Source organism: Enhydra lutris, unplaced genomic scaffold (genome assembly GCF_002288905.1).
Source record: "Enhydra lutris kenyoni isolate GAN:26980312 unplaced genomic scaffold, ASM228890v2 scaffoldscaffold56, whole genome shotgun sequence".
Lineage (NCBI taxonomy): Eukaryota > Metazoa > Chordata > Mammalia > Carnivora > Mustelidae > Enhydra > Enhydra lutris.
In genome coordinates this window covers 10,147,898-10,288,735 of record NW_019154140.1, presented here as the reverse complement: position 1 = coordinate 10,288,735, position 140,838 = coordinate 10,147,898, and the positions used below count along the sequence as shown (strand labels likewise).

The 140,838-nt window shown below is 50.7% G+C and overlaps 4 protein-coding genes across 7 annotated transcripts; all 4 read right to left on the bottom strand.

Annotated features, from left to right (window-relative positions):
- Positions 1-27,192: 27,192 nt before the first annotated feature.
- LOC111157906 (general receptor for phosphoinositides 1 associated scaffold protein) lies at positions 27,193-34,331 on the bottom strand. 2 transcript variants are annotated; one of them, XM_022519629.1, is made up of 8 exons: positions 34,024-34,331; positions 31,883-31,932; positions 30,256-30,310; positions 30,055-30,157; positions 28,564-28,657; positions 28,394-28,460; positions 28,114-28,180; positions 27,193-27,686 (listed from the first exon to the last, which is right to left on the bottom strand). In XM_022519629.1, exons 1-8 carry the CDS (start codon positions 34,273-34,275, stop codon positions 27,193-27,195), a joined length of 1,182 nt encoding a protein of 393 aa, XP_022375337.1. In that variant the 5' UTR covers positions 34,276-34,331. The 2 variants fall into 2 exon arrangements, with proteins under 2 accessions (XP_022375337.1, XP_022375338.1); XM_022519630.1 differs by lacking the exons at positions 30,055-30,157; positions 30,256-30,310; positions 31,883-31,932; positions 34,024-34,331 and adding an exon at positions 29,980-30,013.
- Positions 34,332-44,300: 9,969 nt separating this feature from the next.
- On the bottom strand, positions 44,301-77,787 carry LOC111157829 (activin A receptor type 1B). The gene is made up of 9 exons (XM_022519502.1): positions 77,692-77,787; positions 60,613-60,852; positions 59,547-59,795; positions 56,138-56,368; positions 53,208-53,375; positions 51,749-51,905; positions 50,396-50,520; positions 47,095-47,225; positions 44,301-45,595 (listed from the first exon to the last, which is right to left on the bottom strand). Exons 1-9 carry the CDS (start codon positions 77,780-77,782, stop codon positions 45,470-45,472), a joined length of 1,518 nt encoding a protein of 505 aa, XP_022375210.1. The 5' UTR covers positions 77,783-77,787; the 3' UTR covers positions 44,301-45,469.
- A 29,977-nt stretch (positions 77,788-107,764) lies between these two features.
- Positions 107,765-122,280, bottom strand: LOC111157941 (activin A receptor like type 1). Of its 3 annotated transcripts, none has more exons than XM_022519684.1 (9): positions 117,601-117,669; positions 116,793-117,044; positions 116,388-116,599; positions 116,045-116,144; positions 115,566-115,712; positions 114,999-115,274; positions 114,194-114,391; positions 111,207-111,337; positions 107,765-110,011 (listed from the first exon to the last, which is right to left on the bottom strand). In XM_022519684.1, the coding sequence occupies exons 1-9, from the start codon at positions 117,662-117,664 to the stop codon at positions 109,877-109,879; spliced, it is 1,515 nt and encodes a 504-aa protein (XP_022375392.1). In that variant the 5' UTR covers positions 117,665-117,669; the 3' UTR covers positions 107,765-109,876. The 3 variants fall into 3 exon arrangements, with proteins under 3 accessions (XP_022375392.1, XP_022375390.1, XP_022375391.1); XM_022519682.1 differs by lacking the exon at positions 107,765-110,011 and adding an exon at positions 122,099-122,280 and having other exon boundaries at positions 110,217-111,337; XM_022519683.1 differs by lacking the exons at positions 107,765-110,011; positions 114,194-114,391 and adding an exon at positions 122,099-122,280 and having other exon boundaries at positions 110,217-111,337.
- A 12,056-nt stretch (positions 122,281-134,336) lies between these two features.
- On the bottom strand, positions 134,337-137,046 carry LOC111157751 (ankyrin repeat domain 33). The gene is given in 4 exon segments (XM_022519385.1): positions 134,337-135,055; positions 136,351-136,491; positions 136,671-136,800; positions 136,989-137,046. Coding segments are annotated over 3 exon segments (981 nt in total). The 5' UTR covers positions 136,792-136,800; positions 136,989-137,046.
- Between the last annotated feature and the right edge of the window lie 3,792 nt (positions 137,047-140,838).

Here is a 140,838-nt window from a genome sequence, read left to right as displayed (position 1 = left end):
CTAGTATCTGAGATCCTATGGGAAAGACCTGGTGGAAATTCCATTCCTACACTCCAACCCTCACCAACCATCTGCTGGTACCTTCTCCAGAAGCCTCCTCAGGCAAGGAAGGCGTGTCCTCCACCAGCCAACTGGGCCTCTAGGAGACCTTGACTCTAAGCTTGGCTCTACACGTCCTCACTAGAGGATCTTGAAAAGTCACTTCTCCCCTCTGTAATTCAGTTTCTTCATCCATAAGAAAAGAAGGTGAACTGGATGGCCTAGGCCCCCTCTGGCCACGGCCCCAAGTCTGAGATTTTCCCGTTCAGGGATGGTGGGTGAATTGTGGAGGGTCTATCTCTGCCCTTTGTCAGCAAATCTTCCCCCTACAGACCCACCATAGTAGGACGGGGGTGGTCTTTGCCCTTTTAGGGGGGAAATGATCCCAGCCTCCCCTCCGTGCACTCCCTTGGTGCACGCCTTCAAAACAAGCCAACTTCCCACCCCCTATGCCTGCCCCACTCTATTCCCAGCCTGCCTTGAGCTATCCAGCCCCACCCCATCAGAACCAGACACTTGGTAATAGTAATACCAAGCGATGCCTTGGTAATAGCAGTCACTGACCCACACCCTTGCCCCTCTCCTCCCACACCAGCCCATGCCCACCAGGCCCACGGTCCCCCAGCCCATCCTGCTAAGAAAGCCAGGCTTCCCCCTTCCTCACCTCCACATTACCCCCACCACTGAAGAAACCAGATCTCCCCAAGCTGAGCAGCACCTCGCCTGCCACCTCTGCAGGGCTTCCCCCTCCATCCCCCAAACCACATCCGCTTAGGGCAGCTCCAGACCCACCTCTGCCCCCCAGCCCTACCTGCTAGAAGGCCCCAAAGGCATACAAAGGACTACAGTAGAGTACTTACCAGTCTGGATGAACCAAGAGACCTCGGACAACAGTCAACCACCCCTCTGGCCTCCAGGACCTGGCAGAAGGAGCTGGGACACCAGAGAGGGACCAGGGCTGGCTTCTGTCCATGGTGGAAGCCTACAGGAGGAGAATCAGTGTGAGTGCAGAGCAACCCGCTGGCAGGGACATTTCCTGGAGGAAGCACAGCCAGGAAACTCAGGAGTAGGACAGGGGCAGGACCCAGGCCATGAGAGGCGATAAGCCAGCCCAAGGACTTCCGTAGGCTGGGCAGCTGAGCCTGGGGGCACACAGAACCCTAGGCAAACAGCTCTCAGGGATGTGGGATGTGACCGGGAACTGCTGAGAGTACCTGGCCATCTCAGGGCCAAGCAGACACATGCCAGCATCCAACCCCTCAGCCTCCTACCCCAAATATGGGTTTGGGGGTGGGTGGCGGCTTCAGTCCAGCACTTGGTCCTGATGCACACAAAAGGGCATTTGGTAGGCAGAGAAAAGGGAGCCACTGTGAGGACAGGGCAGAATACCCCTCTCTCCTTAGAGGGCTCCAGCTTGGCCCCTAAAGCCTCAGAGGACCCCATAGAGCAGGGGCTCAATTGCCCCATCCCCAGGCAGCCCAGCCTTCTAACCAGAGCAATGGGGACTCCCAGGGCCTGTGAAGGCACTCCAGTCCTCAAACACAAAGACCCAGCTTGAAGCGAAGTGGTTAAGGGCACAAACGCTGGACCCAGATACCTGCATTCAAATCCTGGCTCTGTCACTTGTCATCTTGGTCAAGTTACAGAACCTCTCTTGCCTCCTGTTCTTCAACTGTGACAACGACAATCTCTAATTGACATCTCCGAAATTAACAACCACAGGGCTATGGTAGGGCTTAAAATAAGTTCGCATGTGCAAAGGACGCAAAACAGTACCACGTACACATATGATAGCACTAACATTATTAGGAGAAATTAAATGAGGACACATCAGAGCCAGCCCCAGAACCTGGTGTTTATTCCAAGCCACTTCTGGGCACCTGCCCTCCACTTCCAGAGCCAACTATGAGCACCACCCTTCCAGCCTTCTTAAGCTCTCGCCTGTCCTCTCACCAGTGCCTCTCTCCTTCAGCCACGGTACTCCAGACCCTACATCTCTCCTTCCCTTTTTCCACCCTAGTTCATCCCTCTCCGCTCTCAACTGAGCCTCAGAGTGACAGCAGGAACAGATGCCCTTCAGGTTAAGAGGAGGCGTGGGAAAAGAGAAGTAGATGTTCCCATGCTGGAAGGTGGAGGGAATAAGGAGGAGGAGGGCCCCAGAGGGTGCGTGATGGGCATAGTTGCCCTCTTGACCTCTGCCCCCGGGTCCACAGGCTAAAGGGAGCTACTCTGGACCACAGTACCTAGATTCTCTTCTTACACAGCTACCAGCAATCCCATGCTCCCGTAGTACACGTGTAATGGAGAGCAGAGGGTGAAGGTGGCAGAAAGGGAGGGGAGAGGTATAGAACACCTGGAGGGCCCCCAATCCCTAACAGAAGGCAAAATCAGGCTGCAAACCTGCCCCAACCCAGGGCTACACCTGCTTCCGGGAATGACACTGTCATCTTCCCATATCCCTGAAAGAGGTCTGCAGTAAGGCCCCAGGCTCCCCTCCACAGCCTTCCCTTTTCTCCCAATAGTCCGAAGCTGAGGAGGAAACGCAGGAAGGGCCAACACTTTCCACCACAGTCAGGCCTACCCTGAGCTCCTAGGTCAGGGAAGGTCCTCCAAGCACCTTCCCCTGTCTCTGAAAACAGGCTCCAGAGTCGGGGACCCAGGTCATACCCACAAAGTGCTTTATAACATCTGATCCCATCTCCTGTCTCAGGTCAAAATTCTCTCCATGAGCACTGACTGAGGGCCTACTGTGAACCAGGCAGTGAGCCATGAACAACAGGAGATCCAAGGAGCAAACCCACATCACTGGGCCCCAGGAGGTTACAATGGGGGAATGAATCAAGGTCAATCACAGTCAGCACTGTGCAGAGGGCAAACGTAGGGCCAAGGGGGCTTGGAGGAGAAGAGTGTGATGCCTCCTAAATGGCGTGGGAGCCTCAGGCCAGACCTCAGGACCCAGCTCTCGTTCCCCCAGCTCCAAGCACATGGGCTTTCTCTCTCCAGTCAGGCCTTTGCTTTGGCTGTTCCCTCTGCCAAGGAAGTCACGGCCCATATGTCTGTATGGTTAGCCTTTTCTCATCGGTCACGTCTCCACGCCCACCACATTAACCTATTTTTATTAGCTCCTTAGGACTAATGCTGTTCAGCTCTTCACACGTCTGTCTCCATCATGCAGACTTCGGTCTCCCAAAAGGAGCTCAGCACGAGTAGGTACTCAGTAAGTATTCGAGGAATGTGGGAGAAGAGGACTCACGCAAGCTTGCAATCAGAACTGGGCTGAGAAAACCAGCCAGCTGCTTGGAAGGAGGTGAGGAGAATGTGGGAGCTAAGGAACTGTCCCTTCCACTGGAGGGCAGATCCAAAGGCTGACGGTTCGTCCCTATGCCGAGCTACAACCCTGACTCCAAGAGCCAAAGGCCTGGATCCCAGCTCTGTCTGGGTCCACCTGAAATCTCCTTCCCCTCCTTCCTCTCAAGTATTTGTCTTCTCTTAACTACACTCCAGCTCATCACAGGACAAGGCTGGCAGACGGGCACCTTCTTGGATTGTAAGCTCTGCACTGTCCAAGTCCCCACCCATAAATGGGCATATTACTGGTATCAACAATAATAACAGCAGATAATATTTACTGAACACCATGTGCTAGTTACATTATTAAGCGCTTTACATGCACTTTCTCATTTCAGCCTCAAGACACCATGAGGAAGAGGTTACTATAATGAACGTTTTACCAATGGGGAAACTAAGGCACAGAAATGCCAAGCACCGTGCTGAAGGTCACACAGCTAGGAAGTGGCAAAGCTGGGATTAGGACCAAGGGAGCCCAACCAGGGAGCCCAGAGCCAGGCAGCCATCTCTTCCCCCACTTGGACTCCTCTGGTGGGTAGAGGTCTCGGATAGCAATGGAGCAGTTTGACAGCTAACACCAGAAAGCAAGTGGGAAGCTCCGGGCCCAGGGCAGCTGTGCCTTAGACCCAGGCACAAGGCCTGAACTCCTGAGCTAATTTTCTTCACTCCAGCACAAGCCCCAACATTTATAATCAGTCACATTCATCTTGTTCATCTTGGTCCATCCTTCTGCCTGGCTGCCATCATTTGAAATCTTGATTTTATCCTATTGTACACCTGTCATTCCCCTTGGCTCTAGGCCTTTACAGAGTCAGCTGGCTTCCCTTTTATGTTTTCATTCAAGTCACTGATCTAAACATTCACTTGGGGTGGCTGTAGGACCATGGCTGTAGCTCTCACTGAGGCCCCTGTCCAGGCTGTCATCAGCCCCCTAATCCATCAGCAACCTTTGGGCACCACTGCTGTGAATACACCTATCTCTACCAGCCTTCCTCTTCCCGGCATGCCCAAACACTAACTAGCCCCCAATCCAAATTAATGCTTCACTGTAAACCACTGTAAATGCCATATCTGCAGCATTTCTAATCTCAGGTCCTTTCCTGCCTCTACAAGACCCTCTCCGGGCTCGGTTTCTTCACTCAATCCCATGAAGGGGTGCACCCAGCAAGTCTGGTCCCTCCCCTCCCGAACTCCTGGAACCCATTCCCCGCAGCCAGCGGGGAAATGGAAGGAATTTCTCCGGCCTGGCCACCTCCTGCGCCCCTCGCGGGCCAAACCCCACCCTTGGCGGGCCTGGGAGAGAAAGCCTTGGCGCCCGCACTCGGGGTCTGACTGTGAGCGAGCAGGTTCCTCTGGGAATCCAGACCTACCCTCCCCACCCCCCAGCCCCACACAGCCCCGATCCCCAGCAGTACTCCCACGGTGGCTCCTGACCCGCGCTATTGCCTATGCGGAGACCTCATTCTTCCCGGACCTCTCCCAGGGACCCCCTCTCCTCCCCACCCGGCCCCCCTCACCTGGCCCGCTAGGCTCCGCTTGCCTCTGCACCCCGCCTTCCGGGGTCGCGCACCAGCCGGCTGGGAGCCGCTCCGAACCGCAAGGGCGCCCATGCCTGGAGGCCAGGGGTCGCGGGTGCCGCGCGGGGGGCCCCCCACCAGTTCCGCCGCCGCCGCCGCGCGCTCTTGCAGCCGCGCCGCCGCGGTTCCGAGCCCCCGACCCCGGGAAGCCCCCCGCCCCGCAGTTCCGGCCGCGGCCGCGCCCCCCGCCCCCGCAGTCCGCGGCCGCCAGCGCCGCCGTCCCAGCCCCGGGCGCGCCTCCCCCGGTGGGCGGGCGGGGACCGTGACGCGAGCCCATTGACGTCTCCGGAATCCCGGCGGCGGCGGCCGACGCAGCCTCATCAATGGGGCTAAAAATAGCGGCGCCCAGAATAGCCGCGAGCGCCCCGCCCCGCGCCCCCCCGCCAACACACACGCCGCACACCCAGTTACATAATCCGCCCCGCTGCGGTTGGGGTGCGGGAGCTGTTTTTCAGGTGAGGGTTCTGTGGCCTTGCTAGCACCTTCCGGGGCAGCAGACCTCGAGCTGGGTTCTAAATAAATTTACCCGGGGCTTCCCCGGAAGAAGAGACGGGAAAAGTGAGGCCCAGAGAGGCCCAGCGGTGGCCCAGGTTCACACAGCAATTAGGCTGGCTTAAGAGGACAGGGCCCCCGGCTCTCTGAGTCTTGGGCACCCCCACCCGCATCGATTGGTTGGCCTGCATGCCACCCCAAGGACTAGAAACCCAAGTAGCAGGGTGCCCAGCTTCCACACAAGACGACACCTTAGAGAGAGAGGACGTCTTGGGAGGGTAAAATTTCTCGTGAAGAGAAGCATTCCCAGAGGCGGGGAGTACAACGCTGGGGCAAGGCTGGGGCAAGGCTGGTGGTGGATTCACGTATCTAGCTGTTCTCATACTGCTGTGTGACCAAGGGCAAGTCATTTCACCTCTCTGAGCCCAGATGATAATATTATCCACCTTCTCTGGTTATTAGGGGATTGAACAGCTGTAGAGGTGCCTGGTACACAGTAGGCACTCATAGTTACTGTCTTCTCCTTGCTCCCCTCTAGGAGTCAGACTTTCCCCCAATCCAAGGGAGCACTTAGTGCAGGGAAAACACAGAGACTCCCCACAGTGGCCAGGAAGCCAGGGAGGGCCCCAGCCTCTTCTGGCCACAGCCTCCAAGCACAGGCCTCCTCAGTAAGAATCTTCCTTGGGGAGGGAGTCCTCAGAGGGTTTCTCTGTCACACATGACTGGAACATTCTTTGGAAATGGGAGAGAACTACCTTGTCTGAAGCAAATCCTTCTCTCCTGATAGCCTCTGACTTAGGAGTGGCTGGTTCAGAGCCAGGTCAAGGCTGGAGCAGTGGGACTGGGGGCTGACTAGGCAGCGGAGTTGGGTTACAGTGTCTGTTCCCCGAAGGCGGGGCAGGCAAGGCTCCAGGGGAATAGCCATGAGGCAGGCCCCAGTCCTGAGCTCTGTTGCTTCAGCCACCAGGCCCCGCTCAGTTTTAGAACCACCTTAAATTATAAGCATGCTATCATATCCCCAGCACCCAGGCCAGGCCCCACGCAGCAAAGAATCTCTTTTGTATTCAAAACTGTCCAAAAGAGGCCCCACACCCCCAGTCAGCCCTCATTCCAGGGGCCACATTCCTCTCCCCACTCCCCTACCCACCCGCAGAAATCCTTTTCTAGACACGTCCTAAACTGCTGCAACTCGGAAGCTCCTTTCTCTCATTTTTCATAATAATCCCAGGGTTTGTCTCAAAATCCAGGTTTTTCTCAGAACCTTTACATTCCTTTCCCAGATTCGAGTATGAGGTGGACATAGAAATAAAGAAACTGAGGCTTCAAAATGGCAAGGTGGGGGGTGGGGGGGCGGGAGGGACTTAGGGCTAGCTCCCCTTTCTCCTTCCTACCCCAGCAGCTCCTTCCAAATGGGCATTTTTTAAAAAACCACTACCCCCACTCTCTCTTTTTCTTTTTCCAGAAATCTAACTTTTGAAATACATTTTAAAAATATTTGCCTGTGTAGGAGAAATACATTTATTTGGACAGGAAGGATAAAAAAAAGAAAAGAAAAGAAAAGGCTTGATTACCAGTTTTTCCATGAAGGCTTCCAGCCCACAGAGGTCTCTCCCTTCTATAAATACTTTAGCACAACTTGGCTTTATTATATATTCTCCTGTTTTATAATCAAGGAAAACATATACTGAAATACGTAATGCTGAAACACACACACCTGTGCAGCCTATGATGGCAGTATGAGGAAGTAGAAGGAGCACAGATTCAAGAGGCTGTTCCCAACTGTTCCCAACTGTGTGACTTCTGGGAAGTTACTCACCTTGTCTGGGCTTCGGTTTCTTCATTTGAAACAAGAAGATGAACACATACCCATGTCACAGAGTTGTCATGAAGAGTGTATCTTCTGTAGTAGAAAGAATGTAGCAAGTGGTCTGGGCGGGAATAGCGGACATGGTATTTCCACACAGGAGGCCTTAAGAGGAAGGCTGGCCTGGGGAACTTGTCTCGAATTTGCAGATGCAGAAAACTCACCTAGCTTTACCCAGCCGGTGTGTTTTATTTGGGGCTTGTGGAGTTGCACAGGTGATAGAGACAATGTCACCTTTTCGTGTGATTACAGATGTCCAGTAGATCTCAGCCCCCTTCTTGCCTCCTTGACCCGTGTCACTCAGCTAGTTGGTGTCCAAGCCAGGATCACAGCCCGGGTCTTCTGACTCCTAGACTAGTGCTCGATCTTCTACCCACTATCTTGTGCCTTCATACCCAGCCCCTCTTCTTGCTGCACAAATTCCAGGAACTGCCACACAGCCCCTTTTGCAGATGGGAAAACTGCCGAGAGAGAAATCCAACCACTTGCATGACTCAGGAGCTTAGGACTGGATGGGAAAACAGGGCCCCCTGGCCAGTGCTGTCACACATTCCGGGAAATTCCTAAGGTAGTATGGCAAGATAATGCTGCGAAAATTGCTTCCTAGTCTGATGGGGGTGTTGGGGGGCGGGGGAGACACAGAATAGTTATGAAAACATTGCCAGAAGGCCCAAAAGGTGGTCTCCAAGAGGCCTCCAGCTGGCATCGGGATGGGAATCTGGAGCGTTAATCTGAGAGGATTCCACTGAAAAAGAGAACATGGGGCATTCACTGTGTGAAGGGAGAGGACCAGGCAAGACAGAAGAAGGACATCGCAGGGAGGAAGGTTAACCTAGAAATTCTTAAGTATGGGGGGGTGGGGGTAGGATTGAAAGCCCCAGGACCCGGATAATCAGCCAGACCCCTGGCGGTCTTCCCCACACGCCCCTCCCTCTCGTGGTGGCAAAAACCCTTGCTCCAACTCCACCCAGTCGGGGAGATGCCATTCCACCTCACCTCCACCGCGGCTCGCTGGGGCTGGGGTAAAAGTATGTCAAGGGGGTTCCCCAGCCCATTCGGCCCAGAAGGGGCTCCCCTGCCCCAGCCCTGGCCCTGAGAGAGGAGAGGGGCCTTGGAGGGGATTCCCTTCATGGTTCCCTTCCCCATCCTGAGACTCAAGAAAGATTTCGCTGGGGTCCCCTCACCCCTCCCCAGTTTTAGGAGCAATTAATGGGGGAAAATAGGGACACAAAGATAGGGCAGAGCCTTTCTTGGGCTCTCCGAGGGATCCGGTTGGGGATGGGGTTACGTGCTCTGAATTAGGTAAGGATGAGGAGGCCTGGCTGGGTGCTTTTCAGAAAGTGCCTCCACATTTGCTTTTTCCTGGTTGCCATGAGAGGCCGTCAGGGCCAGCAAGAAAAACCCCAGTCTAGAAGTGACAGAGTTGGAATTAATGGCAAGATTTCCCCTAAATCCAAGCCAGGCTCTCCATTAAAAACAAGCAAAAATTCTCCATAACTTTATTTTTTACATTACAAAATCAAACAGTCATTGTGAACAAATGCAGAACGTTACAGAACTACGTGATTTACTAAGCGAGAGTCTGGTAATCAACTCCCGAAGGAGGAGAGTTTGGTAATCCTCCGGCGTCTGCTTCCAGATTTCTCTCCACGTCGCCAGAGATCAGATCTGGCCCAGCAGGCCCTGCCCCTGGGGCCGGGACCGGAACGCTAGGCCGGAAAGAACAGGGCTGGGCCCCGCCGCAACACTGCAGCCTAGACCGTGACCCACGCCACTGTCCCGGGGGTGGCCGTGCTGCCCCGCTCCTGGCCCCGCTGGGCCGGGTGGGGCCCGGGGAAGCCGCTACGTCACGAAGCGGACGGGAGGGAGCCCGCGCCGGTCCAGCTAGGCTTCCATTACATCACCCGGCGGCGCGGAGCCGCCGCGGGGTAAACACCGCTGCAAACCATTGGCTACCTTGTGGCCCTTCCAACCAATAGCACGATTGTATGCAAATCAGCCACTGGGCGTTTGCTTCCTTCGGGTCTGGTGTATGCAAGTACACGCCTTTGCGAGGATGGGGGCGCCCCGGGATGAGGCCAAAGAGGGGTCCCAAAGTCTGAAGGGGGCTGGTTTGCGATTAGCCATCCCAAATCTGGTCCTGCCAGTCCTCTGGAGAAAGGAGTGGAATTAAGGGTAAGCTCCCTTAATTCTTGAGCTGTCTTTCCCGTGAGACCCGGTTTCTCCGAGATTCAGTGAACCTAAGAAATGGTGCAAACATTATTTAGGTCAACTTGGAGGTGAGGAAAAGGAAGAAATAAGAAATAAAGAGATACAGGGGCTCCTGAGTGGTTGAGTCGGTTAAGCCTCCGACTCTTGATTTTGGCTCAGGTCAGGATCTCAGGGCTGTGAGATGGATCTTCGAGCAGGCTCCGCTGGGCCTGGAGCCTACTGGATTCTCTCTCTCTCTCTCCCTCTCCTTCTGCAACCCCTTAAAAAAAAAGAAAAAAGAATAAAGAGATACAGGGAGCCGGAACATACTTCTGATACTATGGAGGACACCTAGGCCAAACCTTCTGGCTGGAAATGTGGTAAAGAAGGAAACAGACACAGCCCCTGTCCTCCCAGGCATATTCTTACTGCCCAGCAGGGGGAGACTAATGTTACACATCTTGCCATTAAGGAGTAAGTGCCATAAAGAGAAAATGAGAGGGCTGCCCCTCCAGGGGCAGCCCATTGGGTAAGACGTACTGTGCAGTAAATCATTTGAGTCCTGGGGAAAAAGAGAGAGAGAGAGAAAGTGAGGGGGGAAAAAAATCGAAATGCAGGATGCCAACAAGATATTCAGTGGGGAACTGTAATTTAGAAGGGGTGATGGGTAAAGGAATGCTACTCCAAGGAAGTAATTTTTCAACTGAGAAGTATTTGTCAGGTGGAGTATGGGGGGAAGGGCCAAGTATTCCAGGGAGAAGGAGCAGTATGTGGGAAAGGCCGGAGCCCAGAGGGAGTTTGGTTCCTTGGAGGAGCAGAGGAAGGTGAATGGCCCCGGGCCCAGTGACTGGGGGAGAGGGCTGGGATGTGAGGCCAGAGAAGAGAGCCTGGGCCAATCCTGCAGAGCCACGTGCCAGGCATTGGGCCAAGTACCTTCCTTGCTTTGTCTCTTCCTTCTTTCAACAGCCCTCTCAGGGGTGTACTACTTAGTATTGAGGGACCTGAGGCTCCAAGAAATTAAAGAATGGGCCGGTTGTCCCACAGCTGAGAAATAGCAGGGCGTGGATTAGTATTCTCGCCAATGTGGCCTCCAAGTCTACGCCCTGAACCGCTAGTGTTTGCCTCCCAGATTGGAGTGTGTGGTTCAGGAAGGTGAACTGATTCGCCTCGAATTTCCTGGCTTACAGCAGAGCCTGGGATCTCCAGAGAGGTCTGCAGATTTTTCCCTTTGCTGTGAAGAGCGATAGGGCTCAAGAAGAGGGATAGGGACAGGGAGGAGAGGAAGGATGGGGAGAAAACGTGTCCTTCCTGCCCAGACCTTGGGGTTTGCTGGAAATTTGCCTAGAACGTGGGGTTCCCCAAAGTGAAAATAGGTAGAAGTTTTTAAGCATCTGTCTCTGGGGGTCTGCTGGGAGCCGGCAGGCAGCCGCCTGCCAGGGCAAAGCCAGATTAGCTGGATCCTACGTGCTGTCCTTGTTGCCAAGCGACACCTCCTCCTGCTGTCACCAGCAGAGCCAGCTTTGGTTACCAGCAACAACTCCCAGGGGAGTGCCTGAAGAGACATGGAAGCAGACAGAACCAGAGAGGCCAGGCCCTTCTCCCATGTGGGTTTACCCTGCAGTGGGGTAGGTGTCCCTTAACCCTCAGGTGCACCTTTGGGGCCTGTCTCTTCTGTGCCTTCTGCATGGGTCCAGAAGTCCAGGACCCCCAGGCACACAAGAAGGGCGGCAGGAGCATGGCCAGTGCATCAGCACGAGCAGGGCTTTCCAGAGAGTGCTGCCAGAGTGGTTTGGTGGGGAGTCCTGCCCTCCCCTTGCATTGAGGGGCTATAGGTGCAAGGACAGAGTGGGCTGTGACACAGGCATGGGGTTGGGGCAGAGTGCAGCCCTGGGACAACGCAGCCTGCAGCTCCCATGTCACCCTCTCAATCTCTTCTCGCTCTTTACCCCCCCTCCCCTGTGAAGGACCCAGAGGAGCCAACCTTCCTGCTGTCCCTGGTCCTGGCTCCAGGGATCCCAAAGCACTTTCTCTGGGCCAGGCTCTGGCTCCCAGCATCCAGGAGAGGGCTACAGTGGCATAGCGTAGCGTTAGCCACTCAGGCTTGTGAGCAGGACGATCCTGCAGGCACTCACACCATAAATGTCCAGACACAGAGTCATTTTGGAACCGTCGTCTGCAAGCCAGGCAGGGCCTCCTCCCCGGGAGGGCTGGGTAATCTGAGCTGCCAGCAGGACCTCAGGTCACTTAGGGAGCGGTCAGCTGATGCTCCTGGGGACCATTCATCATGCCCCCGGCCCAGCCCGGCACGGCCATGGCTATTTCCAGTCCCCGGGTATGGAGCAGCTTATATAACAGGTTGGAAGCCAGGAGCTAGGCTGGGGGCACTTGCAGTAAGGGATGGTGTTGCTCCCACCTCCCACTGTCAGGCCAGCCCCTCAGCACCCCTATTCTACCAGTGGAGGGGGGTGGGTGTGGGGCTCACAGGCTTGGGTGGCAGCACTGTGGACAGCCTGGTGTCTACCAGCACCCTTCACTTCCTCCCATCCTGGCCCAGAAGGTGACCCAGCCTCCTTCCTTCCACCCATATGAGGCCACCAAGCTGCCTCTGTGTCACCCACTCGGCCCTTCATAGCCTCTGTTCTCTCACCGTCCCCTGATCCTCAGAGGAAAGAGCAGGCATGTTTGCTGCTGGCGGGTCATCGGAGAGAACTCAGTCCCCATCTCTGCAGCCCCTTTCCTGATACATGGGGACTGGGAGGTATCACTTGGTGTTTCAGCAGGGTTCAAATACGCTTGTTTACATCATGGCCTTAGGCACCCTTTGTAAGCTTGGTGAGCCTCCGTTTCCAACCCGGGAACTAGAACAATAATGTCTTCTTTACAGAGTGGTTGGGACCACAAGGGCTTGGGAACCTGATCTGGGAGGCAGATCGCTCAGGTGTGTTATCCCAGCCTATCTGTGTGGCCTTGGGCAAGTTGTTCAAGCTGTCTATTTCAGTTTCCTCCTGGGAAGACTGGAGACGATGATGGGACCCAGCTCTGTGAGCTGGGAGGACCGGACGGGTTGTATGCATAAAGAGGGCACTTGAACGGTGCCTGGCACAGGGCAACAACGTCTAAGTGTTGGCTATAATTAGACAAACGTTTGGATATCGTTTTCCTCAGCCTTGGCTCCTGATAAGCTCTTGGTGAAAGGTAGTTGTTATTTTTAACAACTTCTTTCTCCTGCAGTCTCAATCTTCTTTGTAAGCCCACCTTAGTTTAGCCTGGCAATTCCCTTCGAGTGCCCTTGGATCTCCCCTCTTCTGTCGCTGAAGCTGCTGCCATTGCTGGTAGAGGCGTGTGTAAATGACATTTGCTGGGTGTTTACTTTATAAGACATTTCACACACTCTTCTGTCTGGGCCTTGCAGCACACCAGGGACCAAGCAGTGCAGTTCACATCACTGCCCTCCTTTGGCACAGCCCAGGACAGGGCGTGAGCCCTCCCATAAGCATCCGTGGCTAGGATGTGTCCCCAGGCCCAGCAGTCAGGATATATTCTGACGTCGGGCACTGGAGCACCCCGGAGGAGGCGGCCAGGACTCTCCAGCGCCATGCCTGCCTGTACAGATTAGTACAGGAGACCCTCTTTCTTCCAGGCTGAGCTCTACTGAGAGCCTGCGGGGTCTCCCATCCCAGCACGGGCCAGACCACCCCCAAAATGCTGTGTGGTGGTGCCCCCTGCTGGACAGAAGTGGCCTCTAGCACACGGTTGCCTCTGAAGGGAGAAAGGTGAGGGGTGGATTTATTCCTATTTACAAAACAATCTCTGCAGGGCAGTCTTCTAGGAGCCACAGAGATGGGGGAACGATTAAAACACTCCAACAGTCTCTGACTTCCTTGGAGATATATTTGCGGGAAGAGGGGAGATACTGATAAACACATATGTAACATAACACCTCAGACCGAGAAGTGCTAGGAAGACAGGGCAGGTAAGTGGCTACAGAATGGTGGGGGCTGCTAACTCTACAGGAACAGTCAGTCAGAGGGGCTTCAGGGAGTAGGGACCCCAGGGAAGTGAGGGAAAGAGCCCTTACCTGGGGAAAAGGCCAGCGAGGCAGAGAGCAATGGCAGGGCTCTAAGAAGGGGAAACTCTGAGTGTGCTGGAAGGATAATGAGACCCATGGAGCCAAGAGCAGCGTTGGGGTGGGGACAAGCTCAGAGATGGAGATCGCACCCTTTCTTACTACTAGGACACATGTAGAAGGAAGAACATCTTTCACACTCCAAGAACCATGGGGCTGGAGAAGAGTCTTGCTCAAAATACAGGCACGAGACAGCACCTGCTAGCAGGTTCTGAGCTGGATATGCCCAGGGCCTGTGAAGGGGATATTCCTGGCATTAATGCCATTATGTAGATGAAGAAACAGGTCACGAAAGGTAGAGGTTATGTGGTTTGCCTAAGAACAGAAGGACTTGAAGCTAGTCTGTCTGACTCCAGAATCCAGGCTTTTAATCATAACTTGTGCACTTGGAGGGGGGAAGAAAGGCCAGATATAAAACAGCACATAGGGCATGGTCACATTTGTATTAAAACACATGTCTATATATATGCTTCTATCCATGGGGAAAAGACTAAAAGGCAATTCACCAAAATGTGATAACCCCTAGAGATGAATTGTGCCTCTAGTTCCACTGCGGGCCAAAGACAGGGGGAAAGGTGGTCTCCCCTAGCCACACCCCAGAAAGTATGAAGGACTGCCCTTAGCATTAACTACATCCACACCTTGTACCCAGATGCTCCCTTGGGATTTACAAAGTGTCACTCACCGTCCTGCCTTGGGTCATCATGATTTCTTATCACCAGGAAGAAACCCGAGCCTAGCGTGTGGCATAGCTAGCACTAGGACCAAACCTACAAATTCGGAGTTCTCCAGGGGTCGGGTAAAGGAAAGAAGAGATATTTCAGAGAGGTCAAGGAAGGTCCGAAACCCGTTGGCCAAGGGGGCAAAGCAAAGGAAGGGACGACTAAGAGGTGAAGCAGTTCCCAAGTCTGTCCAGCAGAGGGCGGCAGCGCCCCCAAAGCTCTGCGAACTTGCCCGGGCCACGCCCCCTGCCCGGACCGGCCCCTCCCGGGACCCCCGGAGCCGCGAGGGGCGCTGCTGGGCACGTTCCTGGGATTCTAAAGGGTCTGCGCGGCGAGAGAGTGGAGGAGCGGTGGGTGGGGTGGGGCAGGGGAAGAAGTGGGACCCGCCGGAGAGGTTGCCCGGGGGCACGGTGTGGGTGTCTGCAATGGGGTCAAGTGTAGCTGGGGCGCCGCACGTCTGCGCCGGAAGAGCGAGCGCGAGAGCGAGCTGGAGGTGCGGAGCCCGGGTGGGCGTTTGCCAGGAGAAGGTCCCGGCGTGGGCGGGGGGAGGGGGTGCAGCATGTCTGTGGGACTTCCTGGGGCGGCAAGATTTGCTGCTCCGGGGAGGCGGTTACTCACTCAAGCTCTGCCACCTGCTTCCCTCCCAGCTTCCAGCCAAACACAACCCAGAGTCCCCATCTCCACCCCCACCCCAGCTAATGACGGCTGCACCCCCAGGCTGGAACCTGCCTCTGCAATTCAGCCCTCAGCCTCTCAGCTTTAGAGTGGGCGAGGACAGGGAGGGGGGCCCCCGTTGATTCCACGTGGTGCACTGAAGTGGCACCCCCACTCCCACCCCACTTAAACCAAATCCAGAACTTGAAGGTCAATCCTGCAGCCCTGGAGGCAGCTCGTGGGGCTTCTCCCCCAACACTACCACAAGTCTGACTTCCCCGTGCTGACCCCCAACTCTTGGTCTAGACATGAACCCTTAAGGAGCAACCGCCTGCAGGGAAGCTCTAGCCTGCCCGCCCCTGGGGTCCCAGCCTCCTCTCCCCTCCCCTCATCCCTGAGCACCGGCCACGCACAGCCCCCACACAGGTCCCCATACTTATATAGTGTGCCCACACCAGCTCCAGCCTACGTGGGGACACGCATGTGTCCAATGGGATCTCCCGCCCTCCAAGAGCTCCCACCCAGCCTGGGGGGTGGGAGCCACCACCACAGCATGGAGCGGAAGGGGCCAGTGAGTGGAACGCACAGGTCATCAGCTCCCTGTGGATGCTGTGATCTCCAGGCAGCCAGAGTGCTGTTAGTACCTGGAGTGCCAAGGTTCTAGGTGGGAGGGAGCTCAGAGGTCTCTAGAACCGTCTTTAGTCAGCATCCATTCAGTAATTCCTTACTGAGCATCTGGGGTGTTTTTTAAAGTGTGGAAGCCTCAGCTTACCATGGAACTTTGGAATCAGAATCTTAAGGGAAAGGGTAGGGTCCTAGCTATCCTTGAATGTCCGCAGGCGATCTGTTGCCATAGTCAGTCATCACTACTCTTGCCCTCACTGAACCAGAGACCAGTATCTCAGAGAAAGTGGCGTGAGGGCCGGGCCTCGGTTACAGTGAGATCTGGAGAGAGTTGAACATGCTATGTGTGCTGGGTCCTGGGAGACCTGCCATTCTGGTGTGTGTTGGGGGGCGGGGGCTGCTGCCTGGACCTGGACAGCTGGAGAGGGTGGCAGAGAGGGGGACTTTTGAGTGACTCTGCAGAGGAGCATGGGGAAAGAGCCCCAGAGGGCCACTATTTGCATAGTTTCTACTTAAAAAGAGGTTTTGTTCAATTTATTTAAAAAAAAAAAATCAATAACCCTCAGAACAGCCCATTTCTCCCACCCCCCACCTCCTACCTCTTGCAACCACTAATTACTTATCAGTATCTAACAGCTTGGGTTGTTTCTGTTTTAGATTCTATATATAAGAGGGATCACATTGTATTTGTCTGTCTCTGTCTGACTTACTTCACTCAGCATGATGCCCTTGAGGTCCATCCATGTTGTCGCGAATGGCAAGACTGCATTCTTTTTTATGGCTGAGTAATACGTATATATATATATACCCCAATTTCTTTATCCATTCAGCCCTTGATGGACACTTAGAATGTTTCTATATCTTGGCTATTTTAAATAATGCTTCAGTAAACATGGGGGAGGAGGGGCGCCCGGGTGGCTCAGTGGGTTAAGCCGCTGCCTTCGGCTCAGGTCATGATCTCAGGGTCCTGGGATCGAGTCCCACATCGGGCTCTCTGCTCAGCAGGTAGCCTGCTTCCCTCTCTCTCTCTGCCTGCCTGTCTGTCTACTTGTGATCTCTGTCTGTCAAATAAATAAATAAAATCTTTAAAAAAAAAAAACAAAAACATGGGGGAGGAGATAGCTTTTCGAATTAGGGTTTTCCTTGTCTTCGGATAGATATGCACAAGTGGAATTGTCAGAGCATATCGTACTTCCGGTTTTAACTTTTAGAGGAAACTCCATACTGTTTTCCACAGTGGCGACAACAGTTTGCACTCCCAACAACAGTACTAGGGGGTTCCTTTTTCTCCACCTCCTTGCCAGGATTTGTGATTTTTCTTTTCTTTTCTTTTTTGATACTAACCATTTGGACAGGTGTGAGGCGATAGCTCATGGCAGTTTTGATTTGCATTTCTCTGATGATGAGTGACATCGTGCATCTTCTCGTGAGTCTGTTAGCCACCTGAATGTCTTTTTTGGAAAAAATGTCTATTCAGATACTCTGCCCATTTTTTTTCTTTTTTTTTTTCCTTTTTTGAAGATTTTACTTATTTATTTGTCAGGCAGAGATCACAAGTAGGCAGAGAGGCAGAGGGGGAAGCAGGCTCCCTGCTGAGCAGAGAGCCCTATGCGGGGCTTGGTCCCAGGACCCTGGGATTATGACCTAAACCAAAGGCAGAGGCTTTAACCCACTCCCAGGACCCTGGGATTATGACCTAAGCCACAGGCAGAGGCTTTAACCCACTGAGCCACCCAGGCGCCCCTCTTTTTTTTCTTTTAAAGCAGGCTCCATGCCTGGTGTGGAGCGCAGCTAGGGGCTTGAATTCAAGATCTGAGCTGAAGTCAAGAGTAGGTCGCTTAACCGACAGAGCCATGCAGGTGCCCTGCCCATTTTTAAACTGGATTGTTTATTTTTTTGCTATTGACTTGTAGGAGTTATTTACATATTTGGATATTAGCCCCTTATTAGATACATGATTTGCAAATATTTTCTCCCATTGAGTAGGTTGTCTTCTCATTTTGTTAATGGTTTCCTTTGGGGTGCAGAAGATTTTCAGTTTGATGTGGTCCCACTTGTTTACTTTTGTTTTTTGTCACTTTTGTTTTCGGTGTCAGATCATTGTCAAAATCTATGTCAGGTTGATTACCGCCTACGTTTTCTTCTAGGAGTTTTATGGTTTCAGGTCTTACATTCAAGTCTTTGAGCCATTCTGAGTGCATTTTTGTGTATGGTGTAAGATAGTAGTCCAGTTTCAGTTTTTTACGTGTGGCTGTCCAGTTTTCCCAACGCCATTTGGCAAAGAGACTGTCCTTTCTCCGTTGTATACTTTTGGCTCCCTCGTAGTAAATTAATTAAACACATAAGCATGGATTTATTCCTGGGCTCTCTATTCTGTTCTGTTGATCTGTGTGTCTGTTTTTATGCCAATACCATACTGTTTTGATTATTATTGCTTTGTAATATAGTTGGAAATCAGGGAGTGTGATGCCTTGATGCCCTGATGATGTTCTTTCTCAAGATTGCTTTAGCTGTTTGGGGACTTTTGTGGTTCCATACAAACTTTAGGATTGTTCAATTTTTGTGAAAAGTACCATTGGAATTTTGATAACGATTGCTTTGACTCTGTAGATTGCTTTGGATAGTACAGACATTGGTTTACCAATGTAATTCTTCCACTCCATGAACGTGGACTATCTTTCCATTTATTTGTCTTTTTTTGGTTTCTTTCATTAATGTCTTACAGGTTTCAGTGTACAGATCTTTCACCTCCTTGGTTAAATTTATTCCTAGGTATTTTACTGTTTTTGATGAAATTGTAAGTGGGATTATTTTCTTAATTTCTTTCTGATAGCCCATTATTCGTGTATAGAAACACAACAGATTTTTGTGTATTGATTTTGTATCCTGCAACTTTACAGAATCTCTTCATTAGTTCCGATAGTCTGGGAATGGAGTCTTTAGGGTTCCTATATATAATATCATGTCACCTGCGAATACTGACAGTTTTACTCCTTCTTTCCCATTTGGATGCTTTTTTTTTTTTTTTTAATCTTACCTAATTGCTCTGACCAGGACTTCCAATCCTGTGTTAAATAAAAGTGGCAAGAGTAGATATCCTTGCCTTGCTCCTGATCTTAGGGGGAAAGCTTTTAGCTTTTCACTGTCGGATGTGATATTAGCCATGGGTTTTTCATACGAAGGCTTTATCATATTGGGGTACCCACTTTATTCAGTTTGTATCATAATGGATGTTGAACTTCGTCAAATGCTCTTTCTGCATCTACTGGCTCCAGCTAATTGAATAACCGTATGATTTTTGTCCTTCATTTTGTTTATGGAGTGTCTCACATGGACTCATCTGTGAATGTTGACCCATCTTTTCATTCCTGGACTAAATCCCACTTGATCATGCCGGATGATTCTTTTAATGTACTGTTGAATTCAGTTTGCTAATATTTTGTTGAGGACTTCTGCCTCCATATTCATCAGGGATATCGGCCTGTAATCGTGTCTGGTTTTAGTATCAGAGTAATGCTGGCCTTGTAAAATGTGGAGGGAAGAGTTCCCCTCTTTGGTTTTTTGGAAGAGTTTGAGAAGGATATTAATTACTTGAATGTTTGGTAGAATTCTCTGGTGAAGCCATCTGGTCTTAGACTTTTGTTTGCTGGGAGGTTTTGTGGGTTTTTGTTGTTGTTGGTTGGTTGGTTAGTTTGACTTTTTAAAAAGATTTTATTTATTTATTTGACACAGAGAGAGAGACAGAGAGCACAAGCAGGGTGAGTGGCAGGGAGAGAGAAAGAAGCAGGCTCCCTGCTGAGCAGGAAGCCCTATGTGGGGCTCAATCCCAGGACCCTGGGATCCTGACCTGAGCCAAAGGCAGAGGCTTAACCAACTGAGCCACCCAGGTGCCCCTGCTGGGAGATTTCTGATGACTGATTCCATCTCCTTACTAGTAATCAGTCTGTTCAGATTTTCTATTTCTTCATGATCCAGTCTTGGTAAGTTGCATGTTCTTGGGAATGTATCTACTTCTTCTAGGTTGTTCAGTGTGTTCCATGTAACTGTTCCTAGTGGTCCCTTTTGCTTTGTATTTCTGTTGTGTCAGTTGTAACATCCCCTTTTTCATTTCTGATTCTATTTATTTGAGTCCCCTCTCTTGTTTTTTTGGTGAGTCTAGCTAAAGGTTTGTCAATATGGTTTATCTTTTCAAAGAACCAGCTCTTGATCTTTTTCTATTGTCTTTTTTGTCTCTATTTCATTTATTTCTTCTCTAATCTTTGTTATTTCCTTTCTTCACTAAATTTGAGCTTCATTTGTCCTCTCTTTAGTTCCTTGAGGCATAAAATTAGGTTGTTTATTTGAGGCTTTTCTTGTTTCTTGAGGTAGGCATTTATCACTATGAACTTCCCTCTTAGAATTGCTTTTTGCTGCCCCCCCTCCATAAATTCTGGTATATTCTATTTCTGTTTGCATTTGTCACAAGGAATTTTTATTAAGTCAGCTACCCGCCCAAGGTGGGGCTTGAACTCACCACTCTGAGACCGAGCGTTGTGTGCTTTACTGACTGAGCCAGCCAGGTGCCCCTGTGTCTCCTTTGATTTCTTCTTTGGCCCATTGATTGTTGAGGAGCCTGTTTCATTTCCACGTACTGGTGGATTTTCCAGTTTTCTTCATGCAATTAATTTCTAGTTTCATGCCATTGTAGTTGGAAAAGATGCTTGATATGATGTCAGTTCTCTTCAATCTAGTAAGACTTGTTTTGTGGCCTAACATGTATCATCTCTCCTGGAGAATGTTCCTTGTGCATTTGAGATGAATGTATATTCTGTTGCTTTTGGGTTGAATGGTCTATAAATATCTGTTAAGTCCATCTGGTCTACCATGTCATTTAAGACCATATTTATTGTTGACTTTCTACCTGGATGATCTATCCATTGATGTAAGTAGGGTATTAAAATCCCCTACTATTACTGTTTTGCTGTCAATTTCTCCCTCTGGTCTATTAACGTTTGCTTTCTACTTTTAGGTGCTTCCATGTTAGGTGCATAAATATTTACAATTGTTATATCCTCTTGCTGGACTGACCTCTTTGTCATTATGTAACACCCTTTTTTGTCTCTTATTACAGTCTCTGTATTTGTCTCTTATTACAGTCTCTTATTACAGTCTCTGAGACAGGACTCAGTCGTTAGGCGTCTGCCTTTGGTTCAGGTCATGATCCCAGGGTCCTGGGATCAAGCCCCGAATCAGGTTCCCTGCTCAGCGGGGAGTCTGCTTCTTCCTCTCCTGCTCCCCCAGCTTGTGTTCCCTCTCTCGCTGTGTCTCTCTCTGTGAAATAAATAAATAAAATCTTTAAAAAATAATAATAAAGTCTATTTTATCTAATAGAAGCCTCTCTACTGGGGCGCCTGGGTGGCTCAATGGGTTAAGCCTCTGCCTTCGGCTCAGGTCATGATCTCAGGGTCCTGGGATCAAGCCCTGCATCGGGCTCTCTGCTCCGTGGGGAGCCTGCTTCCTCCTCTCTCTCTGCCTATCTCTCTGCCTACTTGTGATCTCTGTCAAATAAATTAAAAAAGAAGAAGAAGAAGCAGCCTTGCTACTCCAGCTTTTTTTGTTTGTTTGTTTCCATTTGCATGAAGTATCTTTTCCATCCCTTCACTTTCAGCCTGTATGTGTCCTTACAACGAAAGTGTTCTCTTGTAGGCAGCATATAAAAGGGTACAGGTTTTTTTTTCTTTTTAATTCATTCAGCCATTATGTCTTCTGATTGAAGAATTTAGTTTATTTACATTTAAAGTCAAATAGATAATAGGTATGTATTTATTGCCATTTTGTTCATTGTTTTTTTGCTGTTTTTGTAGTTCCTCTCTGCTCCTTTCCTCTTCTGTTGCTCTTCTCTCTTATGGTTTGATGACTTTCTTTAGTAGTATGCTTATGTTCCCTTCTCTTTATTTATTTTTGTTTTTACTATAGATTTTTGCTTTATGACTACCACGAGGCTTATGTATAACAACTTATAACAGTCTGTTTTAACTTCATAGTGACTTCTTAAGTGTGATCCCATTCTAAAGCTCAACATTTTTACTCTCCCCCACCTAGGTTTTGTGTGTTTTTTTTTTTTAAGATTTTATTTATTTATTTGACAGAGATCACAAGTAGACAGAGAGGCAGGCAGAGGGAGAGGAGGAAGCAGGCTCCCTACAGAGCAGAGAATCCGATGCGGGGCTCGATCCCAGGACCCTGAGATCATGACCTGAGCCGAAGGCAGAGGCTTTAACCCACTGAGCCACCCAGGCACCCCGGTTTTGTGTTTTTGATCACATTTTACATCTTTTGACCTTTGTATCCCTTAACTAATTATTGTAATCATAGTTATTTTTACTACTTTTGTCTTTTAAACTTCATACCAGCTTTATAATAATTAATCTTCTACTTTTACTATATATTTACTTTTCCAATGGGATTTATTCTTACATGTTTTTTTGTTACTAATTAGCACCCTTTCTTTTCCATACTTTTTACTTGTACACATTGGTGCGCTCTCTATACTCCAGGAGGAAAACGTTCACAGATGGGTTGTGTGGTTCAGAGGGGGCTCCACTTTGTGAGTGTGGGGCAGGGCTGAGGAAGTTCTGGAGAGGTGGGCTCTAAGGAGGGAGAGCTACCCTCCCGCATTTGGCTGACGGGGCACCATACTTCTGCTTGGTCCCCTGCTGGTAAGGTTAGGGCTGAGAGAGATGCAGTGTTCCGAGGTCACCACTAGGGGTCAGGCACGCCTGCTCTACTCTGCGGTGTCCTCATTTTTTGGCTCTTTCTTGGCTTGGAGGAGCCCTCCTTGGTCTCCAGCCTTCTCCTTGCCCCAGGCTCCTTTCTCTCTCACTTGTCTCAGCCCAGCCCTCCCTTCTTTAGGCCACCCCATCCAGCCATCAAATGCAGGGGCAGACAGCCTCCCAACTAGACAGCTTGGCATTTCTCCTGACCTTTGGGGAGTCCTGCAGCCTCTCACTTCCCCGATTTGGGGAGTGACTAATTGTTGAGCAGAAAGTGCCTTCTCCTATCTTATCTCTTCTGCCACCATTCAGCTCAAGTTCTATGGTTTTGTCTCCAAGCAAAATGGAAGTGTTTCTGGATTACTCCTTCTAATGTCTTTTCTTACGTGGGTCAACAAAGCTCTTCTCCAAGCCCAAGCCCTTGTGTGGCCCCCAGAGCCCAGTTTCAAGAGCCCCTCAATCTTTTGATGAGAAGGTTCTCACCTCATTCCAGCACAACACCCACATACATAGAGCCTTGATCCTTCTGGACCTGATCTTCATTTGCTCTCTGGCACATATCAGACTCTATTCCCTCAGGTCCCACTTTCATCCACCCTCCATGCTCCCACTTTCCCTCCCCACAGCCTTAGAGGCTCAGCTCCTCTAAACGGTTCTTTACCATCTTGACATCCGTCCTCATACAGGAAGTCTTCCCTCTGCCCAGTCCAGGTTCTAGAGACAAACCTATACGAGGGAATGCTAACTCTGCCAGGTACCAGCTATGCTACCTTAACCTCTCCAACTCTTAGCTTCTTCTTCATCTGTAAAACGGGGACAGTGGCACATGGTTCTCAGATATGCTGTGAGGCCTGAGTGGTCGAAAGCTCTGGAAGTGTTTCACACAGTGCTGGTACCTAGAGGTGCTCCGGGAGATAGTCCCTTGTCCTTTCCTTCAGGTACAGCGCACCCCAACTCCACCTGCCGATGGAAGCCTGTCCTTGTCTCTGTGCACTGGCTCTTTCTGCTCCCCCACTCCACTCCTGAGCAGAGCTCTGGCCAGGGCTGAGCAAGGAGAACCAGGGAGCTCAGGGGCATGCAGCCACCATGCCAGGGGGATGGGGAGAGGTGCAGGGCTCTGTAGCGACCTCAGACCAGAGCTCCACCTGCAAGGCTGTGTCCTCACTCTACCATGCACAAGACCTAGAGTGGCCTCTACTCTTCTCCCTGGAATTATTCGGGGTCCCTTCTGGCTTGGGGATGGGAAAGGTCTCCCAGAGTCCCCTGAGGCACTGAGAGGACCAGAAGGCTGGTGGGAGACGAAGGAGAAGGAAGGGAGGCAGGGCAGGGGAATACCAGCCACACACTATTCCACGTCCCTGCTCCCTTCCCATCCACCCCCACCCTCCACCAAACACGATCCCTGGGTTAATTTTTAGCATCGCAGCTCGCACATTAGTCACTCCCTGTCACCCACCTACACGGCAGGAGGCTGCTGTGCTGGTGCCGTCATCCCATCATCTGTGAGGTGGGATTCAGCCCCCCTTTGGGCACCCCCTCACCTTCCTCTGTGCACACTGTGACCAGGAGTCCCCTTCGACCTGGGTGAGGGCTACAGGACATCACTCCTGAGACTAGATGCAGGGGAGGAGGGGAGGAAGAGGCTGGTCACAGAGGGGCTGGGTATCTCTGCTGGGAGGAGAAAGCCCTTGCAGAGCCCGCCCCCAGCAAGGTGCTAGGCTTTGCTGGGGCAGCTGGTCCCCTGGCAGTCCTGGGCTCTGGGAACAAAGGTAGGGAAGGGCCCCTCCCCAAGACCTGAGCCTCTGGGAGCTGCTGTTTGTCATGGCTACTGAGCAGCTGTTCAAACAGGGAGCCTGGGGAAGCTCCATTTTCTTAATCAAATGTTCTCCCTCCCCATGGAACCAGGGAGGGCAAGGTAGCCAGGTGCAGGTGCCTGGGCTGGGGCTGACGCCTAGCCCCAAAGGGATATCATGAGAGGGGCCCACAGGTGCCAGCATCAGCTGGAGCAGAGAGGGGCCTCTTCATCACTCCGACCCCAGGGCTGAGAACAAGGGGTGGGGGGGAGGGAGGCGGAGAGGGAGGTGGTGATCACCTCTCTGCTGGTCCGCCCAGTGGAAGCATTCCTGTTTATTAAGCACCTGCTGTGTACCTCACTGTGTTAGGCCCCCCAGGTACAATGTAAACAAGGCTGAGTTTCCTGCCCTAGGGAGGCAGAAGACCTATCTGTACAAGAGAAGTCATATAATTACCAATGGGGAGTAAGTGCTGTAAAGAAATAAAAACCAAAAAACAACAACAACAAAAACTAGAGGGCTCAAGATAAAGAATGATGAGGACAGGAAACTACTGATCTGATCTGGGAAAGCTCTGTGAGGAAGTGTTTAGGCTGAAGCCGGAGGATGAAGAAATCAGTCTTGTAAAGAAGAGTAGTCCAGGCAGAGAGCACATGGTGGGCAAAGGCGAAGACAAGAAAGGGCTGGGCATATTTGAGGAATTAAACTAGGAAGAACAGTGTGGCTTGAACAGGAGAAGTGACATGGAAGGAGAAACAATTTGAGCTTGAAGAGAGAGATAGAGACCTGACCCCGGAGGGCCTCCTGCAGGGCATCCCAGTACGCTCGCTCGCAGATGTTGTGCACTGCACAAAGTCTCCTGGTTACCACATTCTTGGGCCTGTGTGGCTGCTGTCAGCTCAGAGGAAGGGATGTCTTTTTGTCATTTGTCTGCCCAGAAGGACAAGATGTTATGGATAAGCCATAGGCAACAGTTTGGATTTTATTCTTTTATTCCAGGGGACGCCGTGACGGGTTTTAAGTGAGGAGGGTTATGATTGGATTTCCTTTTCAGAAAGATGGAGCCCACACTACTAGGTGAGGGGATGGGCCTGGGGCAAGAGAGGAAGCAGGGAGCCCATTCAGGAGGCAAGTGCAGTTCCATGCAGGACTGTGAGGGTAGGAGATGGCCTGGCTGGGGTAAGGTGCCACTCAGACCCCTTAAAGCTGCCCTTGTATGCTGGTCACTGCCAGCAAGCACTGGCATAGGAGTCTCACGTCTCAGGCCTAGCTCCTTGCTTTCTTCGTGACCTTAGATGGGTCACTTGCCTTGGGTGTCCTTAAAGAATGGTCCACCTCGCAGAGATGCTGTGAGCACGTGCTGTCGTTATTGGGGTCTGACTGTGAGCTAGTAGCAGGCAAGAACGAAAGTGGCAAGAAGACAGGAAAGGTCCCCGGAGGGCTGCTGTGAGGAGTGTGCCTTGTCACAGGGAGCCAGGCCAGGCCAATACCAGACTCCACAGAAGTCAAGACAACTACAGAGGGTGATGAGTGGTAGGACAGAAAAAGCCAGGGCTCTGCCACAGGGGAAGGTGTGACTGTATTTTCGACTGGGTGGGGAGTCCTTTGGGAGGCAGAGCTGAGGACTGAGGGGGCCAATTATGGGAAGAGTGAAGGCAGAGGGCTCGAGCAGGTGGGATCTGAAGCGTTCCGGATATAGCGAAGGGGCCAGAGAAGGAAGCGAGGAGACAAGAAACTAGGCAGGCGGGGGTGTCAGACAACCCAGCATGGGAGTCAGAATCTTATTTTAGGAGTACAGTGAGGCATTCTAGAACAATGGAGTGGTCAGTGGTTAGGCCTGTCACAGGTTGGGGGGCTGGCTGCTGAGGCCTCCTCTGTGGGAGACCAAGGCCCAGCACCAAGAGGGTTCCAAGCATAGGGATAGTTAAGTCCTTGAGAGGAGCCTTGGCCACCCCCCTGTTGTGAGGATTTAGGAAGGGAAGTTCAAGACAACCAGAAGCCCAAGTTCTGAAGAGGGGGTGGGGCCTCTTCCTCAGGTTCATACGTGGAAGTCAAGATCCCCCAGACTATGCCCCTGGCTGCAGTCTCCAAGCAATAAGATGTAAAATACAGTGTAAGGGGGTGTGTGTGTGTGTGTGCGCGCGCGCGCGTGTGTGTGCATGCACGCGCAAGGAGGCGTGTGTGTTAGAGGGAGGGGTGTGTGGTAGAGTCAGAGCTTTCTGGAGCCCCGTCCTGCCCCCCCACCCCACCACCAGGTAGTCACCACGCTGACAACAGATGCAAAAAACCGTCAATTTTATACAGTTTGTGGTTCAGAAGCAACAATATGCAAAACGGTGGAACAGTCTGGGCTGCCCCCATCCCACCTGGACACGCCCACTCCTGTCCCCCAAGGGGCAGAGAACCCAGGACCCCTGCCCGGCAGGACCCAACTTAGTTACAGGCCCCTGGGAGGGGCCAAGCCCTTAGGGGTCGAGGCCGGGAAGGAGGGGGCCCAGCACCTTAGGCCTCTTCAGGGGCCCGCTGGTTAACTGGAACTGTGCATGTGTCTGGAAGGTAGGGGAACGACCGACGGGAGGCAATTTCTCCCCCAGGCCAAGGGTGAGGAGCAAGTAAAGCTGAGGAGAGGGCTTCGCGGGACAGGGTTCCTCCCCTCCAGAGGGGTTTTCCTGGACACCCCACAAGGCACTACTGACCCAGATGTAGGATGAACGCCCCCAAACCTCTCCCATCCCCAGCTTGCCTGGTTCTCCCCGCCCCACCTCCCACTGTGGTTTAGGGGAGGATGAGTTGAAAAGGAATCTGGAGCCCCGGGCTCAGCAGCGCTCCGCAGAGACAGCCAGGCACCAGCAGACCGACTGGCGCTGGCAAGGACCCTCTCCCGCTGCGCTGGGCTCCTGGGGTCCCTTGGGGGGGGGGCGTGTACCCGCCCACCCGCCCCTCCCCTCGCCCCCTTTCTGCACTGGCTGGATCGAATAAATAAATAAATACCTTTCCCACCCGCCCCGCCCCTACAGCTGGCTCTCCTCCTCCTCCAGCGAGCGGTTGAGTCCGGGGATAAACTTGAGCAGCCTCCGGCGGAAGCTGCGGTACTTGGCTTTGCGCAGGCCGGGGCCGCACAGGGCCTGCTCCCGGGCCTCAGTCCAGAGCGCGCCCGGCGCCCCGCCGCCGCCACCGCCGCCCCCGGGGCCCGCGCACCGCACGCTGGCGCTGCGGCTCAGAGCGGCCCGGGGCGTGGACGCCGGAGCCTCGGCGGGGCCCGGGCCCGGAGCGCGGGCGGGGGGCGGTGGCGGCGGCGCGGGCGGCTCGGCGCCCCCGAAGAAGCACGTGTGGTAGACTGCGTCGTCCGCGTCGCCCCCGGCCCGCCGCGCGGCCCCGCGGGGACCCCCGGGCGCGGCCAACAGGGGCCCGAACGGCAGGGAGCCCGGGAGCAGGCCTGCCCCGTACAGGCAGGAGCGCACCGACTCCAACGTGTCGTAGATGCTCGGGTCCTTCACCACCAGGCCTGACAGGGAAGAGAGGACAAGAGGGCGGGCCGTCAGAGCGCCCGGGGAGGGGACCTCTGCTCCTTCCTCCGGACCATCTGACCATCCGTGTGGTCCCCTGGCCTAAGCCCCACTTCCCTCCTCTATAAAACAGGATTCTCCACTCAAGTCCTTAGGAGGACCGGCCGGGACGGGGCGCAAGGGCGCCGAAGGTATTTGAAACCGGCTCAATGAGCCTCGCCGCTCCCATCTGTGAAATGGAGATACTAAGGCTTTGTCAAAGGCCATCATGAGAATGAACTCAGAATGCGTGTGCAGTGTAGTAGCCCAGGGCAGCGCTGTGCCCGGAGTAGTAACCTCTCTCCACCTAGGAGAGGGAAGGAACGCTCTAGTTCTGAGGGGGAGCGTTACTGAAGGGGGGTGTGGGTGGGGGCGAGTTTCACTCACCGTGCACCAGCCGCTGCTCCTGCACCATCAGGGACCTGTATTCTCCCCACTTCTCATACAGGGTTTGCTGCAAGAGACACCCCCCCGCCCCCTGTCAGCAGATAGCAAGAAAGCAGGAGGTGGGAAGAGACAGACCGAGGGGGCGGGCAGGACACAGAAGAGATCTTAAGGTTAAAAGCAGGTTTGGACAGGTAAATAGGCCCCTAGGAAGACTGATGCTGGAAGGGGCAGGGGCTGGGGGAGGAGAGGGCGGAGGGGGCCATTATCCGGGCTCTCTTACCTTTAGGTACTGCAGACGGGCCTCCAATTCCGCCTTCCGAATTGACGTCCCATATAGAGTTTCCAGCCTGGGGAGGTTGGGGAATCAAAGGCTGTGTGAACCCACAGGGTGTGGAAACTGAGAGAAGCTGAACTCGGGGGATCCTCAGGGACCGTGGCACCCGGACCTACCTGAGAACGTTTCCAGATGCCTTAATGATGTCAACGATCTCTCGATGCCGGATGCCTTCCACGTTCAGGCCATTGACACTGGCAATGGTGTCCCCTGCCAGGCAGAGAGGGGGGTCAGTATCTGTTCCTTGAGGCACAGCCGAAGAATTCTAGCCCCCTACCAGAGCCGGAAAGGGTCAGGGTAAGAACCCCACAGAATGCTCATGAGCTCCCTCCAGCCACACCTCATGGTTGTGGGGGAAACCTCGTCCTGGTCCAGCAACCCCGCTGCAGGGGTCAGGCCCTCATATGCCCACACCTTCACCCCACCCTCAGGAAACTGTCCCCAAAGGCTGAGCCCTCTCAGATACCCTGGGCTGCCCTGGGAGCTGGTTACTTCTGTCTAGCCCCCACGGGGTCATGAGACTCAGCCAAAAGGGAGGGGTCAGGATGAGCAGCACAGAGCTGGGACCTGACACCAGCACCCCAGCATGAGAGGCCTCAGCTTCTGAGAGCCTCAGCCACCAAAGAACCTCCCGACTTGAGGCAGGGGAAGCCACCCTCTCCGAGGGCCCACTTCCCATCTGTAAAAAAGGGGGCGTGGATCCCTGTGGTGGCTACTTCTGGGATAAGCAGGGAGAGTGGATGTGAAGGTATTGTGCAAAGTTGAAGTATACCAGTTGGCCAGCAGGGGCTGCTGGTGAGTGGGCACGGAGGTGCAGCTCAGGGAAGAAAGTGGTAACTGAATCGGGGGAGGGGCAGTGAGTTCATAGGGTCTCAATCCCCTCCCTGGGACCTGGGGCTCTAGATTTGGCCAATCCCAAGGGTTCCCTACTGGAAGCATCATATCATTTCCTTGTTAGAGGAAGGAGCACCGGTTCCCCAGAGTTGGGCCAGGTCGGTGTGGGATCCGTCCTGATCTCCAATACCAAGCAGATCTAAAGGAACGTAGCCCCTTTCCCAACTCCTGCCCTGGGCTGGATGGCCAGATTGCCAGGAGGAAGGAAAACAGCCGCAGCAACATCTGCCATTAACCAGGTCCTGGCTCTGTGCCTGGGGAAACCCCAGGCATGTTACTGCCCCCATTTTGCAGATGGGACTGCTCGATATCACACAGTAAATGGCATGTTTGCTTGGATCCAAAGCCTAGATTCTATCCATTCTTTTTTTTTTTTTTTTTTTTTTAGATTTTATTTATTTATTTGACAGAGAGAGAGATCACAAGCAGGCAAAGAGGCAGGCAGAGAGAGAGGAGGAAGCAGCCTCCCCACCTAGCAGAGAGCCCAATGCAGGGCTCGATCCCAGGACCTGAGATCATGACCTGAGCTGAAGGCAGAGGCTTTAACCCACTGAACCACCCAGGTGCCCCGATTCTATCCATTCTTCTTTTTGGCCTTCTCAAAACAGGAGGAGGAAGGGGAATTGATTTCAGAAGACATTTCTCAGCCCCTCTGCTTGGGAGTAAGGTCATCCTACCTTCCCGGAGCCCTGTGTCCTGGGCTCAGGCCTCACCTGGTGTGAGCCCAGCCAGCTGGGCAGGGCTGGACTCATGAACCCGGCAGACAAAAGTCACCATCTCCACGCGCTGCTCCTCCCGGTGGTGAAGGCCGTAAGTCTGTCAGAGACAAGGGGACGATCCACCAGGGCTGTGGCAGGGGCCAGCCATCCCTGGCCTCCCGATCCCTCACTCCCTCGGTACCCAGCTTCTCCCACCTGGATCTCAAAGCCGAAGGTCTGGTTCTCTTCCTTCTCCAAAGTCAGCACTTTCCTGCAAGGGGACACAGGGGCCATTTCAGGACTGTCACGATGAAAAGGAACTTGCTGGTCCCATAGTGTGGCCTTCCACTGATGGTGGGTTCTGCTCTAGAACACCCAGGCAGGACTCATCGGTCTCCAGCCACAACCCACTCTCATCACGGGTTGCTGGAATGCCCGTCCCAATCCCCAGTCCAGATCAGCTTCATGGAGCCACAGAGAATCAATCTAGCCTCTGGGGCAGGGAGGCACTGGAAATGGCTGGCCCCCAGAGGGAATGGACTCTCTGAGCTTTTGAGCCACTCCTCCAGCTTTCTAGCAAGCCCTAGGGTACCACTCACTGACTCGCTGAGGCCCTGAATTCGGGCCCCAGCCCTGAGCCTCACCACGGCAGCCTTGGGGAGAGGGCTGGCCCCACCCCTGGAGGCCAGTCACGAGGCTCAGCCCAGACCACAGCTGCTCCTCCCAGCTGCAGCTGGCCAGCCCACCAGATGTGAGGCTGGGGGGAGGGGAACCTCAAGGCCGCCCCTTCCCGCACTGAAGGCCTGCCCACTGGACACAATGGTCTGGAGCCGCTCCAGATCCTCGCCTGCTGAGGGAGCCCAGAGTTTCCTCTGCCCACCCCCACCCCCTTCCTTCCCGCCCCGCCAGAGGCAGTGAAAGCAGCCTCCAGAGGCCCCTTCAAGTCTCTGGCCTCAGAAAGGCCCTGGAGACCCAGGCCCACAGCTCCCAGCTTGACCCAGATGCCCCCAAATGCTGACCAGCAACTCCCAGCCCTAACTTGAGCTCCTCCCCACTGGGAAAGAAGGCCTTTCCCCTCACTGTGTGTGTTGTGCGTTGGGCCGAGGAATAGGGTGACTGAAGTTGTGTGTTACCCCAGCGCTCTCTGGGTTTCTGCAAGTGTTGGCCAACTTTTTTTCTGCAAAGGGCAGATAGTACATATTTTAGGCTTTCTTTGCGGGCTCCATTTGGCCCCTGTCATAGATTGTTCTTTGTTGTTATTTTTACAACCCTTTAGAACTAGAAAAACAACTCTTAGCTCAGGGGTCCAACAGGCCAATCTGGCTAGCAGGCTGTCGTCTGCTGATTCCTTTTAGCAGCCAGGCCCCAGTCTGCATGGGACTGAGCAATGTAGGGCCTGAGGTCGGCGCCTACTTCAGCCCTGGCCCCAGGATGGGGGCAGCAGAGGACTAAGCTCTTGGAGGCAGGGGTCGCTGGACTCAAACAGCAGGACGCCAGCCGGGCTAGGGTCTGGGCCCTAGGGTGGGCTGGGACCAGGAGAGCTCAGGGGAGCCCCCCGAAGACTTCCAATTCCTCCACCTCCCAGATCTGGATCTCTGTGGGGAGGGGTAACTGGCAGGACTGGGGGTGGCATGAGGAGCACCTGATGACTAAGAATCCCTACCTCCTTTCTCTGCCACCCCCTTAACACAGCCCACGCCCCCACCTGCCCCTCACTCCTAGCGAGGAAAGCCTGCTGAGAGAATGACTCCCACTGGGCCGAGAGCTGTGTCCTGCTGCTCTCCACCCCCAGCCCACCTGACCCTTGGGGACCAGAGCAGGGGCTGGGGTGCTGGCGACTCACCGCTGCTGTTCGGGACTCTGGCCAAGATTCTTCCAGCGGAATCCTGAGCCCTGGGTGGGCAGATACAGAGGAAGGAGCAGGTGAGGGGGACTGTCCTCGAGCCCATGCTGACAGTCCTACTCTGGGAGGTCCCTCCCCTGGGCTCCAGCCCTGGACCTAGCACCTCACTTCCTGTCGCCTGCCTGTCTGGTGCCAATTCCATACGTGCTTTGGGGCCAGTGTAACTATTCGCCAAGCGCCCCTGCGGCATCACCCCACAGAGCTCTCCCTAAGGCTCTACCCCATAACTGAGACTGTGGGAACACAACGGTCCTACCGGGTTCCAGATGCACAGACTTCTAAGCATTGTGCTAGCCCAGATGGCGAGAGGGGAAAAGGGGGACTCATTAATCTAGATAGAATAGTCTCTACCCTCAGGGTGCATGTCTGCAGGACTCAGAGCCCTCAGACTCTGAAAGCTGAGATAGGGGCTCTTTCCAGATGTTCCCAAAGAAGGGCAGGGGGACCCTGGGCTTGCTTATCAAGGTACTCCAGAGACATTCCCCACCACCACCACTAGTTGGGCATCTCCTCCTATTTTCTCAGTCGCAAACAGAGACTTGGGGGAGCTGGGGTCAGAGACCCAGGTCTGGAGGGCCAGCAGTTCCAGCCTGAACATGAAAAGTCAGGGGTCAGTTGGGCCACCCCTCCTCCCCCAAACTACAGGCCGTTTCAGGGACCAACTGTGGATCCCAGCGGTAGGTGGCCAGCTGCACCCAGCTCCACCTGGGTTTCTCCACGTTGCCATATATTTTGTTGCACTCTTGGACAAAAGAAACAAAAACCAGACCTCAAACTTGTCCTTAAGTCTCACTATACTTAGGAGAGAGACTGGGAGGGTTTTTGGGGGGGGGTGGGGGGGTTGTCAGAGCTGAAGATTCCTGCTTTCTTGGGACCCTGGAGCAACTAGTCTCTCTCCTTCCCTAAATTATTGGCCCTTGGAAGAGGCTGTGCCAGACCAGCCCCTGTCCCACGATCCCTAAACAGCCCAGGGCCTTCCAGGTCGGGCCCTAGTTAACCCTCCCCCCCAGGCTGCCCCAAGGCTAGGAAGAGAAGTGAGCCCTCTTTTTCCAGAACCGAAGACTGGCCTCAGGGGTGGGGGCAGTTCCCAAATGGGCCAGGGTGGAAGGACTGGGCAGCATAGAGAGAGACCCCTTTGTCTTTCAACCCGATTTTCATAAAATGCAAATTCTCAACAAGCTGTTCATTGTATGGGGGGGGGAGCCAAGGGCCGGGGAGGTGGGGGGCGTGCTGAACGGGGAAAGGCCACCAGCCCCCCCCCCCCCAACCTGGGTCTGTGTCCTGACTTCTGAGCGCTCAGGTCCCCACAGGCCAGAGGAAGAGCCCCGCAGAGGGGGCGACTCGGAGGGCGGGCGCGGCTCGCATCCTTCCTGCCCCGCGGGCGCCCTGCGACCCCTCCCACCGCGTCCGGTCGCGGCGAAGTCCCGGGAGCCGTGCCCTCGCGCCCTGCACCTCCGTCGCGGGGCAAGGCGCAGGCCCGGAGCCCAGCAATCCGGGCGTCCCCTCGGAAGGGTGAGCTCTCGGGAGTCCGCCGCGCCGCACGCACTTTCTCGTCCACCCGCCTCCCTCTCCCCCCACCCGGGCTCTGAGACCCTCAGTATGTCCCGGCGAGTGGCGGGACGCAGCCCTAGGCCTCCGCGCTCCACTGGAGAAGCCCAGGCGAAGGGTCCCGGGGGCCTCGAGACACCTGGGCGCGGGAGGCGGGGCACAAGGGTGCAGAAAGCCAGATGGAGTGAGCAGGAGAAGGGGGTGCTCGGGAAGGAGAAGAGCGAGACGCGACGGCTGCGCGTGGGGAGCGGAGTGGGGAGCCGACGAGATCGGGGGCGGCGTGGAGGCGGGGGAGGCTTAAGCCTTTGGAGGAGAAGGCCGAGGAGCCTGACCAAGGGACAGCAGGTTCAGAACGTGTCGGGGGTAAGAGCGGGCTGGGGAAGTAGGTGGGGGACGCGGTAGTCCCCGAGGAATATGTCGTGGGGTCAACGGGCACAGAGGCGGGATGTTGCGGGGCTGAGCAGTCTCGGGGAAAAGACACCGGAAGGTACCGAGGGCTGGGGGGCCGTGGAAGTTGGGGGGTGGCGACGCACCTTTCGGCGGGGCAGGGTGCCCCCGGACACGGCGAGCGCGCGATACAGCTCAGCCGGGTGATAGTCCTCCAGCGCCGCGTACAGCTCGTCTCCGGGGGCCCCAGAGCTGGCGGCAGCAGCACGGGGGCCCGAGGCCGGGGTCCGGGCTGGAGTGGAGGGAGCGACTTCCGAGTCGGGAGCCCGCGCCGCGGGGTCCGGGGCGGCCGCCGCCTCCTCTTTCTGCTGCAGCTTCCTGAGTCGGCGGAGGGTCATGGCTCCAGCGCCCGGCGACCGGCGACCCTCGGAGGCGGTGTCGCGCCGCGCGACGGGGTTGCTTGCGGCTAGAGGGTGCCAGCCGGGCGGGCCCCCGGTCGCTTCCCTTTATAGGATCGGCGAGCTGGGCGGGCTGGGGGGCGGGCGGGGAGCGGCCTCGGATGGCCTCGCCCCTAGAGCGGCAGGCCCCGCCCTCTGGGGGGGCCGCTGCCCCGGAGCCCCGCCCACGGCGTTCACCGCCCCGCCAGGCTGGGGAAAGTCTAGGGACCTGAACACTCACTGGGGAAAGCCTAGCCACGAAGGAGGGAAGCAGGACGTCCTCGGGCGGGGGTCTCCCGGATACCTGACGTGTTTGTGTGTGTGTAGGGGGTCTCCCGGATACATGGCGCGCGCGCGCGCGCGCGCGCGCGCGTGTGTGTGTGTGTGTGTGTGTGTGGTTTTAAGGAGGTTTGGACGCTCAGGGGAAGATTCTAGGAGATCCAGGGGGCTGAAGGAGACTTTGGGCAAGGGGAGAGTGGCAGCAGCACTGTGCAGGGGTATGGACAACGGGTGGGGTGAAGTCCCAAAAGAGGTTAGAGATACCCCTGACTGTGCAGAAGCCCCTAGGGAGTGAGGGTCAAGGATATCCCCTTTGCACAGCTGCCGGAGAAGAGGTGACAGAGGCTCCCTCCCCCCTCAAGGGGCAAGGGAAGCAGTGGAAACCCAGCAGCCATGGGTGTGGGTGTAATTCTGGCCTGTCCCCTCAGAGAGTCAGGAGTGGTCCCTCCTGGATAAGCCTTTCCCTAGCTCCTGATGTTGGAGCTCAGACACCCCTTTTCCCAGCAGAAAGATCTTAACTATGCGTTGACTCATGGGGAGGGGAATGTGCCTGAGCTGAGTGGGTGCTCAGGGCTGGGGCAGGTGCTCCACCGTTCTCTGACCCTCTCTTTGGGACCAGCCCCCAAGCCTCTCCCGCCCCCCACCCCACCCACTGCCTGTGTTACTGTGGCTGCCAGGCAGTGGGAGAGACTGGGATGGCCCAACTGAAGTCGCTGTCGTCAGAGGTGCCCAAATAAGAAGTGAGAGGAGGAAGTGGAAGGCCAGTCTTGGCGTCTAAAGAGCAGCTAGCCACCACAGGGCGTCAGCACCACAAGCTGGGGGCCTCCACATCCCACCATGGGCCACTAAACAGAGGCTGGGGAGGTACGGTCCCATCTGTCCCTTTCTCCTCCGGTTTTCCCAAACCTGTGTTATGCCTTTACAGCTGACATTTATTGAGCAGTAACCCTGGGCCGTTCACATTGTTGTGTGTGTGCTGCGTTACATACATGTGTGAAGTCACTTGGTCTTCCTAATAAGCCTATGTAATAGGTACCTCACAGATGGGGACACTGAGGCCCAGAGAGGTTGAATAACTCGCTCTAGGCCCCTGAGTGGCAGAACCGAGACTCCAACCCAGGGAGCCTGATTCCAGAGCCTGGGATCCTAACCCCGTGTGATGCTGTCTCCTTCAGTTCCTCATTCGCCCTACATTTCAGCCCTGTTCCAGGCCACGTGCTGGCCGGGCACTGGGCTTACAGAGGCTCCAGGTCTGGTTACGCGTTCCCATGCTAGTTCTGAGGGCCAGCATGAGAGGTACGGAGAGCCAAGTGGCCATATCTACTTGAAGAGGCCAGGAAGGGCTTTCTGTCTCCTGCCTGTCTCAGTCCGCAGGTCTGTCTCAGTCTCTGTGCTTCTGTGTCTCCTCGACTCATGTCACTGCCCCAGCCCCAGGCCCCTGGGGCCCTAGCCCCTGCAGGAGGTGTGGGTGGGAGGGGTGCTTCGCCACCCTTCAGTAATTAGCACAAGTCCAGATGGCAGGATGCTTGTTGGGTGGCGGAGGTGGGGGGGGGGCACAGAGGGTGGGTTGGGGACTGCTGGGAGCCAAGAGCTAGCTCCCTTAGTGTCTTCCCCTCCCTCCTCCCCCTTGGCACCACCAAGTGGCCATCAGCTGAGGGGCCGAGGGGGTGTTGGTGGGGAAACATGGGACTATATTGTGAAGCATGAGCACAGATGGACCCCTGGACCGTCTGCTGCCTGCTCCCGACAGACGGCATCTGTGGTGCGGGTGGGGGTGGGGTGGGGGATGGGGAGGCGAGAGGCCATGGTTTCTATTCTCTTCACTCCTGCGGCTGTCCCCGAAGGGACCAGCAAAAGGGCAACTTGTACAGTCTCTTGTGGGAAGGACCACCACCCCAGCTATCACAGAGGGCGACTCCACAGACACCATCTTGTCTGAAAGCCGAAGTGGACGCCTCAGGTATCACGGCACCAGTGTCTCGAGCCCTGTTAAGACAGTCCTCCTTCAGGCTGCCGTGGAGGCAATGTGCAGGTCAGTCTGCCCTTCTGCCTCCGAGTGAGGGCACAGCACCAGAGAACTGAAGTTCACACAAGTTTCCCCCTCCTACAGGCAGAGCTCCAGAAAACCCCCGAGTAAGGGCGGGCCCAGAAGACGCAATGTGAGGCTCATTGCATGATTACCTCAGATCCTGGAGTTGGAGAGCTGGAAAGGAAGGGTCTCATGGCCCCGTGATGATACAAGGCAGTCCAAGCACTCAGTGAAAGGAGGTAAACTGAGGCCAGGGAGGAGGGATGGTAGCGGAACAGGCACTAGAACCCACGAGATCCAAGGTCTCCTGACTCCAGGGACTGTTTAATTCAGCTGCTAGCAGCTCCCCTGAGAGCTCAGAGATCCTTGCCTGCTTCCTGCTCCACATCTCATCAGTTTCTCCAGGGAGGGGAAGGGGAGCCCAGGACGCCCCACTACAGGGTGGTGATGCCCTCTGGTGGCCATGTGTCTCTTGCTGGAAAATCTTCAAACAGGAGTGAAGGGCTGTCTGGTTCAGTGTCAGGCTCCGCCTTGAATCTGAGCAGGGTTCCCAGATCTCCCACGTCTCCTCTACTGCTCAAGAGGGTCTGTGTCCCACCGAGATGCCACGCTGCACTTTGGTGGTCGCCGAGTTCTGGAGTCCCGCCGCAGTCGCAGTTCGGAGGTTCTGTTTTTGCTTTCCCCCAGGGCTGCTGTGCCGTCGTCGGGGAGATTCAACAAACAGTGGCAGACAGCTGTTGGGCCTCTGTGCTACAACCAGAGGCCAGACACGCAAGGGACCTTGAAGCTTTGCATTCTCCCTCCCTCCACTCCTCCACGACTTCCTCCTAAGCCTGAGTCTCTTGTCTAGCATCTGTTCTCCCCATCCTATCTTCCGCAGCTTCTTAAAGCTCGGGGGTGGCAAGGAGGATGGGCGGGGTGGGGAGAGGGGAGCATGCCGCACGTTGCCCTCAGGGAGGCCTCGTTGCAAATGCCCCAGGCTCTGGGACCTCAGACATGTGCACACAATCTGTATCTTCTCCCCAAGCCAGTCTGTCTTTCAGAATGAGCTCCCCAGCTTTGCTTACTTTCCCTCCAGCTGCCCTGGTTCTTAGCTCTCAGGATAGGGCCTGCTGTGTGTGGTGGGGGTTCCTTCCACTCATGGCCAAGGCTTGAGGAAGACCCCTTCTCTTTGGGACAAGCCCCTGCTGGGATACCTAACAGTCACCCAGCCCGGTGGAGGAAGCGGGAAGAGCTGAATCTTGTCCCCACAGGCGGGCTCAAGCTCTAGGGAAGTTGGGGTACTTGGGGGCAAGAGCTCCAGCAGCTCGGGCTGCTCTGGAGTCTAACGCAGTGTCAGCTCGGGCATCGTCATTTGATTCCAGAAGGGGGAGGATGAGTAAGAGGTCACTGAGACTTCTCTCTGGGTACTGCCGCTGCTCCTGAACCGGGGAGGCGGGGAGAGGGGGGCCTTGGACTCAGCTGGTGCTCTGGTCGGGAATGAGGGCCTGGGCCCCCTGCCTGCAGGACACCAAGGGAGGCAGAGACAGCCGGTGGGCAGCTGACGGGGCAGGGAGTGGCTGTTTTTCTTAATGGCTCTCATGGCCCAACAGTTTCCACTGGATAGTGTGTGTGTGTGGTGCTGGGACCCAGGGGAGCCTGGCAGTGGGGAGGATCCAGCACGGCCCACAGAGCCAATTCTGGGGGGTCTGGGAGTAAGGGCAAGGCAGATACAGCAGCTTATTTGCTCTAGATCGGGGTGGCCTCTGGGTCTAGTCTGGCCAGAGGCCTGGGACCACTTTGCCTCTTGGGTGGGGATGGCAAGGTGTCTCCGACTTGAACAGGGGGACTGACGGAAGGGAGGGTTGACTCCCCAGCTTTCCTTACCGCATCCATGCGCTGCTGTTAGGACACAGGGAACTTGTTGCTTTACCTTGGCTCCTTTCAGGATGTGGAGATAGTGAGGGCAGAAAAGGGCAGTCCTCCAGGACTTGGACACCCCAGCCCTCCTCCCTCTGGGCGCGGACAGCTGCTGGGGAGCTCATCCCCAGTTCCCTCTCCCGGGGGACGGGGTGGAGCACCCACATTTCCCCCACCTACTCCAAACTGACTTTCCCCCACCCGACTCCAGAATCAGCTCCCCTCTTTCCCTCTCTGCCTCTGGTTAGTCCCCAAACCTGTGTGTTCTTCCCCTTGTCTCTTCCTTTGCTCCAGCTGTTCCCGTGCGACCGTTGCCGCTCACGACATCTGCGAGGTGATCTTCCCCGGACACGAACAGGATCACCTCATTCCTATTCCCTCCGTGAGGGAGCCGGAACCTCAGAGAGGTTTTAACCTATGGGCAACTCCACAGAAGCGTGCTGCTGAGAAACATTTGTGGTGGCCGAGCCCAGGCTCAAGGGGACAAACTGCTGATGGGCAGAGTCTGAGGTAGCTGTCACAAGTGATGGCACTGGTGGCCCCCAGGATGAAGTCCTTTTTATCTCAGCATGGGACAGCCCCCTTGCGCTAGCCAGCCATAGCCGAGGACATCTGTGGTTCTTGAATGGTGACACTTCTAAAACCCTCTCCTCAGTCAGCAGGCTGAGGCCTACAACAAAACAGAGATGTCACCTCTCTTGACCCCTAACTTACTCTCTGTCCTGTGCTCCTGGGTCATTCTATATCAACTGCTCTCCTAGCATGTCCCTCGCTGCATTGTGGTTGTCTGTCTACTAGTCCAGTCCACCAGTCAGAGAGCCCCTGGAGGGCAGGGAAGCACGGGGTTCCCTAGGCACCCCGTCTGTGCTTCCATGACACGTTACATATAGTTCTGTAAGGGGACTTGCCAGACTCTGCCTTATTGTTCTTTCTGTACAAACCATCTCTCTGTCTTGAAGGGCAAGGACCATAGACTGTCTTTGTATTCTCTCTGCATTAACACGTTAAGGTTGCTCAACAAATTAAAGAAAGCCTAGTCCATCCAATTGTTCTTTAAACCTTCCTATCTTATTAGCCCCCATCCATGGGTCCCAAGGAGGATTGCTAGATGGACCCAAGGCTCTCTGCCATATTCCTTAAATCCCATCCTGTCTGACCATGGGATGCTCAACGACTTCCGGAGTGTGGCGTCAGTTGTTTGGCTGAACCTGTCTAGACGTTGCTGTGAGGGTGTGCTTTAGATGTGATTAACATTTAAATCAGCAGATTTTGAATAAAGCAAATTACCCTCCTTTATGTGGATGGGCCTCATTGAAGGCCTTAACCAGCTGCAGTCCGTGAGGGAGAAGGAATTCTGCATCCGAATGCCTTCAGATCCAAGACTGCAACATCAATTCTTCTCTGGATCTCTAGCTGTCGGCCTGATTTCAAACCTGCCAGTCCCCACGGTCGAGAGTCACTTCCTCAAAATATCCATCCACCCAACCATCCATCCACCTATCCATCCATCTCATTGGTTGGGTTTCTCTGGAGAACCATAGTAAACCATTTCCCCCTCCTGCCACCTTCCTTATGCACCCCTCCTATGTTCCCAAGTGTCTCTTGAACTCTACTGCTTTACTTTTAATTTTGTTTTGGTTGTATTTTGCAAGCACGTTCTCCAGCCTGTAAAGATCAGAAGACAGGACCTGGTGGGGACAAAAACTGACAATGTGTGAAACAAAACCCCAAATGATACACTATTCAAAAGAATTCAGGTCTCCTGTGTCATGGGCCTTACAAAGGCGAAACATTGTTTTTTGTTTTTTTTTTTTTTTTTTAAAGATTTTATTTTATTTTTTTGACAGAGAGGTTACAAGCAGGCAGAGAGGCAGGCAGAGGAGGGAGGGGGAAGCGGGCCCCCCTAGAGAGAAGAGAGCCCGATGCGGGGCTCGATCCCAGGACTCTGAGATCATGACCTGAGCCGAAGGCAGTGGCTTAACCCACTGAGCCACCCAGGCGCCCCGAGGCGAAACATTGTTAGTAACTGTCAAGGGCACACAAAGGGGTACCCCATGGTTGCCATTCTTTCAGGATGGTAAAGTTGAAGCTGCAGTCCACAGCCTAGTGGGTTTTTTGTCCATGCCTGGCCAGATGATGGATTCTTCACAGGATGGCTTTTCGACAGGGTTGTGATTCCCTACAAGCCATGTCACCTTTCTTTCAACAAAGAAATGCAACAGTCACAATACCTTGCCACTTCAGAAAGACATTTGGACTTGTGCTATTACCTCTGTCCGCAAATGAGTTACGGGGAGGGCACAAGGACAATTTAATTAGCAGCTAATCCAGGTTACCGGGATATGTGCCAAACTTAAAGCCAATTTTTAGAGGTCAGTTACTTGATTTTCTCCAGCGCAATAGTCTTAGATGGGAGAACAATGGAAAACTCTGGATAACAATCAGAATTTTTATTTTTTAGATTTTATTTTTAAGTAGTCTCTACACCCAATGTGGGGTTTGCACTCAACCCGGAGGTGGAGAGTCACATGCTCTCCCTACTGAGCCAGCTAGGTGCCCCAACAATTCGAATTTTTAAATCTTGACAGGTTGGAGCCATGAGCACATTCTCTGGTAAAACTTAATAGGGCAACTTTACAGGTCCTGCACTTAAGTTCAAAAAAGCAGCTTCCCGTGGATGGGATGAAGGAGGTGGCCGGGCTCCACTCAGCCCATGAGATGGAAGTCCCAGGGTCCTCAGATGGGACCCGCAGGAGTCAGGCATAGTGTCATGTGTGTCCCAGTCTGCACTTCAGCTAATGCCCGAATGGGATGCTATGTGCCCTTGCCGGCCCCAGGCTTTTGCGACATTCAGCGGGGCGCAGCTGGCAGGGCAGAAGAACATGGAACCATGCGGGCAGGACAGCACACAGGCCAAGAGGCCACAGTCTGTGGTCAGACATCCCAGGTCCAACGTCTTTTCCACTCCATGAGCTCCATGGACAGCTTACTGACTTCTCTAGCCTTCGGTTCCTAATCCATGAAGGGAGGAGAGTAATGCCCACCTTGCACACTGAGAATAAGGGCAGTGAATATATGTAAAGCAGATTTGGGGCACTGCTTAGCAATGAGCGTCAACGTTAGTCAACACCACTAACTGATGGAAATGGAAGGAACCTCCTGGCATAAGAGAGTAACTGCTCTCGCCCGCCCTTGGAGAAGATGCCCGGAGGCTGCCTGGCTCCCCATGACGAGGGGCTTGCTACCGAGCAGGTGGCCTACAGGGGAAGGCATGGGCCTCCCAGTAAGTGGCAGGGGGCTGCAGGGGAGCCCAGTGCCTGACACCAATGCACCAGGCAACCTCTAGGGTCCCAGCTACACTTGAGCTTCCATGACCCCGAGGACTTGGTATCTTGGGTTCCCGTGGCCTAGAGAAAGGCATTCACCGCCACCCACATGCTAAAAAGCCAAGCAGCCACTGAAGATTCCCATCTCCAGGTCACCTACATGCCCCCAATTCACATTTATTCTCTAATTGACAAGGGGGAAAGCACAAACCCAGCAGAGCTCTTCGGCTGCCTTCAAGGCTAGGTGGTTGGTGATGCACTGGGATCAAGACCCTCTTTTGTACAGATGAAAAGGCTAAAAGGCAAAAGCAGCTACAGACGAAGCCTGAGAAAAGATGAGTGGTTTGCTCCCACTCCCTCGTCCAGGCTAGGCCAGGCTGCCCGCCGTGTGTCAGAGAGGGAAGAGGGCTGTGTTCAGACCAGCTCCTCTTCTGACCCCATGACCGTGACCGGCTGTGACTGGTGCACGTGGGAGGGTAGCACCACCTCCTCACAGTGTCTGCCCCCTGCCCTTGCCCCCGACCAGAGCTGGGCAGTCGAGCTACACACACAGAAGACAGCGGGCACCAGGAAAGCTCTGTGAATAAAACTTTAATAATGTACAGCAGAAATTGGACAGGCTCATTCTTATATTAAAACAAAAGATTTCCTATATTACAACTTATTTACATTTGCATACTGAAGAGGTAAAGTGTCTAAGTGGCTATTTTACAGTCCTTTCTAATAAAATGTACAAAAACAAACAGAAGTACCGAGAATGCCGTTCGGGGGCCTTGATGGCGACGTGAGAACGGGCTTGGACTTGGTCTGTGAATCCAGAATCCAGAGGTGCAGGTAGCCCTATGGATCAGGGTTAGCCCCAGGGGCCAAAAACCACGGCTTTAGGCTTCAGTGTCTCCCCAGCTCTCCAACTCCTAACTCCTGGTGTTAAGAGCAGTGGGGAAGAGGGTGAGAACTTCCCCAAAGACTGCTGAGTCTTCCCCAAGGTGCAGTGAGGCCAGAAGGGCCTCCCGGGGAACAGGCCAGTGGCTTGGGAGGCCCTGGGTCGAGGAGTGTTGGCAGATCCCAGAGGCTGGTTGTGACTGGGGCACGGGAGTCTAAGTTCCATCACCGCCTCTACCCTGCCAGGTTCTGCTGCAGGGCAGACAGGTGGGGGATGGGGGGGCATAGGGATCAGCAGGGATGGGGAAAGAAGGTTCCCCCTAATGACACAATTGGTATTCAAGGGAAATCAGTCAGTAGCCAGTAAATTGGCCCAAAGGGTGAGGCAAAGATCTCCTTTAATGCAAGGAAAGAAGCAACACATCGGGAAAATAAATAGGAAGACCAGGAGCATTTGGGAGACCCATGTAAGCAGGGAGAGGCTCACCCCTCCTCCACGAGCTTTGGCAGAAATCACTGGGCTGGAGGAGGGCCCGCTCTCAGGCTGCATACATCATGTGCCTCCCCTGGGGGCAAGAGAGGGGGCTTAGAATGAATGCAGTGATTTAGGGTCTCACTGCCCACCACCGGGCTCTTTGGGGTGGGGAGGCACCCTGCTCCTCAGTGGTCTTCTCTGCGAGCAATCATTCCAGGCTCAAAAGGCTCTCAGAACCAACTCTACAAACATCTGCTCTTGAACCAGGCACCCACTAACTGGGGTCAGTCTCTTCTTCAGTGCTCCAATAGGGGGCCCACGCCTGTCTTGCTCATGTATAGTATTCCAAGTGCCCAGCACAGTGCCTGGCACACAACAGGCACTTGGCAAACATCTCGTGAATAAATGCTGGAGGGAAAGTTGCAACCAGTTGAACAATGCACAGAAGGCTAGGGCCCTGATGCAGAAACCACTCACAGAACTGGGGGCTGGGGAGGGGGGCACAGTGCAAGACAGACTGACCTCCAGGGCAAAAAGGGAGGAACTCTCGCTGCTCAGTGGGAACAGGCTCAGGTGCAAGGACAAACATTTCCAGTGTGATTGAGCTGTGTGCGTTTGATTGAAGCTTTTTTTTTTTTTTTGCGGTTGTTTCGTAGGAATTTCTTTAAAAACAAAGAGATTGAGAGGTAATCATCACATAGAGATGGTTTTCCTTTTATAAACACTTAATAATATTAAAAAAAGTTAAAATTCAGACCCTTCCAATAAAATTAAGAAAGAAAAAGAAAGAAAGAAAGGAAAGAGAAGAGAGAGAAAGAAGGAAGGAAAAAAGAAACAAACAACCCAAATCACTCCAGTTAAAAAGTTATGGCTTCAAAGTTATTATATACCTAAGATATGCTGAGCAAATCACCACCCACAACCGTGTTTCTAGACGTCATTAAATACTATACTCAGGTTAAAAGAACAGATTTGGCTCGGGCTGTTCCCTTTCATAGGGCCCCTGAAGTGGGTGCAAGTCTCACATCTTCCCTCCACCATAATCAGATAATCCAGTAAAAGACCCATGCAGATGCCTCCCTCCCACCCCGGACTCCCTCCCCACTCCTTGCCCCCCTCTCCCTTCCCCACCCTAAACCCATCACCACCAAAAATATACACTGCTGTTTCCAGAATCTGGGATATGAAAGACAGATGTGACATTCCAATCTGAGTCCCAGGATCTGGGCTTCAAATCCCTTGGCCCTTCCTGCTGCTGCTGAGGACGATGCCCTTGGGCTGGCTCATTTCCCACGGCTGCCACTAACTGCACCGCCTGAGACTTCCACCAAGATTCTTTCCCCGCCCACCCCCACGCTTCACATTTGGACCCAAAAGCCTCGCCTGACATGGACAACTGGGCCAGCTTTGGTTCCACAGTCTGAAGTGGAGGTGTTGGCATGGGGTGGGTGGGGCAGCCTGCTGGGCAGGGAGCCCCACCACGGCATGGGGGTCCTGGGGCGGGGAGGGGCCGGGAGTAAGACCTCTGGGAAGGGCACCAGGGAAACCAGACGCTGCTCACTACCGAACAGAGGCACCAGCACGCAGAGACGGCATGACAACCACACCCCCGACCTGCACATGCACAGAAAGCTCAAGCAGGTAAGTGTGCACCTACAGACACACACATACACACACACATATGTGTAAGAGCGTGGCACGGACCAGGCACAACAGGGGACGCACCTCGGCACATGCACACACACACGCACGGCTGGACAGACAGGCAGCAGATCCCGTCTCCACTGGCGGGCCCTCCAGATGTCCGCAGGAGGGAGGAGGGGAGCCTGGGGCCCAGAGCTGCCTGTGAGAGGGCGCTGTCCTCTTGGTGCCTCTGGGGTTGGTCCCTGGAGGAAAACCCTCAGTGCTGCACGGCACTGGCGCCCTGGCGACACTCTGCTTCGTCCAGGCCGTCCAGTCCGCCCGCCAGCGCACCGGGGTTGCGGGACTTCCCACCACAGCCGGCTCGAGTTGTGGCATCGAGTTCTCCGCACCCTTCGCTCTCAGAGTCTCCATGCCGTTAGGAGGTAAATATAAAAGGTGTCTGTGTCTCAAACCCAACATGGGAGTGAGGGAGTCTCCCGGGCTCGGTCCCTCTTTTGGGCCAGGACTCCTGGCCACAGAGGGCTGGGCAGAAACGAGAGGTAGGCCTCCATCGTACGCTCAACGCGGCAGCTCTGCATGTAGTTCCCACTGCCCAGGGCTGCGTGCAGGGGAGGGAGAGGCTTAGATCTTCACATCTTCCTGCACGCTGAGCTGTGAGAGGGTCTTCTTAATGCGCAGAGCGGTCAGGCGGGCCGCGCCATTGGCGTACCAGCACTCCCGCATCATCTTCCCCATCACCCGTAGAGCCTGCACAGGGAGACCCAGACGGCGTCAGTCGGACCCTCACCCCTGCCCTGGAGAGGCCTTCCCGACCACCTTCCTGAGCCCCGGGACGTCTGGGGCAAGCTTCCTTCCCCTTGCTTCCTCGGGGGCCAGGAGAATGCTGTGCCTGGAGAGGGGAGATGTGCCCTGCAAGTGCCCTCGGCCAGCCATCACCGGAGTGCTCTGGATGGGGGTCCCAGAAATAGCCAGGGCTCCGAAAATCACTTCTGTCAGGCTGGAGACTCCCTCTGCATGATTCAGTCCTAACTGGTTTTCTAAAGCAGCACGTGAACCAGGCATAACAGGGGCGCCTCTGGGCACGCACACATCTGCGAGCCCACGGCTCACAGGCACAGACTGGGGTGAGGAGCAGCAGCAACAGGGCCCCTGAAGGCAATCCTGTCAGAGGCAGAAAGCTACACTGCCACTGCCTGGACTACACAGGCGACCACCATGGTTAGGCCAAGAGAAGGGTTCTGGAAGGTCGCCTATGAACCTCTACTGGTTCCTGAGGGCCATAGAAGTCCCCAGTGGCTACCCTAGGCCAGCGGTTTTCAAAATTTCAAAGACTGACCGAAGGGTGTGTGGAACAGGGGCAGTTAAAGACCAGCTCTTTTAACCTCACCCTCATCCTCGGAAACCCCGACCTGAGGGCTCCAAGGAACATTTTGGAAAATGCTGCTCTATTATGCAACAGGAAGACATCACGTCAAATGTGAACTGAATGATTTTGTTCTTAAATGCACCAATGCCCCCTAGTGGTTTTAATGCCTAAAAGCAGCACCATGAGGACCAAGGAGGCCCACATGCACTTGGTTCCGCAAACCCTGCTCCTGGGAAGGCTCTAAGACCCCAGAATGCCATGTTTATTAGGAACCTGCATTATAAATTTGCTCTCATTTCAATTCCCCCCCAAATGCTGTCCCCGCCCCACTTCAGATGCCACCTCGCCCAAATTCCAACCCTACACACCCTCCTCCCTTCTGAGTTTTTAGAAAAGCCGCTTCCCTCACAGACATGCCTTCTCCCTAAGTCCTGTCCTGCCATTCTTCTACATCCAGGCTAAGCTTCTTTCCTGGATGCCTCTTCTAGGCTCTTCCACAGAGCTCAGCTCACCCCTGTGGTTCCAGAGCCATTTTTCTAGTTAGGTCTAATGCTTCCCGCTCAGTTTTTGTTTCTGTCTCTTGTTGACCACCTCACTTGGCTTGGTCCCCAAGACACAGATTTTTCTTCTTCTAGGCTCTCGATTTGCAAGGGAACCCTACAGTGACCAGGACAAGACGCCGTGGCCCCTCAGGGCTTAGTATACGACAGCACATGGTTGTGCATAACTGACACACTCAGAGGTTACCTCTGGGCACAGCCTCCTTGTTGGAAAACCCTTTTTCCTTTTTTTTTTTTTTTTTTTAAATTAGGAAACCCTTTTTCTAAAGTAGAAAAATCAGGCAGATGGAAAAGCCACAGGAGGCAGGGAAGCTTCCTACCTCATAACTCTGCCACCAATTGGGGATGTTGGGACGGAGCTTCTGGTCACATACGACCTTTCGCATTTCCTCAATGGAAGGGTCAGAGGGCACTAGGTCATAATATGGCAGCTGATATTCTTCATGGACTCCTGGGAGAAAAGAAAAATATCCACCTGAGTTATCAATAGAAGGAGGGCAGTACTCAAAAACCTACAACACCACTTCCACTGTGATCTATAAATACCACTTCCCGCTAAGAGGAGCCAGGGCTCCCTGGAGAGGTGGGTGGGTTCCAGGAAGGGGATAAGAGATACACGAGATTAGCCAGGAGTATCTTTTCCATACGAAAACAAGCAAACTATCAAAGACTACTAAGGTCCTGTCAAAAGGCACAAACTTGGAAAGCTCCCCTGTGGCCAAAGATGAGAACATTTAAGCAAAAGTAGGGCTAATTAATCACTTCAATGGAAGCAAATATTTTAAATCCACCAGTTCACGATATTTAAAAAAAAAGGGGGGGGGGACACCAAAAACCTCAGTCACCTTTGTAGAGGGAACAAACTATTTTGAAAAACGGTAAGTAAATATAAAGATCAGAGTATTTTTCCTTCCTTCCCTATTCAAATTACATTTCTTGGTAACTAAACAACTAGGGGAAATTTCTCTTTAAAGAAAAAATCCAGGGATGCCTGGCTGGCTTAGTCAGGAGAGTATACAACTCAGAGTTATGAGTTTGAGCTTCATGTGTGGAGTAGTTTACTTAAGAACAAATTATTGTTTAAGAAATTAAAAAAAATTAAAAATCTAGCTAATATTTCAGGATTGACAGTATCAGAATATTGGCATTTTTCAACCTCTAATGAATGTGGATTTGGACAATGATCACTGATGGCTATTAACATCACAAAGAAGACAGAACCAGCATTATGAGCCTGGTAACAGAACAACTTTGGGGGAAAAAACTGTGTGTGTGTGTGTGTGTGTGTATAATTCTCATCATTAGATGTAACTATCACAGGAAATCCACAGGAATAGAAGAACATGTGAATGCCAGGAAAAGGTAACTGGCAAAATCTAGATAGGAAGCCTACAAGGCAAATGACCTAGATTCTCCAATGGAATAAACTGCAAAGGAAAAAAAAGCAGAAGGGGGACCTGTACATTATAAGAGACTTAAGATGTGTGTCAGCCAACTGTAGCTGATGGACATTATTTGAGCCCTAATTTGAACAAACTGTTTAAAAAATCTGGAGACACCTGGGGAAATCTCAACCTGCACTGGTTAAATGATAATACTATTCACTTTTAAAGTATGATAACAGTGTCATGTTTTTAAGTTCTTATCTTTTAGAGCTACAAACTGAAATACTTTCTGTAATAAAAAGCTAATTTAAAAATTCCAAGGTAACTTTCCCTGCCTTTTTCCAGGAAAAATTCTACTGTTCTGAGCTAGTGGGGCAGATCTATAAACAGAGTCTGACTTGGTAATTATCTAAGGGGTAGCTGAGAAACTATGCTCTGGCCTCAGTCAGCCAGTGTTTGAATCCTAGCTGATTAGTGTGACCTTGGACAAATTACCTAATTTTGCTGTGACTCATTCTCATCTGTAAAATTATGAAAATAATAGTACCCACCTCTTAGGTTCTGCAGGACAGATTCAGTGAGTTCATACACAGTGAGTAGTGAGTAAGTATCATTATTATAGAATACTCAGCCCCAACTTCTGGGGAAAAAATTAACTTATTCACAGTTTAAGACCTGTGTGACCAGATTTTTCTTAAATCTGTTTTATCTGTATATAATGATGCGTATTTCAGGGGTGCCTGGCTGGCTTAGTCAGTAGAGCACACGACTCTTTAAAAAAATAATAAAATAAAATAATTATTATTATTTTTTGTCAGAGAGAGTGAGCGAGCACAGGCAGGCGGAATGGCAGGCTGAGGCAGAGGAAGATGCAGGCTCCCTGCTGAGTAAGGAGCCCTATGCGGGACTGGATCCCAGGACGCCGGGATGATGACCCAAGCTGAAGGTAGCCACTCAACCAACTAAGCCACCCAGCCACACAGTCGTGTGCTTAGTCCCAAGCACACGACTCTTAATGTCGGGATCATGAGTTCAAGCCCCATGTTGGGGGCTGGGGGGTAAAATTTGCTTTAAAAATAAATTTTTAAAAATGTTATATGTGCAATTCCATGAATAATACCTGGGTGCCTGCTCCATAATATGAATCTTCCCAAACACATGAGAGACGGAGAAGGTGAGTAAAACAGAAGAACGTTCCACTGGAGGACTTACCAGTTCTTTTAAGTTCATTTAATTTTAATTTATTTCATTTCCACTGACCTGGAATCTTTTACATCAGAGACAAATGGCTGAGGGAAAGATTCTAGTGGTTCCTGAATTTGTTCACATGGCAGAAAAGTTAGAAGTCATTGTATAATACTGATGTACTAAGCTAATGATAAAAAAATGTTTCCTGCTAGATCTGATACTACCTTTTACTGGATTCTGCTATGGGGGAGCAGTGCAAATGCCAAAGGTGTAAGAAACAATTACAGAATAAAAAACCTAACTCATTTTGAGAAAATCCTGTATGTTAATAAACTTTCTGTTCCAAATTCAGAAATTACCACCATTATCTGATCAGCACTATGGCCTGAGAGCTGGTGTCAGAACATACTCCCTGCCTCTCATGGAAAGGGAAGCCCTGCATTAGTCCTGGGCTATTCCTGCCCGGGGCTTTCCCAAACTCTGAGGATAAGGACAATGTGTTTAAAAAAAAAAAAAAAAAAAAAAGAAACAAACAAACAAACAAAAATGTAAGCCAAATAAGCCTCCAGAATGGTTACTACAATGTAAAACACTATTCTACAGGGGCACTGGATGGCATGGTCGGTTAAGCATTCATTCAACTCTTGATCTCAGTTTAGGTCATGATCTCAGGGTCCTGGGATTGAGTTGGGCTCCAGGCTGGGTATGGAGCCTGTTTGAGAGTCTCTCTCTCTCCCTCTGCCAACCCCTGAACCATTAGCGCACTCACACTCTCTCTCTCAAATAAATAAAAATAATTTAAAAAATAAATACAATTTTGTAAAAAGCACTATGCAACAGAGTCGACACACCTTTAGTACAATCACCTCCAAGATTCCCTCATCTTTGATGAGGACCCGAGGTGTAACGGGCTCTGGCACTAGACACCCAATAGGTTGTAAAGAGAAAGGAGACACAGAAACACCAGCCCCCTCAGGTGAGCACCCTCAGTGGATCCAGCAAGCTGGACTGGCATGGGGGAGCAAGAGAAGACAAAAAAGAAGGGTACCTCCAGAATTGCATCTCCGAGCAATCTCCCAATACACAAGCCCGAGGGCATAAATATCAGCACATTTGAAGGAGTCGAAGTGCTTCATGTTAATGGTTTCATCGAGCACTTCGGGGGCCATGTATCTGCAAGAGCAAAGGAAGTAAGATCACGCCAAGAAAACGATGATTTCTTCATTTAAATTCAAGTAGTGATTCAGGGGCCCTCTGAATGTAGAAAGGCATCACCCCAAGAATGCTCCCTGGGGAGCAGGAAGTGATCAATTCTCTTTACTGCAAACTCCCATGTTTTGGATTCGAATCTAAACACTTCAGCCGGGGCTGGGTGATACTAGGCTGCTCTTCTTTGTACCTCTATTTTTTAACCATCGAGATGTAAGTGTGTTTTGCATGTTCTGATTTCCTGACAGTAGTAGTTGTTCTGTGGATCACAGGGCAGTAACAACCCATAACATCTGGTGGTCACTGGGGTCTTGGACTTAATTGAATGTAGCCACAGTGATGGGTTGAGTTTAAATTTCACTCTGAACTTCTTTTGTTATCTTGCCTAATTACAGATAAAAATGAAATTAATTCTAGGTGATTGTTAAAGTCTTCCTTGGTTAAGTAGTACTACTCGAGCCACTCCCCTCACCCCTTAGCAGCCCCCACACCTGAAGGCCAATGGGGGGTCACCTCAGGCCTCACACTTTGGGGCCTAGGTAGCTGTACTCATACAGGTCAAGAGGAAGGAGGAAAGCAGCAGCACACCTGAGTCAAATTCACTGAAATCTGGCAGATAAATAGATCTCCTCTTCTGTCCCATTGCAAGACCACTCCGTTTCCAACTCATGAAATCAATCTACAATCCTAATTCCTTATTCCTTCCTTCACTTCTGTATGAAACAGGAAGCAGACCCATAATCCTAAAGGTGCCCCCACTCTCCACCCTAGGTCACCTCTGCTCGAGGCAGGCAAACCTGCTCTGACCCCAGAGCAAATATAGCCCTGTGTCAGCACAAGCACCCTTGGGACTACACATTCTTCCTCCCTGCCCCAGCCAAGGCTGTAGCCTGCCCCCTCTCAGATCTTTCTCCAGATTCTCTCGCTCTGCTGCCTCCCCTGCCCAACACCAAGAACAGCTACGTGTGTCTGGTTCTTGAGAGCCAGGCTCACGACACCCGAATCTGTTGGAGGCAACCAGCACGGCTTTCCAGTGCATGGGGTGGGGCTTTGATTCAGCTTCCACTGTCGGGAGAGCAAAGGCCACACCTCCACGTCTATGTCTCTTTCTCCTTTGCAGATGGGGAGATGGGCGCTCATGCGCGTCTCAGTACAAGGGCAGGGCAAAGGCAGAGGCCCAAGGCCTTCCTACCGTTTGGTCCCCACCCTCTGATTTGGGGCGATGTCGATGGTGTCCGTGACCGCATCATGGCGGACAGCCAGGCCCAGGTCTGCGATGGCGCACATGCCATTTTTCTTCACCAGGATGTTCTTTGATTTTAAGTCTCGGTGAGCAATTCCAGGCTTCCCTGGCAGAGAAAAGAAAATATGGATCTTTATATAGAGAGAGAATACATGTTAAAAGCCTAAGACTCTGCAGCCAGACTGTGTGGGTCCTACTTCTGGCTTTGCCTTCCACTAACCCCGTAACCCTAAAAAGCGACTTAACCCGTCTGCACCTCTGTCTTCTCATCCACAACATGAGGCTACCCCAGTCCTTACTTGACAGCTATGTGAGGACGAAACGCATTAATGTGGGTAAGTGAAGAGCTCAGAAGGACATGCACATTAGTGATTCTCATTCCTCCTCCTCCTTTCCTTTCCCTGAACTGATACACTCCAGGATAGAACTGCAAAGGAATTCCAAGAAGAACTGCTTTGTACTGGCTAGACTCTCACTGTCAAAGAGGCGAAGAGAAGGCCTGCTACTGTCACATGGTACTGTCACACAGAAGCCCTACAGGGGCTAGGAGCAGGATCACATGTTAATGGTTGGTTTCCAGTCAGGGCCAGCAAGAGCCATTGCCCTGGTCAACCAGAAATTAGGGAGCACACCCACAACGTGGACAAGAACCACGATCCCCCAGGGGCGCCTGGGTGGCTCAGTAGGTTAAGCCTCTGCCTTTGGCTCAGGTCATGATCTCAGGGTCCTGGGATCGAGCCCCGAATTGGGCTCTCTGCTCAGCAGGGAGCCTGCTTCCCCCTCTCTCTCTGCCTGCCTCTCTGCCTACTTGTGATCTCTCTCTTGGTGTCAAATAAATAAATAAAATCTTTAAAAGAAAAGAAAAAAAAGAACCATGATACCCCAAAGAGCTGATGTCACAGTCAACCTACAAGGAAGTTCGAGGTCTGTTTCCTCCAGGAGAACCTTCCTAGGTTAGAAAAAGCCCAGTGTCTAACCCACCACGCAGTCTGTAAGCCAACTGTCCCCAATAGCAAATGTGTGACATGACTTTAGTGAACTGTGTTCCTCTGCCCTAGCTCCCTTTCTCCTCTGGGCTCCATTCTTTTACATGTGTGTGGAGACTTCGGGGATGACAGAACACTAGCTCACCACTCAGCAATCATGCCGGGCCAGCCGTTGACAAACAATGGAAACTTTATGTTCCAGAGCCCTGAGGGAATTCTAAAGACAGAGGTGGAAAGACCCCACTGGAGACACCTCTTGTTCTCAAGGGAAACTCAAAACCTCTCTCCCTTAGATTGGGCCACAGTTCTTGAGGCCCACCTCCAACCACCTCAGGAAAAAGGCATTCTGGAAACTAAACCTGGATGGTACCGGCTTTCCAAAGTCTACTCAACTTCCCGGCGCTCTGGCGGGGTCCACTCACCTTGGGTGCCCACAATCTCCATGTGCAGGTGTGCTAGCCCGCTAGCTGCAGACAAGGCCAGCTTAATCATCCCCTCAATGGTCACCGTGTATCGGTTAAGATAATCAAACAGGGAGCCATGCTCATGGTAGTCTGAGACGAGCCACAGCTGTGTCCAGGTGCCATTATCTGCAGAGAACCACAGAGGAGTTCTGGAAGAGGCACAACTACCAGCAAAACGGTTAAAGCAGGAAAGAAAGAATAGGTGAACAACATGAGCTCCCAACTAGACGCCTGATTTCATGGTGGCCTCCACACCTCCTGAGGCTCCCCCTCTGTACCCGTTTCATCTACACTTGCTTACCAGTGTGGGGGTCCAGGAAGGACAGAAGAATGATGTTCTTTCTTAGACAGGCTCCCTTATTTCTGGCAGGTGCTGTCAGAGTCTGAACACAACCTACTCATCTACTCATTAGACCGTGACTGGTTGTACCGCTGTGGCCAACGAGGAAGGCTTCGCAGACCCTCCTCTGTGCTCCACGAGCCTGTGAGCACAGCCCAGCCCCCCCAGCTGGCTCATCCCTAATGCTTCCTCTCAGGCCACTGCTCCTTCCAGGCCATGAGCTCTCTCTCTCTGGGAGAAGAGCAAAGAGCTCCTTAGTGTGTTCTTATATTCCAGACAAAAAAATGCTTTTCAGTGCATGAAGAGCACAATTCCAAGTATTGCAGAAAGGTCACCTTATCCCCAGAAGAGCAATGGAAGGTGGACAGCACGTGTTTTTCTAGGGGGTAGGGTATGAGAGGCAGTGTGTAGTAGGAAGGAGGAAGGAGAAAAAGAAAAACCCAAAGCTGGTAATCTAATTAGGTTATGCTGCTGTCAATAGGAAGATTGGAAATTGGATTGAGATCTCCAAATTCCAGGCCGGTGCCAGTTCCAGGACACCATACTATACATATATATAATATATATCATGCTAAAAAGGCAAAAGCGAAGGAGTCCGATTTTTCCTCCTCCCTTGGCCCTAATGTGAGTTTTTACAGCCAGACCCCTATTCACATGGGCTGCCAGAATCAATACAGGGAGTGGCTTTTGGAACAGCACCAATTCTGGCTTCTCTGATTGTGAACAAGGAGCCCACCCAACAAACTGCTCTGGCACTCCAACCAGCCCTGAAGTTGGGAGGACCCTGGCACTAAGTCAAAGTTGGAAGGGAAGACATCTTCTGAGCCTTTAACCTGTATGTAAAATTGAAGTGCTCTCAAAAGATGTTGCTGTTAAAAAAAAAAAATAAATAGGGCGCCTGGGTGGCTCAGTGGGTTAAAGCCTCTGCCTTCGGCTCGGGTCATGATCCCAGGGTCCTGGGATCGAGCCCCACATCGGGCTCTCTGCTCAGCAGGGAACCCGCTTCCTCCTCTCTCTCTCTCTGCCTGCCTCGCTGCCTACCTGTGATCTCTATCTGTCAAATAAATAAATAAAATCTTTAAAATAAATAAATAAATAAATAAATAAATAAAAAGCACAATTTACTCAGAGGGAATAAACATGCTCTCTTCCCCTTCTTCCCCCATGTTTGAGTCCGAGCCTCTTCCACTTAGGGGCAGTTGGGGCCATGTAACAATCCCCCCCACCCAAGCAATGCAAGGAATCGGCAGTCTGCTGTAGTCTTAGGAAGGAAGAATAAATACTTAGCATCTTCTGCAGGCTTTGGAGACACTAACTTCTAGAAACTGCCATGTCATGGGAGCAGCCCGTGTCATAGCTGTCGGGGTGACTCTTCTCAAATGCACAAGCAAACACCTCCCGGTCTTTCCGACTTCAGGTGCGCTACCTGCCCACATGCCTGCCTCCCCCTCTCTCTGGAAGCTGCAAGGACAAGGCCCACGATTTGCTCCCCATGATGATCGAAGCAGCTGGCAGAGGTCTTCCCCAACAGTGGTCAATGGCTGTTAGTGAATTAATGACTGAAATGCCAAGTACTCCCCACTATCTCAGAATAAACTGTAAGGCTCTCTAGGAGGCCCTTCACAGTCTGGCAGTGGCAGCCTCTCCACCCACGTGACCTGCAGGGTCCCAGACACCCCTCACCTCTACATGTGTGTCTGCAGTGCCCTTCCCACTGATTCTTCTTCCTGACGGACTCCTGACACCCTGGCCTCAATCAAGCTCACGTGGGACCTCCCTGACCCCCATCTCACTCCCAATTTTTGCTCACTGGAAAAGCTTTAGACTGATTGGCTTTAGATTAATCGATTAGCTAATCGATTGCTATGAGAGTCTAGCTTCCTAGAATTCCTAGAATCAACTATTCGTTAACCTCTTGCTCTCCTGGTCAGTGAAGCCCTCAAAAACAAGGATATGCCTGGCCACACAACAGAGACTCCAAAATTAAAGGAAAATGAGAAGGGAGAGGAAGAGGAACCAAGCGACCCCAGGTCCAAGCCGACCAAAAGCAGAGCCTGAAGACCATGAGGAGGTGACACTCTGTGGGAAGCCAGGTCACCCATGCTGTGCTGCCCGCTCCACTACACGTGTGGCCACTGCCAATTACATCACAGAACATGGACCACACACTTTTCTGGGCTCTCCTGCCCTGGCAGGGGGTGAGGTCACAATTCTTCATTCCAGTGATTTTCAAGGTAAATTAACTGGAGCCCCTGCCGGGACTACACTAGGGGTGAGGGGAAGGGGTGTTAGGAATGTAGAGTAAGCAGGCAGGGTGAGGGGCTGATCTTGTTTATCTGCTTAATAACTTTGCTTGCTGAAGAGCCTGGGTTTTGGTGTAAGCTTCTCATAGAAGAAAAGTTGGAAGGACTGTCAGCTTATTCGGATTCTCTTTCTATGGGAGTAACTCGAAGGCGGTCCAATAGTCGTTCAACTTCCCCAGTGATCCCCACCCTCTGGGGCTACTGCTGGCTCTGGGACCCCCCCGTACCCAAACCCGGCTCATTACCTTTATTGTCAGCAGCAATAAATCCAAGGATGTTTTCGTGGCGCAGCATGACCGTTTGGTATATCTCTGCTTCCCGGAACCAAGACCGTTCTTCACGAGAAGAGAAAATCTTAACAGCCACATCACCACCCCTCCAGCGGCCACGCCACACTTCCCCAAACCGGCCCTTGCCAATAATCTCCTGCAAAACGATGGTTCGGGCCACTGTGCGCTGGACAAAAAGGGGCAACCCTGTGGACCAAAGAATGGAAAGAAGGCAGATATTGAAAATTCGCTGAACTTTGCAACTCCCACTCTCACTGCCACACTGGAAAGGCCATTACCACACAAGGCCTCCAATCCACCGTCGTCCACTGACCAAGGACAGCTGTGGCTGCCCCTGCACCATGGCTAGGTGAGCAGCCAGAGGGCTCAACCAGGCAGTGACTGGCAGTGAGTGGACACAGAAACGGAAACGCACGAGATTAGCTGCGCCTTATCTAAGCAAATTTTCCTTTCAGTTAGTATGGGTGACAGATTTGTACACGTGTGACCAGATTTACCAAATCTGCAGCCGGCCTCTTGTGGGCCAGTCCACGAGAGGACTTTATGCTAACTGAAGAGGAAAGAGGGCAGAAAAGAGGAAAGACAGCGCTGGAGGACTGGAGGTGCCTCAGGCAGCTCCGCTCTACAGCCACTAGAGGGCGGTGCTGTGTGGCCCATGAAAGCCCAACTGGTCAGGCAGGCAAGGTTCCCACCTCTCTCCAAAGCTCTGCTCACTGGTCAAGCTCCAGATACACAACAAGAGACAACCCACACTTATTCTAAGAGTAACTTTACTGTCTTTCGCAGGGCTCATTTACTGCTTCATTTGCCCCCTTCAGTAGTCTCCCTATCTATCCAATCACAGTTACCATCAGGACTGACTCGGAGCTCTCTCACATCCTCTCCCAGACCAAATAAACATGTTATTAATCCCTAAGTCCTGTGGATGTGAATACCATTTACCGGAGGCTTACTGTGCACCAGGAACTATGATAAAGCTTTAGATAAATTATCTCATCTCCTCACAACCACCTATAAGGTAGATGGTGTTATTATCCCCATTTTACAGATGAGAAAACAAAGGCTCAAAAGGGAAAGTTAAGTAACTCATTTGAACTCATACAGGCAGCAAGTGGCAAAGAAGGGATTAAAGTTTAGAACTGCCTGCTCCCAAAGTTTATGGTTTTGTTTTGTTTTTCTAAGATTTTATTTATTTGACACCGAGAGATCACAAGTAAGCAGAGAGGCAGGCAGAGGGAGAGGGGGAAGCAGGCTCCCTGCTGAGCAGAGAGACCAATGCTGGGCTCGATCCCAGGACCCTGAGATCATGACTTGAGCTGAAAGCAGAGGCTCAACCCACTGAGCTATCCAGGTGCCCCCTGAAGTTTATGCTTTTAACTACAACTCTGTAACCACCAACATGTCTCTCACATCAGACCCCTCCTCTCCATCCCCCTGCGCCCAGTTCTGGCCCTTCTTTAAGACTCCCCAACTGGTCTTTCTGCCTCCCCTGTCTTCCTCCTCCTGCCCTGCACACCCACACACAGCCTTGCCTCACCCTGCCCTCCCTAATGGGGGGGTTGGTGAATGAGTGAATTCACCCTCCACACCAGTGCCAGAATTCCTTCAACGGGAAAACATGAATGTTTACTTTGCCACATGAAAACTTCCGGGAGATGCCTCTTGCCTTACTGGATAAAGGACAGCACCCAAGGTCCTGCCCACCCATGCTGTGCTGCCAGTCCCCACGCCCCAGTGGGCAGGGCATGCCTGTCTCTGTATTGTCCCCTGAACACATGGTGAGCTTCTGTGCCTTCCTTTAGCTCAAGGGGTTTTCCTTGGCCTGGAATGTTCCCTGTCCTCTTACCTCTCATAAAACCTCCAACTCCGTCTTCAAGGCCCCTTTAAATGCACCTCCCCCATGAGACCCTTTCCCAGCAATCCCCATCTCTTCTATCTGATCCTGGGTCAGCCCTTTTCATCTTTGTTTACCTTGTGTCACCCAGAGGGCCTTCAACACGTACATGCTGAAGGGAACTGAAAGCCACATGAACACTTATCACTTTAAAAACCACAGTATTAAAAGGCCAACACCTTCAAAGCTTTGCATATTTGGAATTAAGAAGGGACTTGAACAAGGAGAAATCGTTAATATAATAATTTTACTCCAGAGGACTAAGTTACGACCGTGGACCTTCGTTAGCCTTGGCTAGTTCTGATCTCCAAAAGGACTCCAGAAAACCTGAGCTACCCTCCTGTGAAAGCAAATCAAGTCGCAGAGTCAGTCAGGCAGTTCTAACCACTGCCCTACCTCTTTCAGCAAAGAACAAGACATGTATTTTCTCTCTTCCTAAAAATATGCAGCTTTTAAATATATCCATCATTTTGGCACTCTCTACTGCAGAGCTTAATAAAGGCAAAACCACTGAAATTCAGGAGATGTCACAGCTCAAAGTATTCCTTGTGTTCAAGGAGGAATGTCTGGCCATGACTGATGGCATAATTTCCCTACAGAACAATAGTCTTTGTCACACGGCAAGGAAACATACGTAAACACACACAAAATTCTCACAATATGATTCTGTATGTTTTAGCCAGAATGGCAATAGAGTCCTTTGCAGATGATTTTTTTTTTTTAACAAGGACAAAATACCACCATCACTAAAATGATTGTCTTCATAAAAAGACTCTTTGGTACTCCTTTCACATCTAACAGCTAGCTGAGCTATGCCCTGAGACCTGAGCAACCCCAGTCCCTTTATCCTGAATTCCAGGCTCCCACCAAGGTCCAGGGTTTGGGTCAATTCCCTCGTCTAAGAAAGACTCAGTTACCAACAGGCCGTGCAGGAAACAAATGGTACGGATCCCATGCTGCCAGCCCAGGCTGCCTTTACATAACCCCCACCAAAAAACCCTTGGGCAACTGGTACAAGTCAATGATTCACCAAACCCCAGCTCTCAGCTTTACTCAGTGTCCTTAAACTCCCCTTGTGGTTGCTCGGAGATCAATGATTAGCTATCACCACCTCACAGAAACCCGGCACACTCCTGTTTCTCCAAAGGGGCCCTTCCACTGAGCACTCCACTGCTCAGCTGGAACCAGGTGAATTTTAATAGATGTACAGTTACAAGACTTGAAGAGAGGCGGGGTTTCTGGAATGGAGAGTTTTGCAGTTGACCTTTGGAATCCCAGGGAATGAAAGCTTTTCTGTGGACCCATTATCTTATTATATATCAGACTCCAAAAGAAGGGGAATTAGGAAGCCAAATGCTTTCATGCTGGCAGAGACAAGCACAGCGCCCAGCCCTCTTCATAAACGGTCTATCCCGCTGGGAACCGGTGACGAAGACCAACCACAGACATAATCGCTGAAGGACTCGGTACCTGAGCCAGACCCTGATGTGGAGAGATCGTAGACAAGATCCTGGAGCGTCTTGTCTTTGGAGAGACACATCTCACACGAGGGATCTTCCATGTCCAGTCTCTGGCGGTTGTGATAGACACGCTGATGATAGTTAATGACAAGGAAAACAATGATGATGATGAGAAACAGGAGGAACACTGGGCCAGCAATAATGCCCACCAGCTCCACAGGGCCCCACATGGAAGGGTGCTCAGACTCCTTGAGGTGACCTGGGTCAAGTGAGAGAGGAGAGGGAAAGAACACCGTAAAAAAAAGGGGAAAGCTCTGGCCTTATCTGTCCCCAATACCTCCCTCCACGTGAAAAATGCCCTTTCCCTCTGCCTGTGTTCAAGGTGCCCTTGACCTCCCTGGTCTTACCGGGCTGTCTGTCTGCCCAGTGCTCTCAGATGCAGTACTCTCTAATGGAGGAGCCCTTTCCAACAGTCCGACTCACAATCCACTCTGTCATCCGCAGCATTTCATGGGACTATCCCGCCTCAGTGCCCCAGACGGAGGCCAGCTTCTGCTCTTCCACTCGTAACAGCTGCTTTAAGCCCTGCAGCTTTAAGTCCCTCCTCTTCTGCTCTCCCAGTAATGCCTTCAATACGGTACACTTGCAAAGGAGTGCCAGCTAATAATACTTCTCAGTCATGACTGCTGTCCTTCTTTTCCAACCCCGGTCTCTCTTTCCATCTTGCCATCACCCTCGGCCCGCACCCGCCTTCATAGAGCTCAAGGGTTGTCTCCATACCTTCCCGTGGGGATCCCTGCTTGGCTCTCCCATTCCTCACCAGCTGCCCACAGCTGTTCAGCCAGCAGCCAAAACACGGCTTTTCCCTTTGGGACTACCCTGACCATCTGCCTACCCCCGACCTCTTGTCCACAGACCCGACTGGGGAGGAATCCCACCCCCTTGTACCTTGGAGAACATCAAAAGGTACCTTCACCTATGGCCAAACAAAGGCATTGGGAAAGAGCAAAGGATAAGATGATGGGGGTGCCCGACCTCCAGGATGAGCCAATAGTCCAACAAGGTTGTCCACTCACCACTGGGCACCCGCAGGTCGATCTTGTTGCAGAAGTCAGTATAGCAGCAGTGGGTGTTGCGGAGGTCCTCAGAGCTCAGGCAGTAAAAGGGCTTCCCGGCAGGGACCAGCTCCACTTTGGGGATGCAGGTGCGCACGTGGTGCTCCATGCCATCCAGGTTGAAAATGGAAACCATGCAGGCCCCATCTGTCTCACACGTGTAGTTGGCCTGGAGGCAGCTGGTACACGCACACTGCAGAGCTGCAGGAGATTGGGGAGTACGCGGACATTAATGGGGAGATCTCCTCCTAGGTCCTTTTCTAGACTTAGCATATAATCCTTTAGCACACCTGATGTTCCCAAATAAGGAGCTTTTATACAGACAGGGCACGAAAGATGACACCAACAATGGGAGCAACAACTTTTCACCTGCTTATTCAGCTCAGAAACCCAGCTTCCAAGCTCCACCATTTTCTTCTAAGTGCCCTATCTAATGCCTGTGAGAAACAGAGAAACCACCTCTTGAACTCTGTCTTAGACTCATCATACATTATTCTGTAGCTGGGAATGAAGTTTTCCTTTAAATATAGATCCCTGAGGATGAGAGGAAGGCACCTACCCCTTGGAGAAGACAGGACACCACCTCCTGTCCCAACCCTATATCCTCCATCCAAAGCCACACAGGCTGCCTCACTTGATGGTGGCTCATCATTCCATCCCCTTTCTCCGGCACCAGGCAGGCCCACAGTTTTCTGAATGCAGCACGCTCTCACACATTCTTTTGCTGCAATGCTTTTTTTCCTGGCTACTTCTCACAAATCCTTTAAGATTCAGCCTGACCATCACTTCCCGTGAAAAGCTTCCCACCCACCAGTCCAATATCCTTCTTCTCCCTTTGGTCCATGGCAGGTGCACCTCTCACGAGGGGCAAAAAGAATAACGAGGATAATATTAATGCTTACCTCATACAGTTATTGGGAGGATCAAATGAGCCGATGCATAAAGAGTGTTCAAAATTAAACCTACTCTGGAAGGTCCCTGGATATCACTTGAAAATCTTATATATGTATATAAAATATATACACATATATAAAATATATAAATATATGTAAATATATTTTACACACACACACGTGTGCCCCCCCTAAATAGGCAGTGTGTGCAATCATATCTGGGACTAATGAGTTCTGCTGGGTGTGTTTTATACATGTTTGCACTATTGACAGGAAATTAGTGTAAATGAATTTGGCGCCTCTGAAAGTCAGTTCAGCTGCCCTGGAATCTGAAATCCTTTATTTATCCATCTAACAAGAATAGCACAGACAGCAGCAGTTGGTTCTCCCCAACACTGTCTCCCATGAGCCTAACCCAGCCCTGACCTCTCGGAACGGGCAGGAGCGCGGCTGGGACACTTAGGCTGGGACTCGGTGCTGAATGAAGCATTCGCCCATAGGGAATGGAGGGGGCAGCCCACCCAAGTCCCACAGTGGACATTCATTGACTACTATCTGGATACCAAGTAGGAATATATTCAAACCAAGCCCCCCTAGAGAAGAGACGTTTATGACCAATCCCATGAAAACCTAGCCTGTTGTAACTCACCCCTTCACGCTGTAAACAGTCTATCTTTGTCTCTTCCTGCAAGACACTGGAAGGCATCTCTCAGCTTTTCAGTTCCAAAGACAGATTCTAAATATCTCCGTGCCCAAGCCCCCTTCCTCAGGCTCTATAAATGATGCAATCCCTGGCCATTCCCACGCCCAGAAACAAAGGGGAGCGCACACTGACAGGTACGCGGCCGCTGCGGGGCTTCACGTAAGGCCTTTGATCAGAGCCCTTTCTTCTGGGAGAAATTCCAAAACACGCAGCTACCTGCTGAAGGGTGAGGATAGTGTTCTATTTTAAGGGCAGGAAGTTTAAAGCAGGTCCCTTTAGACTAGAATCCAAATCATAAAAGCAATTTTAAAAATAAGTTCTTCCTAAACTTCGATTCCAACCCTTTTTAGACACAAGAAAGACAAAGAAACCTCCTCATTTTCCCCCAAATACCTCTTTTTGCTCCCTCTTTTATTCTTCTTGCTAACTTAAATTTACTTCTGCATCCTTCTTAATACTCGACCCAAACCTTTTACTCACACTGGAGTCCTGACCGGCCATCCAAGGAAGCTGACGCCCCTCCCCTCTGTGTCAGGGAGGACATGGAGGCACAAAGGGGTTCCCCATGGAGCACACACCTCTCAGTACATGTGCCCTGACATCCAGCAAAGAGAACAGCACTGGGGCTATTTTGGGAAACAAGAAGGGAAAACGAACAACTCCAAGAGGGCTATTCTGAGCACAGTGGGACACACTAGGCCAGACCCATAGCCGCCTTTTAAGAAGGCAAAAAAAAAAAAAAAAAAAAAGCTCACTTCAGAGTCTGTTAATTAGCAGACAGGAGAGCCGAGAGTCTCTGATTCCAGATACTTATTCTCCCTTAGTTGGTTCATGGCCTCTTTCACAGTGATTCATTCTGGAGAACGAACACACCCACACGTGGCTCATTATTTTTGGGAAGTACTTAAACAATCTTGGTGTAAGACAGGAAAGAACAAAAGTGGTGAAATCTATGTGAGACGGGATGAAGAACGGAACTGGGAGCAGGGCCATGTGGGTTTGTGATAAGGAATTAGGCAAGTCCCTGAATCTATCTGGGCCTCAGCCACCTAACCAGAAAATACCATTTATCTTACAGAGATGGTATGAAGATTAGCCAAACATCCGCTAAGTGCTATGAGTGTTCGGAGAAGGACTCTCTCTGCACACATCTGGGTACCTCTATATATTTTACAGAGTGAGGGAGAAGTCTGAAACAGATATATCTTTAAGATAACCATCACCACTGCCCACACCCCTGAAAAGGCTTCAGTTACTTACCACTTGAGCTACAGCAGGGTTATGATGGCAGGAGCAGGTCAGAAAGACCCAAGGCTCAAATACCAGCTCTAACACCAATCACATGACCTTGCGCAAGTTAGCAGCCTTCCTGCACCCCGGTTTCCTAATCTGTAAAGTGGGACTGTTAATAATCGCTTTACAGGACTATGCAAGAACCATACGAAATAATATATTTTAAAAAGAGCTCGGCAAGTAGGTGCTCAATCGACTCTACTCTCTCCTCTAAATGTAAGACTCAAACATAAACAGACACACACTCAGGCATGCACACATACAACGTCTCTTTAACCACTAATTAGGAAGTGGCAAGTTACAGTAAGACCACAGCAAGCACAGCAAGAAACTGCTATGCTGGCCTCAGCTCTTCCAGGAACTAGCCGTGTGGCATTGGGCAAGTCACTTCACCTCTCTGAACCTCATTTTCCTCACAATTAATCAAAAAGAAGGTAACGAACTAAATGACCTCTAAAATCCTCCAGCTGAAATCTGAATCCAGTTTGTTTTTAAATTCACGTTGTTTGGATCACTGATCCAACACTGGGAAGTTCTGCTTTAAATTTTATACACTTTCTCCTGAACTTTAAAGACAGACGTTAGGGCTAGTCTTCTGTTAATATTCATTTATCAAAGTAAGTAATAAAGTTATAAAAACATCTGAATTTACTGTAAATGTACTAGTTCACTAAATCAGAAACCTAACCCCGATTTCTTTGAAAAGTTAAATCTGGACTAATGAATGCTAATAGCCCTTTATAATCTACTTCATAGTGACTCATCAGGTTAAATCAGTCTACAAACACACACACACACACACACACACACACACACACAATATATATATATATATATATATATATATATATACCTAAAACTCTCTGTATTCCACAACCAAGGAGTTATGTAGTAGAAATAACACAATTTGGAAAACCAATCACAGAGGAGTAACAAAATCACTCGAGACACAACCAAGTTAAAAAGTGGTCAGAACGAGGAGGCACCTTGGTGGCTCAGTTGTTTAAGCGCCCAACTACTGATTTCGGCTCAGGTCAAGATCTCGGGGTTGTGGGATGGAGCACTGTGTCAGGCTCCCTGCTGGGGGTGTGGAGTCTGCTTAGGATTCTCTCAGCCCCTCCCCCACTAAAAAAAGGGGGCCAGAACAAATTTCTCACTAGCACAGCTAGTGTTATTTTTGTTATTAACAAGTCAGTTAAACCTTAACTAAAAACAAACCACCTAAGCAGGATTTGAATGTGGCTCCAAAATAGGATCAGAAGGCGGTCTGTGGTAGGATAAAGAAGCAAAATTGATTCACGAGAGAGTCTGTGTTTCGAGGAAGACCAACAAGTCCGAACTTGGACAGCGTCTGTCTAGCTGCACTTTATGGAGGCACTGAGGCTGCTAGGTCTCAGCAAGGACAACCCCACTACAGGCAGGGCACTGGGGCTGGGTCCTCTCTCTCTCTGACCCACTGGGAGGACACTTAGCAAGGGTGTGGCTCATGGGAATTCCCAAGAGCCACCATACAGGCATAAGCTCCTGGCCACTCAGCCCACTATTCTGCCCCAGACCACATCTCCAGGGGACCGGGTATGGGACAGCACAGGGTGGTGGCCTAACCTTGGAAGGTAAGAGGCAAACCACAAAACATCCACATCTGTCCTGGTAGATAAAGACCCACAAATGTTCTAAAACATCTTAAAGCTACAGTATTTATGACTTGTAGCTTACATTAATCGCCCGTTGGGGATATAAAGCTTCACTGATTTTGTACCAGAATGGGGCACCGTTCTGTTCAGGTACGCTAAACCTGCCTCTTCCAAAGCTCACTGGACCACCTTCTAAGTCTGCAGTATCCACAATGAACTGCCCAAACCAGCTTGCGCAGCCCTTCTCCTTCACGACTTCTGCCTCCCAGCCCTCCTCCTTCCAGATGACAGCCTCCATCAGATAGGCCAAACTGATAAGAATAGCCTATTACAAGGCATGATTATTTTAATTAGTCTTCCTTGGACCTTATCCAAACCCTCTACAGCTTCCTTAGGATAGTATAAAGACTTCAACTCTGAGTCCGAAGAGCCAAAATGATCTTGGGGAAAAAAAAAGAACAAAGTTGGACGACTCACACTTCCTGATTTCAAAACTTACTACAAAGCTACAGCAATCAAAACAGGGTGGTACTGGCATTAAACACAGACACATAAATCAATGCAACAGAAATGAGTCCAGAAACCAACCTATACATTTCTGATCGACTGATTTTTGACAAGAATTTCTAGACTGTTCCGGGGTGGGGGGAAGGCCTAGATTTCAACAAATGGTCCTAGACAACTGGATATGCAGATGTGAAAGAATGAAGTTGACCCTTACTTCACACCACATGTAAAAATTAACTCAAAATGGATCAACAGCCTAAATATACAAGTTATAACTTATATTTTAAAACTTCAAATTAGAAAATAGGAGTAAAGCTTTATGACTTTGGATTTAGCAATGGTATCTTAGCATACTAAAAGCACAAGGGACAAAAGAAAAATAAACTGGTCTTCAACAAAATTAAAACTTTCCATGCCTCAGTGGACAGTATCGAGAGAATACAAAGAATAGGAGAGAATATCTGCAAGCCATATATCTAATAATGGCCTAGTACTCAGAATACATAAAGAACTCATAACTCAACAACACAAAACAATTAAAAATGGGCAAAGGTCTTGAACAGACATTTCTCCAAAAAGGATACACAAATGATCAACAAGCACATGAAAAAATGCCCAACATTATCTCAAATGCAAATGAATTTTAAATGCAGAGTTAAATCAAAACCACAATGAGACACCACTTCACACCCACTAGGAAGTTCATAAGAAAAAGAAAAAGAAAAATACCCAGCGTTAGTGAAGACTCGGAGAAACAGGAACCCTCATACATTGCTAGTACACCACTGATCATAAAATGTTTTGCTGCTGCAAAACATAGTTGATGGCTCCTCCATAAACCGAATGTTGAATTACCATATTACCTAACAATTCCACTTTAGGTATACATTCAAAAGACTGAAAACAAGTGTTCAAACAAAAACTTGTACATGAATGTTCATAATAGTACTATTTATATAGTCAAAAGGTAGAAACAAACCAAATGTCTACCAAATAACGAACGGAAAAACAAAATGTGGTATATTCATACAATGGAGTATTATTTGTTCATAAAAATGAATAAACTATTGATACACACTACAATATGAATGAACTTTGAAAACATGATCTTTTTTTTTTTTTTTTAAGATTTTATTTATTTGACAGAGAGACACAGTGAGAAGGGAACACAAGCAGGGTGAGTGGGAGAAGGAGAAGCTGGCTTCCCGCCAAGCAGGGAGCCTGATGAGGGGCTGGATCCCAGGACCCTGGAATCATGAGCTGAGCCAAAGGCAGACGCTTAATGACTGAGCCACCCAGGTGCCCCTAAAAACACCGTGTAAGTGAAAGCAGCCACATACTGTATGATTCCATTTATATTAAATAACCAGAAAACACATTAGTGGTTGTCAGGAGCTGGGTAGTAGAATGGGAGGGAGGATGGGAAGTTACTGCTTAACGGGTTACCAAGTTTCTTCTGGGGTAAAGAAAAAGTTCTAGAACCAGACAGTGGTGATAACATTATGAAGGTGTTTAACACCACTGAACTGTCCATTTTAAAATGGCTAAAATGGTAAATTTTCTGTTATCTGTGTTTTACCACAATTTTAAAAATACCACATCTTTCAAAAACAGTATGTATAATATAATATCGATTATGAAACAAAAACATTTAAACACCTCACACATGCATAGGGAAAAAAAAAACAAAACCCTCTGGATGCCTGGCTCAGTTGGTCGAGCACATGACTCTTGATCTCGGGTTCATGAGTCTGAGCCCCAGGTTGGGTACAGAGATTACATACATACATACATACATACATACATACATAAATGGGGGTAAAAAACCCTGGAGGTCTAGCGTTCTTCAGACTGTATTCTTCCTGAATCCCCATGCTCTCCAAGATATCCCAGGAATCTTTAAGCTTACAAGGGGGAAGCCACTGCCCTGTGCTGCTTCGCCATTTTCTCACTGGTGTCCAGCACAGTGCCTGGTAGATAACACTGGGTTTAATACATCTCAGCCTAGTAACTGGAGAGGGAAGGGGGCTCTGCCAGAGTGGCTTTTATCTGCTATACATATGTTTCTACTGTTTATTCTTTTTTTTTTTTTAAGATTTTAATTTATTTATTTGAGAGAGAGATCACTAGCAGGGAGGAGAAGGAGAAGCAGGCTCCCGGCTAAGCCCATAGTGGGGCTCGATCCCTGGACTCTGGGATCATGACCCGAGCTGAAAGCAGATGCTCAACTGACTAAGCCACCTAGGCACCCCTCTACTTTTGTATTCTTTAAAGAGTTGCACTGCTTTAAAAAGACAAAGAAAAAAGGTAACTACTGATCTAGACAGTTACCAAAATGTTTAGGAAAATCCTGAATCAGGTTAAAAAATGGGAGGTGTCTGCCACTAAACTGTTACAAAACAGAGGTCATGTTTGGTTCCCCTGATAGGGGTGAGGGGGGACAGTAACTGGAAACTGACAATGTGCCAGGAGCCAAACCTCTAACCTAAGTAGAAACATCATGTAATGTTGGAAGTAAAGCAATCAGATGCTACTGGTCGGTTAAAAAAAAAAAGACCCAAGTTACATTTTCACCCTTCACAATCATCAAAATTAGATTTTTTAAAAATATCTTAAAAATACATTAAAACCAAACCAAACCAAACCTCTCAAGTATCCAAAAGCCAAAATAAAGTCAAGTTTTACATGTGTAGTTGGGTGGTACCTAAAAAACCAAAGAATGTACTGGTAAAACACACTTATGAAAAACATGTAAGTGACTTAATAAAGGAAGCTGTTTGTATGAGGGGGGAAAAAACCCAGAGACTTAACAATAAGACACTTGATAAGCTTGGTATTTAATTCCAATCTGGGAAAAGGTCTCGGAATGGGGTTTGCATAAGAGAAAGGTGTTTGAAAAGCCAGCTCCACACTATCTATTCTACCAACTGCCTTTCTGACATTCTACTTGGAGACAAACCCAACCCCAGAGAGCTGTTTAAACAAGTTCACCCTTAAGCCTCAGGTCTAGAGAATGAAAGCTTTGTTCTCACTCAAAAGAGACGTTTGATGTTTATGCTAAGGAGACCTGTCATTGCAACTTAATTTATGGCTGACTGTAAGTACCTGAATATCTTAGCAAGGGCCCACCTGCTGCCCGGGAGAATGTCAAGGTAAAACTGGAATGAGTGGTGCCTTACTACAGAGGGTGCCCAGTGTTCCCAGGACCTAAGTGTACGGACTCAGCGGTCATATTCAGACTATCTAGGAGTAACTTGGTATTTCTCCTTTACTTACAGTTTATAATGAACATGTAAAATCATTCTGCTTTCTCTCTTTGTTGTATTTAAACAGACATATTTGTGGCTCATTAGGGCAGGGGAGGATGTTTATGAGTGGTATTTTATATTTGCTTCCTGACCTATTTACCATCCTATGGATGAGTGGAGAAGAGACAGTGTACGTCACAGTTTTGAGTGAGAAGAGGAATAGGAATGGTTTCAGGCAACTGGGACAATGAAGGAGAAAAAAATCAGCCAGGGCTGAGAATAAAACTAATGAGGCTGAGATCAAGTGCATTTGGCTGGAATAAAATGGGTAGGTGGTAGAATAAAACAAAGATGAAAGTGGTGAGGTAGGAAGAGAGCTTATCATGTTCTAAGTAACTCACAAATGTTTGAAGCATTTTGAGTGACAAGGATTAAAAACTCCATATAGAGGAGAGACTGAAAGTACAGCAGGACAGAACTGGAACTACTTACCTGGGATGTTGCTGGGAGGATGGAAAAGAACTGAATGAATTTAATTAAACAACTTATTAAGTACTTAAAATGTAAAAGGCTCTGTGACAGGACAAAGCCATAGAAAGAATAAGCCAGTTCTGAGCATCCATTTTTAGGGGGCAGAGGCTGGGAGAGTGGGAGGAGCAGATGGACCAAAGAGAAGAGCAGAGAGGATGGAACCATGGACCAGGGGAAGGCAAGAGGACAAAGATGGTCCCACACTGGAGGATGGTCACTTTGGCTAAGACAAGGCTGAGGCCAAGCAAAACACAAGGCATATTAGGTCCATGGTGAACGGACAGATGCAAGGTCCCAGCCAGAGACAAGGATGGTAAGGGAGATGAGACCAGATCAGACGCAACATGATGCCAGGCTAAGGGGTCTGGGGTTGATCCTGGAGGCCACATGAAAGCACTGGAATCATGAGACGCGGGGCATACCCTCCAACGTTAAATCCAGCAACACAATGGATGACAAGGACGACAAGTGGGAGACTAGAAACAGAGGCTGGTTAGAAAATTACTTTCACAGTCCTCACAGGATATGGTAGAGTACAGGATTTACAGCACATGCTTTGGGAGTCTGACAGACGTCGAGCCCACCACTGAACCTCACCGTGCCCCAGTACTTCATCTGTAAAATGGGGATAAGACTGCTCAAAGCAGCTGCAGAGAATAACTGTCCTTGGCATCATACCTGAGTATTTAGTAAGCGTTTAGATGCCTTTATTACTACTGTCATCCACTGCATGAGAAGAGTCTAAACTCTTCCTAGTCTTGTGATTGTTTCAGCAAAAAGAAGAAAAGTCCTTTGTGTGTAAACTTTTTTTTTTTTTTAAGATTATTTATTTATTTATTTATTTGAAAGAGAGAGAGAGAGAGAGGTCATAAGCAGGCAGAGAGGCAGGTGGGGGAGGGGGGGAAGCAGACTCCTTGCTGAGCAGAGAGCCCGATGCAGGGCTTGATCCCAGGACCCTGAGATCATGACCTGAGCCGAAGGCAGAGGCTTTAACCCACTGAGCCACCCAGGCGCCCCTCTGTGTAAACTTCTTAAGGGCAGGGACAGGCTTTTTCCTCAGTATCTCTCTCACCATTCAGCTTGCTCCTGGATGTTAGAAATGAACACAATTCAATCTTATGGACCACAATTATAAAATGTAATATACAAATGTACACCAAGACAACACATGAAGATCTAGGGCAAGGCAGGTTCACCATGACTACTTAATAAAAAAAGATACGCTTCAGTTCAGATTCCTCAGCTCAAACACCGTAACTACCTAAAAAACTTATCTCCAAAGTACCCACAGTCTCTCTCCTTCACTCACTCACAACTATCTAGGAAAAGGGAACTGGCAGTAGGTGAAGGCCATATGTAGTCAAAGGACTTTTCACATGCAAGGTCCATCAATAGCATGGCTGGGTACCAGGTCTCAAGCCTCCCTGAGCCTATCTTGGGTAGTTAGTTCCCTTCTTGCTTTCCTTCTCCTCATATATCTGAGCCAACACACACACACACACACACACTCTCTCTCTCTCTCTCTCTCTCGGGTAGTTCCCTTCTTGCTTTCCTTCTCCTCACATAGTCATCTGAGCCAACACACACACATACACACACACACACTCACCTTCACTCACTTTAAAAAACACCACTTATTTACTATCTCAGTTTCTATAGGTCAGAAGTCCAGGCCCAGTGTGACTGGTGCTGGCCAGGGCTGCCTTCTCCTCCAAGGCTCGGACCTCTTTCAAGCTCGCTGGTTGTTGGCAAACTCCACTACCTTGTGGATGGAGGCCTGAGGTCCCCTTTTGCCTCCTTGCTGACAGCCAGGGACCACTCTCAGCTCTCAGAGCTGGCCCACAGTTCTAGCCATGTGGCCCCCATGGGTAGGTCACACATGGATATTTACTTCTTCCAAACCAGCTGGAGCATTTCTGACTTCCTCTTTTGCAATCAGCTGTGAAAACTGCTTTCAAAGAGCTACCTAGTTAGGTCTATCTCCTTAGCTGAAGACGGACTGATTTGGGACCTTAATCACATCTGCAAAATCCCTCCAAGGCATGCCTAGATTGGTGTTTAATAATTGGAGGGTGGTATAATCCAAAGGCAGGAGGAACTCTTGGGGGTAGGGAGCAGAGGGTGGATGGTGGTAGAAAGAATCACCTTATATTTTATTTATTGCTTATTTCACCTGCCAGAAAGTAAGCTTCACGAAGGAGGCATTTGATGTCCTTTTGCCTACTGTTGTATCTCTAGCACCTATGACAGTACCTGGCACATAGTAGGTGCTCAATAAATATGTGTTAAAGGAATCTTTAGATCACTATATATCTACTTAGATCACTACACATCTATATATCACTAACACCACTATATATACATACCTATATATATTTACTTCAGGTGACTATATTTACAGGCTAGAAATGGGACCTCTCTCTATATTCACATTCTGGTTCAGTGAAACGATTTAGGAATCCTTGGAATTCCATATAATTTTATCCCTGCCACAATGATCTGTATGGCTTTAAAAAAATACAGGTGATCCTCATTTTTCACAGATTCCATTTTCATTAAAGTTTATCTGTAACCCCAAAATCAATACTCTCAGTGCTTTCATGGTCATTCACAGGCATATGCAGAGTGGTAAAAAATGTTAGTCCCCAATGCACATGTCCCCCGCTGATGGTGAACAAGGGGACAATGCTCTGCCTTCTTGTTTCAGCTTTCATACTGTAAGTATGTGTTCTTTTCATAGTATACTCTGTGCCATGCTTCTCACTTTTTTTACACTTGCCTGTTGGTGGGTGGAAATTTTGCTGTTCAAAATGGCCCCTGAGGGGCCCCTGGGTGGCTCAGGCGTTGAGCATCTGCCTTCAGCTCTGGTCATGGTCCTGGGATCAAGCCCTGCATCCAGCTCCCTGCTCAGCAGGAGGCCTGCTTCCCCCTCTCCCACTCCCCCTGCGCTCGCTCTCACTGTCTCTCTCTGTGTCAAGTAAATAGAATCTTCAAAAATAAAATAAAATAAAATGGCCCCTAAGAATAGCGCTAAAATGCTCTCCAATATTCCCAAGCTCAAAGAGACAGTGATGTGCCTCGCAGAGTAAAATACATGTTATCAGGTAAGTGTCACTCAGGCTTGCACGATAGTGCTGTTGGCCTTAAGTTCAAGGTTAATTAAGCAACAATATATATTAAATAAGGTGTCTTTAACCAGAAACACACACATAGCAGGGTTATGTACTGATCTGTCAATGAAAAGGTGGTGACCACTGGCTCACAGGAACCTAATCCCATCTTTTCCCTAGGAGCAGTGGTTCGGTATTTGCTAATCCAGTGTTCCAGGCAACTTTAAGTACCACGAATAGTGACACTTGACTATATTAGCCTCATTTTACAGATGAAACAATGAAGTTGAGAGAGATGTGAAATGTTAGCGCTCAGCACATTGCAGCACATCATTCTGTTTTATTTTCTCCAGAGCACTTAAGACTGAGAATTGTGTTTACTTATTTATCTTCAGTCTGAGCCACTGCTACTCTAAGTTCCATGACAGTTAGGGACTTAGGGATTTTTGCCCATCTCATTCTCTCAGGGTTATTTCCCCAAGCCAAGAACCATTCCAGGCACATACCCAACCTAATGAATAGAGAAATCTCCTACATGCAATTGTACAAATATCAGGGGTGACTGACACTTTAAAGGGAAGGGCAGTTACTTTCATTATGTTAAAATCAAAATATTTAGTAAGACAAATGCAGGCTTAGGATGAAGTGGAGAGAGAAGAAAGAAACTAAAAAGATCCCCAGAGCTGCCTGAGGTGGCACTGTCTCCAAAACCCAGACAGCAGGTCAGATGGTCTGGGACGCAAACTCCACGGCTCAACCAAATGCTGGCAGCTCTACTGAGTAAGGGAAAGACAGATACACTCTGAAATAGTATTTCTGCTTGGTGTTACATTTATCCTTGATGGAGAAGCCGGCAGGCAGAGAAACTAGGCAGGAGCAGGGATGGTACCTCCAGGAGCCAAGCTCAGGTCAAGCCACGTGTGCAAGAGACACTGAGAGCAAAAGCCTGGAGCAGGTAGGTAGGTATCTGAACCTGGCCACGAGAGGCGGCGTCTACCTAGGGGGAGAAATGCAGATCAGACTGCGGGTCTGAGGAGCCCATTCCTTCAAAGGCTTCAGCACTCCCAGTCAGGGCAGAACTGATGGGCTACGGATGCTAGCAGCACTTCCAGCGTCAGAGGGGTGGATGAGAAAGAGGACTCTAGGATTTCCTTTTCATAAACACAGAAAGGAAAATGAGATAAGACCCTCTTACATCAACTCCTACTATAACAGACAAATAACACAAGAATTCAAGACAAAGAGGTGGGATTCCAGAATTAATGTTCACCGCTGCCCCAAGCAAAAATTGAACAGTAAACAATAAGGATTTCGAAATTAAAACAAAAGAACCACTTCGGTATTCTAATTTAACCTTCAAAAATAAAGAAGATCTAAAGCACCATGAACTGAGAATTCCATTCCACCTCAACACCCTGTACTCCTGAGTTATTATGAGAGCAGACGGCAACGCAATTCAACTCCTGTTCCAAAATGCAACAAGCAACTTCGACAGGACATGCCGAAAGCAGCAGCACGGCTCCTCAGCTCCTCACTTACTGATTCATATTTTGGTAGCAAGGTTACAATTAGCTCACCGGTGGAGAATAAACCTATTTATAACATGGCAGTCCACCTGAAAGACACAATCCTCTAAAAAGGTTTTTAGAAGAAAATGAAGTGCAGTTTCTTCCTGTGCTGATTGCAGATTCCCAAGGTCCTTTCGGATGAAGTCCTCAGTCTAACCTTCCTGTGTTCACAGGCACCATTCCAGCCACCTCTCAGCCTCCATGTTCTTATGTAACATTTACATAGTGCCATAAACATACTCAGAGTTGCGTAAGAATTAAAACGTTGCCAAACCAATAAAACCTAAAGCAGGTCACTCCCTCCAGACTGTCTTTGATTAGCACAGGTACGCGGCCCGGTCTACGATGTAAGAGCCTGTCAAAAGACAGAAATTAACTTGAGGAAATCTGAAATGGTCTACAAAAAAATGCACAAATCAGAAGAAATTAACCACACTGTGGCCTGCGGTGCTTCTATCAATCCCAAGAGTATGTTAGTCCATTCTATAAGATAAAAAGTAACCCAACATTGCTTGTTCCCTGAAGTCAGAAACTGTGTCTAAAAATACCTCCCAGCCAACTGGCTATCAGTAAGTTAGTCTCACAAATGTCCCAGTAAGAACTACAAAGGTTATTTCCTTACTGTACAGAGGGAAAACTGAGGCAGTCACAGAAAGGTTAAGCAAGTGACTTGTTCAAGGACAACCTGTAAGGGAGCAAAGTTCTGGGGCTGAGATCTGGCTTCCTCCTTCCATCTGGCTCCAACCTTTAACCAGAGTAGCCATTTTATTATGTTTTAATCACATCTGTTCCAGGAGCTCTTTTAACAAAATCAACCAGAGATTCTCTTTCTCTCTACAAGAGTTCACTTTTACTGTACTTCAAATCCATGTCCACTCAACAAAATTATAAGACTTGGCCTAAAATTATATTTTTAAGTCTGTTCACAGAAATCTAAAATGTTCCTTTCAGAACCTCAAACGTCTCCCTTGTTCCTTTTGTCTTAAGAAATTTATGCCATGTTCTCCCACTACTAACTAATGCAACTTTACATTTTTAAATACTGATGTGAAAATCCCAAAGTGAGACCTTAAAACCAGTTAGTTATATTTATCAAATGGATGCTGCTTATAACATGGCACTCATTCTCCTTGTCACTGGCCTTTTACTAAGCTGCAGCTAATGCACTAATAGAACACCTATCCCTTGTTGCCCTCATGTCATGTCCAAGTACCAGCTATCAGAGTTGCCTGGCTCAGCCATTCCTTCAGCTCACCTAGGGGAGTACAGAGAGGAAGCTCAGGGGAGGGAAGCAATCAACTTCTTGTTAATCCCACAGCCTCTATTTTCCCAGAACTGACGTTTTACTTTAAGCCTTTTGCAACAGTGGTCTCTGTAGCATGCACTATTGGCAACTACATGTGTCCCGGAAAAAACTGTAGCGTCTGGCCAAGAAGTTTAAAGGCCTTCGAGAATGTTTGCTGGACACACAACCTAATTTCCAATTTACCAAAAAAAGAAACTAACTCCCTATTATGCCCACCCATCCTCACCCTAACAAACATCCATTTTAGGAAGGTTACAAAAAATGAACTCTGCCCTATTCAGAACCAGCTGGATTACCAATTAAACATTCTTAACTAGGCTCACCACAAGAAAAACCCCAGACACTACACCCAATCAACAGGGAAATAGCTGTTTAAAAACCTAACTGTATTAGGGACAGTATAAAAAATTCTATGGAAAGAATGCAAAGATTTATTCAGACACATAGAAAATGACAAACCTGACGGCTGAGTCTCCTTATTTACTATCCTACTAGAGAAATAACATTATGTTACACATTCCAAAAACATGGCCCATAATAAGGCCCAGCAGACATTATTCACGAAAAGCACGATCTTACCCCAACTGTCAGTCCCTGTTCGTAGACCTTCACATGTTTATCAGACCCCACGGCATATTACCCATGCACAGAGCAGCAAGACCTAGGAACACACACGAGGTGCTTAACAGAAGCATTAGCCAGTGAACAAAGACCCCACTGCACAGGCTACACCACTGGGAACAAATATCAAAGCTGGAGATAATGAACTTGTTTTTGAGACTCCAAAGTAGGATGATGTCTTTTCTTGTTTGTCTGGTTTATTAAAGAAGCCTGAACCCACCTGAGAATCATTATTTTTAGTGGAGAGGAGAGCCACAGAACACACACTTGATCTCCCATAGCTGGAAGGTTAGGGGCTGCTGAGAAGTCAAAGCCCAGGCTTTGTACATCGGGAGCGAATACAATCCTGATCGTCTCTCCCAGATCCATCTGTGGGTCAATAATCACTTCAATATAACTGCCAAATATAACCTTCATCTTCTCCCCCAATGCCAAGACACATTTCAGACGAGTCTCTTAAATGAAATATTTTGGGGTTTCATGTGCTCTTCTTAGCCCCCAAAACCTCATAAACAACACACCCAGTCGAGTGTCCCACAGAGAGGTACCCACCTCTATAGGGAGAAGGGTGGGGGTGGTGTCAGGGAGCAGAAGGCTGTGGGGGCTGGAAGGTAAGGGGTGTGTGAGGGTGGGGGAGTGCGTGGGGGGCAGGGCTGGAAAAAGGGATCGTGTGGGAAGGTAAATAAGTACTGACCAAGGGCCGGGAAGTCGGTCCAGTGGTGGGATCTTTAAATAATCTTGGGGGTTGGAGGGAGGTTCTAGGATTTCACCTGAAAGGCATCCACAAAGTGATTAACTGAATGGGCCCCCTGGGGTGGGGTGGGGGAAGCGAGGTGGAAAGCAAATACACCTAGATGCAGATTAACCGTTCTGGAACCAGGTTTCCTAGGGTTAGAGAGATTCCAAAGCCAAGCTCCAAAAACGTTTAGGGGCCTGTTGGTCTCGCTTCCTCCAAACAGCTTCCACAGGGCATGTGTATGTGGGGGGGTTCTGCCCCATTGAACTCAAAGGGGCTGCGCGAAGGGGAAATGTGACTCCCTTTCCCAGAACATTAGGGAGGAAGCAGAGGGAAGGAAGGAGACACCCCAAATGCAGGTCCTGAAGGAAAGGTTAGAGACCCCTTCCCCTGTCATCTGAGGTGCGCAAGGGCTCGCAACATCAGGATACCTCAGAGAAGCAAACACCTATCGCCTGAACCCCTCAATCTTGGCGGGAGAAAAGGCGCCCCTCAAGAGCATCTGGAAGGAGGGAATGAAGACCCCCGCCCCTGGACATGCTGAATGGCAGAAGCACGGACCTCCGAATCTCAGGGAAGGGAGCTCGCACTCCCCACTATGGAACAAGGGGGTGCTGGGAGTGCGACCCTGAGAGCTCCCCGAATCCAGTTCCGCCTGGAAGACGGCTCGGGTCCCCAGGGGCCCCGCGTGAGCTCGGTCCCGGCGGGGCAGCCGCGCCTCGGAGGTCTGGGGACGCCGACCGCGGGTCACCCCGACTCCTCCGCGCCCCCCACCCGGCCATATTGTGCGCGTGGGGAGGGGGCGCGCTGTAGCCAGGGGCCGCGGCTCGAGGCCTCGCCCTCGCCCGGCTCTCTCCATCCCGGCCTCCGCCCCCCGGCCCGGGACTCACCCTGGATCCCCCGGGGCCCGGACCCGCCGCTGCCGGCAAGCAGGAGGACGACAAGGGGGAAGAAGGAGGAGGCTCTGGCCGACTCCGCCATAGTAACCGCCGCCGCCGCCGCCGCCGCCGCCGCCGCCGCCGCCGCCGCAGCCCAGCAGCGCCCAGCGCGCGCGCGCGCGCCCCCGGCGCCTCCCCTCCTCCCTCGGCCCCGCTCCCGCCTCCCTCTCCTCCGCCCGGCGCCGGCACGTGCGCTCCCGGCCGAGCCGGCGCCGCGGCCGCCGCGCGCGCCCCCGAAGGGCGGGGCCGGGTGCGCGCGGGCGCCCGCCTTAAAGGGGAGTGTCCCTGTTAACCGGGTGGGAGGGGCTCGCGCCTCGGCCACCTCACGGGTGGGTGCCGAACGCTCAGCTGAGAGGCCCGGGTCTGACACGCGGCCTCCACCCTGGCCTGCACCCCGCCCCGCGCACAGTTATCAGCACCCACCCCCCTCCTCCGCATCGAATGCCATACGGGTCGCGTGCGTGTGTTCCTGTTCCCTCCATCCCCACTGCTTCGCCTCAAGCCCCCATCACGTCTCACGTCCCGCCGGGGTCCTCGCAACCCGCCTCCCTGTCCCGCGCGGCAGGCTGCGGCAACCTGTGTGATCACATCCTGGGGTGCCCCTTTGCAGAACAGAGTCAGGTTTTTAATGCTAGCGCTCAGTCTTGGGGAGGGTGCTGCGGGAGGCACTCCCATTCTGCTGTTTACCTTTCGGTAAACAGTTTGATATTGTATATCAAATGCCTTAAAATATCCATACCCATGGGCTGGTATTATTCCTTGTCTATCTTCCAAGAAATAATAGATGAGGACCAATATGTATGAAAAATGTTAACAGCTGCATGTTTATCATCATAAAAAGCTGGACCCTTAAGGAGGCAGTAATAGAAGACAAATAAATGATGGCCCATCCATGGGATGGAGCATTATTTAGTAATTAAAAATTATATTTATAAAAACCAATAAGGTGAGATGTTTGTGAGATAATGTTAAATGAGCAAGCAAAATACCAAACTATTTACAGTATTATTCTAATTTTGTTGATAATATATAACTGTATGGGGAAAAGACTGGAAAGGAATTACCCAATATTATCAGTAGTTATTGCCAGGATTTTTTTATTTTATTTTTTTTACTTTTCCTTGAAACACTTCAATGTTTTCTAAATATTTTACAGATGAACAAGTGTTACTTTCAATTTTAGAAAAAAGTACTTAAAGAAGGTTAACTGGGGGCGCCTGGGTGGCTCAGTGGGTTAAGCCTCTGCCTTCGGCTCAGGTCATGATTCCAGGGTCCTGAGATAGAGCCCCACATCAGGCTCTCTGCTCAGCAGGGAGCCTGCTTCCCCTCCTCTCTCTGCCTGCCTCTCTGCCTACTTGTGATCTCTGTCTGTCAAATAAATGAATAAAATCTTTAAAAACAAATAAAATAAAAAAGGTTAACTGAATCAATCGCCCATATCTTTTTGAAAAGAATTTGCTTTCTTTAGTTTGAAAAACAGTTTTAGCTCTTGAGGAGGTCAGAGTCTTTAGAACCAGAGTTCTGGATCTGAATTTTCCTTTTCTTACTAACTGGTATGAATGCCTGGGCAAGTTTCTTTAACCTAAGTACAGTGCATCATCATCCAAGATCTAGGGGTGGAGAGGATGACCAGAGGTGGGGGGCAACATTTCCCAAATGGAATCCTCATCTTCTAAGTTGTTACAAATCTGAAGAACACCCATCCTCACATCCAGAAAAAAAACAAGACTGCAGCCACACTCCTCAGACAACTCACGCACAAACACACGTGCAAAGTCACGCAGAGACACAGTCTATGAGTTGGTCAGTAGCTGCATGAGTAAACCCCTTATTTTTATACTGCTCTCCCTCATCACCCCAAAATGGTCACCCCCCGAGTCCATCTAACTGGTCTCTCAAACTCTGCCCCACCCATTCTTAGGGTGCCCAGCTGTGATGTGCACAGTGCTGGGTTACTGTCTTAGTTTCCTAGGGCTGCCTTAACAAAGTTCCACACACTGCATGGCTTAAAATAACAGAAATTTATTCTCTCACAGTTCTGGAGGCTAGAAATCTGAAACCAGGGTGTCAGCAGGCCCATGCTCTCTCTCTCAAGCCTCTAGGGAAGAATCCTTCCTTGTCTCTTCTGGCTTCTGATGGTTCCCAGAATCCTTGGTTTTCCCTATCTTGCGGAAGCATAATTTCATTCTCTGCCTCCATCTTCACATGGCCATCTTTTCTCCATGTATCTCTGTGTCCAAATTTCTCTCTTCCTATAAAGACACAAGTCACTGAATCAGGGCCAAACCCAATCCACTATGAGCTCGAGTAATTTTAATTTGATTATATCTGCAAAGATCCTGTTTCAATAAGATCACATTTATAGTTTCTGGGTGGACCTGAATTCAGGGAAGACCCAAACCCAGCTCCACTGTCTCACTTGATAGCATTTGACTTTGGGCAAGGTATTTTGCCTCCCTAAGCCTCGATTCATTCATCTGCAAAATGGAGTTGATAATAGTTCTATCTCAGGGCACCTGGGTGGCTCAGGGGGTTAAGTGTCCAACTCTTGATTTCAGCTCAGGTCATGATCTCAGGGTCATGAGGTCGAGCCCTATGTCAGGCTCTGCGTTCGGCAGGGAGTCTGCTTGAAGTTCCCTCTGCCCCTCTCCCTGTGCTCTCTCTCTCAAGTAAATAAATCTTTTTTAAAAAATAGTTCTATCTCATAGAGATGTTGCAAGGATATCATATGTAAAGCAGTTAGCATAGCCTCTGACACATAGGAAGTGATATAAAAAGAATAGCTATTACGATATGATGATTTGACATTTACTGCAATCCTATGAAGTGGTTGAGGCATGTTGGTGTGTGTGCAATTTACAAGTGAGGCAGTTGAGACCCAAAGAGGTGAGCAACTTGCCCAAGTCCATGTATAATTAAGTGTTGAAGGAACAGCCCACTGGTCCTGTGCTCCTTCAACATCATAGCATCTCATGCATTCCCAGGGATTGGTCTCCGAGAGCCAGCTGAAGGTGCGGACATTAGACTGGATGGGTTGTGGGAGGGGTTAGTTATATCCTCACACCCTATTCCTGAGGGTTTGGCACATCCCCTCAAATCAGGGCTTTCCTATGTGATGTGCCTACCTTCCCTTTTAGGTCCTGAGCTGAGCCCTAGGGCACTCAGTCTACTTGTGTCCTACCCACAGCTCCTCTCTCTGACCATCCCTGAAGCCTTCAGCAAAGTGTCCATTTCTGTAAAGCTCCTTAATCTTAGGACTGGACCCACATCACAATCTACAAATTTCCTCTTTGCCTTGTTCTGTCCCTTTGTCATGGGATTCCCCAGAGCTTACTCCCCGGGCTCCAATGACTAGACTGTCCAGTGTTATGGCTGCCATCTTAGTCACAGTGCACCAAGACATTGTCATCTTAGGGGATCTGGCTTAGTTCACCTTGGTGAGCAGCAGACTCATTAATCTCAAGAAGGGAATAGCTCATCTTCATTCACCCATTCTACAAGCATGCATGGAGCACCTATGGTATACCAGGTGCACCATGTAAAAGAGAGATAAGTCATGGTCTTTGCCCTCATGGAACCTACAATAATAGAGGCAAGCGTTTTTTAAAAAGGCAACAACAGGGATGCCTGGGTGCCTCCACTGGTGAAGCTGCTGACTCTTGTTTTCAGCTCAGGTCATGATCTCAGAGTTCTGAGATCGAGCCCTGCATCAGGCCCTGCACTGAGCATGGAACCTGCTTACGATTTTCTCTCTCCTTCTGCCTTATGTCCTCCCCCACCGCCCTCCTCTTAAAAAAAAAAAAAAAGACAACAACATGTGTTTATGTGGTAACACACACCGGTAAAGGCTCAGTGGGGGCACTCAAGAGATATGGATGTCTCAACTCTTCAGGGACAAGCTGAAGAGGGGGGAAAGCTTTCACAGAGTGGCCATGCTACAGCTGACTCTTAGAAGATCAAAGAACATCCCCTAGGTAGACAGGCTGGTGTGGGGCAAGGGAAAGCAGGAGGTGGTTCCCAGCAGACAGAGCAGTACGAACAAGATACTGAAGTAAAATTGCCTGGCATTTAGAGGAAGCAAGAGCAACCTGGCAACACAGAGGGTGAAGGGGGCACGGGGTGAAAGGGGCTGGTGCAGGGTAGACAGGTAACGTTGAAGAGATAGATGTGGACGGATACTTGGAGATGTTATTTTCTCCAGTTTTCTTGGCAGGGTTCTAAGCAAGCAGGTTTGTGTTTTGTTTTGTTTTTTTGTTTTTTGTTTTTTTAATTCAATTACCATATAGCGTATTATTAGTTTCAGAGGTAGAGTTCAGTGATTCATCAGTTGCATACAACCCCCAGGGATTCAAGACATCGGGGGTTTCTAATGTGAGAAGGGATAAAGTAAGATGAGGAACCAAGAATGTCTAGGATTTGAGGATTTGAAGCCTGATGCTTCAAGGGGATGATTACCCAAGTAGGTTCAGTGCAACATGGGGTAGAGGCCTAACCTCAGGGGGCTATAAGTGAATGGCAAGCAGAGGCTTAGAAAGACTGAGAGTCATCTATTCTTTAGAAGAACTTGGCTGAGGGGCACCTGGGTGTCTCAGTCAGTTAAGCATCCAACTCTTGATTTCAGGGGAGGGTTGTATGTAAGTTGAGCCCCACATCTCTGAGCTCTGCTCTGGATGCTGGGTGTGGAGCATGGAGTCTGTTTAAGATTCTGTTTCCTGGGGCACCTGGGTGGCTCAGCTGGTTAAGCATCTGCCTTCATTTCGGGTCATGATCCCAGGGTCCTGGGATAGAGCTCCCTGCTCCATGGGGAGACTGCCTCTCCCCCTCCATCTGCCTCTCCCCCAGCTCATGCTTTCTCTCACTTTCTCTCTCCCAAAAATAAATAAAATCTTAAAAAAAATTCTATCTCTCCCTCTGACCCTCCCCCTTCTCAAATAGAAATACATACATACATACATACATAGAAAAACGTGGCTGTGATGGGAGAGGGAGGTTTGAATTTCCTTCAGAATGACGGACCAGTTTCTCTGAGCAAACCTTCTGCTGAAGAAGCAACTCAAAATACTTAGAAAACTACCAAGGAAGTCAAAAACTAAGGAACAAAAGAGAGGAAAGCAAAACTGCAAAGCTGGCTTTCACCTTGAGACCATTTGCATACCAGGTGAACTTGAACTTTGGTTTTCAAAGGCAAGCAGGATAGAGGGAACAGAAAACAAAGCCCAGGACTGCCCAAGGTGAGGAGTCTAATAAGCAACCATCTGCACAAAGCTGTGACCCAGGATGGGTAATAATATACTAGGTTGAAGAATGAACTAGAAATAATTCACTCCTCCAGGAGATAGGAAAGGAAAATTGCCAGACTTAAACCTTGGCTCTGAGTGAGAATGGTGGAAAATCTTCCCTGAGAATTCACAACCACAAGCGGGCTTGCATGATTCAATTTCATTACAAATTCACTCTACCGGTGTGATCTGAAAAACTATACCCTATTTAGATTCAAATGGTCCTGGGCTGGTGTACCTTCTGAAAGTAACTGGAAGGAAGAAGAGCAGATCATCTCTAGATGAGCCCACCTTCAATTTGGGCTACAAGGAATTCTCACAGACAAAATTCCAAGAAATATAATCTCTGTAGTCAAAAATCCGAAAACAACTAAATAAGGCCTAGAGAAAAATAACAGTCAACTTAGAATATCGTATACAATAGCTCCCCCTATCCACAGGGGATACATTCCAAGACCCCCAGTGAAACTGGATAGTGACAAGCCCTTTATATACTCTCTTTCCCTATCCATACATACCTATGATAAAGTTTAATTTACAAATTAGGCACAGTAAGGGATTAACAACAATAACAATCAAATAGAGCAATTGTAACACTATCCTGTAATAAAAGTTATGTAAATGTGATCTCTCAAAATATCCTATTCTGCTGTACTCACTCTTCTTGTGATAATGTGTGATGATAAAATGCTTACCAAATGCAATGAATGAGGTGAATGATGTAGGCATTGTAATGTAGTATTAGGCTTCTATTGACTTTTTGACAATATGTCAGAAGGAGAATCATCTGCTTCTGGACCATGGTGGACCAAAGGCTTGGGACGCCTGGGTGGCTCAGCCCTTTAAGTGTCTGCCTTCAGCTCAGATCAGAGTCCCAGAGTCCTGAGATCGAGCCCCACGTGGGTTTCCTTGCTCAATGGGGTGTCTGCTTCTCCCGTCCCTCTCCCCCTGCTCATGTTTCTCTCTCTCTCTCTCTCTCTCTCTCTCAAATAAATAAGTGAAATCTTAAAAAAAAAGACTAAATAAAAAACATATAAGTTATATATGAATTCATGCATACTTTATTGTCAGATATATGCTAATAACAGATTATATAACTTCCAAATTAAGAGAAGGGAGAAAATAGAGTGAGAAAAAATAATCCATCCAAAAGGAGAAAAGAAGGAAAGGGAAAAAAATTAAAGAAGGATGAATAGAAAGCATAAATGAAATGGTAAAAATAAATTCAAACTATGTCCATGATTACAATAAATGTGAATGGGCTAAATAATCCAATTAAAAGGTACAGATTTTCAGATTGGACAAGAGAAAGAGAGAAAAGGAGATTTCTAGAAGGATACACAAGGTCTCAGAAGTGTTTGCTGTGTTTTGTTGCCTTAACAGGAAAGGAGTGATGGCAACTTAGACTGCGGTAAAGGGGCCAAGAGGAGTTTAAAGGTATAGGAAGAAGAAGGAATAAGTGATGGAGCCAGAACCCAGGGTGGATGGGGAACACAGCATCAAGATGCAGAGGTACAGGGAATAGCACTGGTCAGAAGCTAGAGGAGGAAGGTGAACCAAGGGACTTTATAGGCATGAGAAGGCCACCTGGGTGTTCTCAGTCAAATTGCGGTCATGGCCCTCTGTTGTGGTACAGTATGGTCAAGAGGAAGGATGGCATATGATGGTGGATCTGCTTGAAGAGAGTGGTGAGCATTTGGACAAGACAGTGTGGACAATGGGAGCAGTGTGCAGGGACATGAAAAAGCAGAAAGGGATTGCCAAGATGGCACTGGGGCCCAGCCAGGATTTCAGGACACAAAGCTGAGGTCATAACAAGCTTTGGTACAGTTCTTCTGGAAATACTTAGCAGCCCCGGGTGAGATCAGAAGAGGGGACTTTTGGAGGATTAAGGGGTAGGGAACGGGGTGATAGGGGCTGGTGGGTGAACAGATGGGACAGGGAGTTGAGGGAAGCAGCAGGAGCACAGTGTAGGAATGAAAGATAATTGAATGTGACATGGCTGGTGGCTGAGGATGGGAAGTTGGCCAGAGGGGCTGCTGTGGCCCTTGGAAGCCTGAAGGTCCCAGACAGTGTCAGGGACCTGATGCCATCGGCCACGTGCCATCTGTGCTCCGTGGTCCCATGAGTTGGTGCTGAGCTCTGTGTCCTTGAGGAAAACCCTCCCCTGGCTTTTCTCCTCCTGTTGCTGCTCCAGAGGCCATCACATGATTTTAGACTTTTTTTCTTTAACCCTCACAATGACCTCGTTCTACCCTAGTGCCTCCTCGGTAAACAGGCCTGGTGCCCTCAGCCTTGATGATTCATACTTCAGTTTCTCTCTGAGCATGCCCAATGGCCAAGCAGGGTGGCTCTCCTGGTCATGCTCCTTTTATCGTGGACCATCTGAGCTTCTGCCTGCCTGGTCCCTTCTTCTCCCTGACCTAAGTGAGGCCCCTTCCAGAGCTTCAGACCACACATATCTGGTACTGCTCGTACTTACATGCCCTATCACCTGGCCACACTCCCCACTGTCCCCAGGCACACTGCTGCACACCCATGTCCATGAAAGCCCCTTTCATTGTGTCATCTGCCTTCTGGACAGCATACAGGCTCCCTGTTGCCCAAAACAACAAGCCAAGCCCATGACATTCTCAATCTAGAGAAGAGTTTAGAAATTATTTTAGTCTGATCTCATTTTACAGATGGACAAATTGAGGTTCAGACAAGATCAATGATTTGTCCAGGGTAGAACCAAAGGGGACAGTCGAGACCTCCTCATGATGAGAACTTACTATCCATCCAGACTTAGTTAAAAATAGCATACAGGAACTGACCATTTACTCTCCTAAGAGCCGTATATGGATTATTTATTTAATCTTCACAACAACTCCATTGTAGAGATGAGGAACTGAGGCATAGAGAGATTAAATAAGTTGCAAAAGTTCACCCAGCTAATCTTGGTCCTGATAGCTCTCTTGGCTTCTCTCTCCCTCTCTCTCTCACATATACCCACAGACACGCAGACCCCAAATCCTCAGTCATAGTGTTCCCCCTGCCTGGACAGCCCTCGTTCTGTCTTTTCCATCTTGATTATAAGAGTCAATGCCCCCTTCTCCTGGGTGAGTGCATGATCTGCCCTCTGTCCACAGATGATTGAACAGGGTTGGGCATCTGAACCCAGGAAAAACAGTAAGTAGACTGGCTGACTCTTCAGTTTCTCTCTTGTGGGCATTGGAACTCAGGAGGCATAGTAACTGAGTCACTTAGATGGTGACAGGAGCTACAGAGCACTACGAGAAAGCCATTCTGGTCATGTAGCATGACCAGGCTGAACCAGGAGAGGAGAGTGGAATGGAACAGAGTCAGAGAGAGAGAGAGAGAGAGAAAGAGAGAGGGATTACTGAGGTGTGTCTATGGGTATGTATGTGTGCCCACACGCCCTCCATACTCACCCACTCTGTCAAATTATCCTCAACAAATAACCAGCCCAGTGTCTTCTCAGATCCCAGGAGATCTAGCTGTATTTTCCACTACCAGTTTCTCTGAGATTCCCATGTCTTTCCAGAAAATCCTCTTTTCACTTCCGTCGGTTTGAGGGTACTGGTCCTTGAAGCCTGAGAGCATTAGCTAGGACACCAGCTCAACGAATTGCACTCATCCTTCAGAAGGAGCTCAGGGCCTGACTCCTCCAGGAAGCCTTCCCCTTCCTGGGTGTGCTCCTCTCTCCTTCCCCAGACAGACCATAAGCCCTTCACTTCCATTTTCCTCCTGATGTTCAGTAAATACATAGGGATTGACTGAGCCTGCTACCTTCGGGGCACACATTTCTAATCTTGCTATCTGAAGTTGGACTATCTTTATGGCTATCATTTTATGTTCTAGCAAATCCACGTACCCACCATCCATTGTTTATTTATCCCAGGAATATGCCCCAAGTGTCTGCGTGCCAGGCACCAGGCTAGGCCTTGGGGATGCTTACGATGAAGTTCATAGTCCAGAAGAGAAATCCAGAGTGTCCTCACCAAACTGGTCACACCAACACAGCCTCTGCTTTCATGATCCCAGACACACACACACACACACACACACACACACACACACACCAGACATGACTATCAGCCCCCTCACTTTGTCACACACACCCAGCACACACCCAGATATGAGCTCTGTCTTGTTTTCTTTTCCCTGTTCCTCCCTCCCTGTCCTCACACCAAGTGCCCACCCCGTTTCCTACTGCCCTCACACTCACACAGCTCTCCCTTCCACTCTCCCTCCTTTCGGATCACTCTCTTTGGTACTGGAATTGACACTATAGTCTAGAGTGTGTATGCCTTTATGCTATTTTAAGACCCCAGCACTTTGCAAAAACCTGGTGGAGAATACTGCCAAAGCCAGGGAGTGGGGGAGGGGGCTGAGCAACCTGAGCCTGGGGCTGCCTGGGTGCCTGCGTACCAGGTTAGCTGACCCAGGCGCAGAGACTCCGCTCCAGCCTACCCGTTCACTGCTGGTATCCTGGCCACCCCGCTGGCCCAGCCTAACCCAGGCTCTGCTTTCTCATGCCCTGCCCGCCCTCATCCCTCCCCAGAAGCTGCTTAGGAGTTTGCACACCAGGCAGCATGTAAAATGGTTGTGTTTCTGAAAACACACACACACATACACGCAGAGAAGCCCTGAAATTCTTCTTGGAACAGGGCCAGGGATTTATTTATGAAATTCCCAGGGGGCGGGAGAGACAGAAGTCTGGACTTTGCAGACTGAGTGTTGTGCGGCCATCCCGTCAACATCACCACCAGCTCTCATGTGCACTTACTAAATGCCCACTGCCTGCCAGGGCCAGCCTATAGGGACCTCAGGGGGATGGGAGGCAGGCTCAGGTGCGCCATAGTCAAGACAGTGGCAGGCTCTCCCTTGTCTTCCCCACCAGAGGCAGAAACAAACATGATATTGTCCTATTTTGCCCATAGTTCCCTGCTCTGCCACCTCTCTTCCCCATGCTCACGCCACTTTGGAATCCATGCTGTCCTGTGAATGGACATCAGGGTTCTCTAAAAAAAGGCTTCATGGCCAGTTTCTACCCAAGTGGGAAACGGGGAGCTGTAGTGTGCTAAATCTTCTACTCCCATCTACAGCAGTTCAGCATGGAGCAGAAATGGGGTTTACACCTAAGCAAGGCAGGTTCTGCTGGATACTAGAGAAAGCCGCTTAGGATGTTTTCCAGGTCATCTCTGAGGATGTCTTGTGGGTGATTCAGAGGGGAATAGGCTGATAGAGTTGGGGAGAGGACCTTAACTCTGCTCCCAGTGGAAAAGTGTGTAGAAGCTGCTGCCTGCTTTAAAACAGGCTTTCAGTTTCTGCCCCTTATCTAGCCCACTACCTAAGAGGACACTTGGCAGAAGAGGCTTCTTGTGCCTCCCTTGACTCTATAGAGGTAAGAAGGGGTGGACCTAATTGTGTCTTTAGTTTCCCATATATAACCTGATTTTCAAGGGAAAGGCATAGGATCAATCTCTGTGCAATGACTGATCTTAAGCAAATGTCGTGATTCTTCTCAAGAACTTAGGGGTGAGGTCCCAGGTGAAAATACAGAATAGCCCTTCAGAGATAAGACAGAATGATAGAATTAAAGACCTCAGTGTGAGACCCAAAACCATAAAAGTCCTAGAAGAGAACACAGGCAGGGGCGCCTGTGTGGCTCAGTCAATCAACTGTACGACTATTGGTTTCAGCTCGGGTCATGATCTCAGGATCTTGAGATCAAGCCCCATGTCACGCTCTGCAATCAGCGGGGAGTCTGCCGGAAAGCCCCTTTGCTCCTGCTCTCGCGCACGCACCCTCTCTCTGTATCAATCAATCAATCTTTAAAAAAAAAAAAAGAGCGCACAGGCAGTAATCTCTCTGACATCAGCTGTGGCAACATTTTTCTAGATATGTCTTCTGAGGCAAGGGAAATAAAAGCAAAAATAAACTATTGGGAGTTCATCAAAATAAAAACCTTCTGCACAGTGAAGGAAACAATCAGCAAAACTGAAAGACAATCTATGAAATGGGAGATGTTTGCAAATGGCATATCTGATAAAGAGTTGGTACCCATAATATATAAAGAACTTCTGTAACTCAACACCCCAAAACCAAATAATCCAACTTAAAAATGGGCAGATGACCTGAATAGACATTTTCTAGACATGTCAAAGAAGACATCCAGATATCCAACAGACACATGAAAAGAGGCTTGACATCACTCATCAAAAGAGAAATGCAAATTTAAATCACAATGAGATATCGCCTCGCACCTGTCAAAATGGCTAAAGTCAAAAACATGAGAAACAGCAAGTGTTGGTGAGGATGTGGAAAAAAGGAACCCTTGTGCACTGTTGGTGGGAATGCAAAGTGGTGCAGCCACTGTGGAAGAGAATATGGAGGTTCCTCAAGAAAATTAAAAATAGAACTACCCTGTGATCCAGTACTTGCACTACTAAATATTTACCCAAAGAATACAAAAACACTACTTCAAAGGGATGCATGCACCCCTATGTTTACTGAAGCATTATTTACAATTGCCAAACTATGGAAACAGCCCAAGTGTCCACTGATGGATAAATGGATAAAGAAGAAATGGATAAAAAATTCACACACACACACACACACACACACACACACACACACACACACGCACACACAGGAATACTATTCAGCCACAAAAAAAGAATGAAATCTTGCCATTTGCAACAACATGGATGGATCTAGAGGGTATAACGCTAAGGGAAATAAGTCAGAGAGAGACAAATACCATATGATTTCACTCATATGTAGAACTTAAAAAACAAAATAAACGAGCAAAGAAAAAGAAAGAGAGAGAAAGAGAGAAGTCAAGAAATAGTGTCTTAACCATAGAGAACAAACCACTGTTACCAGAGGGGAGGTGGCTGCAGGATGGGTAAAGAGGTGAAGGGGGTTAAAAGCACACCTACCCTGATGAGCACTGAGTGATGTACAGAACAGTTGAATCACTATATTGTACACCTGAACTTAAGCAAATGCCATGATTTTACTAATTTTACTAATATACCCATTTTTTACTAATATAACACTATATGGGGGCACCTGGGTGGCTCAGTCATTAAGCGTCTGCTTTCAGCTCAGGTCATGATCCGAAGGGTCCTGGGATCGAGCCCCTCATTTGGCTCCCTGCTCAGCGGGAAGCCTGCTTCTCCCTCAACTACTCCCCCTGCTTGTGCTCCCTCTCTTGCTGTCTTTCTCTGTCAAATAAATAAATAAAATCTTAAAAAAAAAAAACACTATATGTTAGCTATACTGGAATTTTAAAAAATGTTAAAAAAAAAAAAAAAGAATGACAGATAAAAGACCACTGCACCTACCAAGGGGATTGTAGGACCTCTTAAAAATCAAAGGCCACATCCAGAAAAGAACTATATCAGGTTACAGGTAATTAAATACATTAAGTAAAAAATAGACATGGGAAGAACAATAGGGACAGTTTTCCTTTCGGAATACCAGAATCTTCCCTACCCTAACCTTGGATCGACTAAGGCTCCAAGCTCTGAAGTTTAGGCTCCCTGTTCTGTTTGGAAAGAAAATCCTCCCCCCCAAGTCCCAGGAGCCTCACAGACCTCCGGAAATTTCTCTCTCCCTTGGGAAGCCCCAGCCTGGTTACACAGAATGAGTTGGGGCGGGGAGATGTGCCTTCCAGCAGCCTCTCCCAGGTGAGGTGAGCAGGTGTGGGCAGGCTCACCTGCCTGGGAAGCCTGTGGTGAGTAGGCGGGCCAATTCCTGGCTGGGAGGAAGACAGCATCAGCCTGCCAGGGCCTGTGTGTACATGTGTGCATGCCTATGTGCAAGAGTGCGTACGTGTGTGTGTGTGTGTGTATGTGTCTGTTGGGAAAGAGTTGGCACAGTGCTAAAGGCACAGAAACACTCCCCACACACACCCCTAAAGCTATACTAAGCAACCATGACTTGCCTCTTCAGGCTGACAGGCAAATGTACCTATGGGCAGATAGGAAGTTCCAGAATTACTTCTAGGCTCCTTCTGTAGAAGAAAGACCATGGGCTCTGGGTTCAGACATATCTGAGCTCAAATCCCAGCTCTATTACTTCTTAGCTGTGTGATCTGAGGCCCGTCACTTAACCTCTTTGAACTTTGGGTTCCTCATCTGTAAAATGGGAATAATTTTTCTCTTACAACATTTTGGTGAGGAGAGAAGGAAGCTGTACTTGATCAATTGCCAAAGGCTGTAGACAGAAGAGTTATGACTTCCTACAGGTCCATAATGCAAGCACCGAAGTCAGACTACCAGCTTTTAAGTTCCCTGTACTGGTTTTGGCACCTGTAAAATGGGGCCAGTAATGGTCCTACCTCACAGGTTGGTTGGGAGAATCCAAGTCACTACACATACACAGCACATTTAATGGAGTCTGGCCGGGAAAAGTGTTCAAAACAGGTCGGGTACTGTCCTGCTTGGAGCTCTCCCTCACACCCCTGTGGTCTTTGTCTCCAGGACCCAGCCCCATTAGCCTTTGTCTCAGCTTGCCCTGCCTGCTTCTGGCCACTTTTTCTTGCAGTAAAATGTGTTTTTCTTTCCCCCCAGGCTGGTCCTTCCTGGGCGTGCTGTTGTCATGGGAACCTACAGGGGCTGTCTGGCTTTGGGGGAGGAAGGGGTTGTGGATTAAAGCCCAAGAATACCACCGCTGCTGTTCGGAGCACTACCACAGTCCACTGGCCACCATCCTTGCTCCAGAGAATAAATCCAGACAGTGGGGGCCTGAGGGAGGAGGTTATGGGGCCTACCCCCTGCTGGTCCTGCCGCTGGCCAGGTAGGTAAAATGCCCTGTTTCAACAAGCTCCGCCCCCTGTCTCCATCATCTTATCAGAAACACAGCCCGGTTCTGAGCACCATTGTCTCCTCATGAGGCGAAACAAATGCACGGCTTAGAACAGGGGTTTATGGTTGATTTATTATTCCTTTTCACCTCTGAGAAAACTATGCTACTCCAGAGTAGATACAATGAACCTGACTTAACAGATAGGGAAACTGAGGCTCCAGAAACATCTAAGCGACTTTTGCCTGAGTCATTCAGTCTGTAAAATGTGGAAATAGCCCCTGGGATCCAAATCCTTTGATCTTTGCCATTATCCTAAAATGCCTGGGTGCAGAGGAGGAAGGGAAGAGGGAAGAGAGCTGGTACCCATAAGCCAGTGATTCCGGGAGGACTAAAAAGCACTCTTCCCTCCTCCCCCACTAAAATTCCACTTTTAAAAACTAAAGCATTGGGGCACCTGGGTGGCTCAGTGGGTTAAAGCCTCTGCCTTCAGCTCGAGTCGTGGTCCTTGGGTCCTAGGATCGAGCCCCAAGTCAGGCTCTCTGTTTGGCTCTCTGCTTGGCAGGGAGCCTGCTTCCCCCTCTCTCTCTGCCTGCCTCTCTGCCTACTTGTGATCTCTCTCTGTCTTTCAAACAAATAAATAAAATCTTTAAAAAAAAAATTAAAGAATTTTTTATGAGCAAAATAGCACAAGAGCCTTAAAGAAGTTCTAAACTTGAACCTCATAATTTCACGCCTAGAAATTATCCCAAGCATACCCATACATTTCTTGACCCTACATTTCCAGTTGTGAGAGTTCATCCTAAAGAGAGACTGTAATCAGACACATGCATAAAGATGTGACTCGGGAATTCCTGTCATTGCAGTTTCAGCTGAAATAGTAAAATATTGACATAAATGCACATTCAAAAATAGAGGATTATTCATGTAAGTTACTTTTATACAAAGGGTTGTAGAAAAAGACTTAATGACACAAAAAGATGTTTCTGATATACCGTTAAAGTGGGGGAAGAGCAGGTCATAAAATATGTACAGTACAGAAATGCCTGGGTGGCTCAGTTGTTAAGCATCTGCCTTTGGCTCAGGTCATGATCCCAGGGTCCTGGGATCAAGTCCCACATCGGGCTCCCTGCTTGGCAGGGAGCTTGCTTCTCCCTCTCCTACTCTCCCTGCTTATGTTCCCTCTCTTGCTGTGTCTCCCTGTCAAATAAATAAATAAAAATCTTTAAAAAAACAAAATAAAATATGTACAGTATAATCGAATATTTATGCATGAGAAAGAGCTGGGAAGATACTTAGCAAAATGTTTATGCACATTATCTCTGGGTGGTGAAATGACAAATATTTTCCTCTTGATAATCTGTATCATCATTTTCAAAGATGACTACGTATCACTTTTGCAATTATAACAATCAATGTGAACTAATTTAAAAGAGCCTATCCAGGGGCATCTATGTGGCTTACTCGCTTGGGTGTCAGACTTCTGGTTTCAGCTCAGGTCATGATCTCAAGGGTCATGGGACTGAGCCCTGCTTCAGGCACCTCGCTCAGCAGGGAGTCTACTTGAAGCCTAGGCTGCTGTGCCCCTTCTCCCACTCACGCCTTCTCTCTCAAATAAATAAATAAACAAATCTTTTTTTTTTTTAAGATTTTATTTATTTATTTGTCAGAGAGAGAGAGAGGGAGAGAGGAGCAAGCACAGGCAGACAGAATGGCAGGCAGAGGCAGAGGGAGAAGCAGGCTCCCTGATGAGCAAGGAGCCCGATATGGGACTCGATCCCAGGACGCTGGGATCATGACCTGAGCCGAAGGCAGCCGCTTAACCAACTGAGCCACCCAGGCGTCCCAATAAACAAATCTTTAAGAAAATAGTCTGGTGGGGCACCTGGGTGGCTCAGTGGGTTAAAGCCTCTGCCTTAGGTTCAGGTCATGATCCCAGGGTCCTGGGATTGAGCCCAACATCGGGCTCTCTGCTCAGCGGGGAGCCTGTTTCCTCCTCTCTCTCTGCCTGCCTCTCTGCTACTTGTGATCTCTCTCTGTCAAATAAATAAATAAAATCTTAAAAAAAAAAAAAAGAAAGAAAGAAAGAAAGAAAGAAAATAGCCTGGGATGCCTGAGTGGCTCAGTCAGTTAAGCATCGGCCTTTGGCTCCGGTCGTGATCCCGGGGTCCTGGGATTGAGTCCTGCATTGGCTTCCTTCTCTCCCTGACAAATCAATAAATTAAATCTTAAAAAAAACAAAACAAAAAACAAAAAACAAAAAAAAACAGCAACAACAAAAAAATAGCCTATCCAGGGGCCTCTGGATGGCTCAGTTGGGTAAGCATCTGCCTTCAGCTCAGGTTATGATCACAGGGTTGTGGAATTGAGCCCCACGTCAGGCTCCCTGCTCAGCGTGGAGCCTGCTTCTCCTTCTCCCTCCTCCACTCCCCCTGCCTGTGCTCTCTCTCTCTCTCTGTCAAATAAATAAATATATAAAATCTTAAAAATAAAAAGCCTGTCCAGAAAAATATACACTGAAGTGTGATGTAAGACAGAAAAAAACAAAAACAAAATAAATATGCATATATATAGAGAGAGAGAATGGCTTATTAAATTATCTGATATACTGTATTAAGTATTACATAATTATTTAAATGATTATAAAGCCTGTATAGAAATATTAAAATGTTAATGATATCATAAGTGAAAAACACTGGACACAAAATGGAGTGTGTGCCATGATTCTACGCAATGGAAATATTTGCTTCAATTTGGTAGGGTGAGATTATGTGTAATTTTTTTCCCCTTCTTTCAAAATTACCAAAATATGATCATTCGCCTTTTTAATTAAAAAAAAATACTCATGAGATGATATAGTACTAAGCACTGGTCCTATTTCTGAAACTATTCTAGAGAAACAGGCACAGAGAGTTCTGACATCTTTAGTCCTCATCCACTAAATGTATAATATAATGTATAATAACCTTATTGTTATTATTCACTGATTACTTACTGTGTGTATATTTGCCTCATTTCCACCTTTCACAATAACTCTGAACTCTGTTAAGATAGGTAAATTACCTAGGACTTTGTTGGTTCCAAGTAGTAGAAATCCAGTCTAGCTATTCAAGGAAAGAAAATACTTTTTTTCTTTTTCAGTTTAAGGATGCAGGAGTTTCTCCTAGACTCAGGGCACCTAGTCTCAGTGAGTCACTGGAAGCAGGATGTCGAAGGCACAAGATTCTTTCTGTTTCTACCCTCTCTCTACCTCTCCGGGCCTTTGCTTCTGTGCACCTGTTTCCACCTTCTTTGTGACAACCAGCTTTCTCTACTTCCCATCCGCAGGAACACATGGCTCCTGATAGCCCGTGGGTCTATGTTCAGTCCAGCCACCCAGGAGAGTCTCCAGTGACTCTCTCTGGGTCCCAACTCCTCATTCAGGAGGTAGGGACTGATGGTCCAGCTTGGGTCAGGTGCCAACCTCGGCCCCATTATCTGTGGGGAGCGGGCGGGCTTCACCATGTTATACGAACATGGCTGCCAGGAATCCCCACTGTTCCCACACAAATAGGGAAGAGGGAGCAATTCCTCAAAAATTTCCAAGTGGAGAGGTGGAGGTGGATCAGGTAGTTGAAAAGAAAAATCAGTATATGCCAGACATAGCAAGCTTTATTATTTCTCTTTCTACAGATGAGGACACTAAGGCTAAGAGAGGTTAGTGGACAGGCTTATGGTCATACATACAGAGCTGGAATACAGACCCTGGTCTGTCTCTCTCAGAAATCCTCTCCATCACATCACTATACACATTTACTGATAATAAGTTAGTCAGACCTAAAGAGTATCCCAGACAGAGGGGATGGCATGTGCAAAGGCCCAGAGGCAAAAGAGGAACTGTGGGTCTATGGAGCTGAAGAGAGGAAATCCAGTGTGACTGGACCACAAAGAGAGAGGAAGGCTGTGGGAATGAATGTTGCAGGCTGCTCAGATCAAGCAATACCAGCCTTTTAATAAGGAGTTTGGACTTTAACCTGAAGGCAGTGGCAGGCAGCAGAGAACATTATGGGATACACATTTGTATTTTAGAGGAACTCCTCCAGCTTCAGTGTGAAGGATGAACTGGAGGGGCTAGATGGGTGCAGGCCCGAAAGAGGACTTCCCACTAACCTAGGTGAGAGATGCTGGTGGCTGGGACCAAGGTGGGCATGGAGAGAGGTAGGCAGAGCCGGAGAGGTAATTGGGAGTTGGAAGGGACAAGAGTCCGGGTTTGACTGATCGACTGATGGGGGTGGTGATAGGTAGAAGGAAGTCATGAACAAATTCATGCGTTTGCTTGGATAGTAATACCATTCTCTGGAACATCAGGGACAGAGCAAGTTTGGGGTGACAGATAACGAGTTCTGCTTGGGACATGATGAATTGGAGAAGCCTGGGAAACATCCAAGAAGCAGTCCAGAAGCAGGGGATGCTTAAGGTCTAGAGCTCAGGAGGGATGTGTGGGCTGGAGACACAGATTTGAGAGTCATCAGCGAGCATTAAAACCAAGGAACGATGAGCTCACTCAGGGATGTGTGTAGATGGAGGAGAGGACAGGGACAGAACGCTCCGAGCGCCAGCATTTATGGAAGAGGCAAAGAAGAGAACCCTGCATAAAAGTCTGAGACAGGGTCCCCACCCCCAACCCAGGCAGGAGTGAGGTCTGGAGTGTGTCGCAGGAAAGCCAAGAGGTGGGAGTGGTTAGCAGTCAGAAGTCGCCTAAAGGTTGAGATAAATAAGGAAGGACTGATAAGGGGCCACTGGATTTCACAACAAGGAGGCCATGATAACCACTAACAGATCAGTTTCCTTGGCAGAGCTGGAAGGCAGTGGGCCGAGACTGGGAAGCGATGAAGAGACTTTTCCAATAAATGTGACCAGCAAGGGGAGGGGTGGTTGAGAGAGATTGGTGAGGTTGGAAGAGGTGAGAGATTTTTGTTTGCAGTGAGTTTACACCCTGGTGGGAAGGACCCACAGAGAAAGGCAAGTTGAAGATTCATTCGAAAGAGTGAAGGGTCATTAAGAGAGAGGAACCTGAGGCCCTGGGCTTTCATTTTCTATGAAAAGGCAAAAGCAGTGGAAATCTGAGATTGACAACCATCTCATTTAGATAACTGTGATAAATCTGTTTTTGTGGTTTTTACCTCAACACTATGGGATCAAATTCTCAAATTCACACCTGAAATAACAATAAAAATGCTAATCTGGAAGAATTGCAGAAAGGCCAGTTTGAAGGAGTGAATATTGGTGAAAGAAAAAAAGAAAGGTAATTTTATTCATTTCAGGTACATACAGTAACGCAAAATATTACCTAGCAGTTGGGAAAGGATCATTTGTAATTAGCATAGAAATTGTTTGGAATGTAAATTAGTTTTTCTGAAGTACTTGACTATGCTTAAAAACAGTACTTTAGTATTTTAAGAATTCCCCTTGTGGGGTGAAACCACTTTATATCTATTTTAAGACCTTGTTAAGTCTGCTTAAATGTAGTTAATTTTTTTTTTTTTCTGGAAAAGATACGGACTACATCAGAAAACTGTTTCTGGCAAAGGTAAGATCGTGCAACTGTGCCCCACACAGGCACTTTCCAAAGGCCATTTCCACCAGAGAGCAGATCTGATTGCCGGAGATTGTTACTAAGGGAACAGTGGAGCGTGAATATAAATTTCATTTCACAAAAGACCTAACTAAAGTATTGATCCAAAGGGATCAGCCAGTGAGAACAGGATGAGAAGGCTTTTTCTAATTGAAATAAGCACGCATATAGACAGAGCCCATATAATGTGTGTGTGCAATCTTATGCTCTCACCTTGTCCTGCAAATCTCCCCTTTTTAGCTGCTGCACAGATAAGGAGGCCAGGGAGATTACAGAGCTAGGGGCTGGGGAGAGGGAACTGCCTTTCTCTCTTCTCACTTGAGAGAGGAACAAAGCTAGAAGCATTGACACCAAGCGGTGCTGGAGCTCCTCGGAACTGACGCGCGTCAACACCCTCGGTGAGGCTACTGTCCTGGTTTTGGTTTTGGTGTTATTATTATTAACACCAGTTCTGGCCGGGCCCTTTGCCCAGCATGCTCACAACCACCTTTGGATATTATCCGCGTTTCAAGAGGGGGAAGCTGATTAGTTTATGCCGATTGGGGTCCAGGGTCACAGGCTCGTGGATGGCTGTCAGGACCCAAAAACTCGGCGGGTGTGGATCGCGTTTTCTTACCAACCCCCACAATGGGCCTCAGGTCAGTCACGCGGTTGCCTGTGAGCATCTCTGGCCAGTGCGAGGCAGCAAGACGCCTCTCGGGTTGTATTTTCTACCTCATTCTCCAATCCCCTTCATGATCCCCATCCACCTGCTCCCCTCACCCCACAGGCACTCTGGTGAATTTGCACGTGGTTTTTGTTTTTGTTTTTGTTTTTGTTTTTTTAATTAATTTCTTTATTTGAAAGAGAGAGAGAACAGTGGAGAGGGTCAGAGGGAGAGAGTCAGAGGGAGAGGGAGAGAATCCTGAGGCAGGCTCTCCGCTGAGTGCGGAGCCCTCTGGGGCTCGATCTCACACCCTGAGATCAAGACCTGAGCTGAAATCAAGAGGCAGACGCTTAACAGACTGAGCCACCCTGGAGCTCCTTTGATAATGTCTTTTTATTTATTTATTTATTTATTTATTTATTTATTTGTCAGAGAGAGAGAAAGAGCACGAGCAGGCAGAGTGGCTGGCAGAGACAGAGACAGAAGCAGGCTCTCTGCTGGACAAGGAGCCCAATGTGGGACTCGATCCCAGGACTCTGGGATCATGACCTGAGCCGAAGGCAGTGGCTTAACAGACTCAGCCACCCAGGCGTCTCTGATAATGTCTTTAAATGCATGCATATCCTGGGGAAGAATGTAGCATTGTTTTGGATACGCATGCATTCTATTATTATTGGGGGGGGGGGGAAGAACACTTGACACATAAGGTCTACCCTCTGAGCGTATTTTTAAGTATACAATACAGTATTGTTAACAATAGGCTGTATACTGCAGAGTTCTAGAATTTATTTATCTTGTGTAAATGAAACTTTGTACCTTTGACTACTAATACCCTATTTCCACCTCCCCCCACCAACCCTGATAATCACCCTCCTACCCTCTGCTTCTATGAGCTTGACTATTTTAGATTCCTTGTATAAGTGATATCTTGTAGTATTTGTCCTTCTGTATCTGGCTTATTTCACTTAGCATAATGTCCTCTAGGTTCATCTATGTTGTTACAAATGGCAGGATTTCCTCCTTTTTTAAAAAAATATTTTATTTATTTATTTGATAGAGAGACACACAGCAAGAAAAAATACACAAGCAGGGGGAGTGGGAGAGGGAGAGGCAGGCTTCCGGCTGAGCAAGGAGCCTGATGTGGGGCTCGATCCCAGGACTCAGGGATCAGGACCTGAGCTGAAGAAAGACACTTAAATGACTGAGCCATCCAAGTGTCCCGAATTTCCTCCTTTTTAAATATTAACATTAATTAATGGGCGAATAATATTCCCTCATATGCAGATATAGATATATACCACATTTTCTTTTGTAAGAGATTTTATTTATGGGTTACCTGGGTGGCTCAGTCGTTAGGTATCTGCCTTCAGCTCAGATCATGGTCCCAGGGTCCTGGGATCGAGCCCCACATCGGGCTCCCTGCTCAGAGGGAAGCCTTCTTCTCCCTCTTGTACTCCCCCTGCTTGTGTTCTCTCTCTAGCTGTGTCTCTCTCTCTCAAATGAATAAATAAAATCTTAAAAAAGAAAAAAAAAGGAGCGCCTGGGTGGCTCAGTGGGTTAAAGCCTCTGCCTTCGGCTCAGGTCATGGTCTCAGGGTCCTGGGATCGAGCCCCGCATCCAGCTCTCTGCTCAGCAGGGAGCCTGCTTCCTCCTTTCTCTCTCTCTGCCTGCCTCTCCACCTACTTGTGATCTCTGTCTGTCAAGTAAATATATAAAATCTTAAAAAAAAAAAAAAAAAGAAAGAAAGAAAAAGAAAAAAGGAGAGGTTTTATTTCTTTATTTTGAGAGAGAGAGAGAGAGAGAGGTGCTTGCCCGAGCAGGTGGGGAGGGGCAGAGAGAGAGGGAGACAGAGAATCTTAAGCAGGCTCCATGCCCAGCGTGGAGTCTGATACAAGGCTCAATCTCCTGACTCAGATCATGGCCTGAGCCAAAATCAAGAGTTGAATGCTTAACTGACTGAGCCATGCAGGCGCTCCTGATTTTATTTATTTATTTATTTATTTATTTATTTATTTATTTATTTATTTTAAAGAATATATTTTTTAAAGATTTTATTTATTTATTTGACAGACAGAGATCACAAGTAGGGAGAGAGGCAGGCAGAGAGAGAGGAGGAAGCAGGCTCCCTGCTGAGCAGAAAGCCCGATGCGGGGCTCGATCCCAGGACTCTGAGATCATGACCTGAGCCGAAGGCAGCGGCTTAACCCACTGAGCCACCCAGGCGCCCCAAAAGAATATTTTTTTAGAAGATTTTATTTATTTATTTGACAGACAGAGATCACAAGTAGGCAGAGAGGCAGGCAGAGAGAGAGGAGGAAGCAGGCTCCCTGCTGAGCAGAAAGCCTGATGCGGGGCTCGATCCCAGAACCCTGAGACCATGACCTGAGCCGAAGGCAGAGGCTTTAACCCAATGAGCCACCCAGGCGCCCAAGAGATTTTATTTTTAAGTAATTTCTACACCCAGTGTGGGGCTCGAACTTACAATCCCAAGTTCAAAAGTTGTGTGCTCCACCAACTGAGCCAGCCAGGCACCCCAATATACCACATTTTCTTTTCTTTCTTTTTTTTTTCAAGATTTTATTTATTTATTTGACAGAGAGAGAGATCTCAAGCAGGCAGACACTTAACCAACTGAGCCATCCAGGCACCCCTATCACATTTTCTTTATCCATTTGTCTGTCAACGGACCTTTAGGTTGCTTCCATGTCTTTGCTATCATGAATAATGCTGCAATGAACACGGCTGCAGATATCTCTTCGGGATCCTGATTTCAATTCCTTTGATATATACCCAGAAGTAGGATTGCTGTCATTCTTTTATGCATTCTAAATTTATATAAAAGGCATATATAAATTTATATAAAAGGCATTGTGTTCTCATTCTCTTTTTGCCAATCAATTCTGCATTTTTTTAAGATCTATCCATGTTGCTGTATGTATATCTGGTTCATTGAATGACATAATATTCTGAAATATTCATTTATAACATTTTACCTAGCTATTCCCCCATTCATGGACACGAAGGGTGGCTCCCTCCCTCCTACCACAAGCAGCACTGTGTTGAACTCCCTCCCGCATGTCCCTTTGTGGACTTGTCTGAGAACTCTGCCGAGATATGGATGCAGAAAAGTAATCACACTTGAGGTCAAATGGGATAGGCACACCCACTTTCACTAAGTAATGCTAAAAAGACTATACCAATTTACATTTGTACAAGAATTGTGCAAGGGGTGACTGGGTGTCTCAGTCGGTTAAGCATCTGCCTTAGGCTCAAGTCATGATCCCAGGACCCCGGGATCGAGTCCCACATTTGCTTCTCTCTCTGCCCCTCCCCGTGCTTGTACTCTCTCTCTCTCTCTCTCAGATAAATAATATCTTTTTTTAAAAAAGCAAAAAACATCTTTTTTTTTAATCTTTTTTTAAAAGATGTTATTTATTTATTCGACAGAGAGATCACAAGTAGGCAGAGAGGCAGGCAGAGTAAGAGAGGGAAGCAGGCTCCCTGCTGTGCAGAGAGCCCAATGTGGGGCTCGATCCCAGGACTCTGAGACCATGACATGAGCTGAAGGCAGAGGATTAACCCACTGAGCCACCCAGGCGCCCCTGAATAAATAACATCTTTTAAAAAAAAAGAATTACACAGAGTTTTTATTTTCCCACATCCTTGCCCACACTTGGCACTACCCCCTTTTCAGATTTTGCCAATTTGATGGATATTAGTTTTTATGTCATTTAAGCATGAATTTCTTGGACCACTATTGAATTAAAGCATTCCCTTCCAGATTGTTGGTCTTTTGGGCTTCCTTTTTAGATAATTGACTCTTCACATCTTTGCCCGTTTTTTAATTGGGTCTTATTGATTTGCAGGAGTTTCTCATATGTTGTAGATACTAATGCCTTAAAATTTTAGGGATTACAAATATCTTCTTTCAGGGGCACCTGGGTGGCTCAGTGGGTTAAGCTGCTGCCTTAGGTTCAGGTCATGATCTCAGGGTCCTGGGATCGAGCCCCTCATCGGGCTCTCTGCTCAGCACGGAGCCTGCTTCCTCCTCTCTCTGCCTGCCTCTCTGCCTACTTGTGATCTCTGTCTGCCAAATAAATAAATAAACTCTTAAAAAAAAAAGGAATATCTTCTTTCAGTCTACCATCTATTTTTAAGTTTATGAATTTATTTATGTTAAATTTATTTATGGTGTAGAGTTGAAGGGTGAACTGATATATCTATATGATTTATTTGTTTTGCAGTTTGTGTTTTGGGGTCTTATTTAAGTATTGCCCCACCCCCAGGTCACAAGGATGTCCTCTTTCATTTTCTTTTATTGGCCTTCCAGTTTTGCTTTCACATTTTGGTCCTTAATCCATTTGGAGGCCATCTTTATATGGAATGCAAAAGTAGAGACCCAGCTACACTTTTTTTTTTTTTTTAAAGATTTTATTTATTTATCTGACAGACAGAGATCACAAGTAGGCAGAGAGGCAGGCAGGAGAGAGGAGGAAGCGGGCTCCCTGCTGAGCAGAGAACCCGATGCGGGGCTCGATCCCAGGACCCTGGGACCATGACCTGAGCCGAAGGCAGTGACTTAACCCACTGAGCCACCCAGGCGCCCCCCAGCTACACTTTTTCTCAAAACCATGATCTAGCATTCCCAACAGTATCTAAACAACCTAGCCTTTCTTCCCTAATATTTAAAGATTCTATTTATTTATTTGAGAGAGAGAGAGAGCCATCAGAAGAGGAGCAGAGGGGGAGGGAGAGGGATAAGCAGACTCTGAGCTGAGCATGGAGCCCCATGAGGGGATTGACCCTACAACCCATAGATCATGATCATGACCCCAGCTGAAACCAAGAGCCAAACACTTAACTGACTGAGCTACCCAGGCACCCCCAAGGTATATTAAGTGAAAAAAGTAAGGTGTTGGGGCGCCTGAGTGGCTCAGCCGGTTAAGCATCTGTCTTCAACTCAGGTCATAATCTCAGGGTCCTGGGATGGAGCCCCCATTCAGGTTCTCTGCTCAGTGGGGATCCTGCTTCTCCTTCTGTCTGCATCTCCCCCTGCTTCTGCTCTCTCTCTCTCTCTCTGTCAAATAAATAAATAAAATCTTTTTTTTAAAAAAGGGAAAAAAAAAGTAAGGTGTAGAATAGTGTATATAATATGCAACTTTTGGGGCACGTGGGTGGCTCAGTCAGTTAAGTGTCTGCCTTCCTTTCAGGTCATGATCCTGGGGTCCTGCAATCAAATTCTGTGTTGGGCTCCCTGCTCAGTGGAGAACCAGCTTCTCCCTCTCCCTTTGCCACTCCCCCTGCTTGTGCTCTCTCTCCGTCAAATAAATAAAATATATTTTTTTAAATGCTCCTTTTGGGGTGCCTGGGTGGCTCAGTGGGCTAAAGCCTCTGCCTTCAGCTCAGGTCATGATCCCAGGATCCTAGGATTGAGTCCCGCATCGGGCTCTCTGCTCAGCAGAGATCCTGCTTCTCCCTCTCACTCTCCCTCTTTGCTCTCTCTCTTTCTCTCTCTCCCTCTCTGTCTCTCAAATAAATATATCTTAAAAGTTAGAAAATAAAGTTAAATTAAGAATAAATCTGTTGAGGGCGCCTGGGTGGCTCAGGGTTAAAGCCTCTGCCTTCAGCTCAGGTCATGATCCCAGGGTCCTGGGATTGAGACCCCCATCAGGCTCTCTGCTCAGCAAGGAGCCTGCTTCCCTTCCTCTCTCTCTCTCTGCCTGCCTCTCTGCCTGCTTGTGATCTCTCTCTGTCAAATAAATAAATAAAATCTTAAAAAAAAAAAAGAAGAATAAATCTGTTGAATTACTAATTACTAAACAGAAAACCCAGCTGGAATCTTGACTACTACTCTGCTCCTTCCTCAAGCATCCAAAGTGCAATGAAAGATACGAGGGACGGAAGCCAGGAGACCCTGGTCAGAAGGGTAGCAGGACTGGAAACAGGAATTCAAGAGAAAGTCACTGAGTGGCTAAATGGCTGTTGTTTTTCTTTTAAACCCCGGCCATTCAGAGACCCATCTATTCTACTCCTTCACGTTCGCATGTTTCATTAAGGAATTACATCTCTGGGGAAGACGGGGGTGGGGGGGCGGGGCGGGAGAGGGGAGAAGATATTAAGTAGAGATCTTTAGAACACCACTATCCCTGAGCAATGGCTACTTAAAGCCTACTTGGCCGGTAAGACCTCATCACCCACCTGGTGGCAGGTTATCCTAACTACATGGTGGGGGATGCTTGTGAAAAACTGCCTTCGTCCAGCTGAGTTTACAAATCCAGAACCAAGAAGGGCAGCCCAGGATGCTTTGCAAACTTGTTTGCTGTGTTTGTTTTTCTAAAGATCAGTCCGGCTCCTTGTCCTGAAGAATCACAGGTTCCAAATTAGTGGAGTCAAAATTAATGAGATTTTCCAGTAATGAGCCTGAGACTAAAATTATGGAAAATCCACTAATTATAGACTATGCAGCCACCTAGCCACTACTTGGAGCCAGGCCTCTGCAGGAAGGAGGGAGAGGGAAGGTCACGGATGCAACCTGTGCCTGACCGTCCTTCCTTCCTGCTGCCACTGCCCTTCTCCCTGCACTTGGGGGCCTCACAGCACCCAGTGTTTCCTGCCACTGAGCTCTGACCCCGTGCCCCAGCCCACCCCCAACCAGGTCAAGCTAGGCTCTGCTTCTAAGGGCTCTGTGAGGCCAAATTCCTGGAAACCACAAAATAAGGCCAACAGTGGAGGTGGGGGGCATGTTTTTGCCTCAGTTCTGGGAAGCAGTGGGGGAGGGGTACTGGGAGAAGGAAGAAGGTAGAAAAGGCAGACAAAATGCCCATTATACCCAAGCCCGTCAATTTCCTTTCTTCATCTCTTTATCAGTGTTTGTGACTGAGCTTCTTATCAACAGGAAACGCCTGCCTAAGGGGACGAGGCAGGTCCAGGGGGACTGGACGCCAGGGACTGGGAATTCTGGGTAGCGCACTGTTGCTGTCCAGCCTGACCGAGTGGCCTTATGATTCCCAGGACCCGGTAAGTCTCTTTGCCTTGGTATCTGGTAAATCCTTGGGTCTACGTACTGAGACAGCGCACCAGACAGGCCCTGAGGCCGAACGTTTTGCGGGAGGCTGGGGCTCCACCCCAGCTCTCTGTGACCAAGGACAAGTCACCGAACAGCTCAAGCTATGAAATAAGAATTGCTCTTGGCCCTAAAGCCCACCAAACCCCCTCCTTTCTAGCTGAGGAGAGGCCAAATGACCTGCCAAGGTCACCGACAACTTAGTGACAGTCACCCCAATTGGCCTTTCTAGCTCGAGCCCTCAGAGGATGGTGGCTGTGCAGGGCATCCGGGGCTGGGACAATTAGGAGCTTGGCACCGACTTCTAGACGGAGGGAAGGAGAGGAGCTCTAGCGCTGATTGACCTCCTACTATGTGCCAGGTGCTTTAAAAACACAGATTATCAGACCAGGATCCTAGTCTCCCAGATGGGACTCCCAGGAGAGGGCCGGACTGTGGGTCAGATTTCACAGGAGGCGAAGATCAAATCTTAGTGCTGAAAATAAACACCCAAGAGGGATAGCTGGGCCAAGCAAGGGTTTATGGGTGGCTCAGAGGAACAGGTTGATCGAGATGTCTTTCTTCAAACTGGCAGAAGCCTGAATCAAGAGTATGGGAACTGGCCGTTCTCCTGGCTGGGAGAGACGGGAAAGGTTCTGAAGAACAGAGTGCAGGCTACCTCGTTTCCCATTCCTTCGCCCTCTGCCCATCATGGAAATTCCAGCGTGCCTCTTGCCCTGTCCTCGTCTCTCCCCGGACAACCCCACTCTTCCCCCTCACCTCGCCACTTGCTCCTGCAGTTGGGATCTAGGTCAGTAAGAGTGGGTGGGTGAGAAAGAACAGAAGAGAGACTCATCCAGACGTGACACCCTGCAGGGCAGCAAGTGACAACACTTTAACCTGAAATCTGCCTGAAAATAGACTGTGTCTATGACATTATGCAAATTATATGCAAAGTCAAGAAGCCCTGTCTCTATTTCTAGCAAACTGAATGTGGCCCTGGTGGAAACGGCTCCTTCCAAGAGTCGCCCACCTAGAGTGATGGCGGCACAGATAGCATCGGTCCCCGCCCGGGGAGGCTGGACTCAGGACGTGCACCCTTCTGCTCCACCTCCAGGCCTGGGTCTCTTACACATGAGGATGGCCACATCTTGGTCTGTTAGTCTTGATGCAAGGGAGGTTTGGGAGGAAGCAGAACACCCTCTTTGAAGGCTGAAGTGGGGTGGGACTGAGGGAGTTTGGTGTTTTGGGCAGAAGAAGAGAGAACCGTCCTTAGGAGGCTGGGTGCCTTGAGGCCTTGGCAGGGGAACCGTGGTCCTCAGCTTCGAAGCTCATGCTCTGGAGACTACCTTCACCCCCACTTGGGCATATTACAGACACTCATCACCCCTTAGGGAGGGTTCTCATTACACAGATGATCCTCTCCCTCTGTGTACAGGTAAGAAAATTAGAGGTTGGAGTCCCCCAGGAAAGCAGGGCAAAACTGCAAAGAAGTCAATGGTCTCCTTCTTCCATGGACAGGCACGTTCCCCAGGCTCTAAGTGGGAGAGTGAGGCTAGGACATGGTGATCTCCCAGGGATTTTCTAACCCTGGAGGGCAATGTGTCAATTCTCCTTTCTCTGAACCCAGCCAAGTCCAACCATAGTGTGGACATCAGGGTGGGGATGTAAGGACCAGGGAGGAGAAAGGCTGCCTTTGTGGGACACCAGGAACGATCTAATTTCCCCAAAGCTGGTCTAAAGGTTCCTCTGGGAAGGAGGGTGGGGAGGCGTGGGGGCGTGGTGGGCACGTCCATGGATATAAGCCCCAGGAGACTCTCGTGGACACCAGGCATGAGGCCGACTTGCGGTCTGTAGGGAGTGGTGTCCGTCCTCGGCGGTAGAAAGAATTAGGGTACCTTTTCTGCGGTTCCCTAAGAGGGCCTCAAATACAAAGGCGCAAATTTTCAAGGCTGGAAAGTCAGATGGTGGAGACCCTCTATGCTTCTTTCAGTACCTCTCTCCCCTATGACACTTCCTGGCCCCCAGTTTCCCGGGGTTAGGGGTAGGGAAGGTGCTTTCTAAGCGCAGGATGCCAAGATGGGTCCCTGAGGAGGATGTGAGCTCCTTCCCATTTTAGGGATGAGCGAGCCGACTCCAGGCAAGGTGGGGGCCGCATTTGGGAAGGGAATGAACAGAGAAATTGAGGTGGGCGGGTCCACGCTGCACCTGCGTAAAGACGCAGAAAGCTCGTTCCTAGGTGTGTATTTCAGGGGACAGTCCCTGCAAACCGAGGTCTGACACAGCGCACGCACGCTGCGCCCAGCGCGCGGGAGTCGGTCTGGTTCCGGGAAGGGCCCGCGGGTCCCGGCGCAGGGGCGGGGCGGGAGGCGGCTGCTGGGCAGCCGTCCGCCAGCAGAGGGCGGTGTGGCAGGCGCAGCTCTCAGCAGAGGGACTGAACTGAGATTTGGGCCGCTGTGAGGGTCGCGTGCGGGGGTCTGTGCCAGCTGTGACTTGACCCGGAAGGGCAAGACCGGTCATGATGCTCTGGGACCCACTCCCTCCCTGCCACCTCGGGTTTTCCCTGCGTCAAGCCACTGCAGAGGCACCAACCAGCCTGGGAAAACTCAGCAGGAGCTGGAGATTCGATCACGGTTTATTGACGACCTACTATGTGCTAAGCACAACCTAAGTGCTCCCACAACGTCCCCAGGTGACAGACTGTAATTTAGGCCCTGTCACACCTTCCTACCCTCAGACAGGAGCACCAGGTGCACTGCTCTTCCCAGGGCCTCCCTCCCTCCCTAGCCACTAACTACTCTTTCCCAACAGAGAGGCCCCCGTCACTCCACCTCCTGCCTCAGACCTTCTCCCCCTCCGGGATTTTCCAGCCTCATGGGGAGCTGTGGCCTTCCATTTCTGGCTGTGGAGTCCCAGGAGAAGATGCTTTGTCCCCCTTCCCCCAATCCAACAGAGATAAAGATCTGGCATGGGGTGGGTTCCAGTGACCAGAAGACGTGAAAGTGCCCCGAGCTCATCTGAGGACCCAGCAGGTCCCTCTCACTTTCTGTTTTCACCCAGTTTCACTTCCTGATTGTGCTGTGGGCCTTGCACAACTTGGGGAGACAGGCCTGGGAAAGTGCCACTGTGGCTGGTGGAAGCAGCACGCAGGCTGCCTTGGGAGGTTGTGCTGGGTCATTCACAGCAGGAGGGAGGAGGCTGTACTTTTGTCACCTCCTGGGGAAAACAGGGTCCTTCTCCACTGTGGCCTGAGGGCAGAGATGCTAGGTCTTCCAAGCTTGAAACTGTCCTTGTCCCTAGGCTGAGCGTCCCCATCCCCCAACCCTCAGGCTCTACTTTCAATCCACTGACCTCCAGCCCATCCACCCACCCAGGGTTTGGGGTAACCTCTTCATGGCACGGACCTACACCCTTGACACGGCCAAATGCTGAACTTTCCATGTGTTTCTCCACAGCCACCAGGTTCTTCCTAGACACACACTGTCTGGGGCCTGGCCAAGGCTGTGGGCCCGGGCCAGGGGCCAGTGGCGAGCAGGAATCTGGGTGCTGGAGGCTTGCTGGCCAGAGCCAAATGTCTTCTGAGCCTTGGAGGCCCTGCAGGAAGCCAGCCCTCAGTCCTTCTCAGCCCTGGACAGAGAGGCTAAGCCAGAGTGGGTTGAGTGGCCTGCCAAAAGGCCCAGGGTTGTCTGAATCCAAGGATGGCCACTGGTTTGAGTTAAAGTGGGAACTGGAGCTTGTAGAATTTGTCTAGGAGACCTTTCAGGCGCTCCTGGCCTCAGATTAAGTCATTTTCAAGTCCCCACCTTGAGGCAAACTACCAGGGCTGGGCAAAAGGAGCAGAAGGAACAGATGAACTGACTGACCCCTGACACAGGCTGAAATGTCAAAGAAAATTAGAGCTGACAAAATCTCAAAGGACATCAGGACCGAATCTTGCAATAGGTAGATGAGGAAACAAAGGTTCCAGACCGTGAAGACTTCATTCTTGTCCCGTAGAGCAATTGCCCAGGACCAGAACATGGGTCTCCTGACTCCCAGCTGAGCCTTTCCCCAGCTGTGCTTGGCTTCAGCGTCTCCCCGTTGTTCTGAAGGTCCTGGGCCTCCCCAATCTGACCAACTACCTCTCCACAGTCCTCCAACCCAGCCACGCCTGCAGCAGGATTCCTTGGGTTTAAGGCCCTAAGAAGTGAGCTAGGGAGGGCATGGGGAAGGGGCCCAGGATCAGGCCCCAGCTCTCCCAGGCGGCTGGCGCTGGGCTGGTGGGGTCCTGTCCAGGAGACAGAGGCCCCGGACAAGCCCAGAGAGGAAATGATGGACTGTGGGTGTGGGGCTGATGCCAGAGGCAGGATGTGTACTGAAGGCTAGAGAGAACCCTGCGTCACCCTGGCAGCTCTGGTGGGGCAGCGGGGTTGACCGAGGGCAGGGGGAAAAGTGCAGGCCTGGGCTCCGGGCCGGCGACTGGGATTCCCTGGCCTGGCCACCCTGGCTCTGGGGCCTCTTTCGCATCCTGTCCTGGGGTTGGTAGGGACTGCACCGGGGCATGAGGGTGAGGAGGGAGCCAGGCGTCAGGGAGCCTGCTGCTTTGAGCAGGCCAGACGGCGGGGGATCGGGTTTCAGTCCAGCTGTATTTTTGGCTGGATGAGCCGGCAGGCACAGCCACCCCTGGGCCACCGTCTGCTTCCCCGCCCCACATACATTGCAGGCAGAGGGGAGTCGGTCGGGCTTCAGGTCTGTGGCTAGTGAATCACTTTGGGCTTCTCGAGACCGTTGCTCAGTTTCTGCAGTGTCTTCTTGATTCGCAGTGCAGTGAGGCGGGCAGAGGGGTTGGGGTACCAGCACTCCCGCATCATCTGAGCCAGGCCTGAGAGGACCTGTTTGGGGGAGGGGGGAGACACAGAGGAGAGGAAGCAGAGACCTGGGTCAGGGGCACCTGGAAATGGAGTGACAAGGAGGACACCCAGAAATGGGGAGACAGAAGCAGGATAGAAAGGAGGAGAGCGTTGAGGAGGGAAAGAGGGAAACCAGTGTGGTAAGGGAGGGGAGAATGGAAGCAAGGAGGAGAGGAGAGAGAGATGGAAGAGGAAGAGGAAGATGGTGGAGTGAGAAGCAGGTGGAAGGCAACAGGCAGGACGGAAAGACAGCTGCAACCCAGCTCTTCGGGTGCACTCAGGCCCCCTTCTGCGAGGAGGGTCTGTGGAATGCCTTATACCCACCCCCCACCTCCGCCAAGATCCAGGGAAGGGGAGATGTGCAAGCTTAGGGGCCCCTCCATGGCCAGACCCCCGTGCGGAGGGCAGCTTCTCCCAGCACTTCCACCAGCCCCGGCTGGGCCCAGCGGCCACTGGGGGAGTGCCCGCGGAGGAACCCAGCCCAGGGCGCTCAGTGGCCCCAGGGTGAGCCAACCTCGGAACTCAAGCTGCCCCCTGATAGGGAGAGAGTGTGTGTGTATGCAGAGCAGTGCATATATGTGGTTTTTTATGGATATGCATGTTTTGCAGAAACATACATGTGTCTGTGCACCTATGTGTGTATCCATGTATATTCGCTCTATCCAGAAACATTGATTGAGCACTTATTGTCAGCCAGCCCAGCGACAGATAACAGGGAAGTGAGGAGGCGTGGGAGACATGCTCTTTGTCTGCCCAGGGCTGAGAGTCTGGCATGTCTGTGCACGCCACATATGTATCCGTGAGGATATGTTTGTGTAGAAGCATGTGCGTGCCTGTATGTGTTTATGTACACATGTGTATGTGTCTTACGTATGCATGTAGAGGGTTTTGAGAAAAAAACAAAAACAAACAGCAACAATGAAAGTTCATAGCAAGAAATGCAGCTGAGAGACTCCGACTTTTCGGGCCAGAGGGAAGGTTCTGAACATCCCAGCATAACCCAAATCTCAGGGGTCCACAGGCCAGGGATGGGGGAGGGGGTCCCCAGAGAGGGACTCTGGACTCTATCCTCTGGAACCTCTCCAGGGGAGGCAAAGACCTCAGGCACATGCTCCTGGGGCCAGAACTCCCAGTGAGCCACCACCTCGTGCCACCCCGGTCCCCACCGAGGCCTCACCGGGTCAGCAGCCAGCCGGTTGGGGATGGTGGGGGTCTGCTGATCAACACACACCACCTTCTTCATGTCCTCAAAGCTGGGGTCATTGGGCACCACATCATAGAAGGGTGGCCTGTAGTCCTCCACAATGCCTGAGGATGGAGGGGGGATGGGACTGTCACTTGGCACCCCAGGAAGGCTCCATGCCACCCCAAGGAGAGCCCTGCCCACCTTCTGTCCCAAGTTCCAGAAAACCAGCTATCTGACCCAAGCTAACCCTGAAAGGGCCTCTAAAATATAATCAATATGTTTACAAATAGTAAGAATTATGACTATTGATGGCATGCCTGGGTGGCTCAGTGGGTTAAAGCCTCTGCCTTTGGCTCAGGTCATGATCTCAGGGTCCTGGGATTAAGCCCCGCATCGGGCTCTCTGCTCAGCGGAGAGCCTGCTTCCCTGCCCCTTCCCCCTCCTGCCTCTCTGCCTACTTGTGATCCCTCTCTCTCTCTGTGTCAAATAAATAAATAAAATCTTAAAAAAAAAAAAAGAACTATGACTATTGAACTTGCACTCCCCAGAAGATGCCAGCCACTGTGCTATAAATACTTTCGTGCTCCCCCTTCTTCATCTTTGTCACAACCCCCTGGGTATTATTGTGACCTCTAGCTTACAGATGAAGAGACTGATGCTCAGGGAAGGTAAGCCCAAGGTTACACCACTAGTAAGGGCAGAGTCCAGACTTAAACTCATCTCATCAGATTCCTAGGCTGGACCTCATTATAGTCTCTCCGTGGCTGCCTCCCACCCAGGGCCCAGGCACTGCTCCCAGGTCCCTACTCTCCCAGATGCCTGATAAAAACGTTTACTGGGGGCGCCTGTGTGGCTCAGTCATCAAGCGTCTGCCTTCGGCTCAGGTCATGATCCCAGGAGCCTGGGATCAAGGCCCACATCGGGCTCCCTGCTCAGCAGGAAGCCTGCATCTCCCTCTCCCACTCCCCCTGCTTGTGTTCCTTCTCTCGCTGTGTCTCTGTCAAATAAATAAATAAAATCTTTAAAAACAAAAACAAAACACATTTACTGGCCACGTACGCCGTGCAGGGTGCTGTCCTAACTTCACAGCATTAAATCCTCACAACAACCCTGTGAGATAAGTCATACTATTAGCTCCATTTTATAAACAATGGAACCAAGGCCAGAGGGGTGAAGAAACTTGGCGAAAATCACACAGGTAAGTAAGTGACGGATTTAAGTGAGCCCTGACGCGCTAACCAAAGCCCACACTCTTGACCTCCGAGCTCTGCTCACGGGGGAGAGCTGGCCTACTGCTGGGGGACGATGTGGCACAAGAAGAAAGGGGTTTTTACCCAAGTCCACATAACAGCCAGCCCCTGTCAACGACAGCACAGGCCTCGCTGCCCCCCTCACCAGCGCTGCTCCTCCCCAACATCCCTTAGCAGGAACCTTCTGGAAAACGCTGCCTGCAGAGCTGCGGACAGCTCAGGCAGAAGAGGCCAGAACCAGAGAAGGCCCCCCAGACCCCTCCTCCCGCCCCTGCTTCCCAGCCTGAGGTGGGGGGCCATGGCCACACAGTCACAACCTCAGAAGAGCCCTACACCAGCTGTTCTCTCCATGGCGGGCTTCCAGGCCGGCCCCTGTGCCGCTCGAGCCCTAATCAGCGCTGCACAGAGGCCTGAGTGTGTCTAATGGGCCTTTAATCAGTGCCGGGGCTGACACCAGATTACAGTGTTTATAATGCGCCACGAATCTGTGTGGGGCTGACAGAGCTTCCCTCCGCCCCAGGAGTCTGCAGCCAGCCTCCCCCATCAGCCCTGGCCAGGCCAGCCCTTTCTTTCCGCCGGCAGCCTCATCCAAGGGGCCTCGGCTCCTTCCAGGTGCCCCCTGCCCCAGCCAATGTTAGCCTAGGAGTTCACACCTGAGGGGACAGGAATCTGAGCTCCTCAAGAGTCTCCCAGAGGGACTGGTGGGTTACACTCTGCCCTTCACCTGTCAATGCTAAGGGGAAATGAAGCCTGGCCTGGGGGTGGCTACTAGCAGATGCTCAGGAAATGGAAAAGGTCCCTGTCCCCAAGGAACAGAGCTCCAGTCATATCCTGAGGTTGTCCCCAACCTGTCAGGACAGCCAACAATCCCTCCCCATAGACAGCCTCCATGGAGACTGACAAGCCTCCCCAGCCTGGTCCAGACCACCACCCAATATCCATCCACCCCAGGGCTGGGAAGGCACCGGCCCCAGGGCTACCCCTGTCCCAGCCAGCAGGAACAGGGTCCCTCCACCTGCTCCCAGCCCATTCACAGGCACCCACAGTCATAACGAGGCAGCGATAAGCAGGCAGTGTAGACGCTATTCTATCCTGTATTTTTGCAGCAAAGAAACCACGGACCCAGAGTCCGACAGCCTGGATTTCAGACCCCGGCGCTGCCTCCAGCCCTCAGTAATTCTGTACCTCAGTACCTTCACCTGGGAAATGGGGACGATACTGTGTCAGGCATTCGTTACTACAATAAATTGCCATGAATATTTACCGAGCCCCAGAATAGTTTCATATACTATCCTGGGATTATCTCAACAACTTGAGCTGTCTTCATTCCTCTTTTCAAATGAAACTGAGACACAGAGAGGTTAAGTAACCTGCCCATGGTCAATGGTAAGGTCAGGAACGGAGCCCAGGTGGTGTGATTCCCAACCCACGCTCTTAACCACGAAGTGGCACCACCCCCTGCCAACACGGGACGATGTACTAGGATAATACATGGATATAACATGTTTAAGCTCAATAAAAGTTAGCCGCTACTGATATTTCTGTTATTATCCAGGATTTCACAGCCAGACTCACAGACTCCCAGAGTCACACCTTAAAAGGTCACTCAGTTGAACCCTCAGGCCATGGATACCATCTGTGGCAGGAGGCCCCTGTCTCCTGCCTGTCCGCCTGTCTATCCATCTGCCCCAGGCCCCTTCCCCAACCCTGCGCAGGGCAGGCCCTCACCGTTGACAATGGTCCGACGGGCAATCTCCCATAGCACCAGGCCAAAGGCCCAGATGTCTGTCCACTTGTAGGACTCGAAGCAGTCGGTGCGGATCTGTTCTTCCAGCACCTCGGGGGCCATGTACCGCTTGGTGCCCACTCGTGGGTTGTTCCCGATGTCCAGGTAATCACTACCCTGGGAGTGCATCACAGCTAGGCCTGTGGGGACCGGGCCTGTCACTCCTGCTACTCAGCCGAGCCCCAGACTCCGGGGTGGCCCCGGAAGCTGGGGTGCAGGAGGCGAGGAGGGCATGGAGAGAGACGGTGGGACATGGAGCAGCAGGCAGACGGACACCTGCCCAGAGGCCGGCTGGGAGACTGCACCCCCGGGCCCACCTGTCCCTGGTATACTTGGCTTGTGTAGCCCTCCTGCTAGGTGCCCAAGTGCCCAGAGAGATGTGAGTCGGCAAAGCAGGCGTTATTGTGCCCATTTCACAGAGCAGAACCCCGAGGCCCGGTGAGGGGAGCAATGCAGTCAAGTGAAGCTAGGGGGACAACCCAGGTTCCTGGTACCCTGCCCCTTTCTCCCAAGTCCTGGAGCCCAGGTGGTACGCCAGGAGGAGTCTGGGCTTTCAAAGCCGCCAGGCAACTCGTGGGGCTCTTGCAGAGGTGAAATAGACAACCCAAGCGCCAGGAGGTTTTAAAGCACTGATCAGAAGCATCATTGTCAACACACACACACACACACACACACAAAGGACAAAGCGGGGAGGGAGGGTGCTCGAGCCCTCGCCCGGCCGGCGTCCGCCCCTGCCCAGCAGCTCACCCAGGTCAGCGATGCAGCACTGCAGGTTGCTCTTGACCAGGACGTTGCGGCTTTTGAGGTCTCGGTGGGCGATGGCTGGCTTGCCCTGCGTGCCAAAGATCTCCACGTGCAGGTGAGCCAGACCGCAGGCAGCCGACACAGCTAGCCTCAGGGCCAGCTGCGGCTCCAGTGTCTGCCTCTGAAGAAAGTCGTAGAGGGAGCCGTGCTCGTGGTAGTGCGTGATGAGCCACAGCTGCGTGCTTGAGTTGCGGGAGGTCATGTCTGAGGCGATAAAGCCTATGGGCAGAGGGTCCATAGATGGCTCAGCAGAGGGGCAAGGGAGAAAGGAGGCTGGGCTAATTGGGGTCAGGGTCAGGGCTGGGGACAGAGGAGAGATGGTCAGGGCAAAGCTGGGGATGGGGGTGGAGGCTGGTCTGGCTTAGGTCGGAGAGGGAGCTGGAGTCAGAGGTCGGGGCTGAGGGGCCGACAGGTGTCCTTCAGGACTAGGTCAGTGTCACCAGGCCTGACTAGGTGACATGAGGGCAGAGGGCTGAAAGCCCCGGGTCTGGCTTAGTATTCCCAACTTACCAAGGATGTTGTCGTGTCTGAGCAGCACTGTATTATAGATCTCAGTCTCCCGGAACCAGGACTGTTCATCCCTTGAAGAGAAGATCTTGACGGCCACGCTTTCACCATGCCACAGGCCACGCCACACCTCGCCGTAGCGACCCTTGCCTAATCCAAAGGTGGGAGGGATGGTAGAGGTCACATATGGGCACGCACAGCCCTTGGGCATGGGGAACCCCAGAAGAAACCCCCATCTTGATGCTGCACTGACCCCAACTGCAAAATCCTGATGTTTGTTTCGCTTAGTCCAGCCCCAGCCCCATTTGCCTGGCTACCCCAGCACCTGCAGAAAGTCTTGCCCTGACCCATCTCTGGGCCACTCCCTACCCAGCAGAATTCCCACTCGGGACCTGGCCCTGCCTGTGACTTGGAGGCCAAGAGCTTGCTCACTCCTGCAAGCTCACAGGAGCCCTCAGTCCCACCTCCCCTCCACAGCTCACCTACACACTCCACGAGGGCCACCTGCCGTGCCACTGTCCTTTGCACCAGGAAGGGGAGTCCTGAGCCACTGCCCGTGGTGCAATCACTGTCCAGGAGATCCTGAGGGATACGGACAGGCCACTGATGGGCTGCACCACCTGGCCCAGGCCATTTCTTCCTCCTTCAGCTGGGACCCGCTACTGTCCTCACATGCTCCTCACTCGCCCAGCAACCCCCACCCCCCAGATCTTTGAGTGCGATTGCACCTTTCTTGGTTACTTGTCCCTCAGCACCCCCTTTGGTTCTATGGCTCCTGTCTCCCCCCCTCCCCAACCCGCATGCCAGGTTCTCCCAAGCCCATACCCCCAGCATGCTGTCCCCCTGCTCGGATGCCTTCAGGATGAGGCTGGACTCGCCCAGCTCGCTGTGCAGGGCCCGCTGCTTCTCCTGCCTCCGCCGGACATGCCACAGGCCCAGGGCCCCCAAGGCCCCCAGGGCCAACAAGGCCAGCACGGGGCCCAGGATCAGAGGCAGCTGGCCATCTACCTTCGGCTGCTCCGGAGGAATTTGGGTGGCTGGTGGAGGGGGACACGGAGGCCCAGCTACCACCAAGCCAGATCCCCCCGCCTGGCCACTCTGCCAGTCAGATCCCAGGGTCCTGCCTCCCCTCCTCCCACCACCCCTCCTTGCCAGAGTGTGAGGTGGGAGCAGGGCGGGGAGGAAGGGTCAGAGAGGATGGGGAGGGCTGGCCAGGGCGGCCGCACGTACCCTCCAGGACCAGGGACACGTTGTGGTTGCAGAGGCTGCTGTAGCAGCAGTAATGGTTGACGAACTCGGTGGGGCGCCCCCGGCACAGCTCCTCATGCAGGCTCCCGCAGCCCCGGTGCTCCTTCGGCTGCCGGCCCTCCTCCCGCACCAGCACGACCGTGCACCAGAGCCCCTGGCAGGTAGGCCCCCTGCACTGTGGGCTCTCACAGGTGCAGGTGACCAGCGGGCCCCGAGAGGGCTTCATGGGGTCACCTGCGAGACACACTGGAAGCTCAGCCACTCTGGGCCCCACTCCTAGGCTGGGCCTCACACCCGTGTCCGTCACGTTGCCCCTCCCTTCTGGCCTCTCAAACACAACCCCTGAGGCCTTGCTCCTTTAGTCCCATCCTTAGATCATCCTTCCTTCTAGAACCTTACCCTCTGACATGATGAGAACCAGGCTACTGTACCCTCCCTGATCCTACAACCTTCCCTTTGGGTTCTAGGCCCAGCTCTGGCCCCCAGCCCCAACTCTGAGTGCTCTCCCAGGCCCTCCCTGTCAACGTCCCCACTCTCTGCACCCTCCAGATAGAGGTGCCCAACGTGGAGGCCAGTAGAGCATCAGCCCATGGGTTTGCATCAGAAGGACACAAAGGAGGGCTGGGGTAGCAGGGGGCTTACTCTAACTAAGCCTGCCTCCCACCCTCCAGCCAAGCTCCTAAGTAGCCCCTCTCTCTAGCTCCTCAAATTCAGCCCCAGCAAGAGCTGAACCCAGCCAGCTCTTTCCCCATTCCAGCCCCTGTCCCCTACCTGCTTTCCTAGTACTTACTCTGGGTCAGGCCCAAGGCCATCAGGAACATCAGAAGGCCTCTCCTAGGGGGGTCCAAGATCATGGTCCCTGAAGAGGAGAGGGGGTGCAGTAAGGTCTGTGAAATGTGATCCCCTCGGAGTTTTCAGCCACTGACTGTGGGTCCCTCCCACCCAGAGGAAATTACTGGGAGTTTTGGGGGGGGCAGGGAGGCCTCCTCTCTACTCCCTGTGTCTGGCTTTGGGGCGGGGCCTACAGGGGAAGTCCTGGTTCACTTCCCCATGGAAACCATCCTGTTAGGGGTAGAGGGTGGGGGAGCCATGCTTAAGTGACAGAGAGTTTGGGGGACTCCCAGCTCTTTACCCCTGCTTCTGAGTTCAGACTGGAGGGCAGAGAGGGCATGGGGCCGGGGTGCAAGGAGCTTCTCTTCAGCAGCCCCCCCTACCCGTTGGTCCTCTGCTCCTGCCCATCCCCTCCCTGTCCACCCCTTTCCCAGTGCCCCCCCCGCCTCCCCCCTCCCCAGCACTGGCTGCCTCAAATATAAACAGGCTCCTGTCTTCACTTCCTGCCATTCAGGGTCCCGCCAAGCTGGGAACAGGAATCAAGATTGTTTAGATTGGGGTCTGGATAGAACAGGCAGGAGTCACGCACAGTAAAGAGCTCCGGGTGTGTTCTCAGGGCAGGCTGGGGTGGCTACAGGGTCTGGAAGAGCCACTTGCAGCTGGGACCGCCCCATGACAGAATTCTAGGGTGACACCTTGGGAACCACAAAGCCCAGCTCCTTATTTTAGAAAAGATAGAGATTAAACCTCAGACAGCCCCGGAGACTCGTCCAAGGTCAAACTTGTCCAAGGTCAGTGGCAGTAACAAGAGTACACCCCAGGTGTTCAGACTCCCAGGCCACTGCTTCCTCCATTCTGTCTCCCAATCCAGGTGACAGCCTGGGTCTGAGTCCTCTGGGCTATAACAACCGTACAGATCTTGAACAGCGCTGGCTCACACCAGGTGCAAGGAAACCCCTCTACACATCACCAGAGTATAAGGCACCCACTCTGAGCCATTCCCTGGCCCCTCCCTTCCCTCTCCTTGCTGTCCTGGGAAGGGGTGGGGGTAGGGCCAGTGAACGTGGGAGGGGAAGTGAAACATTCTTAGGCACTGAATGTTTGACCTTCCATGGCTGGTTAAGGTTGAACTTTTCCAGAAGTGTGGTAGAGAGGGTTAGGGAAGTAATTCTGATCTAGGATAGTCCCCAACCCAGGTCCCAAACCATCTAGTGCTCCAGAAGTCACCCCCTTCTTCATTTCTCAAAGGCTGAGAACAAGAGGATAAGGGCTGACACACTGCAGCAAGGACTGAGGGCAGACAGCAAGAAGGACTTTCGGAATGGTGGCGAGGGTGCGGGTGTGTGCCTGGCGACTGGATCCCCAGGCAGGAGCAGCTAACACGAGGGAGTGGGAGTGACTTCTGGCATAACCCAGGGAGGTTGGGAGGGCTGGCTGTCTGGCCACATGGGCTTTGGCAGGCCCATAGTCTAAGAATGGTACCAAATGAAGCTCCATGGTGTTGAGGCCCTGAGGGTAGGATGGTTCGGGGCGACGTGTGTGGCTCATGGGCCTCTCTGGCTGGTGGCAGCTCTGGCCTTCCTGCCTGGGCTTCCTCTGCCCCAGAGGCCCAGGGCTGGGGGAGGAAACAGAGCCTTGGGCTGCTGCAGCTGTGTCCCCAGTCTCTTGCCTGACCTCCTGCCTCTTGCCCCCCCCCCCACCCCGGGCAGGCAGTGAGGACTCTGTCCAGCAGTGCAACTGGTAGCTGGAGAAGGAGCTCCAGAGGAGCTGAATTTGTCGCCTGTGGTAGGGGTGGGGAAGCCATCCGTGGAAGCCTTTGTTTCCCAGAGAGCAGCTAAGGAGAAAGCACAGGGTAGGAAAGAAAGGGTGGATAACTGGAAGGATGAAGTCAGGCATCCTTTTCAGATCCTGTACCCATGCGTCCATTTCTCTGACTTTGCCCCAGTGTACCCCCCTTACCTACTTTATTACTCATTAGAATTGCTTGAAGTACTTCGTTAGAAATGCACATTTTTTGGCCTTACTCGCCCCCCTTCCAAATTCTGACTTCAGTCCATCTGGGACCAGCAAGAAGCATGCATTTTTAAAAAGGTCTCCAGGTAATTCTCACCAGTTGGCATGGGTACCACCCCCTGAGAAATGTGCCCTACATGGGGCTAAATCCGGGCCACTTTTCATTTCGCTGTGTGGGCCCTGCTGGGTCAGGGATCAGGGTGCCGAGGGTGGAGATTCACTCCCACCAGGGCACCTCCCCTCCCCAGCTGGAGGAGCCCCTGCAGAGGTGAGGGCGGGGTGAGGGCTTTGTTCTCCAGCTTCCCAGGCTCAGCCACAGTGCAGGGAGAGCCTGGCAGCATTTGCAGAATCCACCTCTGGTTGAATCTCGGGAATATGGGGGAGTAAAACAGGGATTCTTCCTCCAGCTTTTAGCCGGGCCCAGCATGGAGCGAAGTACAGGAGGGTCCTATGTCCAGACCAGTCTGAACTCCCAGCGACCCTGACGGATCTGCCCTGAGACCTGACTCCAGCACAGACTCCCCAAGGCGGGTGCATCCCTCCACTTCGAAGCTGGAAGATCTGTGGACAGAAGCAGCGCCACTCGGGGGCAGAGATCCCAGGTGCCAAGCTAATTTCAAATGTTAACTTACCACCATGAAAGCCTTCCTGATAAGAATTGACTGTCTCTGAATACTATTCAGGGGCCAAGGACTCAGTTTTCACGGTTAATCTCATTTAATCCTGGCAACCACCCAGTGGGGAAACTGAGGCTCAGGAACATTAACTTTCTCGCCTGCGATCACCACCTGTGTCCTGATCAACTTATGCTGCTGGGAATAAATCCTCCCTTGGACATTTCCTGTCTCCAATTCCTTGGTATTCAGTGAGTCCCTCAAAGGCAGAAAGAGAGCAAGTGGGGTTTGTGGACAGTAACAGATGGCACACAGCTGTTGTCATCGCCGGGTGCCCGATGCGGGTTTGTTTAGATGTGAAGACAGAAATCATCTGCTTGCTGTAGGCTTGGTCTTAAGACTCTTGGTCTTAAGAGTCAGGGTGCGCCCAGAAGGTGGCTGTCATTCTGCTTCTCCCCAGCACACTCTAGGAATTGTCACAGGGCTGGAAGAGCCTCGCTTGGCATGTCAACAGGTCTTAGCCAAACAGCACGGACTAGCTGCCCTTCCCATACACACAACACTTTCAACGGCATCATCTCCCTGGCCCTTCACGGCCAGGGTGATGGAACATCAGGCCTGAATCTTAGGGCCAGACAGAAAGCGCAGGCAGCACCAGACAGCACAGGGGTCAGGGTTCAAATCCTGCCTCTGCCTGAGTTCAAATCCTGCCTCTGCCACTTAGAGCTATGAGATGTGGGGCAAGTTACTTCAACTTTCTGAGGCTTAGGCTTCCCTACAAAAAAAAAAAAATGAGAATAAGAAGAGTGCTCATTTCAGGGGTACGCTGTACTTATTTAGCAGAAAACTAAGTGATACACAGTTAGCGCCTAATAAATGCCACCCAAAATGTAATAGCACCATTTACACCATCCATGGGGCTTTGGACAAATGGCGCAGGTCCAAAACTCTTTCCCTTTCAGGAGGATGGGCATAATAAACCTGTCTCGCTAAACTGTGGCCAGGATGACATGAGAGAAATGGAGCTCAGTGCACATCTAAGACTACATAGTAGGTACTCCATAAACGGTAGCGATTTTTACCACCCCATGAGATGGGAGGTGAGAGGGATCAGGGCAAATGGGGCAGAGAGGGATCAGAGAGGACAGAGCCTGACTCAACGAGAAACCCCTCCTATAGAGAGGCCAAGGGCTAGAGTCCACTATGCCCTTGTCGTTCAAGAAGAAAAGGGGGTGGGTGGCCAGGCCAGAGATGCTCTTAACAGTACTGACCTCCAGGGCCAGCCTGGGGTGCCAGACTGCAGGGAGATTGGGAAAGCCCCTGGCCTGGATGCCTAGGGAAGACCATGGCATGGGGATTATCTGACCGCGTAGGGTTTGGAGGTGAGGTTTCTTCGAGGGAATTACAGTGGCAGGTGCCTTAAGCAAGAGCTGTAGAGGTTGGTCCGGGAAAGGTGGGCTTCCAGGGGACGCTCAGGAAGTGGACACTCCCTCCCAGGTGAAGGCAGCTGCCTGGACAGACTCGGGGGTCCCCTGTCTGGGAAGAAGAGCGGGAATCCCTTCTGCCCATTTACAGATGAGGCTAGGGGAACAGAGAAGTGAAGTGACTAGCCCCAGGAGCCAGAAGTTTTCTGATTCCCAGCCCAGTCTGTTCCAGTCTCAGATGGGGTCACGCGCAGATGTGCGGGGAAGGTGAGGGGCAGCTCGCCCCAGCGAGGAGCGGGATAGACCCTACGGCGACCTCTTTGAGACGCTGTCTGGGATCTGCCCCAATAAGGGCCTCTGCAGGGTTGAGGGGCGGGGGTCAGGCGGCCCGCGGACCTGGACTCACCTCTGGGCCCGCCCTGCAGGCAGCGGGCCGGGCACGTCCCCTCCCCGGCGGAGGCCGAGGTAGCCCGGCGAGCGCTGGACGGCGGCGCGGGTCGTGTGCGGCCCGGGACGGCGCTGGGACCCGGGAGGGGCTCGCTCCGCGCGGATGGCGCGGCGGCCTCCCGGGACTGGGAAAGGGGCTGGAGCAAAAATGTTTCTTATTCCAGCGTCTTCCTGCCTGGCCCGGCTCCACCACTCCCTCCTAATAAACCGTTTCCTATTGCCCAACTAGCCGACGGGCGGCCAGCTCGCCCCTTGCTGGGGCCGCAGGGCCCGGACCATCCCCCGCATGGCTCCCAGACCCCGAGGGCAGCCGCCCCCCGCGGCCGCCCCCCCACACCCCGCCCCGGGATCGAGGCTGCGTCCCGGCCCGAGCCTCCCACATCCGCCTCCCCGAGGGGGCGGGCCTTGGACTCGGGCCGCGGGGGTCTCGTGGGGACCAGACCCGGAGCCATGGGGCCAGGAGCCGAGACTGGAGGCAGGATCTGAGGGTCCAACCGAGGAGGGGATGGAGGGGGAGGCGGCCCCTCGCGCTCTGAGCCGCGGAGGGGGCGGCCTGGAATCCGGGACTGGAAGGGGGGCACCGAGGGAAGGACCGCGGGGGGACGGGGGGGGGGGGGGGGGGGGGGGGGGGGGGGGGGGGGGGGGGGGGGGGGGGGGGGGGGGGGGGGGGCTGTCAGGGGAGGTGACGTACCTGTCCTCCCACCCTCAAGTCTCTGGTCCCGGGCCTAGAAGGAGCAGCCCTGGCAGAGTTTGGGGCTGGCAGGGTCCGAAATATTTTAGCCCCGCCCTCTCCGCCCCCTACCCCCGCCCCCAAGGACTCCCCACTCGGTCCAAATCCCTCAGCCTCCTCCCTCTTGCCCCTTCACCCCCTCTTGTTCACTCCCCTCTTCCGCAGGCTCCCTGGCTCAGCGCAGGGTAAACAGGCCCCATGGGACTGCTCTGGGTCAGTGGTGAGAACAGTGGAACCCCTCCAGCCACAGCACAGCTCAGCGACAAGGATGCCTCTCCCTACAAGGCTTGGCCCGATGGAGGGAGAGGCTAGGAACGGCCTTGGGACTGCCCCCTTCCAGGCAGGCCCCTCATCCCACCAAATGGAGATGGGGACTGGAACCTATGTGGGGACACTGGTGGGACAAGGCAGACAAGGCTCTGGGGAGGGGAGCAGAATGGCTTCTCCCCCAGAGAGAGACTTGCTCTTCCTCCAGATTCCTTTACAGAGGCTCAGAACACTGACATCATCGGCTTGCTTTGCTCCAACCACTGGGAGCACCCTGAAGGCAGGACTTCATTTCTAGCGTCCTCCTTACCCACAAAGACCCTGAAGTCTGGGAATTCAGACTAGTTGTGTAACCTCAGACAAGTGACACCTCTCCACACCTCACGCCCCCGTCTGCTAAATGGGCATAATCAACAGGGCCAGTCTCACAGGGCTATCGTGAAAATGAAGGCAATGATGCTTATCCTAGTGCAGAGTAAAAATGCTAGCTGGCATCAAAGAACATGTTAAATTAATAAATAAAAAAGCTGGGGCGGAGGTAGCCTCGGAGCCAAGCGGAAAGAGCAGGTATTGGAAGCCAAAGTGAACCTCTAAGGTGTCTTCCTCTATGAAGATTGTGTAAAATGGGCCAGGGACCCCCACCCTCTCCTGGGAATAGAGGCTGGGGGGACATCAGCCAAAGGCTCAGCCAGCCATCAACTGCTGACTGACCTCACTTCCTCTGCTGAAACCCTCCCCAGCCCCCACCCCACAGCTGCTTCACAGCTCCGGGAGCATTGTGAATTCCAGAACCAAGGCACACCCAAATTTCAGTGTCAGGATAGAGCTGTGTCCTGCAGCCAATAGGAAGTACTATGGGATTACCGTATCTGCTCTTCCAGATTATAGCGGCCACTTCGGAGTGTGGCCTCCTGTCCATCTCTCATACCCACTCTCCCCCCGCCCTGCTCTGCCTTCTGATAAACTTCTACCAATCCCAGCCCATGGATCTCTGTTCTGGGAGGTGGAAGTGGGGGCTTCCCCAAGGGAAGCATTCAGTCTGAGACATACGGCGAGCACTGAAATAGTGACACGGCTAGGTCTGAGTTGCTGGTGAGAGTCAGTGGGGATCGGGAACTTTATCTGAAACAGATGAAGAAGGGTTGGGTTTGGAGGAGGAATGCAGGGCCCCATGGGGAACTGGGGAACCCCCACCTCGCCAGAGCGCTGAGCCCCCTGGATCCCGACTAGGGCTCTCTCAGGCTTCCTGTGACTCTCATGGGTTCTAGAGCACCCGGAAAACCAGGGGTAGGCACCAGAGAAGGGATGCAGAGTTGGAGAAAGCCCTGGAGACTCAGCCCAATGAGGAAAGGGAAAAGGAATCACAAACTGTGTCCAAGTGTACAAGATTAATTACTCAGAAGACCAGCTGTTCCCCATATTCAGTGAGGACAGAACAAGAGGAAACATGCTGAAAGGGCTATGATTTGAATTTACATATTCAGAAGAATTTCCCAACGGTGTGTGAAACAAGAGTCCTCGAGATCCTAGGGAGGCATGTGAGGTGAACCTCCAGGAGATTTTGATCTGTGGAAGGCAGGTCACGTGGAGTCCCACATGGGAGCAGATTGGACAATTTGTGCTTTCAGGCCCAGCTGTGAGTATCAGGTTCTTGATACCAGGGCGGGGCGAGCGGCGCGGGTATTGGACCCATGCAGATGGACAGGACCCCACGCTTGGCTTAATGCTCTGCTGTTGCCATTTTGAATTTCTTAATCATGTTTGAACGAGGGGCCTGCCATTTTCATTTTGCACTGGGCCCCACAGATTATGTAGCTGGTTCTGCACCAGGATGAGTAGGAAGAAAAAACAAGGGTGGGGGGGGGGAGGGGGCGCTGAATTAGCAGAGAGGGTGAGCTGGGCTTTGCTTCATTTAAATTGCGGAGTGGTGGGGCGCCTGGGTGGCTCAGTGGGTTAAGCTGCTGCCTTCGGCTCAGGTCATGATCTCAGAGTCCTGGGATCGAGCCCCGCATCGGGCTCTCTGCTCGGCAGGGAGCCTGCTTCCTCCTCTCTCTCTGCCTGCCTCTCTCCCTGCTTGTGATCTCTCTGTCAAATAAATAAATAAAATCTTTAAAAAAAAAAATAAATAAATTGCGGAGTGGGAGATTTAGATCAGCCAACCTAGGGATTTTTCAAATGCAAGAAACATGGAAACAGTAGAACAAGGTTCTGCTACCTGAGGACGAAGAATAACCAGAAGAACTGTGGGTCTCCTTTAGGAGAGAAGGGGGCAGATACCTGCAAATTCCATTTGTCCATTTATTCAACACAGAGGACAGAGCAAGCTTTGTGGGCTGGTCGCGGCCTGAGTTTTGCCTGGAGGGGGAGGGAGAAGAGATCCCTCCAGGTCTCCTTCAGCTCCGAGCGGAAGCACCATCGGTGTCCCAAAGGCAACACTAAACCAGGGGTCATGGGACCTGGGTTTCGGGCCTAGATCACCTCTCTGGGCCTCAGTTTCTTCCTCTGGACACTGAGGGGTTTAAACCAGATACTTCCGAAGGTCGTGCCCAGCCTTCTATCAGCTCGTTTGGTTCTACAATTCAGAAAATGGTCTGGTCCCACCCGGCCGGTCCATCACGGCTCCGGTGGAAAGGCGACATGGCTGGTGCTAAGGTCTGGGGAGGGCACAGCAGCCAGAGCCCGCCCAGCCCTCCAGGAAGAGGCTGGCAGGCAGGGGCCGGATTGCCAGACTTGGAGCCACCGAGTCACCTTCCTCTTCCTCTCCAGCTCCTCCAGGATGTCCCCTAGGTGGGTTCATCCGCTCCTCACTTACCCCCGGGCCATCAGGATGACTCATCCCAGGATGGAAGCCCTGAAGGAAGGGGTAGCATGTCAGGACAGCAGGTCTGAGACTGGGCGGTGCCCACACAATGGCTCAGGGTGAGTTGGCCTATGGGGCAGCCTGGGGCTCTGCTCCAGCACCACCCCCTCCCCGGCAAGCCAGTGACCTCTGCACTGCCCCTCCCCACAAGCCCCCTCAAGGCTCCGACTTGTCCCCCAAACCAGCCCCACTGCTGTGGGAAAGAGTCCTGGGCTTGGACTTGGAACGTCCGCACACGAGCCTTCATCTCCACACCTATGCCAGGCACTGACCGTTCCTTCTCTACCACATTCTCTGCCTAAAGGCAAACGATCTGGGAGAATCCCCTACCAGCTGTAAAACCCACACAGATGTCTGGCTGTGTGCGAGAGGGAGGCTGAGCTGTGGGGTGGGAGAAAGAGCATGAACCGGAAGGCAGGTGATCAGAGGCTCTGTTTCCATTCCAAGACGAGTACCACCTGCTGCTTCGTGGGCTTCTAGGTATCCAGAGGAAGGCAGAGCCCACTGCAGAGGACTTGGAAGGATGAGGTGACTGTTCCAGAAAAAAAAATTCTAAAGATCCCAAATAAGCAGGGCAGTGAAATAAAGAAATGGGATTCTGCAGAGAAACCTTATAAGGAGAAGCACCTGTGCCCAGCCCCAGAACCTCTTGCTGAGGCCCACCCCCTTCCCAAAGTCTCAGCTATTCCTTTCTCTGTCGTTCATTTGCTAACTCTGAATAGTATGTTCACACTGCCGTCTCTCCTTCTTTTTTCAGCTTTGTTGACATCCGTTGACAAATAAAATTATAAGATATTTGAAGTGTGTATCATAAAGATTTCATACACAGATACAAGGTGCAAGGATTCTTTCCAACAACAACAAAAAAAAACCCCACACATCCATTACCCTCATATTTATCTTTTTGTTGTTGTTGTTGAGAAGTTTTTTGGGAATAGAATTTAAGTTCTAGGGGCGCCTGGGTGGCTCAGTTGGTTAGGCTGCTGCCTTTGGCTCAGGTCATGATTCCAGGGTCCTCGGATCGAGCCCCTCGTTGAGCTCCCTGCTCAGTAGGAAGCCTGCTTCTGGCTTTCCCTCTGCCTGCCACTCTGCTTACTTGTGCTCTCTATCTCTCTGTCAAATAAATAAATAAAATCTTAAAAGAATTTAAGTTCTACACAATTAGCTAATCTCAATTATACAAGACAGTGTTCTCAACTATGGATAGTCACGATATTTTACATTAGATCCCCAGACCTTATTCATCTTCTAGCTGCGAGTTTGTACCTTATCTCCAACCTCTCTCCCTATTTCCCCACTCCTCAGTGCCGGCAACCACTTTTCTGTTCTCTGTGTCTTAAGTTTGCCTTGGTTTGGATTAAGTGACACCGTGCAATATTTGTCTTTTGGCTGCCTCTACATTTAAAAGCTTCAGGCATTATTTTTTTTTTTTAAGATTTTATTTTTAAGTACTCTCTACACCCAACATGGGGCCTGAACTCACGACCCTGAGATCAAGAGTCACCCAACTCGACCAACTGAGCCACCCAGGTATCCTCTGCCCTTATTTTAAAGCTTCGCAATGTAGGCCATTTATTTGTTTTTGTTTTGTTAATTGAAAGATCATTGGAGGTGCTTGGAAGGTCGGGCTGAGCATTTAGGATGGCATGGGAGTTCCTAGGCTCATCAAGACTCTTCACTCTAAAGAAAAGCAGATCCCAAATTTGTGGGGCAAGTGTGGGCAGAGTTGCCCAGCAAGGGGCTGGGGGTCTGGGAGGCTCTTGGATGGTGCCAAGGGGACCCTTGCTGCCTGAGGACAGAGTCTGAGGGGTTAAAGGGACTATCCCCAATGGGAAGGGCTTGGTATTTGGACAAGGAGGGGGTCCCCAGAATTTGCAAGCTGGTTATGGCCCCAGCTGGGAGAGATTGTTTGAAAGAGGGTCCGGGTGGCTGGGTGAGGCCACAGGCCAGCGGGATTTCCTTCAGCTCCAGCCACTCGGGTGGGTGGGACCGGATTACTGGAACTGGACACAGGAATCTGCCTTTGTTTCCAGCTGGAGGGGAAATGCCATAAATCCTGCCCCTTTCCCACCCCTCTGGCATCCGTGCCCGGGCTCTGGCCTTGCAGCCCTGGACAGCCTGGTATGGACGGCCGTCAGCAAGCTCTTGATCCCTGGACCTCCCCACCCACAGACCTCTGCCCCAAATTCCCCCACAGCAGATCAGGGGCACGGATGTAAGACACAGAGGTCGGGAGGTCTCCAAGGCGGGTCTGGAGTAAATAACCACCAAGCAGGATTTAGGTTTTGACCTGCTCTCCTCTCTCCTTCTCCTCCAAGGGACCACGGCTTTTCAGCGAGGTCTAAGGGTGACCTCGAGGGTAAGCCTTGGCCCTCTTCCCCCCACCAACTCCCACTCCAAAAAGCTGGACAGGCTACAGCTCAGAGCACAGTCCAACGGGCAATGCCTGGAGCTGGACGGCTGGGGAATGAAGAGTGCTGGGGAACAGCAGGGCTGGGGGAGGGGCGGGATGGGACCCCAGGGACAGGGAACCCTCTCTTTACTTTTCCCAGTCCTTGGGTCCGTGTCTTTGTGTCCCTGTGATAGGGTGGGTTTATGTGTGCTTGTTGGGGGAGGGGCAGTGGGCCTGTGTATATTTCTGAGCCCGGGGGACCTGCAGGGCCCTATGGGACCTGGGCTGGCAGTATGTTGGCACATGACATTGCCCATGTGACCAATCCAGGCTGCGCACTCCCTCCAACTCCAAGCCTTGCCCTCCAGTCAGTCCTCCCTACGGATGTGGTACCTTCCTTAACCATGAACAGCCAGGGTCCCTCTGAGGAAAAGGAGAGAAGGGAACGGCTCCGATTCTCTGCAGGAACCCTGGCCAGGTGGGTTTGACAGGGAGGCCAGTGGAAATCTGATGGCAGAAGTGTACTCAGAGGCCAGGGACAGGAATGGGTGGGGGGTGGGGGAGAAAGTGTGGGGAATGGAAGATGCATGGATGGTTCCAACCATTTGGGAAGTATGACTGCTGGAGGGGAGGGAATCCTGACCAGGTGTCCCAGCTTGGAAGAAAGGGACCATAAACCAATGAGTCTCCACCTGTCCCTCTGTCCTCCCTACATATATCTACTCCCTTGCCTTGTCTTGCTTGGCCCAGCAGGACTTCTCTGGGGTGTGCCCTGGGATGACTGGGGACACTGTGGCTCTTGGACCAGGACAGTCCCTATAAAGAGGAAGGCAATGACAAAGGGTACTCTAAGCATCCCAGAACTTGGTGGAGCTTGAACTCAGTTCTTGTGTACACACATTCATTACACCTGTAAGGGGCTAGGCGCGGAGCCAGGAACTAGGGAGACAGACCCAGGTTCAGCCCATGCAGGACAGAGGGGAGGCTGTCCCATGAGTCCTCACAAGGCTGGCTGACATCCCAGTGTGTCCGAAAAGCCAACTTTTCTGTCCCTTTTGTAGGAGCCCCTGTTGGGCAGGGTAAGGGTGCACACGCACATGCAGGGAGCAGGCTGGCAGCGGTCAGTGCTGTGGGGACAGGCAGGGGGCTGAGAGTGCCCCGGGTGGGGGGACGCAGAGTTTCCAGGATCGGATCTGAGAAGGCTGTCTGGGATAAGCATGTTTCCACTTCAGGGCCCACCAGAGTAGCGTCCTGGGATCATGGGGGGATGCCACGGGGTTCCCAGGACATGTCCCACTGGCCTTCTCCTCAGAGCCACCCCCTTGGCCACACCCCTTGCAGATCAGCCCAGACATAAAACCTGTTGTTGATGGGGCTGCTGACTGTCGGCTGGGCCACACTCGGTGCCCACATAGCCCACTCCCTGTTTAGGCTGCGGGACAACCCTGGGAAGTAAAGATTATATACTATCACAGCTGAATGTTACAAATTAGGAGACTGAGGCTGGGAGCAGTCCTGGGTCATGGAGATGGTCAGAGGCAGAGCCGGGATCCAAAGTCAGGAGTCGGCCTGAGCAGGGCGCTTTTGCAGGGCCATCCTCTGCACAGTCAGGAACCTGGCCCTGGGTTCCCCGGCCTCCGCTGACGGGGACTCCATGCGGAACTGCAGGAGCTGGGCTGGCATGGGAAGAAGCTGGGATGTTGGTGGAGAAGCTGGGATGTTTGGGCAGCACAAGCAGAGCAGCTCACATCGGTGTCTTTCCTCTCTGGAAGCCTGAAAGGCTCTCAGAAGCTGTTAGAGGATTCTAGACAAAAAGCTTGCTTGGCCTGGGCGGGGTACTTGTGGGACTGCAGACCTGAGACTAGAGATGCCCCAGGGTGGCTGGGGACCGATGGTGGGGCTCCAAGGTGGAGAGGCTGCTTCTGCGGGAGGATGACTGCTTTCTTGTGGAAGCCCCCAACCCAGATCCAGCCCATGCTGGCCGGGAGGGAGAGCGAGCCACGGAGGGTTATTTCTCCGGTCCTTAAGATTCTGACGTCACTCCCTGTGCCTTAGGACAACTCAGGCTGGTTAGACGTGGCAGGGAGAGGCTCAGAAAGCCCAGGCAGCCAGGCCGTGGGCAGAGGCCATGTGCCACTGTGGAAAGGAAACAGAATCCAGGGTCCACAGACGTGAGCTCCAAGTGCCACTTCTCCTCTACCAGTTGGTGACCTTGCGCAAGTCGCTTAATCATAGTCTGTTCCCTTGACTATAAAATAGGAAGGTCATGAGGATTCAATAGGGTAATGGTGATGCTAAGGCCAGAACAGTTCCAGCTGGCTGAATTCTCTCAGCGGCCCCGTGCTGACATGTTAGTGTCACCGCCACGGCGTGTGTGAGAGCCTGGAGGCTCAGACAGGCTCAATGACTTGCCCAAGGTCACCAGCCATCTCCCAGCCTGAAGCATGTAACCACCACACTGTTCCAAGCCGGCAGATGTAGTTCCTTTCCGTCTTCGATGGGAGGAAAGGACCCCAGCTCCATCCCGGAGGCCCAGAAATAGCTCAGTCAAACTCAGTCCCCCAGGACCCTTCCATAGTACCTCAAATCTTGGTAGCACTTTACAGTTTAATGGGACCTCTTAACTCAGATTTTCAAATGGATCTTTCCCAAAACCCTGTCTTCCCCCATGAACAGATGCGAAAACAGAGGCAAGAGGAAATTAAGTGTCTTAATCACAGGTAGGAAATGGTAAATTAGCCTGGAATCTAGTCCAATCCACCATAGTTGCCTTCAGAAGCCTCCAGCAAAGGGAAGTCTGGGTGGCTCAGTCAACTGAGCTGCTGACTCAGCTGCAGCTCACGTCATGATCTCAGGGTCCTGGGATCGAGCCCCATGTCACAGTGGGCTCCACACTCAGCAGGAGTCTGCTTCTCTCTCTCTCCCTCTCTCTGTGTCCCTCCCCTGACTCATGCTCGTGTGCTCCATTTCAAATACATAAACAAATAAATCCTTAAAAAAGAAACAAAACAAAACAAAAAGAACCCCCTGGAGAAATCACACACCTTCTACCCCAAATAGTCGCTCTCACCTCAGTGTGTGTCTCCATGCTCTCCCCTATTCAAAGAACAGGTTTATTTTTTAATTTTTCAAAATTTAGTAATACATGACTAAAAAGTCAAAATGTTCTGTGCAGAACAATTCCGAGTAATTTATGTGGATACTCCAGCCCCAAGAAGATGGAATGTAACACCCCACTTCTTCAGTGTGGGCTTCATGTAATGACTTCCTTCCAAAGAGCATGATCTAGGAAGGGGGAAGAGAAACATCACAGGGAGAAACCTGAGAAACCCTACTTCAGCCAGGTGATCGAGGTTCCCTCAACCGTGATGTTCACAGCACGTACCCTTCATGGGATGTGATGGGAATGGCATGTCACCTCTGTGGTCTTCCTCCTGAAAGCCCATAACCCCAGTCTCCTCATGAGAAAAACATCAGATAAATCCCAGTTGAGGGATATTCTACAAAACACCTGATCAGTACTCCTCAAAATCGTCACGGTCATCAGAAACAAGGAAAATTGGACAAGTTGTAACAGTCAAGAAGAATCTACAAAGGCATGACAACTAAACGTAGTATGATATCGTGGATGGAATTCTGAACAGAAAAGGGACATCAGGGGCACCTGGGTGGCTCAGCGGGTTAAAGCCTCTGCCTTCAGCTCAGGTCATGATCTCAGGGTCCTGGGATCGAGCCCCGCATCAGGCTCTCTGCTCAGCGGGGAGCCTGCTTCCTCCTCTCTCTGCCTGTCTCTCTGCCTGCTTGTGATCTGTGTTTATCAAATAAATAAATAAAATCTTAAAAAAGGGGGGGGCACCTGGGTGGCTTAGTGGGTTAAGCCTCTGCCTTCAGCTCAGGTCATGATCTCGAGGTCCAGGGATCGAGTCCCGCATCGGGCTCTTTGCTCAGCAGGGAGCCTGCCTCCCCGCCTCTCTCTGCCTGCCTCTCTGCCTACTTGTAATCTGTCAAATAAATAAATAAAATCTTTAAAAATAAATAAGTAAATAAATAAATAAAAGGGACATCAGGGAAAATCTAAGGAAATCTGAAACAAGTTTTGACTTTAGTAATAATGCATTAATATTGGTTCACTAATTGTAATGCATGTACTATACGCATGTTGACAAGAGGTCACGGAGTATGAAGTGTGGGAACTCTGCACCATCGCCACAACTCTTCTGTAAATCTGAAACTGTTGTAAAAAATGAAGCGTTTTTAAAAAGTCTAAAGTTTCGGGGCACCTGGGTGGCTCAGTTGTTGGGCGTCTGCCTTCGGCTCAGGTCATGATCCCAGGGTCCTGGGATCGAGCCCCACATCAGGCTCCCTGCTTGGCAGGAAGCCTGCTTCTCCCTCTCCCACTCCCCCTGCTTGTGTTCCCTCTCTCTGTGTCTCTCTCTGTCAAATAAATAAAATCTTAAAAAAAAAAAAAAAGTCAGGGGTGCCTGGGTGGCTCAGCGGATTAAGCATCTGCCTTAGGCTCAGGTCAATCTCAGGGTCCTGGGATTGAGACCTGAATAGGGCTCTGCTCAGCAGGGAGCCTGCTTCCCCCTCTCTGCTTGCCTCTCTGGCTACTTGTGATTTCTCTCTCTGTGTCAAATAAATTAAAAAAAAAAAAAAAGTCAAAAGTTTCAAAAAGATATTCAGTGAAAAGTTTCCCTTCTGCCCTGGGTCAGTTGCTCAGTCATCTTGCTGAGCAAACGACCATGTTTCTTCCCAGTGAGGTTCCAGTGAGGCAGCAGGGCACCAGTGGAGAGCCTGGCCTCCACAACTAGATGGCTGGCTCTCAATCTTGATCTCTACCAGTTTCTAGCTGTGTGACCCCAGGTTAATTCGTTACCTTCTCTGTGTCCTGTGTCCTCAAAGATAAAATCCTCACAGGATTATTGGGAGTGTTAAACACATTAATGTATATAGCAAGCACCTTACAAATGGTTGCTTTTACTATTACAAATAAACAAGCAAATGCATTAAGAAAAAATACCCAGGGGTGCCTGGCTGGCTCAGTCGGAGGAGCACGTGACTCTTGATCCCAGGGTTATGAGTTTGAGTCCCACCTTGGGTGTGGCGATTACTTTAAAAATAGAATCTTTAAAAAAAAAGTGAGAAAAAAAACTATAAATAAGACACACAAAAAATTACTAAGTGCCTTTTCAAGCAATTTTAGATCACTGGCTAATAACCCCACCTATGGGTCATCAAGGGGAAGTAATTTTGTCTGACATACTATTTACTCTTTATTAGGGCCCAGACCTTACATAAAGTTAAGAGGTTAAGCTGTTGAAGACTGATAAATAGCAAACTATTTTTCTCTGGCAGAACAAAACAGTGATGGTTTTATTGCTAAGTAGGAATTAAACTTTTTTGTACCTGCCTTTCCAATCTTATTCAGGCATTTTTCTCTCCACTGTCAGGTAATGGTTTTTCCTTTCCCTCCTTCATTCCTTCATTCACTACATAGTTAAATACACCCTGGTACTCAGTATACGTTCGTATAACATAAACCAGGATCAAGTTTATCTCGGTGCACATTTTCCCTTGACAAACAGTAGCACGCCATTCACGCTGTTTCACCCCTTGATTATTTACGCTTAATACATCTCGAAGACAGTTTCATATCAGAACATACAAAGCTTCCTTAACCTTGTTTTACCACTGTACAGAATACATCCTATGGATGTACTATGATCACACCCATAAGGAACTTAGCTAGTTGCCTTGCTAAGTTGATGGACACTTAGGTTGTTTTCACTCTGATGATTGCAAACAATGCCATATGAATAACCTCTCAAGGAGAGCGTAGAAGCATTTGTACAGAGAGCAATGGGAAAGCAGAAAGGGCTCTAGAGGGTGAAGGAGCCTTAGGGAGGGACCTGATCACCTGCTCTCAGCCTGGCCTCATCCATCTTCCTCTAATTCTGTGCTCACCTACCCTCCTCCTCCTCCCTCCTCTTCCTCTCCATCCTGAGCTCCTGGTATCTCCAGACAGGAAGGGCTAGGCTTTGATTATCTCTGCGCCTGGGCTCTGGCTTATACTGTGTGGAAGATGAGGGTGCCTTGGAGAGTTGGATCTTGGGGGTTGGGGGCCTGGGGCTGCTACTGTCCCTGGGCTGTAGCCACTGAGGGCACATACTCAGCACACCCTGACGGCTCTGGTAGGGGATGAGGACCCGGGAGCCAGGGACTACCTGGGGGGGCTGGGGGGCTGGGGGAGGGGGTGGGGCAGTGCCTAGCAGCTCTGGCACAGACTTGCTTCGGGTGCCCAGTGCTGGTGGCTGGTCAGGGCACAGGGTGTGGCAGGCCGTGGTGAGGAAAGGACTGGCCAGGCTGGTCGTGATGGTCACGAGGTGGTCCAGGACACCCCCCTCCTGAGGAGACTGGGCAAAGGGGAGGCTCAAAGTGGCCTGCAGTCGCTCTAGGAGAGATGGGGTAGCCTGGGCCTGGGCCTGGGCCTGAGCCACAAGCCCAGGCAAGGCTGGCCACTCGGGCTGGTAATGCTGGCTCAGCTGCTCTATTTGGGGGCGCCGCAGCAGCGCCCGGATCCTCTGCACAGTGTCGAAGCTGTCGGTCAGCAGTGCCCACTCTAGGGCCGTCTTGCCCCGAAGAGGATCCACCGCTGTCAGGTCAGCACCTGGGAGGGGGCATAGGAGTGACATGGGATGGGACAAGGACTGGCGACTTGCAGAAGGGCGAATTCTTTAGCAGCAGGACTGATTTTGGGGAGGATTACAAACCACAGAGGCCCCTCCTGCTGCAGCTGGAATCTGGGAGCTGTGAGCAGCTACAGCCTCAGGACAGTATCAGCCCCAGAGCCCAATCTCCTGTTTAAGACTAAAGAAGAAGGGGCGCCTGGGCAGCTAAGTCAGTTAAGCCTCTGCCTTCGGCTCAGGTCATGATACCAGAGTCTTAGGATCGAGTCCCGTATGGGGCTCCTTGCTCAGTGAGAGCCTGCTTCTCCCTCCCTGCCACTCTTCTTGCTTGTGCTCTCTTTCTCCCCGAAATAAATAAATAAAATCCTTAAAAAAAAAAAAAAAAAAAGACTAAAGAAGAAAACAGTAAAGTCCAGAGAGTAAAAAAAACTTCAGAGAGATGTGGTGGAGGGGCCTGCAAACCTAGAGCAGAATAAGGAGCCAAGGAACAGATGGTGGGCAGGTCGCCCAGGACAGGGGATGCCTGAGTGGCACATGCTGGGCAAATGAAGGGGGGGTCCTGTGGACCCCCACTCCTCATTCTTCTCATCACCACACCCCTCTAATCTGGGTTGGGGGGATAGCAGTCATTTTGGGGTAAAAGGAGGTTGCAGAGTTTTCTCCCTTCTCACCCCAAACACAGTCAGATGGGATAGGGAAAGGAAGAGTTGGAGGCCAGGGGTCCCCAGGGTGACCAACAGATGGTAACCCCACCTGAAAAAATAGTGGAGGCCCAAGACTTCATGAGCAGTGTGAACTTTATCCCAGAACAACTCCACTCGGCCACATGCCTCAACTACGTATCATCGTGTCCCTGAAATCCTGGCTTGTCAGAGACGGAAGTCATCCCAGAGAAAACCAACACCCTCATTATACTGGTAAGTCCCGGAGAGAGAAGGCATCTGCCCAGGGTCACTCGGCTAGTGGCTGAGCCAAGACTAGAACCCAAGAGTCTGGTTCCAGATATCAGCATTTTTGGTTTTTCTAGCTGGTCTAGGTTTTCCTCCCAAGCTTTCTTTTCTGAGACCAATATTCACAGTGTAAACAGAGACATCAATAGCTGGACTTCGTTGATTCTGAAAAACTCAAGCACACTCCCCTCCTCCAGGAAGTCGGCTTAGATTGATCCTCCGTGTCCACCTCTCTTCTCTCTGTAACTACACAGCCGACTAAGCGTCAGGCTGGAAGGCTTGGGGAGGGACTGGTGGTCATAAATCCCGGTCCAGGCCCCATGCACCTGCCATGAGGAGGGCAGCCACGCATTCCGAACGGTTCCGCACAGCGGCCTTCATCAGTGCTGTTAGCCCCCGCTGGTCTCGGCGCTCCAGGTCCAGGCCCGGGTAATAGTTGAGCAGAAGACTCACCAGAGGCACATGGCCTGCAGAGCACCAAGGACAGAGCTTAGCTCTCCCCCAAAGAGGGTGATGAAGCCCCAAACTCACCCTCCACCAAACACAACAGTCTCTGCGGTGGAAGAACATAATACAAAAAGTATGGGATTGTGACCCTGTCTGAAGTGGGGGAAACTGGTGGACAGTAAGGTTAACAGTCTCTCACCTGCTTGGGCAGCCAGCATGAGGGCAGTGTCCCCTTCTTTATCCTGCTGGTTCACATCGAGGAAAGGGCAGCGGCTGAGCAGAGCCACAACACTCTCGAAGCCTCGATAGCAGGCAACCATGAGACCTGTCTGGGGGAGGAGCAGCTCAGCCCCTGCGCTTTTTTCCAGGATCTCCTTGGGGCCCCTGTGCCCTCTAAACCCACATCCATCCCAGAGACGTCTAGCCTCTGTTTAGACCTACCCTCGACCCCTCCCTTCCTCCCATGGATCCAGGCACTGGATGAATGTCCTGTAGCGAGGACATAGGGTTGCTCTACCTGCACTGGGAAACACCTGAGGTAGCTCACCCTCCCGTTGCCATCCACCTGGGTGGCCTCTTCTGGGGAGACTCCACCGTCCAACGTGGCTTGAAGCTGGACAGGGTCATTGCGGACACAGCCCCAGTACAAGGCCCCCAGCCTACAGCCTGGGGCAGGGGTCTCCTGGCCGGTGGGGCAGGATGAAGACTCAGACATGCCCAGCCCACCCCTGGGCACCCCGGCTCTTCCTCTTCCAGCTGGGGCGGGGGTGGGGGTGGGGGGCAAGAACGCCCGTTCCTCAGCCTCACGCAGCTGGCACCTGTAAAATAGAACGGAGGGGAACAGTGTCTCCCTGTACGCCAGGGAAGGGTCCCAGCACCCCACCCAACTTAAGAGAAGACAAACTGTGGGCAGGAGCCCTAAGAGGGCAGAAGTGGTTCGCTGTGAAGATCCCAGTGAGAGTCAAGGAGAGGGGCGGTCTTCTCTTTCCCACGGGACCTTACCCAGGTGTGGAGGCTCCCTAGGAGGCGGTCATTGCCAGGGCCCGCAGCAGCTCCCCCCAGGCTCCTGGGGGCACACTCGCGGGATCTCCAGGGCAGCGGGAGGAGGACTCTCTCTCCCCAGGAAGCAAGGCAGGTAACAGATGGCTGGACTTAGGGAAAGAGCTGCTGCAAACACCCCGGGGCTGAGCTGGATCAAGCCGGGTCAGTAGCGGACGGGAATGGGCGGGGGAGAGGGGGGAACCGGGAAGGGTGGGTGCCCTCCTCTCGCAGAGACCTGGACCGGCCAGAGAGCCCGCCCCCGAGTGGGCGAGGCCCAATCAAGGAGGCTCCTCCCCCGCGGAGGCGGCTCTGGGGTAAGACCCCGCCCCGCCAAAACGTGCTCACCTTCCGCCTCCCGCACCGGTAGCAAAGCTTTCTGAGGCTGGAGGGTCGTGAGGGGTTCCTACCTAGCCTCGAAAGCCTGAAGTCCCTTTCCCTTCCGTGGAGCCGGGGTGGCGGAAGGAGAGGGTTCGAGTGCAGACATCGCCATGAACAGGGGCTGGGACTGGGGGAGGTGGGGCTCCGGAGGTTACCTGGACCTATTTTTTTTTTTTTTTTTTGAGGTTCTGGGGAAATTAAAAAATAAAAAATTGTCTAATTAGGAGGACAGAATTATGGTATAGTAAGTTTCATGGACTAGTTTTGGTATGGTAAATTCAGTATGGAATATTTAGATTGCATTAAAATTACAATAATTGAATTACATTATTTACAATTATGTATTAATAATTATTGAACCATTCTTTAAAGTAAATTAAAACTAAATATTAAATTTAATGGATCAGTTTTGGACCTCAGGTGTAGAAAACGGAGCCAGCCGTGGTCATCTGTTTATATCACTCCCACCATCAGCACGTATGAGAACTTTTTTATTTTACTTTATTTATCTCTTTCTTCACAGATCCCCCACAGCCTATTATGCTCCTGCTTTCCCTTTATCAATTGGCATATATATATTCTTGAAAATGTAAATTGCATTAAAAAAGGTAGTGTTGGGGCGCCTGGGTGCCTCAGTGAGTTAAGCCTCTGCCTTCCGCTTGGGTCATGGTCTGGGGGTTCTGGAATCTAGCCCCACATGGGGCTCTCTGCTCAGCAGGGAACTCTGCTTCCCCCTCTTTCTCTGCCTGCCTCTCTGCCTACTTGTGATTTCTCTCTCTCTGTCAAATAAATAAAATCTGTTTTTAAAAAAAGGTAGTGTTGGTTTATGTATGTTTTTAAAATTAGTTTCAGAGGTAGAGTTTAGTGATTCACCCCCTACACACAACACCCAGTGCTCATTACGTGAAGTGCCCTTCCCAATGCCCATAACCCAGTTAGTCATCCCTTCCTCCCCTCCACCTCCCCACCAGCAACCTTCAATTTGTTCTCTAGAGTTAAGAGTTTCTTATGGTTTGTCTCCCTCTCTGATTTCAGTCTTATTTTATTTTTCCCTACCCTCCTCTATGTGGTTTATGTATGTTTTAACCTGCACCCTAGAATTGTGTGACAGACCTCATTCTGGTTTGTTTTTTTTTCACTCCATGCTTTTTTGGAGATGGCTCCTCATTGCTTTCTATGCAGTGTATCTGTGGGGAGCGTCTTTGGTTTTAAGTAACCCAAAGCTGGTCTCCTTGGTTTGGTGGCTGCCAACATTGATCCAAAACTCCTTTTCATGTTTCTTCTGAACTACAGGAGCTAGAAAACCAAAACGACACTTCTTCGATTCCCTTGAGCCAGGAATCCGTGATTTAGGTTCTGCTCTTGTGCAAGACATAAATCTGGAACAGAGCTAAATACCACGGGACATGTGTTTTGCTGTCACAGAGCAGGACAGATGCAGTGGGGCTCTGGTGAGGAGCTTCCTGATTCATCAGCTTCCTCTAGTAATGACTGTTGCTTCCCGATCACAGGCAGAAGTCATGTGCTTCTCAAAGCTGGGAGTTGTTTCTGAACCTAGAACCTGTTTCTCTATTCCTTTACGTCTAAACTGGCCACATCTATTTCTGTTGCCTACTGTTGAGCCTTAACGGCCACAAGTGGCTTAACCAAATAGGGGTTTATTCTTCACACAAGATTAAGAAGTTCAGGGATAAGCTGTTGTTGATATAAACTGATGATGGCAGGGCCTTCTCTGGGGGCCTCTTGACTTTTCCTCATGGCCACAAGATGGCTACTGTCCCTCTAGCCATCACAGTAAAATGTGGTGAATGCATGCTATGGAATTCTTTCAGCAATTAGAAGAAATCTACCAGATTATGTGTTAGACATCACTAATTAGAGGACACAACCCCTATCTGTGACCCCCCCTTCTCTCTAGTCACGTTTTAGTTAAGTATAACCGTGTCTGGTGGAGGAACACAGTTTTGGCCCGTGAAATACAAGCAGTAGTCTAATGGCTAAGGCTCCTGGGAAAATCTTTGCTCTCTTGATAAATGACATAGGGGCATATCCTTTACCTTTCTTTCTTTCTCCCCTCTTCTTCCTGCTGCATAAAGTTCCATTGTGAACATACATCAGATTTTTCTTTATTCCTTTATTTATTTATTTATTTATTTATTTATTTGACAGAGACACAGCGAGAGAGGGAACATAAGCAGGGGGAGAGGGAGAAGCAGGCTTTCTGCTGAGCGGGGAGCCCAATGTGGGGCTCGATCCAAGGACCCTGGGATCATGACCTGAACTGAAGGCAGACGCTTAACGACTGAGCCACCCAGGTGCCCCTCAAATGGGTTTTAGACGTTGCAACTGTACTATGTACATTTCTGTTAGCTTTATCTGTGGTGAGCTTCACTGAAAGAAATCCTGGTTTTGGGTACACCTGGGTGGCTCTGTTGGTTAAGCTTCTGGCTTTGGCTCAGGTCATGACCCCTGGGTTCTAGGATGGAGGCCCAAAGCAGTGGGCTCCTTGCTCAGTGGAGAACCTGCTTTGCCCTCTGCCCCTCCCCCTGCTCATGCCTCCTTCCTCTCTCTCTCAAATAAATAAATAAAATATTTTTTTAAAAATCCAGAATTTTGATGTGGTTAAATTCATCAAGATTTCTCCTTATGCTTTGTGCCTTTGGGTCTTGTTTAAGAACTTCCTATGGGATACCTGGGTGGCTCTGTCAGTTAAGCATTTGCTTTTGGCTCGGGTCATGATCCCTGAGTCCTGGGATCGAGTCCTACATCAGGGCTCCTTGCTCAGCGGGGAGGCTGCTCCTCCCTCTGCCTGCTGCTCCCCCTGCTTGTGCTCTCTCACTCTCTGTCAAATAAGTAAATAAAATCTTAAAAAAAAAAAAGATTTTACTTATTTATTTGATAGAAAGAGAGAGAGACAGGGCACAAGCAGGAAGAAATGCAGAAGAGGG

What these genes read in the sequence shown, in the direction of transcription:
- LOC111157906 (XM_022519629.1), bottom strand. Translation starts at nt 34,275, where the DNA reads ATGACCCTCCGCCGACTCAGGAAGCTGCAGCAGAAAGAGGAGGCGGCG. An exon ending in GCACCCTGCCCCGCCGAAAG is followed by an intron (nt 31,933 to 34,023) that starts GTGCGTCGCCAC and finishes CTGCCCACCCAG; the next exon opens with GGCTCAGGATTCCGCTGGAA. An exon ending in CAGAGTCCCGAACAGCAGCG is followed by an intron (nt 30,311 to 31,882) that starts GTGAGTCGCCAG and finishes GTCCCCTTGCAG; the next exon opens with GAAAGTGCTGACTTTGGAGA.
- LOC111157829 (XM_022519502.1), bottom strand. Translation starts at nt 77,782, where the DNA reads ATGGCGGAGTCGGCCAGAGCCTCCTCCTTCTTCCCCCTTGTCGTCCTC. An exon ending in CGACCTGCGGGTGCCCAGTG is followed by an intron (nt 59,796 to 60,612) that starts GTGAGTGGACAA and finishes CACTTGACCCAG; the next exon opens with GTCACCTCAAGGAGTCTGAG. An exon ending in TATTGCTGCTGACAATAAAG is followed by an intron (nt 53,376 to 56,137) that starts GTAATGAGCCGG and finishes GGTTCTCTGCAG; the next exon opens with ATAATGGCACCTGGACACAG.
- LOC111157941 (XM_022519682.1), bottom strand. Translation starts at nt 117,664, where the DNA reads ATGATCTTGGACCCCCCTAGGAGAGGCCTTCTGATGTTCCTGATGGCC. An exon ending in AGGGGGACAGCATGCTGGGG is followed by an intron (nt 116,145 to 116,387) that starts GTATGGGCTTGG and finishes CGTATCCCTCAG; the next exon opens with GATCTCCTGGACAGTGATTG. An exon ending in GTGCTGCATCGCTGACCTGG is followed by an intron (nt 114,392 to 114,998) that starts GTGAGCTGCTGG and finishes CGGTCCCCACAG; the next exon opens with GCCTAGCTGTGATGCACTCC.